Here is a 144179-nt window from a genome sequence, read left to right on the forward strand (position 1 = left end):
AAAGAATACTTACCAGGACTGTCTTATAACTCACAAAACAAAATTAACTTAGATAAAAATACATAAGCTTTGCATATTAAAGGGACATGTTCACCTCCCTTCAGAATAACTCATTTTTCTTAGCATATATAATAAAAATTAAGGACAGATTATTTTAGTTATTCCGAACCTTATTATGATTTCCTTGTTTAGCCATTAAGTTTACTGCCCTTAAACAAACTGACACTTGTTGATCAAAGTCCCCCTTAAAAGTAAGATTCTGCTCAGATTTTGCGAATCCATCCTATCAAATCGTGTACTGACAACTAGTACATCTCCTGAACTTCTGTGAGAAACATCTTTCGCTATCTGAGAATGCGATACAAGAGGTGGCTGTGATTGCGAAACACTAAAACAAGAGGCACCACTAAAAATACACTCTAAGCTTTCTGTTGACTTAAATTGCACTAAGCTATCTTGCTGGTCGAGGTAAAGTTCGCTCGTCACAGGGCCTCTAACAGTTTTCTTTGAGCTTCCTGGCATCATTTTTGAATATCGAATAGAGTGGTCTTTTACATAATATTTGGCCTAATCTTCACCTCGGTACTGTCTTCAGTTCCTCACTATGATGCTTTTGAATGTGGGTAGCTCGATAATCAGAGTAAAATTTGTTATACCTTTCATCTTTCTTTCTTTTGAAACAAACTTCACTCACAAGCTTTATTCTAGTTCTGAATCTTTTCCTTTATTCTGCAAACATTTTCATGTACTGATGATGTAAACAAATAAAATTGGGCTCCAAGCGTCCATTTAAATGCAGTATCGCACTAATTCAAATTGCAATTCTTAGATCACTGAGAACGTTAATCCCCTGTCAACTTTCCTCACTCTTGACAAACCGGTTCGGTGTGAATTTGTTTCGAAATGTGTATTCACCACACCGTTCGAGAAATATGTAGGGGTATCTTCAACAAAATAAAAAGATAGTATGTACATCCAGTTTTCAAGTAATAAGTGCCTGTATTGTGTCGAGAACAGCTGAGGGTATTAAGCTTAAACTTTGAGGGCATGTTGAGTGAATATGGAAAAAGGCCGGAGTAAACCTAGACCGCATTCAATGCCCGTTTTAGCTGTAATCTCCTCAAAGCCATCTGATAAAATTTTTCTATATAGATTCACAAAGCTCAAAAATATTCAACACAGGTTTTTATTGCTCAACGTTGAATTAAGGTCGGATTCGTCTGAAAAAAAGATAAATAAATCTGCTTTAATGGTTTGTGACATCTGATTTTTTTTTTTTTTTTTTTGCAACAGTAAAACAGAGCCATCTTATGAATGATCTTGACATTCATAATATCATGGGGCATTTATGCCCCATGATATTACTTAAGATTGATCGAATACAGAAAAACTAAGTCCTGGGGTTCAATTACAAGAGGGTTCAATTGCACGGGGGTTCAGTTGTATGGGAGTTCAGTTACACGGGGGTTCAGTTGCAGAGGGGTTCAGTTATTAGGGGGTTTATCTAAACGGGGGTTCAGCCGCGCAGGGATTCAGCTGCTTTGGATTCAGTTAAACGCACACCTGAAAATACACCTTGTATCTGTACTGAAGAATATTAATTTCAGGTGGAAGTACTTTTCTTCGGCTGTGTAATGAGCTTAATTTAAAGCGGCAGTCATCCTTATAATCAGGGTTGTCAACTGGACATATTTTATGTCCAAAGGACATATTTCTATGTGCCTGGACATAATGACATAATAGGGCAAAAAATGGACACATTTAGACATTTGGGACATAAAGTGGACACATTTTCAAAATTTAATACGTAAAACAAATTACTTTCATAAAACAATGTCACTCATCACCAAATGAGTGCTAAGACTTAAATCTACTTATTTTTTAAGCTCGGTATTTATTTTACGGGGTTGCTTTCAAATTCAAATTCATTTAATTCAAAAACAAGATATAGATCTCGTGGGCAAAGCCCAAATATGATGTCTATTAGTCATAATTAGCAAAATAAAATTGTATGATAAAACTTCGTCAGGATAAAAATAAACTAAAGAATAAAAACCCTTGAGATTGAGAATAAAATTATCTGATAAAACTTCATCAGGATAAAAATAAACCAAACAATAAAAACACTAGAGATCATTGCAATACTTGACAAAGCTTGGCCCAAAGCTTTTACTGTAGCGCATGGTGTTATAGTGGACTGGGTTTAGTTTTGGAACCTTCTGAGCCACGTCCCGGGGGGGACGAGATCATAGAGGGACAAAAGGGGGGGGAAGGACTCATTGGCAGATGGGATGTTGAAGGAGGGAGGAGCCAAATCTTTGGCATAATTTTTCTCGGCGGGAAGAAAGGGACTTAAATTCCTTGAGGTAAAAGGAGTAAGGTAGAGGGGAACAAATGATTTGCAGTGATCTCTTCTGAACTCGTTCTATTTTATCAATTTCATTCTGGTTAAGGCAGTGATCCTGCTTGCTCTTCCCTGAAGCAAACTTTCTGAAAATGCCTTCAAAATTCTTTCACCTATAAATGGAATTGTTAGCCCTGATTTTTACTCGCCACGGTCAAAATAAAGGACAAGCTGTCGCCTTTTTTCATATAAACTTACTTCCGGCTTCCAAACGTCACAAAAAAAGCTCAATAAAAAGTTAACAAAATGAAACCTTTCGATTGTTGATGGTCTGAAATCAAAACTAAAGCCAAGTTGTCAAACACCCGGAGTAAATTCCTTCAGTTTGAAAATTATCATCACGGGAAAGGAGCTGAGAGAAATTTAAGTAAGTAAAAATTTAATTTTAGGTGATATAGCTCAATTATATATATGTATATATATATATATATATATATATATATATATATATATATATATATATATATATATATATATATATATATATATATATATATATATATATATATATATATATATATATATATATATATATATATATTTATATATATATGAATATATATAAATATATTTGAGTAGGGGACAGCCCTTTTAACATACGGAATAATTTCTGTTCGTTTTAAGTTTTAATAACGGTCTTACTTTCAGTTAAAAAAGCTTGTTTGTTTATTTAATTTCTGAACGTTTTTGAATTAATGCAGCTTAGATGTTGGCTCACCGTACATGAATAATTATAAAGAAATTTGCATAGTAATTCTTTTTTTTGGTTAATTGGCTTTCGCGTACTTTTGATCTAACGTAACTTACGAATTAATTTACGTAACCCGTAGTCAATACCTCGCTTTTTACGCCGAAGTTCAAATATTCTTCCAGTTTTATAAGAATGGCCCCTTAATCACAAATGCCGTTAATTAGAATAAATAGTTCTGATGAAACTAAAAAAAAATTAAGCGCAAAGAGCGAGGTAATGACTAGGGGGCGAACCCAATCATGTACGTATTAATTTCTGTTTGTTTTAAGTTTTGGTGTTGCTCCTTACTTTCAGTTGAAAAAATTGTTTTTTTATTTAATTTCTTATTGTTTTTTAAATAATGCTGGGAAATCCGACGTCCCTTCAAAGCAATGTCTCTTCCTCCACGGAAAGCTCCTCTCACGTAAAACCCAACCCTCCCCTCCCAACTACCAGAAAAAATTTGCCCTGAAAACTTCTGTATACTTCTTAATAACCAATATTATATGTTAACATTGGACATAGTTCATAAATTGAAGACCGTCCCCCGGAGACTGTGGGGGTCATCCTCAAAGACATAGTTATTTTATTTTTCGAACTAGCTGAACAAAATGGTTGTCTAAAAATTATGATCCGGTGGCTTTGGGAAAAAAGTGAGCGTGGGAGGGGGCTTAGTTGCCCTCCATTCCTTTTGGTCACTGAAAAGGGGCACTAGATATTTTCAATTTCCGTTCTGAATAAGCAAATCCATCAGTTTTCTGGTCTGCCCTAAGAAAATGTAAGGATGCCAAGGATAAAGAAAAATACAAGGATCTTTGTGATATAATGCTTACATTATGTGGCCTGCCACACTCTTCAGCAGCTGCTGAAAGACAATTTACGCTACTTGGTAACATCAAAACCAAATTACGGAATGGTCTTCTAGTGCAAACGACTAGTTGTTTAATACATGTCAAGCAACTAATTAAGTGTTCTGGAACGTTGCTAGAATCCTGGATTATACATTTTGAATTGCGCAAGAAATACTCCGGTTGGCAAATAGCTAGCAAAGAAAGAAATAAGGCTGACTCTTATGCCGAACATAATTTTCAAGATAAATTATCGCTAGAAGACTAATCTTAAGCTTCCACAAATTATTTTTAATTTTTTTTTTATGAGTTTTGTGCTTGTATTAAATGTTTTTTTTTTCGTTTTCAATATATTTGATGTTGACTGGCCGCTTTGAAAGATATTTCCAAAGCGTCTTTTGGTGAATATCCCAGTTGATAAGAAAAATAACCTCTATGTTCTGAGATTTCAAGATGGGCATATTTTGGACATATTTAAGACGAAATATGGACATATTTTTGCTAAAAATGACATAATTTTGGATACTTCAATATATTTGATGTTGACTGGCCGCTTTAAAAGATGTTTCCAAAGTGTATTTTGGTGAATATCCCAATTGATAAGAAAAAAAACCTCTAGTTTCTGAGATTTCAAGATGGCATTATTTTGGACATATTTAAGACGAAATATGGACATATTTTTGCTAAGAATGACATAATTTTGGATATTGAGGGGACATATTTACGGACCGAGAACTTGGCAACAGTGCTTATAATTCGGAAAATTTGAAAATCGTGACATGGGCAACTTGTTAAGGTTGTTGGCTCCAGAAGATGGGTGTTTCTCGCCTCCTAAAAATGACCTCTTCTTAGATTTTGAAAGTGAGTTTTTTCTTTAAATGATTTTAATCAAATTGGCCTTGAAAGAATCCCAGGGCAACAATTCTGTAAGTCAAAGGAGCCCCACCCTTATTTTGACTAGCCTAGGCCTAGATAGGCTAAACCTACTTGAAATTTAAATTGCTTATAGCTCACTTAATCCTTGTGAAAACCTATATGGAGGGTTCTTCAGTTCTCAATAAGTGCCAGAGGGTCTGTGTTTCTCACCCCCTAGAAATTATATTTTAGATTTTGAAATTGAGTAGGCTAGGCCTAGTTGCTAAATTTTTTGTTGTTCATATTATTGACTTATGAATAAATTAAACATGCCACTTGATGCCTTTTTTTATGTTTTTTTTTTCCAAATGTAATAATCATTTTTGTTGGAAACCCCCCTAATGTGCAATACCCTGAATTGCTATATATAGGGGAGGGGGGGAAGGGGTAAAATTCATTTCCAACAAAAATGCTTATTATATTTGGAAAGAGCATAAGAAAAGGCATCAAGTGGTATGTTTACTTTATTTGTAAGGCAGTAATATGAATAACAAAAAATTACCCTCTTTCCAAATAGGCTATAATAATCATTTTTAGTGGAAATAAATTTTACCCCCACCCTATACATACCAATTCAGTGTGTATATTTGCCCATTAGAAGGAGGGGTAAATTTAATTTCTTATGTAAATAAGAGGTAAGTTTGAACTACCCCCCCCCTAATGTGCAAATATATACCCTGAATTGGTATATGCAGAGGTGGGGGTAAAATTCATTTCTGACAAAAATGATTATTATATTTGGAAAGAGCATAAAAAAAAGGCATCAAGGGGTATGTTTACTTTATTCATAAGTCAATAATATGAACAATGCAAAATTTACTGCCTAGTCTGTTCTGTTCAGTTATAGGCCTACTAGACCAAAGTTGCCCCAGTTCCAAGACATCAGTTTTGAAAAGTACTTGAGCCCAAAACCTACCTTGCCTGGGCTAGTAATTCTTGTGGGGAGTTAGCACCACTGGTGGAACATAGAAATATTTTGGTGAGTCAAGGGCAGGATGTGTACCCTTTGGCTGACTATACTTCAATGGCTTAATTTTGAAAAAAAAAAAATCCACATGAATGATATAACACTCAAATGCATTTAAAGAGCAAAAAAGACACATGATAGTGTTGCAATGGTGTTATACATTGTATAAAAAAGGGCTGTATTAAGACAATATTTTTTATTAGTAGGCTATGAAATATGCCTAGAGAATGATCCCAAAAAATATACCAAGTTAAAAGCCTTTTAAGCTTTCTTTATGTGACATATCCTTCATATTCTTCACAAAGAAACAATTAGATATAATATTTTATTCTAGGTGGTCTTAATGCTCAAAATAAAGTATAGAATAGCTTCTGGCAAATGATTCAAGTCTTTTTCTATTTGCTCCCTTTAATTTACAGACCTGACTTGATACTTTTAATAATAATTTTTTCACTATATTGATCTCCTGATTGATCCCACATGTCTTTACACAATGATTCATGTTACAAAGGTCCCTGAACTGCAAACATATTTTATAGCCACTCTTATTTATATTTAATATGGCTCTTTACTTTTTGCTGTAAAACTTATTTTTCATAATTTTTTTTTTAATCCTTGTTAAAGGCTACTTTCTTTTGAATTTGTTTCTTGATTTGAAGTGCCTTTCCTGAATGCTGCCTACTTTGATCAGGATCAATTATGATGGTGTTTTCAAACAGGATGAAGTGATCTAAGTTATCATAAAGGGGCTGGACAAAATTGATATAAAATTTCTAGGCCTTTTTTATAATCCCTTGGCTCTAATGATGGAAGATTTTTCTTTGAATAGCCTCTCCCCTATCTGTTGCTGGGTCCTTCCAATATATAAACAACCATAAAGGCCAAAGATTTTATACCCATCAGCAAGGCCATACCCAGAATTTTTTTCAGGGGGGGGTTTACTCAAAGATTTTTTTTTTTGGGGGGGGGTTCAAACCCCTCCCCCCCTCTGGGTATGGTCTTGCCCATAACCTAGATTGAGGCTGGTGTCATCCTTATTGTAGTTGAAGAAATTCTCTGTTTTTTTCTGAAAGTGATACAGGCTTTAGTTGTTTTACTCATGCCTGGTCATTTATGGAATAGCTTTAAGTGCATTTTAGGAGAATAAAAATGAGCTTTATTCATGTACATTATTTCTGCTAATAAGGTATAGGACATGAACAAAATTTCCCACTTTCATCAACTTATTTTTTTTTTATTTTAATAGATGCTGAGCCAACAACAGAGGAAGAAGCAGTGTACAATAATGTTAAAGCAGTTCTAGTCAGGTCAACTATTGTGTTGGAAGAATTACAATCATACAAGGGGGCTAGTAAGGAAATAAGAGATGTATGATTTCTTTTTATCTAGTTGTAAATACATTTCATTGTCTCATTGTTTTACCTTTTGTTGTTTGTACCATGGAAAGGTAGTGTGGTCTTTCTTGTCATCTAGCTTATGCAGAGCATTTGACCACATATCTGATGATATAGAGCCAAAGTATTTATTTAGAAAAATTTTCATTGTTGTAGAATAATTCCTCATTTTTTTGCCTATTATTGTTTGTATTTCTGATTAATGCACCATCCAACCGTGATCTATAGACAATAGGAACTGTTGCTTCCTTGACCCTCTGTTATTTATGGTGAAGTCTGATTATTGCTTTCCTGGTATCAGTTTAGAGTGAAAATAAAAGACAGTTGGTAATTATAAGGATTGCATTTAATAATTGCCTTTCAAATATGTTTGAAATGATATATAATGGTTAAAACAAATACAAGTGTTTAATTTAATTTAGAAAATGATTCATCTCTTATTTGGTAAAATAGAAACAAGCTTGATGATGATCTACCTATATTTTAGCATGATTGGGTTTCTGAACAACTACTATGCAATCAGGATAAAAACATGTTTAGAATTATTTTATTAATGTGACTTACACTTGAAAATCATCACAAAGGAGTTTGAAATTTAAATCAAAAGTTGGCAAGTCAAATTAGGCAGTTTTACAGCAGAAACACACTTGGTGTTTAGCAATTGTAATTTATAAACTTGTTTTTTCAAATACTTTTGTTATTGTTTTTTTTTTATTTGCATAGCATTATATACAAAAGACTATCCTACTTGATAAAACTACAATAAATTGTCTCCTGTTCCCCAGTATGCCAAACAGGCTGAAGCTGTTAAGCACATTGTTTAAACATTTGTGCATTGCTTTGAGCCAATGGTTATTTTTTTGTCTCTATGAATAGTTTTCTCACATCCTTTCACAAAAAATTAGTAACCATTTTCCCCAAACAATTGGTTGTTCATTAATTAGAAAGAAATTTCACCAACAGGAATAGGAACTGAATTCATATTTTCAAAAGGCAATATTTAAAAAAGAGCCATGTAAAGCAGTAAAATATTTTTGTTCTGAATTTATGGTTGATTTCATAGCTTCTACTGGTATTAGAGCAAAGATAATGTATCCTGTTTGTAAGTTAGTGAGCCGGGTTATTTTCAAACTTCTAATATAATCTTTATGATTGATAAACCAGAGGAAAGATTTAAGGCATAAATTTTCGATATTAGAAAAGATGGGAGAATGGAGCAACAGTTTTTCTATTGTTATTGTCAGTCTGGCCGAAGATGCAAAGATTTAGCATAAGTATAGAATACTTTGGAACAAACTAGAGATTATATAGGTTTTTCAGACCAATTTCTGACTATTTGAATTTTCTGCTTCTTTAACACAAGTATGACATCAAAGTTAAGGAAGAACTTCCTAAATTGAAGAAAAAAAATCATTCATAATTTTTTGGTTTTTCTTTAGCAACAGGTCTTTGGCACTAGAATTTCCTGTTTGACTAGCTAAATGTTTAGTCAGACTGGGTTTAATGTCACGTCATCTGTTATTGCTTACTACAGTAAAGTGGCAATGAGACTTAACTTTGAGAACAAAGAATCTGGGTTCAAAGTACTCTGTGGTACACTCCTTTGTTTCACACTGAACTATTTTTGTTTACATGTTGACAAAATTTAAGTTGTTGCATAATTTAGGTTTTACAGGAGAATGAGGAAACATTAGTTATGGGTTTTAGTTGGTATTATCAAATAGGTTTTTGAACATGGAATTGAAAATGAAATAGTTACATAGTTGTACTAGTAGTTGCAACCTAGTAAAGAGCAACATCATCCTCTACTAGCTGAAAAACACAGAATGGGTTCACAATTAGATTCAGCTGAACAGTAGGCTAATATCAGTTTGATTGAACTGAATAGTAATTTTCAATTTGATTCAACTGAATAGTAATTTTTAATTATAACAAGACATGTTGAGCATCTCAAAAAGGAGTCTGAAATCCCACAAAAGGTAAATCAAGGTTAACTAAAATACTTTGTTGAAATGATGAATGTCGAATTCTTTTAACCAGAGGCTGAACACCCCCCCCCACCCCTTTTACAACATTGAAAATCACATTTTTGCACTAGTAGCACTGATTTGTCTCTTTTTTTATTTTGTTTTCTCCCAAGGTGATTGTACTGGATCAGTTGTTGAAGAAATCAGGAGAGGGTTCACTTGAACAAAAAAGAAAATATCTGAATACCCTTTCAAGTAACAAAATAGATAGCACTGTCATAAAGGACTGTTTTATGCTATTTTGTGCTGCATAACGTTAGTTTTGGCCCAAACAGGACTAAAACGCTAGATAATGATAATTTTGAGATAGCCCATCAATATATCATAGTCTAAAACCCTCTACTGGAGTTTTATAGTTTCCCATCTTGACAACCAAGGAAAATTGTATTTTAGCATGGGTAGCACAAGTATGGTTTCTCCAGTGGATTTTGATGAGTTGTATTTGTTATGGAAATATCATCCAGAATTACCCAATATTGAGGGGATTTACAACAGTTGGTACCAAATCAAACACTCTGGAAAAAGAACCAATAGCAAAGAAAGTAAAGATTGATAACACAATAGAAGCTGCCAAAGACAATTTAAAGGAAGGTATTTGACAAAGTAAAACAAAGAAAATGGGGTCTTAAGAAATTGTGGAGTGACAAATATCTCTCATGTAAAACCATTTTGAGAATAGAAATTTTCATTCAGGTTTCTAGATTCAAGAACAGTTCTTAGGGAATTTTGAAAATGAGTCAGAGATCCCTAAGAAACTCATTAGAACAAAAACGAAAATATTGATCTTTTCAAGTAACGAAATGAGTCGTACTGCGGCAAAATGCTGTTTTTTCCCATTTTGTGTTGCAAATACTCACCCAATATCTGTAGAAGACTACCAGTAAAGGCAGCTTTGCTGGATGTTCTTCATTTAAAAATCCGGCTTAGCAGCCTTTTTGTCTTCTCATTCAGCCCAATTTACTTAGTATGGTATGCAGCTTGTAGAATTGCATGCACTTATAGGAATAATTATGAATTTCCAAGTAAGAAATGTTCATGCCTTTTTTCTGAAATTTGCTTATTAGGAATTGGATTATTGTGAGTTTTTGAATGCCAGATTAGTGTGATTTTTTCATTTTGTATATGATTGAGATTATTTTTATGCTTTCTTTTATGTAGGCAATAACAAATCCAATGCCTGATACTAGTCAAAAAGTCAAAGGAGCTCTTTTTCCCCTGGTTCAGAAGTTAAGAAGGTTTTATGATTTTTCGCTTGAAATAGGTGAGCTTATTTACATTTTCATTGTTTCCCAAAAACCTGTATATTTTTATGAAATTAAAGGCCTTAAGTTTTTTCTTATTGTAGGCATGATGAAAAACGTGGTTTTGACGGGCCCACGGCATCCTCTTATCTTGGAGGTCATGAGTATTTCTAAATCTTAAGTTGTAAAAATGTCGTATGCCTGGATTCTGTATGGAAAACTTCCAAACAAAATCTCAATTCCTCTGCATAAGCTAAGTATTTCCTCAATCATTTAGGTATATTTAGCCTGTTAATGTTGTCAAGTATTTTTGTATAATCTATATTTCCTTAATTACACTCTGATATATTAATTTAAGTGAACCGTCAGACTCTTTAAAGGCAAGTTAGTTCTGTCTGTAGTTATATCTGTAGTCAGTCTGTAGTAATGACTCCAGACTGCTGCAATTTTGAAGGTATTAACATTATAGTTATAACAAATCCAGTTTTTTTGTCATAAAATGGCCCATAAGTTAACATGGCACTCATTGTATTCATATGATGGTAATACAACAAATCTTATTGATCATTTTCCTGTAAAACAAAGCCTGGCAAGATCAATACCAGAGACTAGGGTATATAGGAGTGCAGTTACTAATGTTAAAAGTAAAGATCACCATCTAGTAGCATCAAGGGTTAATTTAAAGCTGAAATTTCAGAAAAATAACTACCTTCTGGAAAGTTATGACGTTGGTAGACTCCAGAATGAGAATTTGGGAGAAACTTTCCAGGAACAGTTGAATACTAAATTGGAGAGTTTAAAAGTTGACAGTATAGAAGATAGATGCAATAATTTAATGAAAATAATTTGTGAAGTTGCTGATTAGGGAAGAAAGTCAGGAATGCAGATAGGAATATCAGTGAAAAGGCTTTATGTTTAATAGAGAAGAGAAGGAGCTTGTACAAGAATTACCTGGGCAATAGATCATATGAAAATGAGAGGAATGTAAAGAAAACGGACAAAGTATTAAAATATGGACTAAGGAGGTGTGAAGTTCTGACCATGAATTAAATTGCCGAGGATCTAGAAGATGCAGATAATCAGTATTTTGGTAAAATATTGTACTACCATGTTAATAAATTGAGAGAGAGTAGTCCATCTGGACCTGTCCCAGTTAAAGATAAAAACAAGGCCACAATTAGTGATAAGGAAAGAGTTAAAGAAAGATGGGCAGAACATTTCGAGAATATGCTAAACCAGGATAGAGTTAAAGAAAAAGATATAGAAGAAAATGAAAAAGTTTGTGACACCTTGGATGTTAAGGAAGATTTACTTTGTGAGTAACGATTAGCAACAGTACTAAGGGGATTCAAAAGTAATGAGGCCCCAGGTGCTGATAGTGTAGGAAATGAATTTCTTAAATATGGGGGCTATGAGATCAAAAATAAGTTACTGGATATTATGAATATGATTTTTGAAAAGGGGAAGTACCTAGTGATTTTAGGGAAATCCTATTTAAACCCCTGTATAAGAATGGTGATAAGAGTGAGTGTCGTAATCATAGAGGCATTAGCCTGGTCTCTTGAGGAAGAAAATTACTTAGCATGAAGATGCTTTTCAGACTGAGAGATGCTGTAGACAAAGTTTTAAGAGAAGAACAGTGCGGTTTTAGGTAGGGTAGAGGACGTGTCGACCAAATTATCACAGTTAGGCTAATAATTGAGAGGTCCCTAATTTATCGAACATCTCTAGTCCTCAGTTTTATAGATTATGAGCAAGTGTTCGATTCAGCTGATAGAAGAGCTTTAGCGAAGGTCTTATCCTTTTATGGTATACCAGACAAAATTAAAGTGATTAGTGCTATGCACGAGAATAAGAGTGCTGCGGTTAAGGTAGGAAATGAGGTTAGTAGCTGGTTTTGTATTAAACCAGGAGTTAAGCAGGGTTGTGTTTTATCCCTGTTTATATGGATCATTTTTATGGACTTCGTCTTAAGGAGCACAAGAAAGGCAAGGGTTGAGCATGGAATCGAATGGGGAAGAAAAACTTCCCTGGACGCCGATTATGCTGACGATTTAAGCATCCTAGATGAGAGTCTGAGTAAAATGAAGGAACTTTTAGAGGCTATGTAAGTTCAAGGTGCAAGAATAGGTTTGAAAACTAATGCTAAGAAGACTATGCTGCTAAGGCTAGGAATAAGTGAAAATGAAAAGGTGACGTTGGATAACGAAAAGATCGATCAAGTGGACAGCCTCACCTACCTTGGTAGTATTATTAGCAAAGACAGCGGGAGCAGTGAAGATGTTAAAAGTAGAATAGCCAAGGCTCAGGGTGTTTTTCCACAGTTGAAAAAAATTTGGAAGAATAGGAAGAAAGTCTGCAAACCAAGATTAGAATATTGGAAGCTGCAGTGTTGACAGTGGTCAAATATTGTTCTGAGTTATTGGCGCTCGAAAAACTGAGGAAGATTTCCTGGATATTTTCCAGAGAAATTGCCTGCGGATTGTCTTGGATATCCGGCTGACTGACCGTATTTCAAACAGCAGGCTGTGCGAAAAATCTGGTTCAATCCCGCTTTATAGGGCTATAATGAGATAAAGGTTGAGTTTGTTAGGGCACGTTTTGCGGATGAAGGATGACAGATTGCCAAAGATTATCCTTTTCGGACAACTGTTTAGGGCTAAACTGAAGTTCAACTTATTATTAGGGCTAATCATCCAAGGTTAGAGTGGGAAGATGTCGTAAAGAAAGATTTATGGGAAATAAGAACTTCCTGGGAGGGTGTGAAGAGGCTTTGAATACATTAGGATAGAGGAGGAGCATACGTAGCTGTGTTTGCCTGAGGTGGCTTGGAGCTATGGTGAGTTGTTACTAATAGTAGTAGTGGAATTGCCATTAAGCTCTGAGAAGCCTTTGCTGCTAAAATGAAAAAGTAAATGGATAATAAAATCAAATAAACAAAACAATCAATAGCATAAGTGGCAAGGATGAAAGCCAAACTGATTCTCAGGAAAAATATGTAGCATATAAACTGACATTTTACCAGAAAAATCGAAGCAATCTTGCTAAATTAGTAAAATATGAGCTACACAGTTCAAAATTTCATGAAAATTTGATTTTTCAATTTTCTAAAGGTCCGCATTTTTATATATGTAGTAATTTCTGAAACTTTTGATGAAGTTTATTACTCACAGAGTTATTTTCTTAATGGAACTGCTTCCCTATTGAACGCGTTTTAGAAGAACTCCAAGATGTTTTAATCCTGTATTTTAAGTATGCGCCTCCTTGCGCAAGTGGTTCAATCTCCAGTATTTCCTGTCTCCTGTTGCTCACTTCTGGAACAAGAATTTCTTTTCCAACAGAAATTGAGAACTAATAAAGAAAACCTGTGGGTCTTACTGTCCTGGTAACCCTATTTGGCTAAGGTCTACAAAGAAAAATTGGGAAAAAGGAATTACAAATATATTTTGTTGCTCCTTATTTTTTTTTTGTTGAAACCCCTTCCTCCTTCTTTATTTAGGGTAACTTGCTGCTTCTCGGTTACTTTTTTTAATACAGGTGTTTTCTTTTGAGTAATAGGGCTGCTGTGTCTCCCTAAAGTGATGGGGACTACGGGCTTGTATGTCTGTCGCAGCTTCAGTAAAGGTTTTTTAAATACAGATCCTTGTTCATGCAATTTTGTCTGGGAGGTTGGAGTTACGGTAGATAAAACAAAAGTTATATTGAAAGTAAAAAAAATATGGGGATTTTGCAGGCCTTCTTGATTACTTGGTTGACTTGATATATCACAATATAATTAATGAATATAGAATTTATCGGTTCTACTTCTTTTTTTCTCGTTTAAGATCGGATAGTTCCATTGATCCTCGAGGAGTTAATATCAGGGAGCAAATCACCAAAATCACACCTAGAAACTCAACAAGCGCTTGTAAAACAGTTTGCAGAAATTTTGGAGTTTGTAATGAAGTTTGACGAAATTAAGGTAAGGGAAAATACTGCTTATCGTTTTCTAAAAATCTTTTTATGGTCTTATCCCTTATGATTCTTTTCTCTTTAATTTTTTTTATTTGCATTTTTTACTAAATAGCGTGTAGTAAATTATTAAAATTGAATTTTATTCTGTAATTACATCTAGTGTTTTTTAAGTTGAAGTTATAATGTTTTATGAATATAGTTAAAGCACATTTGTACCAAAGCTCTTTACTGTGACAGAAGTGTTTGTGATTTTCAGAAGTTTCTCAAAAAAAGAATGCTACGTACTATTTCTAATAACAATTTGACAGACGGGCTCATAAGAACAAGAAGGAAAGAAGCCGACTAAAAAGGAAAATGTACCGGGTGACGATGAGGACAAACAGTGGCGCCTGTTTACAGGAAAGGTGAAAAGCTCTGATGATTATTTACATCACCAGAAGGGCTCAAACAATCAGTAATGAATTGATTTTGGGTACTAAAATAATGGTCAGACCAGACTCAAAATATATATTCTGCACACTTAAATACTGATACTATTAACCTCTTGACTATCTGTTAAGCATGTTTGATACCATAAATGCTATTTTGCGAATCTAAGTGTCGGCCAACAGTCTCAAAGACAAAGGGCCCATTAGTAGATTTTCCCTGCACTACAGAGAACTTCCAAAGCAATTCAGGTAAAAATTGTTAGGGGTTCTTAAATGTGTCAAAAGTTCAAAAAGCTAATGAGAGGCTAGTTTAAAAAAAACAAAAAAACTATAATCTCTTACTAATTACTTAGCAAAACGCTCTCAATTCAATGTACATAAAGCACAAGTAATACACATCCTGTGTCGGCAAAATTTCAACAAAGTGGTTAGCACAACAGGAAATTCCAAAACTGTCAGATTGTTCAATGATATTTGTTTTGATCCAAAATTCGGAGAAGTTAAATGTTTATTCTAAGGTTTTTGGGATAGTAGATCTCGGCTTTTAGTTTTTGGTCGTTTACTCGGATCTTGTGAAAGCTATGCAAGTTTTGGCAAGAGCGCTTAATCTATTCTGAACAGTTTGACCAAACAAACTGAAAAAAGTTTGTAATGGTATTGAACGGTCTTAGAATTACCAAAAAGTGAAAAGACTCAATACAAGAGGGACAATAAATACATCATACGCAAATAAACATTCTCTGGATGCAAGAAGATACCGTGATTATGGTCAGCTCTGCAGTGTGTTCGCTTGATAAATGTCTTATAACCCTTTTCACCAGAATCTACAATTGCAACTTCATATGTTGACTTAGGATAATGCTCAATTGGTAGGTAAAAGTATGTCAAAGATCTAAATGACAAAATCACTTAATATGAATGGGAAACTAAAGCACAGGATCCGCACAAGGATAAAACTTTTAAAGCCATCAAGTTACGCTTAAAAGTATGTACATATTGGTGGACCTACAGATATAGGCCAATGTGTGGTGAGACGTCTCTATCTCGGCAGATAAGGAAACGTGTCCATATATGTAATATTATTTGTGGCTGAAACAAGTCGCATACAAGAACCCATTTCTGTTGCTCAGAACTTTTTTTCTGGTACTACTCATTCTGCCAATCACGAAGTTTTGGTTGTTAACATTTTTATCGTTTGTGTTTATATTTTCTGTTCAAATGTATGTCTTTGTAGGCCTCCCTGCCTAGACATGAATATCTGGCCAGGTACATGCCGATGCCTGGAAGTCAAACTTGACATACATGCAAAAGCCACTGAAGAAAAAGACGTAATTTACTTTGTTTGTATTTTGAGATTTTTCTTTATAGATGATGCTGCCTGCAATACAGAATGACTTTAGTTACTATAGAAGGATGTTATCACGAGATAGTACAAGTAGATTGGAAATGGATGGAGTGCTCGAAGACAAGGATCCTGATCTACCTCGTGAAGTGGCCGGAAAAATGTCCTTGTTTTATGCCAATCCCACACCAATGCTCAAAACCCTGAGTGATGCCACAACGAAGTTTGTGAATGAGGTAAGTCTTAATTAAAAGAATAATTGAAAAAGGACAATATACGTTATTTTTACTAAAATAATGCAATTGATTGCTATCAACTTAGCCCCTATAGGCAACCACTTTTGATCCCAGTGTCTTCCGTATTTCCTGAACTCGCCAAGTAGCTCCAGGTCTGACTCGATGGTGAAAAGTCAGGTTTCCTTATGACCGTTGGCTCTATTCCTCCACGACGGCAACTGGAGACATTTTGGGCATTGTTTTGATAGCCCGTCGCCAGGGTGCTATAGTAAATGGCCGAACCTTTGGAGATGTTTATGTTTGACGATATTTGAAATGGGTGGGTGTTTTCCAGTTTTACTGCAGATAGTATTGTTGTTGACTCTTGCAGATCCCCTGACCCTCGAGATATACCGAAGGCATCTATGAGAAAAGATATCCAGATTCTGGCTTTCTGAACTTTTAAGTTCAGGGTCACGTAGCCGTACTGTAGTACTGACATCACAATTGCGTCAAATATCCACAGTTTTATGGTCAATGTGACTTGGTGCTTGTTTCATAGGGGTTTCCGCAGATTGAGAAAAACGGCCCAGACTGAAGAAATACGAGCTTAGATTTCTTATGCTGTGCTGCTATTGTGCCCATCATAGAACTTAAGTGTTGGAAATAGTTAACATATTCGTTGGGATTTCCATCGAGCATGAGGATTGCTTTTCCAGTGTTGCTTGTCCTCGTCGTCTTTGTTTTCTCTTGATTTATATGAAGGCCAATGGATTCGCCCTTACTAGATAGTTCGTTGAGCCCAGATTACGGTTTTTGGATGAACTCGGAAAGGCCAACATCGTCGTCATAATCTAGGCCTGTTACTGACAGGGAAGGGCTTACCTTAACTGATTGACATTGCTCAGTTGCTTTTAGGATCTAGTATTTTACGAAGTTAAACAAGGTTGGGGATAGGATTCTTCCTTGCCTTACAAACTGCTCAATATCAAAAAGCGAGGATACGCTTCCATTTGCTCTAACTTTAGCTTTTTTACCTGCTTGATATGCCTGAATTAGGTGGCATACTAACCATGCTAAAATGGAAAAAAAAATCACTTGAGAAGAATGAAGTAAATCCATTGAATTATACATTTTTTCTTCTATTTAGCTTTACAAAATAACTCTGAATGATTCCATTCAATTAAAAAAATTAGGGCGATTGATCAACTTCAATTTGGAGTTCGTAGGCTCTAGCGTAATTAATCTACTACTACTAACGAAACCGCAGCACCAAGCCACCCAAGGCAAACACTGCTACGCACGCTCCTCCTCCATCCCAATCTATTCAATGCCTACCTCTTTACACCCTCCCATAGCGTTCCCATTTCCTTTAAATCTTTCTTTATGATATCCTCGAACCCCAGCCGTGGACGACCTGCTTTCTGTTTAGCCCTAGACGGTTGGCCGAAAAACATAATCTCTGGCAATCTGTCATCCTTCATCCGCAGAACGTGTCCTAGTCGTCTTAACCTTTCTCTCATTATAGCCCTAGAAAGTAGGATTTAACTACACTTTTCGTATAACCTTCTATTTGAAATACGGAAAGTCAGCCGGATATCCAGAACAGTCCGTAGGCAATTTTCCTGTAGAATATCTAGCAAATCTTCATCCGCTTTTCGGAGCGCCCATGCTTCAGTGACATATTTGATCCCTGTCTCACTGTAATTTCGAATATTCTAATCTTGGTTTGCAGACTTGTTTTCCTGTTCTTCCGAGCTTTATTTAATGTGAAAAAACACCCTGAGCCTTGGCTATTCTACTTTTAACATCTTTACTAATAATATTACCAAGTAAGTGAATCTATCCACTTGATCATTCTTTTCCTTATCCAACGTCACCTTTTCATCTTCGCTTATTCCTAACCTTAGTGACTTAGTCTTCTTAATATTAATTTTTAAACCTATTCAAGCACCCTGAACTCGCAAAATCTCCAAAAGTTCATTCGTTTTGCTCACACTTTCATCTAGAATGCTTAGATCATCAGCATAATCTAAGTCCAGGATAGGTTTTCCTCCCCATTTGATTTCGTGGTCTCCCATTGCCTTTCCTGTGCTCCTTAAGACAGATTCCATCAAAATGATCCCTATAAAGGGGAATAGAACACAACCCTGCCTAACTCCTGATTTTATTGGAAACCAGTTGCTAACCTCATTTCTTACCTTGACTGCAGCTGTCTTATTCTCGTACATAGCACTAATCACTTTAAGGTATTTGTCTGGTATACCATACAAGGATAAGACCCTCGCTAAAGCTCTTCTATCAATTGAATTGAACGCTCATAATTTATAAAATTGAGGACCAAAAGTGTTTTATAACTCAGGCACTTATCAACTATTAACCTAAGAGTGAAAATTTGATCGACACATCCTCTACCTTTTCTAAATCCGCACTGTTCTTCTCTTAAAACTTTGTCTACTGCATCTCTCAGTCTAAAAAATATTATATTACTAAGCAAATTTCTACCTACAGATACCAGACTAATGCCTCAATAATAACCACACTCACTCATATCACCTTTCTTATATAGTGGTTTAATTACGGTTTTTCTACAATCGCTAGGTACTTTTCCTTCTTCGAAAATTATAGTCATAATCTTCAGTAACTTATTTGTAACTCAGAGCCACCATATTTAAGAATTCATTTACCTCATTATCAGGAGCCTTGTTGTTTTTAATCCTTTAGCACTGGTGCTAATTCTTCCTCACAAAACAAATCTTCCTTCATATCCTAGGTATCGCAAACTTTTTCATTTTCCTCTATATATAATTTCCAGCAACTCTATCTTGGTTTAGTATATTCTCAAAAATGATCTGCCATCACTCTTTAACTGTTTCCTTATCACTGGTTGTGGTCCCATTCCTTTCTTTAACTGGGACAAGTCCGGATTGACTAATGCCTCTCAATTCATAAACATGCCAGTACAATATTTTACTATTATGCCATCCAGCTGCATCTTCCAGATCCTCGGCAATTTTATCCATGGCCACCATTACACACCTCCTTAGTTAATATTTAATGCTTTTTCCACTTTCTTTTCATTCCTTTTATTTTCATATGGTCTATCCTTCAGATAATTCTTGTACAAGTCCCGTCTCCTCTCGTATAAACATAAAGCCATTTCACTAATATTCTTAGTTGCGGTCATAATTTTCTTCCCTAAGACACCATCAAAAACTCCAGGAATTGTTTTCTATTATAAACTCTCCAGTTTATTATTCAGTTGTTTCTGGAAAGTTTCTCTAAAATTCTTATCCTTGAGTCTACCAAATAACTCCCCGGGAGGTAGTTATCCTATCCGAAATTTCAGCTTCAAATTAACCCTAGACACTACTAGATGGCAATATTTAAATTTTAAAATCAATAGCATTCCTCTATACCCTAGTATCTTTTATCGATCCTGCCACACTTCGGTTTGCAGTAATATAATCCTTAAGGTTTGCTTTTTTACCATCACGTAAGTACCATGTTAACTTATGGACCATTTTATGACCAAACACCAGATTGGTTATAACTAGAATATTATACCTACAAAATTGCAACAGTCTATAGCCATTACTGTTTTCTTTTCCTAAACCAAGTTAACCTTGGCTAGGATACCATCTATCCCTATTTTTACTGACCTGGGCGCTAAAACTTCCTACTAGAAACACCATGTTTCTACCTGGGACACTGTCTATTTGCTCCTGTAACTGTAAGTAAAATTCATCTGAGTCACTGGTATACCCGTCAGTTGGTTCTACAGGGACATTTACTAGTAGGCCTATAACTGATACGCTATTTTTTTCTAGTCATAAAATGAGCGATCGGTAATCTATTATTAATAACTTCCCAGTCTAAACAAGACTTGGTAGCTTTCTTATTCATCATGAGCCTTACTCCATGTCTATGTACCCCATCCTTCCTGCCTGAGTAAACACATACTAAATCACCTAATTTCATGCTTCTTACCCCTGGGATATGATTTTCTGGAACTCCTAGTAAGTCCAGTCCGAAGCGTAAATAATCAGAGCACATATTTTGTTTCCTTTAAAATAACAGACGTCTAGTATTGTTGAAGACGCTACCAGTCGATAAAGTGGGGTTGATAAGTAATTGCCATCGTATTTGGCCCAAATTAGTAAATTGCAGCATAAATAAGTTTTATTTAGGAATGATGTGTAATTCAAAGACTAAATTATTTATAAAACACATTGGACATAGTGAGGAGATGGGTAGGGTGTGTTAAAATTTGATTTCAAGGAGTCAGGTATGGAACATAAGACATATTAGGATAAAGGAGATTTTTAGGAATTTTTAGGTAGTATCTGTGTTGCATTATTCATCGAAAGACTGAGTATTCCAGAAAAGTGATAAATTAGAAAGGATACAGCTAAGATAATATAAGTGATGGTTATGTGTAAATAGAAATATTATTAGTCTTTTAGTTATAGGAGATATAGGAAATTGTTCGCATAGAAGTTATAGGCTAGCGAATATGATTTGGCTCGTGGAATATATTGTAAAAATGCCACGAGCGCAGCTTAAATCGGCTCATTTAGCAGCTCTTGGAATGATTCTCCAAGTTCATGACCGTACGAAACAAGGAATATTTTACAAGATTGGGGAGTGGGGATGTACAGAATAATGTATTAGGTATTGATCATGATGTGGAAAAGATGATAGGAAATATTTTACGAGATCAAGAGACGGGCTTGGGAGTGTGAAAGACGCCTTTCTGAGTCCCTGCGCCTTTACGTCGTGGCAAAAGAATCGTGGTGTAAAGGGGTATATTTTAAGGTAAATTCAAGAAAGGAACAGTTAAAGTATGTTATTGAATTAAGAAAAAATTGTTTTGGGCAAGAAGAACATATTTAGGGAGGAAGTTAAGGTAGTGGGTCATATGGTATGTGAGTATGAAGATATGAGTCAGCTGACAAAGCGATCAGTGCTGCGTACGAGGATACAGTAAACGGTATATTAAACTTAAGATCAGAAGAAATAGAAGCCTACCATAACTCAAAACGACCAGAAATTACTGTAATTTTAAATAGGGGATATAAAAGCTTAAAAAATGCACGCCGTATCCTGGATGATTCTATGAGAAATGCAGAAGCCAAGTCGATTTTCTACATTTAAAATTTTGTCTTTTAAATTATGGTGTCAGATCGGAAGATCTACTTTAACTTTTGAAGAAATATGAGACATTTCCCTAGCAATAGTGTTCAGAATCCTTTTATTATACATAAATAGGTTTACCATTAACCACTCGTTTCTGTCTCCACTCCACTTTTATGGACATAGACCTATGATTTGCCCTCATCTCGTCTAGTCTCACTCTTAAAGACACATTAAGCTCACGTATTGACTCTGATTTTATAGGGTGTTGTTATGTATTATTGGTTGTACTGTTTAAGATAATTTATATAAACATAAAAAACCTACAGTTAAAAAAAAAAACAAAAAAAAAAAAACACGACAAGTATATAAGTAAGCCGAATGATAGGACGTAGTCACAGTTATAAAGTGACATAGATGGCCATATTTCATTAGTCATGTTTAAAACTGAGTTTTGTCACTGCTGTAAACTGACATAAATTTTAACATTTCTCTGATATTTTAAAACTGGTCATCTTTAATCTATTAACAATTTTTAATTTAGAATAAATATGTATAAGAAAAAAAAACCTTATTTGAAATCTGCGCGAGTTAACGTAAGCCTACTCAAGAGCGATTTTGCTCCCATATATTATAGTTTTTTTTTCCCCAATGGTTATTTACATAGAACGCAAGGCCGTATAAACTTGGTAGAGGGGTCATTCTACCCCAAATTGTAAGTTCTGGTGCCCTTTTAAGGTTTAAAACTGATCAAAGAAATTGATTGTTCCTTCAATGTTCCACGTGTCTTAGAACGACCCTTTCTCCAGCCTCACTTGGCATTAGATCAAAATTTTAATGTGGCTATTCTAATTAGAATGTTCGAAAGGAAAAAAAATAGGTATTTTAAGGCGACGAAATAAGTGTAAACTCACTGATAACGTCTCTAAGCTAAGGAAATAGCTCTTGTGAAATAGAAAATTCATAGATGCAGGCTTCAGTAGTCATAAATGAAAATCTTAAAAAGATTAAACATTTGACGGAAACTGCGGATTAAAATTTGATTGAATTCAAACTGCCCTAAGTAAGTATTCATGCTATTGAATTGTATTGAAAGTGGAATTACAAAATATGATTACAAAATTTAGATTTTACTTTACTTGGTGAAATGGACTCTAATTTGGAACTTTTAGACTATTTCTTGTATTTCCCTGGATTGGATTTTTCACAGTTTAATTTGAAAAAGGTGTTGAAGATACCTTTATTTTCCAATCGGCAGCTGAATTCTTTAATCCCATAGATATTATGAAAGTTTAATTGTTGATTTACTAACTTACTTAATTACTTACTTGTGGCGGGAATCGGGTGTTTCCCCATTGCCTGGCATCAAGGATCTTCAAGACCTGCTTGGACCATGTAGTGCGGTCTGCTGCCAGCTGATTTGCAAGTGGGAGCTATTGGGTTGTGCATCTGTCACCGAACTTTATGAACCCCCCAATAGGTTCAACATCTGATTTAACCAAGTTCCAGAAGATTTTCTGCTATGCTCCTTCGCGTCTCTTCCATGAGCTAGGGGGCTCAGCTAGAAGGATTCGGCAAGGCAAGTACTCTTTGGTCTCTGTGAGACATGGCCCAACCATTCCAGTCGAAGCTCCTTGATCGTGGTGGCAACGCATCTCTTGATACCACACATCCGTCATATATCCACGTCTGATATGAGATCACTCAGGTTTACCCTCAGGATGCTACGCAGACAAGCATGCTTAAACATCTTCAGTGCGTTTTCATGTAGTCGCTCCATTGACCAAGTTTCGCATCCATAAAGAAAGATTGTTCGGAACAAAGCCAGGTAGATTCGAACTTTAGTTCGCACAATAATTTCAGGTCGGTTCCAGATTTTCTGAAGGAAGCAAAGACCGTCTGTGCTTTCTGCGACCGCTGTTGAATATCGGCGTCTTAAGATTCATCAGTACAAATATGGGAGCCAAGGTAGGTGAAGCCTACCGACCGGATCCAACTGTAATTGATTTACAGTTAGGGAAAGTTGATCAGTCTGGTTTATTGCCATAAATTTTGTTTTCCCTCTACTGACTTTCAAGCCAATACGATCTGCCCAAGTAACCACACCATCGAGCATATTTCGAGCGTTCTCTGGGTCCAAGAGGATTACATCATCATCAGCGCATTCAAGGTTTCCAAATGAAAGGTTCTGTCCAATCTGATCTCCTGGATGAGAAGACAGTGCATTTAGCATTTAGAGTTTTCCAAAGTTTTTGCCGAGTGATCGAGTTGAATGCGGAAATAAGTCCAGAAATACCAGAATTGGGGGCATATTATACCTTTCGAACTGCTGGATAATGAGGCAAAAATATTGTCAGTGCATCCTCTACCAGTATGGAAACCGGCTTGGTTTTCACGGTTTCTTTTCTCACTTTCCCCCTTGAAGCGGTTTAGGAGACTGAGATTCATTTATGTTTCTTGGGAATAGAGTTGACCGCCTAGCCCTCAGTCTTGCAGGAGAAAAATTGTTGCTTTGGGAGAAACTAGCCATCCTTAACCAACGCATTAAGCATGTCGGTGTGAATGCCACTCAGAATAACAATAAAGCCATGCCGGAACAGTTTAAGGGACATAATTTTAGGCCTAATATCCCTGTTTTTGTCGTTGGCTTCCCCACTAAACTGCTTTGCCTACCATCCGTTAGTTATTCCCGGCTAACTAAATGATTAGGCTACCTGTGGTTTTCATTTTCCTGCTCTACGGTTGCAGACCTGGCAACTTTTATGATAAAAAAAGCGGCACCTTACTTAGATAATCCGTCAAAACGAAAAATGGCGATCGCTAAAATTGCTGTGCATGTCATCTATTGCGATTTAAAATATGATATCTTTCAGTGATGTCTCGTTGATAGCTGCTCTTAGGCTAGGTTTAAAGACTGATGACGAATTTCCTCGGGTATCTGAATATCAAAGTATCCCCGTTGCTGTATAAAGGGCCAAGGTCTTGACCATCTTGTAGCCAAAGGTGTGAGTACTGTCTTCAAATTTGAAAGTGCTCTGGTCCGCACCAACTGACTACAGACTCGCCTTGTAATAATTCCGAAAAGTGTATAAATTGTGAAGGTGACTATGTAGCTTTAGTTTGTACCGTCAAATTGGTAGTCTCTGTTGCGCTCACAGCAGGTAGATCGGCTAAATTTATTTTTGTAAAATCCCTGTTTCTTCGTTCAATATAAATGGAACCCATGATAAACTCCTTAGCTTAGAGAGCTTCTTGAAGAATTTTGATATTGTATATGTGCAATAACATTTGCTGTCTGGTTGTAGCAATTAATTTCCTGCGGTGTATTGCAGATCGTGTTGTGTTTAGTACAAATGGAAAACGCACGCGGGAAGGCCCTATGGTGGTGTGGCATGTTTGGTCAGGCGGAATCTTTCTTTTGTATTACCTATTTGTTGCCGTTCGTCCCACCGTTTTTTTTTTGTTTTTTTTTAGCCATCCTTCTTGGTGACCCAGTTCTAATCAATTTGTACTTGCCCCTCGATATAAAGACAGGTGAATCTTTCTGAAGCTTTGCCAATTCATGTGACAAACGAAGTACCTGATTTCTGGAACCGAATCTCTTGATTACACGTGGAGTCCAGGGGTGAATGGAATTGTGTAATTTCCATGTGAAATAGCCGACCAGATACCCTTAAAAATTCTTTCTTCCTGCTTACAAGATACTCTACAAATGTATTAACTACTCCTATATGCATAAAAACGGGGCCGTTGTGGATTTAGATGATGCGATTTGCTCACCAGCCATTGAAACTTTTGAAGTTTGGGCGAAAATAAATGAACGTAACTATGATCACTTGCTTCTACTTTTACAGTTTGAATCAGGTCAAGCTTAATTATTGCCCTCCATCAGTTAAGCCTAAAAAGTGAATTATTAAAAGAGCTTGGGATAGTGCAAAATTTAGTCAAATGTTCCTTGGCCTTTTCATTTTCAAGGCACCATTTATGTTGCGAGTAATGCGCGTGAACTGTTAAACACTTAATACAAAAATAAAGTCCAGTGCCATAAACTAGCAGAAGCTAATGCTCTACTTATGATCCGTTTGTGGAACAACCTTACCTTAGATCCACCTGTGGCTTCAGATGTGCTTAGGGCATCCAAGAAGAGTTGCCAGTCATCTCTCATCGCAGCGGCTGCCCGGACATCTTCTTGTTCGGGTTGGATTGAGGTATTGGGATTTGTGACAACCTCAGCTTGAGTCGAAGAGGGTTTTTGGTGGCGCCAAATTTGAGACAGTTTCCTGAAAGATGCATTAGCCTAGCCGATTCTTAGCTTGACTTCTTGCTCACACGATCCTGAATTTTGATGGTACTTGAACTCCATGACTTGCTCTATCGTCTGGTTATGGCATCGTAGGTCGAGTGGAGATCCAGCGTTCGCCATACTTTTGGTTTTATTGGTATTTATCTTAAGACCAAAGATTCGGACTCGAGGAGGCTGATATCGTCAGCGAGATCAACATCTCCGGGTCTCTTATTATCCAACTATATTCCATGTCCGTAGCAGATCCGGAGAATATAATCAATGATGAGAATAAATAGCAGTGGTGATTAGCACATAACGGTGTTCCACCCTTGTCATGATGCGAAAGTAACGGATACTCCCGTCACTTGTCCTCACGCAGCATTCTGTGTCTTTGTAGAAGACACAGGGCTTCAATGATTCGGATGAATTTATCAGGAATACCGTAGTATTGGAAATCCTTCCAAAGCGTTTGGTGATCTACCGAGTTAAAAGCTTTCTCGAGGTCTATGAAGACCAAGTACAGCTTATTGCGCCATTCCTTCGCTTCTTCTAGAAGCATTCTAAAAGTGAATACAAGATCAGCGTACGATCGGTTTGGCCGGAATCCATGCTGCTCTTCCCGAAGATGTTCGTTAAACGCTAGTTGGATTTTGTTTTGGAGTTTAGTCGCCAATTGTTTTCAAAGTATTGATTTAAGGGTTATATCTCTCCAGTTTTCAAATTTTGCAGCGTCACATTTTTTGAATATTTTGACGAGAGTGCTTTTTGTCCATTCCTTAAGAATTTCTTCTGTTCTCCAAATTATAGAGGAAAAGGTGGTCCACAAAGTTATGCATGCTACTACTGAGAATTTAATCATTTCAGCCGCAATTCGGTCATCCCCAGGGGACTTTCTAGATTTCACCTTATTAGTCAGCTTTAGTATCTCTCCACCAGAGGGAGCTTCTTTATCGACGGCTACATTTAGAAATGGTGTGTCTGATATATCTGGAGTATCAGCAGATGGTGGTCTATTTAGTAACTTTTTGAAATGTGTCGCCCAGGCTTCGTCCACTTTATCAGGGTTAGTAAGAATTCATCTAGACTCATCTTTGATGGGTCCATCTGTCTTCGGATGTTTTCCAACTATCTCATTGGTACTGTGGTACACTGATCGAGAATCTCCCTGTCCAGCATTTTCTTCAGCCTTCTGAGCTTTCTGTCCAAGGCTACGACGTTTATCAGCGCGGACGCTCTTCTTTATAGCTGTATCAAGCATAGCATACTCTAGTTCAAGAGGGTGGCTCGCATCTGGAGAAAGAATGTTGAGAAGTGACTTCTTCTTGTCAGCCTTCTTCTCGATCAGATCCCACGATTCGATAGAGATCTGTTCATCCTTTGGCGACTTTTTCATACCAAATGTTTCGTTGGCTGTATCATTATAGGTTCGTCTGATAGCAGTCCAAGCTGCCTCTGGAGTTTCATGTCGCAGTAGATCAAGGATTTCAAACCTGTTGATTAGTTTTAGCACAAACTGAGACCAAATCTTTAGGTAATTCAGTTTTCGCAGTCACAGGGCCGTTGCCTAGTTGTCCTCACCTTTCTCGGGGCCGACAACTTTACTCTGATTTTTGCATCCATGGCTATGGTCAGAGAAGATTTCAGCGCCTCTAAATGCGCGCACATCACATAGCGATGTCTGCCACTTCTTACCAATAAGAAAGTGGTTGATCTGGTTTTTTGTGTGTCCATCAGGTGAAGTCCAGGACTCTTTGTGTATATCTTTAAGGGCAAAGAGAGTACAGCCAACAACCAAGCCGAAGGACTGAGCCATTTCAGTAAGCAACTTGCAATTTTTGTTGCGTTCTTCAAGACCGTGGTTGCCCAGGACTTCGACACAACAATATCTGTCTTTGCCAACCTTCGCATTGAAATCCCCCCTGACACATAGAATATTATGTCTAGATACATCTTTAAGGACAAATGTAAGTTCGTTGCAGAACGTCTCTTTTTGATCGTCTCTGGCTTCGTTAGTGGGTGCATAGCAAGCAACCAGGGTCATTTTGGCATATTTCCTATGGAATCGAGTAGTCATAATGCGGTTGCTCATGGGTATCCAGCTTATCAGTGATTTTGCCACAGACTTTGAAATGACTACGGTCACTCAAGTTTTTCGTCGTGTTTCATGGCCGCTGAAGATTAAGGTGTCTCCATCGCTGAGCAGTTGCTTTACATTTCCCGGCCATCGCACTTCCAAAAGGGTCATGATGCCTAACCGATAGCGGGTCATCTCCTTCTTTAGCTGTTCTACCTTCGACAGCTGTACTAGCGTTCGTACGTTTCAAAATCCAATTTTTAGTGGTATTTTCGCATTCAAAAATCTTGTCCGTTGGGTGGGTGCAGGGTTCGTCATTGAAAAGGGAATTCCGGTTATGTTTTTCTTGGCTCTTTCTTTTAGCATATATATTTTTTTTCGAGGGGTAGGTTGCTAGACCACCGCTAGACCCTCCCCCTTTATTCAGGCTTTGGACTGGCTGTAAAAACAACGCAACTAGCGTAAGGAACAGCACTCGGAAGTTTTTTTTGGAAATGTGATTGAGCTTAAAAAAGGGGAAAAAAAACAAACCCAAGTTCTAGTTAAGGATATGGTTTGTCTGTGGAAGGCCTCGCAGTTGCCCAATTTATTGTATAAAACAGAAAACCAAACGTGATTTTGAAAACCGCTTTCGTGCTGTTCGGTCTTTTGGGGATGAATTTCCTAAAGATACACAGCAGTCGAGTAGTATTTTGAATTTGTCTAAGCTTGAACTATTGCCAACTGGTGATATAATTTCCCGTGGCATGTCGAAATTTTATCACATGACTTAGAGGCTCCAGGGGTGCCTGGCTGGAAAATGGAACGGGAGTGGACCGGTTGTCCTCCAATCAGTTTTCGACTATCGAAATTCTATGGCCTGAAGGAAGGGATACATTAGGTACATATCGATGTTTGTTAGTCAATCCTACTGCTTTGAATCTTATAAATACAGTAATAGCAGTTGTTAGGTTGCACAGATAGCTTACCTTCGGGTTCTTACTGCGACTGCCGAGTTCTTTCAAGCAACTTCAGAAAGTTTACTTAATTTCAGAGCTATTGATCAAGCTGAAGTCTAGTTTATCTGTAACATTTGCTTCAGCCAGTGTTGAAGATGAATAGGAAAGTTTTCAAGCAACCCTTTCCCTATGTTGAACGTGGTCTTCCTTACGCTTGCTAAGCTTTGGAGGTAAAGAACCTCCCTTTTAGAGCTTACTAGGATATCAGCTAATGACCTACCAGCCCTTTTATCTGTCGCAGAGGATTTGAGAGGGAAACTTGAATTAAGACCTGGAACGAAACTAAGTGTAGTCATAAATCTGAAAGAAAAATTTGAAATAGAAGCCTGGGCCGAAGAAGTGAGTTTTAGGTAGCTCAGTAATTTTGTGTGATGTCGTTGACATTGGGCATTGTACACAGTGTTTTAAATCAGTCAGAAGAAAATCTTCAAGAATTTAGTCATATGATTTCATATAATACATCCTTTTGATAACTTCGATGCACATAGTGTCTCTTGATTCCATTCAACGTCCCCCTTAAAATCCCCCGAAGTTTTACTTTAATACTCTTTGCCTTTTTCGGCCACACCCAGGTTCAAACATTTCCTCCTCTCCCAATCATAAATCTTAAATGTAAACAATTATCAAATCGTATAATTTACAACCCTTGTCCCGAGGAATGTATGTAGCAATATATGTAATAGTGGGTTCACCCAAATGGAAACAATGGGCTTCACCTTAATATTTTTTACCTTTTTGGACACACCAATGATCAAACTTTCCGCCCTTCCTAGTAATAAATTGTATATGTTACCAATGGACAAATTGCATAATTTATAACCCTTGCCCTGGGGGCTCTGGGGGGCCATGCCATCCCTTGAGGAATAGTTGTTTGACCTTTTGACAACCCTGAAAAGAATGGCTATCTAAAAAAATGACTGTCTCAACATTTTGTTCAGTGTAAAGGAGGAGGCATGTAAAAAGGGAGAGGGAGGGACTAGTTGCCCTCTGATCATTTTTCAACATCTCCCCTTACATGCTTGAAAGTTACAACTTAATATCTTCAGTCGTTCATGAGATACTGCTGGTACGCCCCTTTGACAGTGTGCGTGCACTTAGTCTGTTTTGATTCTGTTCAAAATCCCCTTTAATATCTCCTGAAAGTGTCACATAGAATGAAGAGTGGTCCTTACAGTTGCCCGATGTGTGTAGAGTGGGAGAAATTTTTTTGCATTTTCGGGGGAAGTGTGCAGGATTAAGGGTCTTGAGAAAGGAAATTTTTGGAGTGGATGAAGGGGATGGACCTTGGGTGGCTGGAAAATGGGTGTTTTATTAGTATTAAGAATTTGGCGCGCTTTATTCGTTTCGAATAGTTTTCTGTGCTTTAATCGTTTTGAACAAAAGTTTAAACTAAATCCTTTAATTGTATTTATATGGTGTTAATTGTATTTGTTTTTTGCCATGGCCTTGCGGGGTTTTTCGTGTCAAATATACTCTACTACTATACTATAATATACTATACCCTAAGCCTCTTCGGAGACCCAGGATCAAACGCCTCCCTTTCCCGATTAAAACTCCATATTTAAACAACAGGCAGCTTGAATAACTTACATCCCTTCTTTCCGGGGCTCTGGGGGTCTTGTCATCCCCGAAGGCATAATTATCTGACCTTGGGCTATTTTGAACAATATTGCTATCTCAAAATTTTGATCGTATGTCTTTGAGGGAAGGGTAGCTAAAAATGGCATGGAAGGGAGACTAGTTGTCTTCTGAACACTTTCGACTTAAAAAGAGCACCAGAACTCTCAATTTTCAATCGAACAGGTTTCCCCTGAAGTATCTAGAACCACTTTTCTACACGAAGTGGCTCTGAGGAAAAAAATAATAAGTAATCGATTAAAAATCCACTGAAGCTCTTTACTAGAGCATTTTTAACCTTATCTCATCCTATGTGGATTATATATGTTTTATACTGTTAATTTACATGTATTCATGTCTATTCCAATTTAAACATAGTTGATGTCTATGTTGTATTGTTTTCGTTCATGTAGTATTTACCATCGTACCAAATGGCATAACAGCCGCATTTTCATAGTCACAACCTTATGTTGTTTAGGCATGCCAGATATTGAACAGGAAAGGGTGATGGCCTTTGTTTAACCTTTGATCCAGAATCTGAGCCAATTAGATTCTTCAGGGCATGGGCCTTTTGGAAATCAACACTTTTGCCTCCATTCTTTGTTTGCGGCCCTGACTTTAAAATGTAGACACATTCCTCTTAAAACGAGATTAACCCTTCAGCGATATCATGCATTAAATCACTTTACTAAAAAACAAGACATGCAAATCTCATCAAGAAACCGCGTCACTTACCAAAGAAAACAAAAACTATCCATCCCCGTGTTTTTTACCTTTCAAATATCAACTTAGCGTGCAAGCTCATCGCGTAGACTGATTACCAACTAGGTATCTCGGGATTGAGCAAAAAAGGTAAATGTATCCCTCGTCTGGTGTACCCTTATTCAGTGTTGAAGAGAAAATTGCATGTCGAGAAGACGTAAATGAGGCTTCCCTTGTTTCAAATAGTATTTTCGAGGTAAAGTAAGAATGGGAAAAAAGAAGCAAAAACAATACATTTTCTTTAAAAAAAATTTCCAGACCCGTCTGAAAAAAAGACCCGTTAGGTATATTTATACCTGAAAACCGCTTATTCTAAGGTTTTTCTTTTGGTTGTTTCAAAATTATGACGTCCTTATGGCAGTATCACATTTTCGTCGGTGTGACCACGTTGAACTGTGAAAATAAATAAGTAGAACAAATGAATTAAATTTGACGACGAGTTTTGTCCATAAAAATTTAGACGTTAACAAACTGTTGATTCCCAAGACAACTATACTTTCAAAGGGAAGCTCCACTTCTTATGTTCTTTGGTAGCATATGTTTTTTTTTTTTTTTTTTTTTTTTTTTTTTTTTTTTTTTTAGACTAACCTTGTGGAAAATACCTCTGAAACTCTTGGAACAATGGCCATAGTATGTCAAAGGATGATTGATAATCCGTAAGTATCTCCCTGATATTTCACTTGTAATGATCTGCCCTTATAGTATCGTGTATTAACTTTAGGGATTTGATACCCAAAATTTGTATTATTTGATATTAACTTTTGCAGCTGAAAATCATTAGATTTGAGGAGAAAAAAAAAAAAAAAAACAGCCCACGCAGGGGAAGGAAAAAGAGGATGTGACCCCGGAAAATCGGTGTATTATGTACTCAAACCTTAGGTTGATCGTGTATTTTAGTGTTTCTTTTCCCTCTGAAATTTATGTAGAATAAGAGTCGTTCTGATTATATTTTTGACCCCTCCCTTATCCAACCTCCCATATTCTAGTATATTGTGTGCCGTATTTTGATTTAAAAAATTGAAAATGAAAAACATCATCTGATGAATAATAAATTTCATATGTAAAGACCGTAGTGTTTGTATGCTGTAATTAAATTATTTATAAATTAAGCGGTTAAATTGATATTGTAGTTAAATTAAAAGTGTTATCTATAATTGCACTGTTAAAATGTTTCATAATACTCATTCTAAAGCATAAACTTCTGGTTTGGCCTTCTTATTTGTGAGGAAAGTTCCGCATTTTGTTTAGTTTTTCTCTTTTATTAACACATTTTGACTTCGTCCATATACAACTTCTTTTCAAATCTATTATTTCATATTCCATCATTGAGTCGTATGCATCTTAGTTACATTAAGGAAAAGAAAAAAAAAGACAAAAAGAAGGCAAATAATCTAATATTAGGTATTTAAAAAACATATCAGAAGAACCTTATTTTCATGAGCCAGCTTTGTAAACTTTATTAAATTTATTTGCTTTCCTGCTTTGGCAATGTGTCATGTGTTCAACTAAATATTTAAATTACCCTCTTTATTTTAGAATTTTTAGAGCTTAAATCACCTCCGATTCAGTGGGAAGTCTCTCAGTATGCAATATTAAGTAAGGGACAACTTGAAAGATTCGCTTTTAAAAAGTCTTTGTCAATTTGGATTGGTCCATCACCCCATTGTTGCTAGGAAAGTGTGTTGAATTGTTCACAAATTTAGGGTATAGATTTTATTGACTTAGAGTTTTGCATTATTCAGGATGTGAAAGTGATATTAGGTTCTAAGGATATAAAGAATCGTAGCAGCGTCACCGTTGGTTCAAGGGGACTTTAAATCAAAAAAAATATTTGTTCAATCTTTGCGTTTTAGATACGCTCCAAACTGAGTGGGTTCAAATGTAGGATTGATATGGCATGATGAATTTGGATTCATTTGAGCTAATGAAATGTGGACCTAAAAATCTTGGAAAAAAAGACATGATCAAAATTTTGAGATGGTCGTTTTGTTCTTCCCCTCTGGGGATGAGGTAGCCCTTTCAGCCCCCGAGGCAATGGCTGTAAGTTATGAATGTTTTTCATTATTTACATATTAGGTTAATGGGTTTAGGGGGTATATTTGATTCTGGGTGTCAAAAAAGTCTTCGGGTATTAAGGTAAAAATCTCAGTGTCGAATGTCGAACAAATTATCATGTCGAACAACATGAACATACCATGAGCATGATGGCTGTCTTAAGGAATTTCTAAGGATATGGCTAAGGGTATTAAGTTGAAACTCTTAGGGCATGTTGACGGGATGCTGAAGGGTGATCGGAGGGAATGGCTGTAAGTTATGCAATTTTTTCATTATTTACATATTAGGTTTGTTAATGGGTTTAGGGGGTATATTTCATTCTGGGTGTCAAAAAAGTCTTCGGGTATTAAAGTAAATCTCTCATTGTCGAATGTCGAACAAATTGTCTTGTCGAACAAAATGAAAACATACCATGAGCATGATGGCTGTCAAAAGGAATTTCTAAGGATATGGCTGAGGGTATTAAGTTGAAACTTCTAGGGCGTGTTGAGGGGATGCTGAAGGGTGATCGGAGGGCAACAAGCCTCCCGCCCTAAACTTATTTTGATGCCCCTCCCCTCAACATTAAAATTTTCAAAAGTTTTTTTTTAATGGTCAAAAGGTCGAACAATTCTGCCTCTGGCAGTTCCTTGCCCACTGGAGCCCACAGGGCAAGGGTGCAGGATTTGTCATTATAAGACACTATGTTCATCCAGGTTTTCAAAAAAGGGTTCTCCGGCATCTCAGGAACAGATAAGGCTATTAACTTGACACTTAACTTGACTATTCGCAACTATGATTACTCGTGACTTCGACTTCTTGCGCTTGTGACTAAGATTACTTGCAACGGTGACTACTTGTAACTGTGACTACTTGTGACTTTGACTTCTTGCGACAACGACTACTCGCGACTGTGAGTGCAAACAAATGTTGAAAGGATATTGAACGAAATCAAAACACGCCATGTTTATGCTGGTTGTCAAAAGGACTTATCAGCCATATCTCAGGGATGGTTAACGACATTAAGGTGACAATTTGAGGGCATATTAACGAAGGACAACCAGTGGTCAAGGGCAACCGACCCCTCCTTTACGTGTCGAATGTAGATCTACCCTCACCAACACTGATCAAAGTCTTCAAAAATTAATTTTGTTCAGAATAATCAAAAGGTCTAATAACTTTTCACTAAAATGAAAATAGCGACGTAATAACTTCACCCGGTAATGCCAAACACCCACAGCCCCTGGGGCAGTGGCTGTAAAATATTTTGTTTGTCAATGCTTTAAGGGGAAACTTCAGGGGAATGTTGAATAGGATGTTGAACTAGATCAAAAGACACTGTGTGCATCCAGGTCATCAAAAGGGTGTACCTGCAATATCGTAGGAATGGCTAAGGATATTCACTTGAAACTTTCAGGGACACTACTCTCACTACCACTACATGACTTCAAGTAGTTTGAATTGCCATTGTGACTATTTGCGATTGCGACAACTTGCAACTGTGACTGTCACCACTTGTAACTGCAACTGCCACTACTTATGACTGCAATTGTTTCTACTTGCGGCAACTTTTGAGAAATATTAAGGAGGATCCTGAACGAAATCAAAACACACTATGTGCACGTTGGATATCAAAAGAGCGCATCAGTAGTATAGCTATAATGATTAAGAGCGGGGTGTCTCCCCATATAGCTATAACTATTACAAGCGGGGTGTCTTCCATATAGCTATAATATATACAAGCAGAGTGTCTCCCGCCAATACAAGCAGACAGTGTAATGACCGGATTCAACTACCGTGAAAATTCGTGCTGATCTCTGTTCAAAGTGCGTGATGTTTTCATGGTAGTGATTCGTTTCCTTTGTTTGAAATTGTGAAATTCTTTCTGTAAATTAATTAATTAATTTGTTTAATTAATTTACATAAATTAATTTATTATTAATTAATTTACATAATTACATGAATTAATTTAATTATTTTTTTTTTTTTACTTTTTTTTTAACTTTTTATTTTTCAAAGTTCATTTTGTATTTTTACATTCTCTTGATTTTTCAAAGTTCATTGTGAATTTCTTTCATTGAAATGCAAGAGTTGGAATATTTCAGTAGTGTTTTGTTATGGTTTACCTTGTCACGGTTACATTCTCTTGATTTTTCAAAGTTCATTTTGAATTTCTTTCGTGAAATGCAAGAGTTGGAATATTTCAGTAGTGTTTTGTCGTGGTTTACCTTGTCACAGTTACATTCTATTGATTTTTCAAAGATGATTTTGAATTTCTGTCGTCAAATACAAGAGTTTGAATATTTCAGTACTGCTTTATCGTGTTTTGCCTTGTCCCCTTTACATTCTATTGATTTTTTAAAGTTTATTTTGGTTTTATTTCATTGACATTCAAGAGTTCAAATGTTTCAGTTGTGTTTTGTCGTAGTTTACCTTGTCACAGTTACATTCTCTTGATTTTTCAAAGTTCATTTTTGGTTTCTTTCCTTGAAATGCTAGAGTTGGAATATTTCAGTAGTGTTTTGTCGTGGTTTACCTTGTCACAGTTACATTCTCTTGATTTTTCAAAGTTAATTTTTTGAATTTCTTTCGTTGAAATGCAAGAGTTTGAATATTTCAGTAGTGTTTTGTTATGGTTAAACTTGTCACGGTTACATTCTATTGATTTTTCAAAGTTCATTTTGAATTTCGTTCGTGAAATGCAAGAGTTGGAATATTTCAGTAGTGTTTTGTCTTGGTTTACCTTCTCACAGTTACATTCTCTTGATTTTTCAAAGTTCATTTTGTATTTCTTTAGTTGAAATGCAAGAGTTCGAATATTTCAGTAGTGTTTAGTCATGGTTTACCATGTCACAGTTAAATTCCCATGATTTTTAAAAGTTCATTTTGAATTTTTTCATGGAAATGCAAGAGTAGGATTATTTCAGTAGTGTTTTGTTGTGGTTTACCTTGTCACACTTACATTCTCTTGATTTGTCAAAGTTCATTTTGGATTTCTTTCGTTGAAATCCAAGAGCTGGAATATTTCAGTAGTGTTTTGTTGTGCTTCACCTTGTCACAATTACATTCTCTTGATTTTTCAAAGTTCATTTTGAATTTCTTTCCTGAAATGCAAGAGTTGGAATATTTCAGTAGTGTTTTGTTATGGTTTACCTTGTCACAGTTACATTCTCTTGATTTTTTCAAAGTTCATTTTTAATTTCTTTCGTTGAAATGCAAGACTTGGAATATTTCACTAGTGTTTTGTCGTGGTTTACCTTACCTTAGTTACATTCTCTTGATTTTTCAAAGTTCATTTTGAATTTCTTTCATTGAAATGCAAGAGTTGGAATATTTCAGTAGTGTTTTGTCGTGGCTCACCATCTCACAGTTACATTCTCTTGATTTTTCAAAGTTCATTTTGGATTTCTTTCGTTGAAATGCAAGAGTTGGAATATTTCAGTAGTGTTTTGTCATGGTTTACCAAGTCACAGTTACATTCTCATGATTTTTCAAAGTTCATTTTGAATTTTTCGTTGAAATGCAAGAGTTGGAATATTTCAGTAGTGTTTTGTTGTGGAAACCTTATCACAGTTACATTCTAATGATTTTTCAAAGTTCATTTTGAATTTCTTTCATTGTAATGCAAGAGATGGATTATTTCAGTAGTGTTTTGTAGTGGTTTACATTGTCACACCTACATTCTCTTGATTTTTCAAAGTTTATTTTGGATTTCTTTCGTTGAAATGCAAGAGTTGGAATATTTCAGTAGTTTTTTGTTATGGTTTACCTTGTAACAGTTACATTCTCTTAATTTTTCAAAGTTTATTTTGAATTTCTTTCGTTTAAATGCAAGAGTTGGAATATTTGAGTAGTGTGTTGTTGTGCTTTAACTTGTCACATTTACATTCTCTTGATTTTTTCAAAGTTCTTTTTGAATTTATTTCGTTGAAATGCAAGAGTTGGAATATTTCAGTAGTGTCTTGTCGTGGTTTACCTTGTCACAGTTACATTCTCTTAATTTTTCAAAGTTCATTTTGAATTTCTTTAGTTGAAATGCAAGAGTTGGAATATTTCAGTAGTGTTTTGTTGTGCTTTACCTTGTAACAGTTACATTCTCTAGATTTTTCTAAGTTTATTTTTGATTTATTTCATTGAAATGCAAGAGTTTGAATATTTTAGTAATGTCTTATCGTGATTTACATTGTCACAATTACATTCTCTAGATTTTTCAAAGTTTATTTTGGATTTCTTTCGTTGAAATACAAGAGATGGAATATTTCAGTAGTGTTTTTGACATGGTTTACCTTGTCACAGTTACATTCTCTTGATTTTTCAAAGTTCATTTTGGATTTCTTTCGTTGAAATGCAAGAGTTGGAATATTTCAGTAGTGTTTTGTTATGGTTTACCTTGTCAGAGTTACATTCTCTTAATTTTTCAAAGTTCATTTTGAATTTCTTTCCATTAAATGCAAGAGTTGGATTATTTTAATAGTGTCTTGTCACGATATTCCTTGTCAAAGTTAAGTTCTCTTGATTTTTCAAAGTTCATTTGAATTTCTTTTAAATAAATGCAAGAGGTGAACTATTTAAGAAGCGTTTCTTCTTGGCTTAAATTGTCACAGTTACATTCTCATGATTTTTCAAAGTTCATTTTGAATATATTTCATTGTAATGCAAGAGATGGATTATCTCAGTAGTGTTTTGTAGTGCTTTACATTATCACACTTACATTCTCTTGATTTTTCTAAGTTCATTTTGGATTTCTTTCGTTGAAATGCAAGAGTTGGAATATTTCAGTAGTGTCTTGTCGTGGTTTACCTTGTCACAGTTACATTCTCTTGATTTTTCAAAGTTAATTCTGGATTTCTTTCGTTGAAATGAAAGAGTTGTAATATTTTAGAAGTGTTTTGTTGTTGTTTACCTTGTCACACTTACATTATCTTGTTTTTTCAAAGCTCATTTCGAATTTCTTTCACTGAAATGAAAGATTTTGAGTAGTTTAGTAGTGTCTTGTCGTGATTTTCCTTGTCACACTTACATTCTTTTGATTTTTGAAGGTTCATTTTGGATTTCTGTCGTTGAAATACAAGAGATGGAGTACTTCAGTAGTTTTTTTGTCATGGTTTACCTTGTCACGGTTACATTCTCTTGATTTTTCAAAGTTCATTTTGGATTTCTTTCGTTGAAATGCAAGAGTTGGAATATTTCAGTAGTGTTTTGATATGGTTTACCTTCTCATAGTTACATTCTCTTGATTTTTCAAAGTTCATTTTGGATTTCTTTCCTTGAAATGCAAGAGTTGGAATATTTCAGTAGTGTTTTGTCATGGTTTACCTTGTCACAGTTACATTCTCTGGATTTTTCAAAGTTCATTTTGAATTTTTTTTATTGAAATGCAAGAGTTGGAATATTTCTGTAGTGTTTTGTCATGGCTTATCTTATCAAAGTTACATTCTCATGATTTTTCAAAGTTCATTTTGAATTTCTTTCATTGAAATGCAAGAGATTGATTATCTCAGTAGTGTTTTGTAGTGGTTTACATTGTCACACATACATTCTCTTGATTTTTCAAAGTTCATTTTGGATTTCTTTCGTTGAAATGCAAGAGTTTGAATATTTCAGTAGTGTTTTGTCGTGGTTTACCAGGTCATAGTTACATTCTCATGATTCTTCAAAGTTCATTTGGAATTTATTTCGTTGAAATGCAAGAGTTGGGTTATTTCAGTAGTGTTTTGTCATGGTTTACCTTGTCACAGTTACATTCTCTTAATTTTCCAAAGTTCATTTTGAATTTTTCGTTGAAATGCAAGAGTTGGAATATTTCAGTAGTGTTTTGTCGTGGTTTACCTTATCACAGTTACATTCTCATGATTTTTCAAAGTTCATTTTGAATTTCTTTCATTGAAATGCAAGAGATGGATTATTTCAGTAGTGTTTTGTCATGGTTTACCTTGTCACAGTTACATTCTCTTGATTTTTCAAAGTTCATTTTTTGGATTTCTTTCGTTGAAATGCAAGAGTTGGAATATTTCAGTAGTGTTTTATTATGGTTTACCATGTCACGGTTACATTATCTTGATTTTTCAAAGTTAATTTTGGATTTCTTTCGTGAAATGCAAGAGTTGGAATATTTAAGTAGTGTTTCGTCGTGGTTTACCATGTCACAGATACATTCTCTTAATTTTTCAAAGTTCATTTTGAATTTTTTTCTTTGAAATGCAAGAGTTGGATTATTTCAGTAGTGTCTTGTTTTGATTTACCTTGTCACAGTTACATTCTCTGGATTTTTCAAAGTTCATTTTGGATTTCTTTCATTGAAATGCAAGAGTTGGAATATTTCAGTAGTGTTTTGTTATGGTTTACCTTGTCACAGTTACATTCTCTTGATTTTTCAAAGTTCATTTTGGATTTCTTTCCTTGAAATGCAAGAGTTGGAATATTTCAGTAGTGTTTTGTCGTGGATTACCTTGTCACAGTAACATTATCTTGATTTTTCAAAGTTTATTTTGGATTTTTAAATTCTCTTTGATTTTTCAAAGTTCATTTTGAATTTCTTTCGTTGAAATGCAAGAGTTGGAACATTTCAGTAGTGTCTTGTTGTGCTTTACCTTGTCACAGTTACATTCTCTTGATTTTTCGAAGTTCATTTTGGATTTCTTTCGTTGAAATGCAAGATTTCGAATATTTCAGTTGTGTCTTTTAGTGGTTTACATTGTCACTGTTACATTCTCTTGATTTTCCAAAGTTGATTTTGAATTTCTTTCGTGAAATGCAAGAGTTGGAATATTTCAGTGGTGTTTTGGCATGGTTTATCATATCACTGTCACATGCTCTTGATTTTTCAAAGTTCATTTGGAATTTCGTTCGTGAAATGCATGAGTTGGAATATTTCAGTAGTGTTTTATCATGGTTTACCTTTTCACAATTACATTCCCTTGATCTTTCAAGGTTCTTTTTAAATTTCTTTCATTAAAATGCAAGAGTTAGAATATTTCAGTAGTGTTTTGTCGTGGTTTACATTGTCACAGTTACATTCTCTTGATTTTTCAATTTTCATTGTTGATTTATTTCCTTTAAATTCAAGAGTTTGAATATTTAAGTAGTTTTTTGTTGTGGTTTACATTGTCAAAGTTAAATTCTCTTGATTTTTCAAAGTTAATTTTTGGATTTCTATCGTTGAAATGCAAGAGTTGGAATATTTCAGTAATGTTTTGATATGGTTTACCTTGTCACAGTTACATTCTCTTGATTTTTCAAAGTTCATTTTTTTAATTTATTTCTTTAAAAAGCAAGAGTTGGAATATTTCAGTAGTTTTTTGTAATGGTTTACCTTGTCACAGTTACATTCTCTTGATTTTTCAAAGTTCATTTTTTAATTTATTTCGTTTAAATGAACTAGTCGGAACATTTCATTAGTATTTTTTCATGGTTTACATTGACACTGTTACATTCTATTGATTTTTTAAAGTTCATTTTGAATTTATTTCATTGAAATGCAAGAGTTGGAATATTTCAGTAGTGTTTTGTCTTTGTTTACAATCTCACAGTTAAATTCTCTTGATTTGTCAAAGTTCATTTCGGATTTATTTTGTTGAAATCCAAGAGCTGGAATATTTCAGTAGTGTTTTAGTCATGGTTTACCATGTCACAGTTACATTCTCTTGATTTTTCAAAGTTCATTTTGAATTTCTTTCATTGAAATGCAAGAGTTGGATTATTTCAGTAGTGTTTTGTTGTGGTTTACCTTGTCACAGTTACATTCTCTTGATTTGTCAAAGTTCATTTCGGATTTCTTTTGTTGAAATCCAAGAGCTGGAATATTTCAGTAGTGTTTTGTTGTGCTTCACCTTGTCACAATTACATTCTCTTGATTTTTCAAAGTTCATTTTGAATTTCTTTCCTGAAATGCAAGAGTTGGAATATTTGAGTAGTGTTTTGTTGTGGTTTACCTTGTCACAGTTACATTCTCTTAATTTTTTCAAAGTTCATTTTCAATTTCTTTCGTTGAAATGCAAGACTTGGAATATTTCACTAGTGTTTTGTCATGGTTTACCTTACCATAGTTACATTCTCTTGATTTTTCAAAGTTCATTTTGAATTTCTTTCATTGAAATGCAAGAGTTGGAATATTTCAGTAGTGTTTTGTCGTGGTTCACCATCTCACAGTTACATTCTCTTGATTTTTCAAAGTTCATTTTGGATTTCTTTCGTTGAAATGCAAGAGTTGGAATATTTCAGTAGTGTTTTGTCATGGTTTACCAAGTCACAGTTACATTCTCATGATTTTTCAAAGTTCATTTTGAATTTTTCGTTGAAATGCAAGAGTTGGAATATTTCAGTAGTGTTTTGTCGTGGTTTACCTTATCACAGTTACATTCTAATGATTTTTCAAAGTTCATTTTGAATTTCTTTCATTGTAATGCAAGAGATGGATTATTTCAGTAGTGTTTTGTAGTGGTTTACATTGTCACACCTACATTCTCTTGATTTTTCAAAGTTTATTTTGGATTTCTTTCATTTAAATGCAAGAGTTGGAATATTTCAGTAGTTTTTTGTCATGGTTTACCTTGTCACAGTTACATTCTCTTAATTTTTCAAAGTTCATTTTGAATTTATTTAGTTAAAATGCAAGAGTTGGAATATTTAAGTATTGTGTTGTTGTGCTTTAACTTGTCACATTTACATTCTCTTGATTTTTTCAAAGTTCTTTTTGAATTTCTTTCTTCGAAATGCAAGAGTTGGAATATTTTAGTAGTGTCTTGTCGTGGTTTACCTTGTCACAGTTACATTCTCTTAATTTTTTAAAGTTCATTCTGAATTTCTTTCGTTGAAATGCAAGAGCTGGAATATTTCAGTAGTGTTTTGTTGTGGTTTACCTTGTCACAGTTACATTCTCTAGATTTTTCAAAGTTTATTTTGAATTTATTTCATTGAAATGCAAGAGTTGGAATATTTTAGTAATGTCTTGTCGGGATTTACATTGTCACAATTACATTCTCTAAATTTTGCAAAGTTCATTTTGGATTTCTTTCGTTGAAATACAAGAGATGGAATATTTCAGTATTGTTTTTGACATGGTTTACCTTGTCACAGTTACATTCTCTTTATTTTTCAAAGTTCATTTTGGATTTCTTTCTTTGAAATGCAAGAGTTGGAATATTTCAGTAGTGTTTTGATATGGTTTACCTTCTCATAGTTACATTCTCTTGATTTTTCAAAGTTCATTTTGGATTTCTTTCCTTGAAATGCAAGAGTTGGAATATTTCAGTAGTGTTTTGTCATGGTTTACCTTGTCACAGTTACATTCTCTTAATTTTTCAAAGTTCATTTTGAATTTCTTTCGTTGAAATGCAAGAGTGGAATATTTCAGTAGTGTTTTGTCGTGGTTTACCTTATCACAGTTACATTCTCATGATTTTTCAAAGTTCATTTTGAATTTCTTTCATTGAAATGCAATAGATGAATTATTTCAGTAGTGTTTTTTAGTGGTATACATTGTCACAGTTACAATATCTTAATTTTTCAAAATTGATTTTGTATTTCATTCGTTAAACTTCAGGAGTTGGAATATTTCAGTAGTGTTTAGTCATGGTTTACCTTGTCACAGTTACATTCTCTTGATTTTTCAAAGTTCATTTTGGATTTCTTTCGTTAGAAATGCAAGTGTTGGATTATTTCAGTAGTGTTTTGTCAGTGGTTTACCAATGTCACAGTTACATTCTCATGATTTTGCAAAGTTCATTTTGAATTTCTTTCATTGAAATGCAAGAGTTGGAATATTTCAGTAGTGTTTTGTAGTGGTTTACCTTGTCACATTTACATTCTCTTGATTTTTCAAAGTTCATTTTGAATTTCTTTCGTTGAAATGCAAGAGTTGGAATATTTCAGAAGTGTTTTGTCATGGTTTACCTTGTCATAGTTACATTCTCAAGATTTTTCAAAGTTCCTTTTGAATTCTTTCGTTGAAATGCAAGAGTTGGAATATTTCAGTAGTGTTTTGTCGTGGTTTACCTTATCACAGTTACATTCTCATGATTTTGCAAAGTTCATTTTGAATTTCTTTCATTGAAATGCAAGAGATGGATTATTTCAGTAGTGTTTTGTCAGTGGTTTACCATTATCACAGTTACATTCTGTTAATTTTTCAAAGTTCATTTTGAATTTCTTTCATTGAAATGCAAGAGTTGGAATATTTCAGTAGTGTTTTGTCGTGGTTTACCTTGTCATAATTACATTCTCTTGATGTTTCAAAATAACAGTTACATTCTCATGATTTTTCAAATTTCATTTTGAATTTCTTTCATTGAAATGCAAGAGATGGATTATTTCAGTAGTGTTTTGTTGTGGTTTACATTCTCACACCCACATTCTCTTGATTTTTCAAAGTTCATTTTGGATTTATTTCGTTGAAATGTAAGAGTTGGAATACTTCAATAGTGTTTTGTCATGGTTTACCTAGTCACATTTACATTCTCATGATTTTTCAAAGTTCATTTTGAATTTCTTGCATTGAAATGAAAGAGTTGGATTATTTTAGTATTGTTTCGTCGTGGTTTACCACGTTACAGTTACATTCTCTTAATTTTTCAAAGTTCATTTTGAATTTCTTTCGTTGAAATGCAAGAGTTGGAATATTTCAGTAGTGTTTTGTCGTGGTTTACCTTATCACAGTTACATTCTCATGATTTTTCAAAGTTCATTTTGAATTTCTTTCATTGAAATGCAAGAGATGGATTATTTCAGTAGTGTTTTGTCATGGTTTACCTTGTCACAGTTACATTCTCTTGATTTTTCAAAGTTCATTTTGGATTTCTTTTGTTGAAATGCAAGAGTTGGAATATTTCAGTAGTGTTTTGTTATGGTTTACCTTCTCACAGTTACATTCTCTTGATTTTTCAAAGTTCATTTTGGAATTCTTTCCTTGAAATGCAAGAGTTGGAATATTTCAGTAGTGTTTTGTAGTGGTTTACATTGTCACACCTACATTCTCTTGATTTTTCAAAGTTCATTTTGTATTTCTTTCGTTGAAATGCAAGAGTTGTATTATTTCAGTAGTGTTTTGTGTTGGTTTACCTTGTCACATTTAAAGTCACATAATTTTTCATAGTTCATTTTGGATTTCTATCGTTGAAATTCAAGAGTTGGAATATTTCAGTAGTGTTTTGTCGTGGTTTACCAAGTCACAGTTACATTCTCATGATTTTTCAAAGTTCATTTTGAATTTCTTTCATTGAAATGCAAGAGTTGGATTATTTCAGTAGTGTTTTGTCATGGTTTACCTTGTCACAGTTACATTCTCTTAATTTTTCAAAGTTCATTTTGAATTTCTTTCTTTGAAAAGCAAGAGTTGGAATATTTCAGTAGTGTTTTGTCGTGGTTTACCTTATCACAGTTACATTCTCTTGATTTTGCAAAGTTCATTTTGAATTTCTTTCATTGAAATGCAAGAGATGGATTATTTCAGTAGTGTTTTGTAGTGGTTTACATTGTCACAGTTACATTCTCTTGATTTTTCAAAGTTCATTTTGAATTTCTTTCGTTGAAATGCAAGAGTTTGAATATTTCAGTAGTGTTTTGTCGTGGTTTACCTTATCACAGTTACATTCTCATGATTTTTCAAAGTTCATTTTGAATTTCTTTCATTGAAATGCAAGAGATTGAATATCTCAGTAGTGTTTTGTAGTGCTTTACAATGTCACACTCACATTCTCTTGATTTTTCAAAGTTCATTTTGGATTTCCTTCGTCGAAATGCAAGAGTTGGAATATTTCAGTAGTGTTTTGTCATGGTTTACCAAGTCACAGTTACATTCTCATGATTTTTCAAAGTTCATTTTGAATTTCTTTCATTGAAATGAAAGAGTTGGATTATTTTCGTAGTGTTTTGTCATGGTTTACCTTGTCACAGTTACATTCTCTTAATTTTTCAAAGTTCATTTTGAATTTTTCGTTGAAATGCAAGAGTTGGAATATTTCAGTAGTGTTTTGTCGTGGTTTACCTTATCACAGTTACATTCTCATGATTTTTCAAAGTTCATTTTGAATTTCTTTCATTGAAATGTAAGAGATGGATTATTTCAGTAGTGTTTTGTCATGGTTTACCTTGTCACAGTTACATTCTCTTGATTTTTCAAAGTTCAATTTGGATTTATTTCGTTGAAAAGCAAGAGTTAGAATATTTCAGTAGTGTTTTGTCGTGGTTTACCTTATCACAGTTACATTCTCAAGATTTTTCAAAGTTCATATTGGATTTCTTTCATTGAAATGTAAGAGTTTGAATATTTCAGTAGTGTTTTGTAGTGGTTTACATTGTCACACCTACATTCTCTTGATTTTTCAAAGTTCATTTTGGATTTCTTTCGTTGAAATGCAAGAGTTGGAATATTTCAGTAGTTTTTTGTCATGGTTTACCTTGTCACAGTTACATTCTCTTAATTTTTCAAAGTTCATTTTGAATTTCTTTCGTTGAAATGCAAGAGTTGGAATATTTAAGTAGTGTTTTGTTGTGCTTTACCTTGTCACATTTACATTCTCTTTATTTTTCTAAGTTCATTTTGAATTTCTTTCATTGAAATGCAAGAGTTGGAATATTTTAGTAGTGTCTTGTCGTGATTTACATTGTCACAATTACATTATCTTAATTTTTCAAAGTTAATTTTGAATTTCTTTCGTTGAAATGCAAGAGTTGAAATATTTCAGTAGTGGTTTTGACATGGTTTACCTTGTCACAGTTACATTCTCTTGATTTTTCAAAGTTCATTTTGGATTTCTTTCGTTGAAATGCAAGAGTTGGAATATTTCAGTAGTGTCTTGTCGTGGTTTACCTTGTCACAGTTACATTCTCTTGATTTTTTTAAAGTTCGTTTTGGATTTCTTTCGTTGAAATGCAAGAGTTGGAATATTTTAGTAGTGTCTTGTCGTGTTTTACCTTGTCACAGTTACATTCTCTTAATTTTTTAAAGTTCATTTTGAATTTCTTTCGTTGAAATGCAAGAGTTGGAATATTTCAGTAGTGTTTTGTTGTGCTTTACCTTGTCACACTTACATTCTCTTGATTTTTCAAAGTTCATTTCGAGTTTCTTTAACTCAAATGCAAGATTTTGAATATTTTAGTAGTGTCTTGTCGTGATTTACCTTGTCACACTTACATTCTCTTGATTTTTCAAAGATCATTTTGAATTTATTTCGTTGAAATACAAGAGATGAAATATTTCAGTAGTGTTTCTGTCATGGTTTACCTTGTTACACTTACATTCTCTTGATTTTTCAAAGTTCATTTTGGATTTCTTTCGTTGAAATGCAAGAGTTGGAATATTTCAGTAGTGTTTTGTTATGGTACTTTCTCACAGTTAAATTCTCTTTATTTTTCAAATTTCATTTTGTATTTCTTTCCTTGAAATGCAAGAGTTGGAATATTTCAGTTGTGTTTTGTCGTGGTTTAACTTGTCACAGTTACATTCTCTTAATTTTTCAAAGTTTATTTTGAATTTCTTTCGTTGAAATGCCAGAGTTGGAATATTTAATTAGTGTGTTGTTGTGCTTTACCTTGTCACAGTTACATTCTCTTGATTTTTTCAAAGTTCTTTTTGAATTCCTTTCGTTGAAATGCAAGAGTTGGAATATTTTAGTAGTGTCTTGTCGTGGTTTACCTTGTCACAGTTACATTCTCTTAATTTTTCAAAGTTCATTCTGAATTTCTTTAGTTGAAATGCAAGAGTTGGAATATTTCAGTAGTGTTTTGTTGTGCTTTACCTTGTCACAGTTACATTCTCTAGATTTTTCAAAGCTCATTTTGAATTTCTTTCATTGAAATGCAAGAGTTGGAATATTTTAGTAGTGTCTTGTCGTGATTTATCTTGTCACAATTACATTCTCTTGAATTTTCAAAGTTCATTTTGGATTTATTTCGTTGAAATACAAGAGATGGAATATTTCAGTAGTGTTTTTGACATGGTTTACCTTGTCACAGTTACATTCTCTTGATTTTTCAAAGTTCATTTTGGATTTCTTTCCTTGTAATGCAAGAGTTGGAATATTTAAGTAGTGTTTTGTCTTGGTTTACCTTTTCACAGTTACATTCTCATGATTTTTCAAAGTTCATTTTTGGATTTCTATCGTTGAAATGCAAGAGTTGGAATATTTCAGTAGTGTTTTGTTATGGTTTACCTTGTCACAGTTAAATTCTGTTGATTTTTCAAAGTTCATTTTTTAATTTCTTTCGTTGAAATGCAAGAGTTGGAATATTTCAGTAGTGTTTTGTCATGGTTTACCTTGTCACAGTTATATTCTCATGATTTTTCAAAGTTAATTTTTTGATTTCTATCGTTGAAATGCAAGAGTTTGAATATTTCAGTAGTGTTTTGTTATATTTTACCTTGTCTCAGTTACATTCTCTTGATTTTTCAAAGTTCATTTTTTAATTTCTTTCGTTGAAATGCAAGAGTTGGAATATTTCAGTAGTGTTTAGTCATGGTTTACCATGTCACAATTAAATTCCCTTGATTTTTAAAAGTTCATTTTGAATTTCTTTCATGGAAATGCAAGAGTAGGATTATTTCAGTAGTGTTTTGTCATGGTTTACCTTGCCACAGTTACATTCTCTTAATTTGTCAAAGTTCATTTTGAATTTCTTTCGTTGAAATGCAAGAGTTGGAATATTTCAGTAGTGTTTTGTCGTGGTTTACCTTGTCACAGTTACATTCTCATGATTTTTTCCAAGTTCATTTTGAATTTCTTTCATTGAAATGCAAGAGTTGGATTATTTCAGTAGTGTTTTAGTTGTGGTTTACCTTGCCACACATACATTTTTTTGATTTTTCAAAGTTCATTTTGGATTTCTTTTGTTGAAATCCAAGAGTTGGAATATTTTAGTAGTGTTTTGGTGTGCTTTACCTTGTCACAATTACATTCTCTTTATTTTTCAAAGTTCATTTTGAATTTCTTTCCTGAAATGCAAGAGTTGGAATATTTCAGTAGTGTTTTGTTATGGTTTACCTTGTCACAGTTACATTCTCTTGATTTTTTCAAAGTTTTTCAAAGTTCATATTGAATTTCTTTCCTGAAATGCAAGAGTTGGAATATTTCAGTAGTGTTTTGTTATGGTTTACCTTGTCACAGTTACATTCTCTTAATTTTTTCAAAGTTCATTTTTAATTTCTTTCGTTGAAATGCAAGACTTGGAATATTTCACTAGTGTTTTGTCATGGTTTACCTTACCATAGTTACATTCTCTTGATTTTTCAAAGTTCATTTTGAATTTCTTTCATTTAAATGCAAGAGTTGGAATATTTCAGTTGTGTTTTGACGTGGTTCACCATCTCACAATTACATTCTCTTAATTTTTCAAAGTTCATTTTGGATTTATTTCGTTGAAATGCAAGAGTTGGAATATTTCAGTAGTGTTTTGTCGTGGTTTACCATGTCACAGTTACATTCTTATGATTTTTCAAAGTTCATTTTTAATTTACTGCATTGAAATGCAAGAGTTGGATTATTTTTGTAATGTTTTGTCGTGGTTTAGTTTGTCACAATTACATTCTCCTGATTTTTCAAAGTTCATTTTAGATTTCTTTCATTGAAATGCAAGAGATGGAATATCTCAGTAGTGTTTTTTAGTGCTATACCTTGTCACACCTACATTCTCATGATTTTTCAAAGCTGATTTTGATTTAACTTCGATGAGATGTAAGAGTTGGATAATTTCAATACTGTTCTATATTGGATTTCATTGTCACAGCTACATTCTCTTCATTTTTCAAAGTTTATTTTTAGTTTACTTCGAATAAATTCAAGAATTGGATTATTTAAGTACTGTTTTGTCATGGTTTACTATGTCATAGTTACATTCTAATGATTTTTCAAAGTTCATTTTGTATTTCTTGCTTTGAAATAAAAGAGTTGAAATATTTTAGTATTGTTTCCTCATGGTTTACTTCGTTACAGTCACATTATCATAATTTTTCAAATTTAATTTTGAATTTTATAGTTGAAATGCAAGAGTTGGAATATTTCAGTAGTGTTTTGTCGTGGTTTACCTTATCACAGTTACATTCTCATGATTTTGCAAAGTTCATTTTGAATTTCTTTCATTGAAATGCAAGAGATGGATTATTTCAGTAGTGTTTTGTAGTGGTTTACATTGTCACAGTTACATTCTCTTAATTTTTCAAAGTTCATTTTGAATTTCTTTCGTTGAAATGCAAGAGTTGGAATATTTCAGTAGTGTTTTGTCTTGGCTTACCTTATCACAGTTACATTCTCATGATTATTCAAAGTTCATTTTGAATTTCTTTCATTGAAATGCAAGAGATGGATTATCTCAGTAGTGTTTTGTAGTGGTTTACATTGTCACACCTACATTCTCTTGATTTTTCAAAGTTTATTTTGAATTTACTTTGTCGAAATGCAAGAGTTTGAATAATTCAATAGTGTTTTGTTATGGTTTAACATGTAATAGTTACAATCTACTGATTTTTCATAGTTAATTTTGAATTTCTTGCATCTAAATAATAGAGATGAAATATTTTAGTATTGTTTCGTCGTAGTTTACCTTGTCACAGTTACATTCTCTAAATTTTTCAAAGTTCATTTTGAATTTTTCGTTGAAATGCAAGAGTTGGAATATTTCAGTAGTGTTTTGTCGTGGTTTACCTTATCACAGTTACATTCTCATGATTTTTCAAATTTCATTTTGAATTTCTTTCATTGAAATGCAAGAGATGGATTATTTCAGTAGTGTTTTGTCATGGTTTACCTTGTCACAGTTGCATTCTCTTAATTTTTCAAAGTTCATTTTGAATTTCTTTCGTTGAAATGCAAGGGTTTGAATATTTCAGTAGTGTTTTGTCGTGGTTTACCTTATCACAGTTACATTCTCATGATTTTTAAAAGTTCATTTTGAATTTCTTTCATTGAAATGCAAGAGATGGATTATCTCAGTAGTGTTTTGTAGTGGTTTACATTGTCACACCTACATTTTCTTGATTTTTCGAAGTTCATTTTGGATTTCATTCGTTGAAATACAAGAGTTGGAATATTTCAGTAGTGTTTTGTCATGGTTTACCTTGACACAGTTACATTCTCTTAATTTTTCAAAGTTCATTTTGGATTTCTTTCGTTGAAATGCAAGAGTTGGAATATTTCAGGAGTGTTTCGTCATGGTTTACCAAGTCACAGTTACATTCTCTTAATTTTTCAAAGTTCATTTTGAATTTTTCGTTGAAATGCAAGAGTTGGAATATTTCAGTATGTGTTTTGTCGTGGTTTACCTTATCACAGTTACATTCTCATGATTTTTCAAAGTTCATTTTGAATTTCTTTCATTGAAATGCAAGAGATGGATTATTTCAGTAGTGTTTTGTAGTGGTTTACATTGTCACACCTACATTCTCTTGATTTTTCAAAGTTCATTTTGAATTTCTTTCCTGAAATGCAAGAGTTGGAATATTTCAGTAGTGTTTTGTTATGGTTTACCTTGTCACAGTTACATTCTCTAGATTTTTCAAAGTTCCTTTTGAATTTCTTTCATTGAAATGCAAGAGTTGGAATATTTTAGTAGTGTCTTGTCGTGATATACCTTGTCACAATTACATTCTCTTGATTTTTCAAAGTTCATTTTGGATTTCTTTTGTTGAAATACAAGAGATGAAATATTTCAGTAGTGTTTTTGACATGGTTTACCTTGTCACAATTACATTCTCTTGATTTTTCAAAGTTCATTTTGGATTTCTTTCCTTGAAATGCAAGAGTTGGAATATTTCAGTAGTGTTTTGTCATGGTTTACCTTGTCACAGTTACATTCTCTTGATTTTTCAAAGTTCATTCTGGATTTCTTTCCTTGAAATGCAAGAGTTGGAATATTTCAGTAGTGTTTTGTCATGGTTTACCTTGTCACAGTTACATTCTCTTAATTTTTCAAAGTTCTTTTTGAATTTCTTTCGTTGAAATGCAAGAGTTGGAATATGTCAGTAGTGTCTTGTCATGGTTTACCTTGTCACATTTACATTCTCTTGATTTTTTCAAAGTTCTTTTTGAATTTCTTTCGTTGAAATGCAAGAGTTGGAATATTTCAGTAGTGTCTTGTCGTGGTTTACCTTGTCACAGTTACATTCTCTTTATTTTTCAAAGTTCATTTTGAATTTCTTTCGTTGAAACGCAAGATTTGGAATGTTTCAGTAGTGTTTTGACATGGTTTACCATGTCAAAATTACATTCTCTTGATTTTTCAAAGTTCATTTTGAATTTCTTTCATTGAAATGCAAGAGTTTGGTTATTTCAGTAGTGTTTTGTCATGGTTTACTTTGTCACAGTTACATTCTCTTAATTTTTCAAAGTTCATTTTGAATTTCTTTCGTTGAAATGCAAGAGTTTGAATATTTAAGTAGTGTTTTGTCGTGGTTTACCTTATAAAAGTTACATTATCATGATTTTTCAAAGTTCATTTTGAATTTCTTTCATTGAAATGCAAGAGATGGATTATTTCAGTAGTGTTTTGTCATGGTTTACCTTGTCACAGTTACATTCTCTTGATTTTTCAAAGTTCATTTTGAATTTATTTCGTTGAAATGCAAGGGTTTGAATATTTCAGTAGTGTTTTGTCGTGGTTTACCTTATCACAGTTACATTCTCATCATTTTTCAAAGTTAATTTTGAATTTCTTTCATTGAAATGCAAGAGATGGATTATCTCAGTAGTGTTTTGTAGTGGTTTACATTGTCACACCTACATTCTCATTATTTTTCAAAGTTCATTTTGGATTTCTTTCGTTGAAATACAGGAGTTGGAATATTTCAGTAGTGTTTTGTCATGGTTTACCTTGACACAGTTACATTCTCTTAATTTTTCAAAGTTCATTTTGGATTTCTTTCGTTGAAATGCAAGAGTTGGAATTTTCCAGTAGTGTTTTGTCATGGTTTACCATGTCACAGTTACATTCTCTTGATTTTTCAAAGTTCATTTTGAATTTTTCGTTGAAATGCAAGAGTTGGAATATTTCAGTAGTGTTTTGTCGTGGTTTACCTTATCACAGTTACATTCTAATGATTTTTCAAAGTTCATTTTGAATTTCTTTCTTTGTAATGCAAGAGATGGATTATTTCAGGAGTGTTTTGTAGTGCTTTACATTGTCACACCTACATTCTCTTGACTTTTCAAAGTTTATTTGTGATTTCTTTCGTTGAAATGCAAGAGTTGGAATATTTTAGTAGTGTTTTGTCATGGTTTACCTTGTCACAGTTACATTCTCTTAATTTTTCAATGTTCATTTTGAATTTCTTTCGTTGAAATTCAAGAGTTGGAATATTTCAGTAGTGTTTTGTTGTGCTTTACCTTGTCACAGTTACATTCTCTTTATTTTTCAAAGTTCATTTCGAATTTTTTTCATTGAAATGCAAGAGTTGGAATATTTTAGTAGTGTCTTGTCGTGATTTACATTGTCACAATTACATTCTCTTGATTTTTCAAAGTTCATTTTGGATTTCTGTCGTTGAAATACAAGAGATGAAATATTTCAGTAGTGTTTTTGTCATGGTTTACCTTGTCACGGTTACATTCTCTTGATTTTTCAAAGTTCATTTTGGATTTCTTTCCTTGAAATGCAAGAGTTGGAACATTTCAGTAGTGTTTTGTCATGGTTTACCTTGTCACAGTTACATTCTCTTAATTTTTCAAAGTTCATTTAGAATTTCTTTCGCTCAAATGCAAGAGTTGGAATATTTCAGTAGTGTCTTGTCATGGTTTACCTTGTCACAGTTACATTCTCTTGATTTTTTCAAAGTTCTTTTTGAATTTCTTTCGTCGAAATGCAAGAGTTGGAATATTTTAGTAGTGTCTTGTCGTGGTTTACCTTGTCACAGTTACATTCTCTTAATTTTTTAAAGTTCATTCTGAATTTCTTTGCTTGAAATGCAAGAGTTGGAATATTTAAGTAGTGTTTTGTTGTGCTTTACCTTGTCACAGTTACATTCTCTAGATTTTTCAAAGCTCATTTTGGATTTCTTTCTTTGAAATGCAAGAGTTGGAATATTTTAGTAGTGTCTTGTCGTGATTTACCTTGTCACAATTACATTCTCTTGATTTTTCAAAGTTCATTTTGGATTTCTTTCGTTGAAATGCAAGAGTTGGAATATTTCAGTAGTGTTTTGTTATGGTTTACCTTCTCACAGTTACACTCTCTTGATTTTTAAAAGTTCATTCTGGATTTCTTTCCTTGAAATGCAAGAGTTGGAATATTTCAGTAGTGTTTTGTCATGGTTTACCTTGTCACAGTTACATTCTCTTTATTTTTCAAAGTTATTTTTGTATTTTTTTCGTTGAAATGCAAGAGTTGGAATATTTCAGTAGTGTATTGTCATGGTTTACCTTGTCACAGTTACATTCTCTTGATTTTTTCAAAGTTCTTTTTGATTTTCTTTCGTTGAGATGCAAGAGTTGGAATATTTAAGTAGTGTCTTGTCGTGTTTTACCTTTTCACAGTTACATTCTCTTAATTTTTTAAAGTTAATTCTGAATTTATTTCCTTGAAATTAAAGAGTTGGAATATTTCAGTAGTGTTTTGTTGTGGTTTACCTTGTCACAGTTACATTCTCTAGATTTTTCAAAGTTTATTTTGAATTTCTTTCATTGAAATGCAAGAGTTGGAATATTTTAGTAGTGTCTTGTCGTGATTTGCCTTGTCACAATTACATTCTCTTGAATTTTCAAAGTTTATTTTGGATTTATTTCGTGGAAATACAAGAGATGAAATATTTCGGTAGTGTTTTCGTCATGGTTTAAAATGTAAAACTTACATTCGCTTGATTTTTTAAAATTCATTTTGAATTTCTTTCGTTGAAATGCAAGAGTTGGAATATTTCAGTAGTGTTTTGATATGGTAATTTATCACAGTTACATTCTCTTGATTTTTCAAAGTTCATTTTGTATTTCTTTCCTTGAAATGCAAGATTTGTAATATTTCAGTAGTTTTTTGTCATTGTTTACCTTGTCACAGTTACATTCTCTTTATTTTTCAAAGTTCATTTTGAATTTCTTTCGTTGAAATGCAAGAGTTGGAATATTTAAGTAGTGTGTTGTTGTTCTTTACCTTGTCACAGTTTCATTCTCTTGATTTTTTCAAAGTTCTTTTTGAATTCCTTTCGTTGAAATGCAATAGTTGGAATATTTTAGTAGTGTCTTGTCGTGTTTTACCTTGTCACAGTTACATTCTCTTAATTTTTCAAAGTTCATTATGAATTTCTTTCGTTGAAATGCAAGAGTTGGAATATTTTAGTAGTGTTTTGTTGTGCTTTACCTTGTCACAGTTACATTCTCTAGATTTTTCAAAGCTCATTTTGAATTTTTTTCATTGAAATGCAAGAGTTGGAATATTTTAGTAGTGTCTTGTCGTGATTTTCCTTGTCACAATTACATTCTCTTGAATTTTCAAAGTTCATTTTGGATTTATTTTGTTGAAATACAAGAGATGGAATATTTCAGTAGTGTTTTGTCATGGTTTACCAAGTCACAGTTACATTCTCCTGATTTTTCAAAGTTCATTTTGAATTTCTTTCATTGAAATACAAGAGTTGGATTATTTCAGTAGTGTTTTGTCATGTTTTACCTTGTCACAGTTACATTCTCTTAATTTTTCAAAGTTCATTTTGAATTTCCTTCGTTGAAATGCAAGAATAGGAATATTTCAGTAGTGTTTTGTCGTGGTTTACCTTATCACAGTTATATTCTCATGATTTTTCAAAGTTCATTTGAATTTCTTTCATTGAAATGCAAGGGTTGGAATATTTCAGTAGTGTTTTGTCATGGTTTACCTTGTCACAGTTGCATTCTCTTAATTTTTCAAAGTTTATTTTGAATTTCTTTCGTTGAAATGCAAGAGTTGGAATATTTCAGTACTGTTTTGTCTTGGTTTACATTATCACAGTTACATTCTCATGATTTTTCAAAGTTCATTTTGAATTTCTTTCATTGAAATGCAAGAGATGGATTATTTCAGTAGTGTTTTGTAGTGGTTTACATTGTCACACCTACATTCTCTTGATTTTTCAAAGTTCATTTTGGATTTCTTTCGTTGAAATGCAAGAGTTGGAATATTTCAGTAGTGTTTTGTCATGGTTTACCTTGTCATAGTTACATTCTCTTGATTTTTCAAAGTTCATTTTGAATTTCTATCCATGAAATGTAAGAGTTGGAATATTTCAGTAGTGTTTTGTCATGGTTTACCAAGTCACAGTTACATTCTCATGATTTTCCAAATTTCATCTTGAATTTTTCGTTGAAATGCAAGAGTTGGAATATTTCAGTAGTGTTTTGTCGTGGTTTACCTTATCAAAGTTACATTCTAATGATTTTTCAAACTTCATTTTGAATTTCTTTCTTTGTAATGTAAGAGATGGAATATTTCAGTAGTGTTTTGTCGTGGTATACATTGTCACACCTACATTCTCTTGATTTTTCAAAGTTCATTTTGTATTTCTTTCGTTGAAATGCAAGAGTTGGATTATTTCAGTAGTGTTTTGTCGTGGTTTACCTTGTCACAGTTACATTCTCTTAATTTTTCAAAGTTTATTTTGAATTTCTTTCGTTGAAATGAAAGAGTTGGAATATTTCAGTAGTGTTTTGTAGTGATTTACCTTGTCACAGTTACATTCTCTTGATTTTTTAAAGTTCATTTTGAATTTCTTTCACTGAAATGCAAGAGTTGGAATATTTTAGTAGTGTCTTGTCGTGATTTACATTGTCACACTTACATTCTCTTGATTTTTCAAAGTTCATTTTGGATTTCTTTCGTTGAAATACAAGAGATGAAATATTTCAGTAGTGGTTTTGACATGGTTTACCTTGTCACAGTTACATTCTCTTGATTTTTCAAAGTTCATTTTGGATTTCTTTCGTTGAAATGCAAGAGTTGGAATATTTCAGTAGTGTCTTGTCATGGTTTTCCTTGTCACAGTAACATTCTCTGAATTTTTCAAAGTTCATTTTGAATTTCTTTGGCTGAAATGCAAGAGTTGGAATATGTCAGTAGTGTCTTGTCATGGTTTACCTTGTCACAGTTACATTCTCTTGATTTTTTCAAAGTTCTTTTTGAATTTCTTTCGTCGAAATGCAAGAGTTGGAATATTTTAGTAGTGTCTTGTCGTGGTTTACCTTGTCACAGTTACATTCTCTTAATTTTTCAAAGTTCATTCTGAATTTCTTTCGTTGAAATTCATGAGTTGGAATATTTCAGTAGTGTTTTGTTGTGGTTTACCTTGTCACAGTTACATTCTCTTGATTTTTCTAAGTTCATTTTGAATTTCTTTCATTGAAATGCAAGAGTTGGAATATTTTAGTAGTGTCTTGTCGTGATTTACCTTGTCACAATTACATTCTCTTTATTTTTCAAAGTTCATTTTGTATTTCTTTCGTTGAAATGCAAGAGTTGGAATATTTCAGTAGTGTTTTGTTATGGTTTACCTTCTCACAGTTACATTCTCTTGATTTTTTAATGTTCATTGTGGACTTCTTTCCTTGAAATGCAAGAGTTGGAATACTTCAGTAGTGTTTTGTCATGGTTTTCCATGTCACGATAACATTCTCTTGATTTTTCAAATTTATTTTTGGATTTATTTAGTTGAAATGCAGGAGTTGGATTATTTCAGTAGTGTTGTGTCGTGGTTTTCCTTGTCACATATACATTATATTAATTTTTTAAAATTTATTTTTGAATTTATTTCTTCGAATTGCAAGAGTTGGAATATTTTAGTAGTGTCTTGTCTTGGTTTACATTGTCACAGTTACTTTCCCTTGATTTTTTAAAGTTCATTCTGGATTTCTTTCGTTGAAACGCAAGAGTTGGACTATTTAAGGTGTTTTTTGTTGTGCTTTACCTTGTCACAGTTACATTCTCTTGATTTTTCGAAGCTCATTTTTAATTTATTTCATTGAAATGAAAGAGTTGGAATATTTTAGTAGTGTCTTGTCGTGATTTGACTTGTCACACTTACATTCTCTTGAATTTTCAAAGTTCATTTTGGATTTCTTTCGTGGAAATACAAGAGATTAAATATTTCGGTAGTGTTTTCGTCATGGTTTAACTTGTCACACTTACATTTGCTTGATTTTTCAAAATTCATTTTTAATTTATTTCGTTGAAATGCAAGAGTTGGAATATTTCAGTAGTGTTTTGATATGGTACTTTCTCACAGTTACATTCTCTTGATTTTTCAAAGTTCATTTTGTATTTCTTTCGTTGAAATGTAAGAGTTGGAATATTTCAGTAGTGTTTTGTCATGGTTTACCTTGTCACAGTTACATTTTCTTGATTTTTCAAAGTTCAATTTGAATTTCTTACGTTGAAATGCAAGAGTTGGAATATTTCAGTAGTTTTTTGTTGTGCTTTACCTTGTCACAGTTACATTCTCTTGATTTTTTCAAAGTTCTTTTTGAATTCCTTTCGTTGAAATGCAAGAGTTGGAATATTTTAGTAGTGTCTTGTCATGGTTTACCTTGTCACAGTTACATTCTCTTAATTTTTCAAAGTTCATTCTGAATTTCTTTGGTTGAAATGCAAGAGTTGGAATATTTCAGTAGTGTTTTGTTGTGCTTTACCTTGTCACAGTTACATTCTCTAGATTTTTCAAAGCTCATTTTGAATTTCTTTCATTGAAATGCAAGAGTTGGAATATTTTAGTAGTGTCTTGTCGTGGTTTACCTTGTCACAATTACATTCTCTTGATTTTTCAAAGTTCATTTTGGATTTATTTTGTTGAAATACAAGAGATGGAATATTTCAGTAGTGTTTTTGACATGGTTTACCTTGTCACAGTTACATTCTCTTGATTTTTCAAAGTTCATTGTGGATTTCTTTTCTTTTAATCCAAGAGTTGGAATATTTCAGTAGTGTTTCGTCATGGTTTACCTTGTCACAGTTACATTCTCATGATTTTTCAAAGTTCATTTTTGTATTTATTTCGTTTAAATGCAAGAGTTGGAATATTTCAGTAGTGTTTTGTTATGGTTTACCTTGTCACAGTTACATTCTCTTGATTTTTCAAAGTTAATTTTTTAATTTCTTTCGTTGAAATGCAAGAGTTGGAATATTTCAGTAGTGTTTTGTCGTGGTTTACCTTGTCACAGTTATATTATCATGATTTTTCAAAGATCACTTTTTGATTTTTATCGTTGAAATGCAAGAGTTGGAATATTTTAGTAGTGTTTTGTTATATTTTACCTTGTCACAGTTACATTCTCTTGATTTTTCAAAGTTCATTTTTTAATTTCTTTCGTTGAAATGCAAGAGTTGGAATATTTCAGTAGTGTTTAGTCATGGTTTACCATGTCACAGTTACATTCTCTTGATTTTTCAAAGTTCATTTTGAATTTCTTTCATTGAAATGCAAGAGTAGGAATATTTCAGTAGTGTTTTGTCGTGGTTTACCTTGTCACAGTTACATTCTCTTAATTTTTCAAAGTTCATTTTGAATTTCTTTCGTTGAAATGCAAGAGTTGGAATATTTCAGTAGTGTTTTGTCTTGGTTTACCTTGTCACAGTTACATTCTCATGATTTTTTCAAAGTTCATTTTGAATTTCTTTCATTGAAATGCAAGAGTTGGATTATTTCAGTAGTGTTTTGTTGTGGTTTACCTTGTCACACATACATTCTTTTGATTTTTCAAAGTTCATTTTGGATTTCTTTTGTTGAAATCCAAGAGTTGGAATATTTTAGTAGTGTTTTGTTGTGCTTTACCTTGTCACAATTACATTCTCTTTATTTTTCAAAGTTCATTTTGAATTTCTTTCCTGAAATTCAAGAGTTGGAATATTTCAGTAGTGTTTTGTTATGGTTTACCTTGTCACAGTTACATTCTCTTGATTTTTTCAAAGTTTTTCAAATTTCATATTGATTTTCTTTCGTGAAATGCAAGAGTTGGAATATTTCAGTAGTGTTTTGTTATGGTTTAACTTGTCACATTTACATTCTCTTGATTTTTTCAAATTTCATTTTTAATTTATTTAGTTTAAATGCAAGACTTGGAATATTGCAGTAGTGTTTAGTCGTGGTTTACCTTAACTTAGTTACATTCTCTTGATTTTTAAAAGTTCATTTTGAATTTCTTTCATTGAAATGAAAGAGTTGGAATATTTCAGTTGTGGTTTGTCGTGGTTCACCATCTCACAGTTACATTCTCTTGATTTTTCAAAGTTCATTTTGGATTTCTTTCGTTGAAATGCAAGAGTTGGAATATTTCAGTAGTGTTTTGTCCTGGTTTACCAAGTCACAGTTACATTCTCATGATTATTCAAATTTCATTTTGAATTTCTTTCATTGAAATGCAAGAGTTGGAATATTTCAGTAGTGTTTCGTCGTGGTTTACCTTATCACAGTTACATTCTCATGATTTTTCAAAGTTCATTTTGAATTTCTTTCATTGAAATGCAAGAGATGGATTATTTCAGTAGTGTTTTGTAGTGGTTTACATTGTCACACTTACATTCTCTTGATTTTTCAAAGTTCATTTTGGATTTCTTTCGTTGAAATGCAAGAGTTGGAATATTTCAGTAGTGTTTTGTCATGGTTTACCTTGACACAGTTACATTTTCTTAATTTTTCAAAGTTCATTTTGAATTTTTTTCGTTGAAATGCAAGAGTTGGAATATTTAAGTAGTGTTTTGTTGTGCTTTACCATGTCACAGTTACATTCTATCGATTTTTTCAAAGTTCTTTTTGAATTTCTTTTGTTGAAATGCAAGAGTTAGAATATTTCAGTAGTGTCTTGTCGTGGTTTACCTTGTCACAGTTACATTCTCTTAATTTTTCAAAGTTCATTTTGAATTTCTTTCGTTGAAATGAAAGAGTTGGAATATTTCTGTAGTGTTTTGTTGTGGTTTACCTTGTCACACTTACATTCTCTTGATTTTTCAAAGTTCATTTTGGATTTCTTTTCTTGAAATCCAAGAGTTGGAATATTTCAGTAATGTTTTGTTGTGCTTTACCTTGTCACAATTACATTCTCTTGATTTTTCAAAGTTCATTTTGAATTTCTTTCCTGAAATGCAAGAGTTGGAATATTTCAGTAGTGTTTTGTTATGGTTTACCTTGTCACAGTTACATTCTCTTGATTTTTTCAAAGTTTTTCAAAGTTCATATTGAATTTCTTTCGTGAAATGCAAGAGTTGGAATATTTCAGTAGTGTTTTGTTATGGTTTACCTTGTCACAGTTACATTCTCTTGATTTTTTCAAAGTTCATTTTTAATTTCTTTCGTTGAAATGCAAGACTTGGAATATTTCAGTAGTGTTTTGTCGTGGTTTACCTTACCTCAGTTACATTCTCTTGATTTTTCAAAGTTCATATTGAATTTCTTTCGTGAAATGCAAGAGTTGGAATATTTCAGTAGTGGTTTGTCGTGGCTCACCATCTCACAGTTACATTCTCTTGATTTTTCAAAGTTCATTTTGGATTTCTTTCGTTGAAATGCAAGATTGGAATATTTCAGTAGTGTTTTGTTATGGTTTACCTAGTCACAGTTACATTCTCATGATTTTTCAAAGTTCATTTTGAATTTCTTTCATTGAAATGCAAGAGTTGGATTATTTCAGTAGTGTTTTGTCGTGGTTTACCTTGTCACAGTTACATTCTCTTAATTTTTCAAAGTTTATTTTGAATTTCTTTCGTTGAAATGCAAGAGTTGGAATATTTAAGTAGTGTTTTGTTGTGCTTTACCTTGTCACAGTTACATTCTCTAGATTTTTGAAAGTTCATTTTGAATTTCTTTAATTGAAATGCAAGAGTTAAAATATCTTAGTAGTGTCTTGTCGTGATTTACCTTGTCACAATTACATTCTCTTGATTTTTCAAAGTTCATTTTGGATTTCTTTCATTGAAATACAAGAGATGGAATATTTCAGTAGTTTTTTTGTCATGGTTTACCTTGTCACAGTTACATTCTATTAATTTTTCAAAGTTTATATTGAATTTTTTTCGTGAAATGCAAGAGTTGGAATATTTCAGTAGTGTCTTGTTGTGCTTTACCTTGTCACAGTTACATTCTCTTATTTTTCAAAGTTCATTTTGGACTTCTTTCATTGAAATGCATGAATTGGAATATTTCAGTAGTGTTTTGTCATGGTTTACCTTGCCACAGTTACATTCTCTTGATTTTTCAAAGTTCATTTTGAATTTCTTTCATTGAAATGCAAGAGTTGGAATATTTCAGTAGTGTTTTGTCGTGGTTCACCATCTCACACTTACATTCTCTTGATTTTTCAAAGTTTATTGTGGATTTCCGACGTTTAAATGCATTATATGGGATATGTCAATAGTGTTTTTGTTATTGTTTACCCTTTCACATTTACAATCTCTTGATACTTCAAATTTCAATTTGGAGTTCTTTAAATGTAATTAACGATATGAAATATTGCAATATTATGTTGTCTTGGTTTAAATGATTACAGTAACATTCTCATAATATTTCAAAGTCCATTTTGAATTTCTTTCGTTGAAATGCAAGAATTGGAATATTTTAGTAGTGTTTTGTCATGGTCTACCTTGTCACAGTTACATTCTCATGATTTTTCAAAGTTAATTTTGAATTTCTTTCATTGAAATGGAAGAGATGGATTATTTCAGTAGTGTTTTGTTGTGGTTTACCTTGTCACACTTACATTCTCTTGATTTTCAAAACGTACGCATGCGTACGTAGGCTAGCCTAACCTAACCTAACCTATGGTTTTGGTATTTCTGTGCAATAATATGGAATTTGAACTTTGAAAAATCATGAAAATGCAACTGTGACAAGGTAAACCACGACAAAATACTACTGAAATATTCCAACTCTTGCATTTCAAGGAAAGAAATCCAAAATGAATTTTGAAAAATCAAGATAATGTAAGTATGACAAGGTAAACCGCGACAAAACACTACTTAAATATTCCAACTCTTGCATTTCAAAGAAAAAAATTGAAAATGAACTTCGAAAAATCTTGAGAATGTAACTGTGACATGGTAAACCAAGACTAAACACTACTGAAATATTCCAACTCTTGCATTTCAACGAAGGAAATTAACAATGAAGTATGAAAGATCAATAGTATGTAACTGTGACATGGTAAACAACAAAAAAACACTCCTGAAATATTCCAACTCTTGCATTTCAATGAAAGAAATTCAAAATGAACTTTGAAAAATCAAGAGAATTTAACTGTGGCAAGGTAAACCATGACAAAACACTACTGAAATATTCCAAGTCTTGCATTTCAACGAAAGAAATTAAAAATAAACTTTGAAAAAATCAATAGAATGTAACTGTGACAAGGTAAAGCACAACAAAACACTACTTAAATATTCCAACTCTTGCATTTCAACGAAAGAAATTCAAAATGAACTTTGAAAAATTAAGAGAATGTAACTGTGACAAGGTAAACCATGACAAAACACTACTGAAATATTACAACTCTTGCATTTCAACGAAAGAAATCCAAAATGAACTTTGAAAAATCAAGAGAATGTAAGTGTGACAAGGTAAACCATAACAAAACACTACTGAAATAATCCATCTTTTGCATTTTAATGAACGAAAGTCAAAATGAACTTTGAAAAATCATGAGAATCTAACTGTGACAAGGTAAACCATGACAAAACACTATTGAAATATTCCAATTCTTGCATTTAAACGAAAGAAATCCTAAATGAACTTTGAAAATTAAGAGAATTCAAGTGTAACAAGGTAAACCACGACAAAACACTACTGAAAGAATCCAACTCTTGCATTTCAATGAAAAAAATTCAAAATGAACTTTGAAAAATCATGAGAATGTAACTATGACAAGGTAAACCATGACAAAACACTACTGAAATATTCCAACTCTTGCATTTCAACGAAAGAAATCCAAAATGAACTTCGAAAGATCAATAGAATGTAACTGTAAGAAGGTGAACCATGACAAAACGCTACTGAAATAATCCAACTCTTGCACTTCAACGAAAGATATTCGAAATAAACTTTGAAAAATAAAGAGAATTTAACTTTGTCAAGGTACACCATGACAAAACACTACTGAAATATTCCAATTCATGCATTTCAATGAAAGAAATCCAAAATGAACTTTGAAAAATCAAGAGAATGTAACAGTGACAAGGTAAAGCACAACAAGACTCTACTGAAATATTCCAACTCTTGCATTTCACGAAAGAAATTCAAAATGAACTTTGAAAAATCAAGAGAATGTAACTGTGACAAGGTAAACCATTTCAGAAACTCTACTGAAATATTCCATCTCTTGTATTTCAACGAAAGCAATCCAATATGAACTTTGAAAAATCAAGAGAATGTAATTGTGACAAGGTAAATCACGACAAGACACTACTGAAATATTCCAACTCTTGCATTTCAACGATAGAAATCCAAAAATGAACTTTGAAAAATCATGAGAATGTAACTGTGACAAGGTAAACCATGACAAAACACTACTGAAATATTCCAACTCTTGCATTTCAACGAAAGAAATTAAAAAATGAACTTTGAAAAATCAAGAGAATGTAACTGTGACAAGGTAAACCATAACAAAATACTACTGAAATATTCCAACTCTTGCATTTTAACGATAGAAATCCAAAAATGAATTTTAAAAAATCATGAGAATGTAACTGTGACAAGGTAAACCACGACAAAACACTACTGAAATATTCCAACTCTTGCATTTCAAGGAAAGAAATCCAAAATGATCTTTGAAATATCAAGAGAATGTAATTGTGAAAAGGTAAACCACGATAAAACACTACTGAAATATTCCAACTCTTGTATTTCACGAACGAAATTCAAAATGAACTTTGAAAAATCAAGAGCATGTAATAGTTATATGGTAAACCATGCCAAAACACCACTGAAATATTCCAACTCTTGCATTTCACGAAAGAAATTCAAAATCAACTTTGAAAAATTAAGGGAATGTAACTGTGAAAAGGTAAAGTACAACAAAACACTACTGAAATATTCAAAATCTTGCATTTCAACGAAAGAAATCCAAAATGAACTTTCAAAAATCAACAGAATGTAACAGTGACAAGTTAAAGCACAACAAAACGTTACTGAAATATTCCAACTCTTGCATTTCACGAAAGAAACTCAAAATGAACTTTGAAAAATCAAGAGATTGTAAAATTCCAAAATGAACTTTGCAAAATAAAGAGAATGTTACTGTGACAAGGTAAATCATTACAAAACACTACTGAAATATTCCAACTCTTGCATTTCAAGGAAAGAACTCCAAAATGAACTTTGAAAAATCAAGAGAATGTAACTGTGAGAAGGTAAACCATAACAAAACACTACTGAAATATTCCAACTCTTGTATTTCAACGAAAGAAATCAAAAAATTAATTTTTTCCAAAATGAACTTTGAAAAATCAAGAGAATGTAACTGTGACAAGTTAAACCACAACAAAACACTACTGAAATATTTCAACTCTTGCATTTCGAGGAAAGAAATTCAAAATGAACTTTGAAAAATTAAGAGAATGTTACCGTGACAAGGTTAACCATAACAAAACACTACTGAAATATTCAAACTCTTGCATTTAAACGAAATAAATCAAAAAAATCAACTTTTAAAAATCAAGAGAATGTAACTGTGACAAGGTAAACCATGACAAAACACTACTGAAATATTCTAACTCTTGCATTTCAAGGAAAGAAATCCACAATGAACTTTGAAAAATAAAGAGAATGTAACTGTGACAAGGTAAACCGCGACAAAACACTACTGAAACATTCCAACTCTTGCATTTCAAGGAAAGAAATCCACACTGAACTTTGAAAAATCAATAGAATGTAACTGGGACAAGGTAAACCACGACAAAACACTACTGAAATAATCCAACTCTTGCATTTCAACGAACGAAATTCAAAATGAACATTAAAAAATTAATAGAATGTAACTATGACATGTTTAACCATAACAAAACACTACTGAAATATTCAAACTCTTGCATTTCAACGAAAGAAATCCAAAAACTGAACTTTGAAAAATCAATAGAATGTAACTGTGACAAGGTAAACCACGACAAAACACTACTGAAATATTCTAACTCTTGCATTTCAAGGAAAGAAATCCACAATGAACTTTGAAAAATCAAGAGAATGTAACAGTGACAAGGTAAACCACGACAAAACACTACTGAAATATTCCAACTCTTGCATTTCAATGAAAGATATCCAAAATAAACTTTAAAAAATCAATAGAATGTAACTGGGACAAGGCAAACCACGATAAAACACTACTGAAATATTCAAACTCTTGTAATTCACGAAAGAAATTCAAAATGAACTTTGAAAAATCAAGAGAATGTAACTGTGACATGGTAAACCACGACAAAACACTGCTGAAATATTCCAACTCTTGCATTTCACGAAAGAAATTCAAAATGAACTTTGAAAAATCAAGAGAATGTAACCGTGACAAGGTAAACCATGACAAAACACTACTGAAATATTCTAACTCTTGCATTTCAAGGAAAGAAATCCACAATGAACTTTGAAAAATCATGAGAATGTAACTGTTACAAGGTAAACCACGACAAAACAATACTGAAATATTCCAACTTTTTCATTTTCAATGAAATAAATCGACAATTAACTTTGAAAAATCAAGATAATGTAACTGTTACAAGGTAAAGCACTACAAAACACTACTAAGACATTCTAAGTCTCGCATTTCACGAAATATATTCAAAATGAACATTAAAAAATCAAGAGAATGTAAATGTGACATAGTAAACCCCGACAAAACACTATTGAAATATTCCAACTCTTGCATTTCACGAAAGAAATTCAAAATTAACTTTGAAAAATCAAGAGAATGTAACTGTGACAAGGTAAAGCACAACAAAACACTACTGAAATATTCCAACTCTTGCATTTCAACGAAAGAAATTCAAAATGAACTTTGAAAAATTAAGAGAATGTAACTGTGACAAGGTAAACCATGACAAAACACTACTGAAATAATCCAACTCTTGCGTTTCAACGAAAGAAATTCAAAATGAACTTTGAAAAATCAAGAGAATGTAAAAATCCAAAATAAACTTTGAAAAATAAAAAAAATTAAAAAAAAAATTAAATTAATTAATGTAATTATGTAAATTAATTAATAATAAATTAATTTATGTAAATTAATTAAAAAAATTAATTAATTAATTTACAGAAAGAATTTCACAATTTCAAATAAAGGAAACGAATCACTACCATGAAAACATCACGCACTTTGAACAGAGATCAGCACGAATTTTCACGGTAGTTGAATCGGTCATTACACTGTCTGCTTGTATTGGCGGGAGACACTCTGCTTGTATATATTATAGCTATATGGAAGACACCCCGCTTGTAATCGTTATAGCTATATGGGGAGACACCCCGCTCTTAATTATTATAGCTATACTACTCGCATCAGCAATATCTCTGGAACGCCTGAGGGTATTAAGTTGGAACTTTCTGGGGGGAGTGGAGGGGGAAGTAGTGAAATTCTTGTTTATAGTAACTCTTGTTCGTTTTAAGTTGGATATGAACATTCAATTAAGTTTTTACTCCTTGTAAGATTTATTGATTCATCTATATCAAAATATGTTGTGTTTATATCTGATATGATTGTTTATTTTAATTTTGTTCGTTTTGGGTTTCATTTATTCTTTGATAGTAATTCCTGGTCGTTTTGAGTTTAAATTATTATAGGAGTTCATTTCTGCTCGTGTTAAGTTTAATATCGCTCTTTAATTTTATTGAAAAACTTCTTTTTTTGGGCAGTTTTTTTTTACTGTAACGAATCTGTTTCCAAATCTCCTTTTTGTGGACTTTTGGTTACTATTTGCATGACTACTTTTTACTTACAGTTCGTTACCACGAACTAATTTGATGTTAAATAAAAAGTTGTTTTTATTTTTTTGTCTGTTTTTGATAAGTCATAGAGTCTGAATTCGGTGGCTGCTGCTACCTTCCTCATTTCTCCGATCTTCACGCTAAATTTTAATTTTTGAATAAACTTTTCTTTTGTTTGGGGGGGGAGAGAAGGGATCTGAAAGGATAAAAAATAGTTTTATAATTTGCAATGTCTGAACTTTTATAGGGGGTTCCTTTGAAGTATATTAGTAATGATGTTGAGGGATGTCCCCCCCTTCCATTTTGGGTTGAATAGCTTATGAATAAGATGTTTTATTTCACAATAAGAATATTTTTGCAACATAAGGAGAGCCCTCACTCTAACATTGCATGTTTATTTCAAATGTGTTTATTCGAATAAAGTGATTTAAGAAGGGAGGGGTGGGGGTTAAACTCCCTCCATTTTAATTTAAAGTACTGTAAATTGGGGCACAGTAAATGTGGTTTTGGAGACTTCGGATCATTTCAATTCCCACAGAAAAGGTCCTCTGACCAGTGTCCCCGTTGTTGATGTGCAGCTGTATAATTCTCTATAGTCATTAGTATATGTCAAGTCCTTTTTTTTTCATTAAAGGGACCTGATCTCTCGATTCCAAAGGGAAGAGACGTATTTGTTTGTACTGCGAGTGATCGTTGGACTAGTGGTTTTGTATGACCACGTGCACCCACAAGGAGCCTTCGTTAAAACATCACATATAGACGTAAGTATAATTTTTCCTGGGTAGATATACGCTACGCAACAGTGTCTTGTTTACATCTGTGGCCCGGCAAAGATAAGAAAAATTACTAAGAAGAATCAGATAAAAACAAGACGAATCGATAATTACAGCTAAGATAGAAGCACAACTAATACAGATATTGCTGCATTAATTTGATTCATTTTGATAAGTTTTGTCCCCTTTAAAATATTTTTGGTGACAACTTATGTCGAATTTGGTGGATTGTATTGAAGATGTGAGAGGGCAATGCGAAAATCGTAAAAATATTGAAATAAGAGAAGGAATAAGGGTCAGAAGGCTCCACGTTTTGCATGTGCCCACCCTTGCTCTTGATTCTTATTTTCATTTTCTTTTGTACCTTTACCGCACGCTGACCAATGGTCTGCTGTTGCGCAGGTACTGATCTCCTTATTTTCTGCCTTTGGCGGGAGTGCAATGTGTGGTTGTGGGTAAATCGATCGACACTTCCTGTGCCCCCACCCCCAGACTTCTCCAGGTAACCATTTAAAGCTTGCTCGACTCTGGTTGAGCTTACAAACCAAATAGCAAGCCACACCTGTTGCAGGATTTCAAGCCTAGCCTCCTGACCTCTCGGATAGGAGTGGCTAGTATATTCTTTTGTAAGACGGAATAAATAAAAAAAATTCCAATCCAACGCAACTAGTGACGAAATGGAAGAATACTTCCAAGAAGCGCTTTAACTCTTGAAAAGAAATTGCTTATCATTATGAAAATGATTAAAGAATTTAATAAAGAAATCAGTTGCAGGGAAGGGGTATATTTCTTTAAGGTAGCGACATAAATAAACAATGATTCTTCGACATAAATAAAATTTCATTTATTTTGGAGCTGTTTTTTTTCCTTAACTAATTAAAAAAGTACTTTCCGAAAAAAAGTTTTTTAAAGAATGAAATAAACAATCAAAGCAAACAAGCATACAACAGATACTAATACAGATGAATGAATAAATTTTAAAACGATTAAAAATTAAATTGAATATCCAAATCCAACTTAAAACGAACAAAAATTTATTAAAAACTGGAGTTTGGACACTGCCCCTTCCCCCTTTTGGAAAATTTTTGGAAATTGAATATCCAAATCTAACTTAAAACGAACAAAAATTTACTAAAAACCGGAGTTTGGAAACTGCCCCTTCCCCCTCACCTCACTGTAAAAGTCTAGAGCCTACTGCGTTATTTATGTTTTATTAAAAACTATGTGTATTGAACAGTCCTTTGAAAGAACTACTAAAATTAAGCTAAATATTTGATATATAATGATATTAATTGCTGAAAGCAATTAATATCAATATATATTAATATATATATATAATATCAATATATATATATATATATATATATATATATATATATATATATATATATATATATATATATATATATATATATATATATATATATATATATATATATATATATATATATATATATATATATATTTGTTATCTTATTTAGTTTTTGAATGTTATGATTTGAGATCATATGTTCTTTGCCTGCGTATGTGAAAAGTGTCATTAGCCTACTCATTATCTCAACTATATTACCTCTGAAGAAGTTTTATTTGTTGTTTTAACCTGAGCTATTTTGAAATATTTGTTTTTGTGTCATCTGTACTTTATAGAGCAGTGGCCTGATTTTAAAACCTTATGGCCTTCGGGGAAAGAAGCTCATATATGTTTAAATTTTTCAAAACAAGTGAACATTAACGTAACGCTTGTCTTCGCTAACACTTGGACTTCGGAAAGGAGCACAGAAGTAGCCTATAAACGATGGTAAGTCTTATATATGTATATATTTTTAATTTTGAAAACTTATACATTGTGTCGTAAATACGCAGTTTTAAACATAATTTAGCTAGGATGAAAGTGAATAAATTACTTGACGTCTTTTTAATGCTCCTTAATAATTCAATAATTGCTTACGGGGGAAGTTACATTTTAACCCCTAATAGACTAAAATGGCTCAAAACAGCCCATAGCAACGAAAGGTTTTAAAATGGGGTGTCTAAAAAAACTAACTAATGAGAAAGAATTGCGATTTGTAACTGATTCAGGAATAATTATGATTTTCGTTTATCTTAATAGTAAAACGTTATTATGAAAGCAAATGTAAAGTCACAAACCCCTCAATGTTGCCGTTAGTTTTACTCTGACGTGATTTTGAGGGGTTTCAGGCTCATTTTAAGATTACTGTAATTTTTTTCTGAATAACTTTTTACTATTAAGACTTAAAAAAATTATAGTTATTATTCCAGAATCAGTTACAAATAGCATTTTTTCTCGCGAGACAGTATTTTTTTTTATAGAAATATATTTTTGTACTTTTGGTTACTATGAACTGTTTTACCTCCCCCCTCCCTTCCTCCCTGGAATTTCTTTTGGACTCTTAAATACATAACAAAGTCTATTTAATTTTTTTTATAACACCCCCCCCCCCCAAAAAAAGAAATCATGAATACGGCATTGGTTTATAGTGCCGCATTTTTATGATATTAAATTTTAAAAAATTGTATGGTTCCAGTCTAGTGGTTGGCCCTCCAGAATGAAACAGCATACAATTCTGAAAACTAAAAAATGCAAAAAAGCTTACTTAGACTATATCATTCGTAAAACAGTTCAATCTACTTCTACTCCCCACCCCCACTTCTCCCTAACGATTACGTATATATGTGGGCAAAATTTTATACTCTTCATGAATTTTCTGAAACACGCTATACAAATAAAGGTAACATCACTAGAATCCTTAATTTAAGCTATTTCTAAATTTTATAATTGCTGTTCTTTCGGTGTAGCCCTCACCTAATGATATGTTTCCTCTTTGGTTGATTTTGTGATACCGCATCAATTCTTTGATGAAATAGGTTTTCGCGATCTAAACTGCAGACAGTATAATTTTGCCAGAGTATGAACAGAGCAATTGCATTGTAGATAAAGATACTATTTTAGATGATACTAAAAAATGGATAACAACGTAACAACAATCGCTTTCCATATTCTCTTCATTATTTTCAAGAAAACAGTTGAGTGCAGGTGTAGAAAACTAAGTAATCCGCTCAGATTTTATTTCTCGAAATCTTAGTTCAATTCAGATGCTCATTTGCTTTATTTAAAATATTAAAGGAATTTTTTCGGGAAGGGGTCATGGGCGTAGGCAGCATATTGTCTAGGGGGGGCAGATATTGTCTAGGGGGGCAGTCGATAGTGTGATTGAGTTTTATCAACTGCCTTTTCCAAACCATCTGCTTTTTCAGCCATATCTAAAGTACATTTGAAGGTTTAGGGGGGGCAGCTGCCCCCCCCCCTCCCTACGCCCATGGAAGGGGTTTTTAATGCTAAAAAAAAGAGAAGTCGGTAAAATTTTAGACTAGGATTTTTTTCCGATTTTGGAAAGAAGTTAAGTTAGTTGAATAAAACTCCCAGCAATAGAGCCAGAGCTGTAATATACGTCCGAGAGATACAGTTTGAAATACCGACTTCCATTTCTTCCCCCTCCAGAGAGAACTAACCTTTGATGAAATTTTATAATATTTGTGTTATAAAAGTGAAACCTTGAGAAATAGATGTGCTGCTCAAATGAGGCACAAGAAAAGTGTTCGGGCCTCATGCCTTTGCTCAATTTGGATTTAAAAGGCTTTCAAGATTTTGAAATTTAGATCTCAAATTTTGGAGAAAACTAGGAACTAAACTTCTAAATTCTAGTCCAATGAAAAAGAGATTAAGAACTGAAAATAAATTTAAAACATTCTATATACATATTTCTGATTAAATACACATTTTACGAGACTTCAATGATATTGACAATAAAAAAGAATGGATCTGATCGGCTTCAGACTCAAGGGACACCTACTGTTGACCAAGGAGACCGGAAATCGAAAGAATACTTGAAAGATATAATTGCTGGAGATAGGCTGTCGATACCCCACTAACTTGGAATTTTCAGATGTTGAAATTTTGAAATTTTATTCGAGTAGGATTGGTAACACTAGATTATAGGAAATAGCTCTAGAAATTAATTTTGAGATAAAATGACCCCCCCCCCGATCCGGGGGATACGCCTTTAAGTTATAAAATTTACCCATTGTTTACAGTAGTAAGTATCTATTGAATTTGCCCACTTTGTGTTCCCTGGCAGCTTTCCAAGACAGATTAGCAGACTGATTATTGCTATTGTTGTCAATTGAATATGGAATTATACAAAACCTACCAGACAAGTTTCCGGGCCAACCAGACATGTTTCTGGGCCAAGCAGACAAGTTTCTGGTTACGTAGACTAGATTTCTATTTCATGATATACAGGGTTTTTTTTTTTAGGGTAAATCCGTGTCAGAAAAACCGGTGCGTCTTTTTTGCTGCCAATATATTCAATTATTTTTTTGTATATATTCAGGTTTCAGATTGGAATTTTCTACAGTTTGAATAGTTCATTCAATCTACTAGTATCAATATTTTTGCAATCATTTACATTGATATGCAAAATGATATTGTGGATATGCATTTGGACCACGACGTAGAAGCTTCATACAATAGTCTAATGATGGAGAATCAGTTTTCATTATATCGACAAGCATTCCCCGAGAAAATATCTTCCTTTGAATAGACAACTCTAGATTATTTTTTTTTATATATTCAAGTTTCAAATTTCTACATTATTCTATAGAAGCTCTTCACCTTTTCAAAGAGAGTGACTATCCCCATGCATATAGGTAATACTTCTACAGGGCATTACACCTTTTCAAAGAGAGTGAGAGGACGAATCGGAATAGTATCCTCTCACATAATGGAATTTGAGGGTCGATAAAGTGAAATTATGTCACTATTCTAGTTTTTCTAAACCAGTATTGCCTATAACTTAATATATTCAAATATTTTTTGATAACTTGATACGTGATTTGAATAAAGCCCAGTATCGCATACACTATTAGAGATATCAAAATGATATCTCATTTGCATTAAGCTAACTCAAGTTCGTTAGCGTTAGCAGTTTAGTTTCTAATGGTTTCACAGATTCAAAAGGATGCGACTAAAAACATGTTTTTATTTATTGGATAACTGAAAACGAACCATAGCTTTGATCAATAGTTCGATGTTTGACTAAATGTTCACATTTTCAATGTTTAGTATTAGGGGGGATTTTCATCAAACAGCTTAGAAACAAACTAGGCCGAATTTTTTAGGCTGAATTTCGAACGGCTCAGTGAGCCGTAATTCTTCTTTTCTCAGATTCAAAAGGATGCGATATCTTTCGGGGGGGGGGGGGGGTATTTTTCCATGTCTTTTCTCAGGGATATTTGCCGTGGGGATTATTTTCCTCGGGCCTGTTTTTTCTGGGGGTGGGGTAAATACCAGCTACCGAAAAAGGATATGGAAAGATAAAAAATACCGCGAATACTTTAAATGCATCAAACAAGGCATGCTCAATGCAGATTAAAACCAGAAAAGAACAGAAATGCCTAAAAATAAGAAATTCTTCAAACAGCTTAGAAACAAACTAGGCCGACTTTTTATAGGCTGAATTTTGAACGGCTCAGTGAGCCATAATTTGACATGCCTGAAATCATGAATTAGAATATTTAATTGACTGTTTGGGGATTTTATGACCTAGGTTTTTTAGGTTTTCGTGTGTGTTTGACTCCTGGGGTTTATTATTTGAGAAGTTAACTCTAGTATTTTGTGGTTTTACGCGCCTGAAATCATGAATTAGAATGTTTAATTAGCTGTTTAGGGGTTTTCAGACCTAGGTTTTTTAGATTTTCGTGGATGTTTGACTCCTGGGGTTTATTATTTGAGAAGGTAACTTTAGTATTTTATGGTTTTACGTGCCTAAAATCATGAATTAGAATAGTTAATTAGCTGTTTGGGTTTTCAGACCTAGTTTTTTTAGATTTTCGTGGGCGTTAGGTTCCTGGGATATATTATTTGAGAAGTTAACTTTAGTATTTCGTATTTGACGTGCCTGAAATCATGAATTAGAATATTTAAGTGGCTGCTTGGGGATTTTCAGACCTAGGTTTTTGAGATTTTCATGTGTGTTTGACTCCTGGAGTTTATTATTTGAGAAGTTAACGTCAGCATTTAGTTTATTTACGTGCCTGAAATCGTGAATAAGACTGGTTAATTAGCTGTTTGTGGTTTTTAGACCTAGGTTTTTTAAATTTTCGTGGATGTTTTAATCATTGGGTTTATTATTTGATAAGTTAACTTTCGTATTTTGTGGTTTTACTTGCCTCAAATCATGAATTAGAATAGTTAATTGCCTGTTTAGGGTTTTCAGACCTAGGTTTTTAGATTTTCGTTGGTGTTTGTTTCCTGGAGTTTATTATTTGAGAAGTTAATTTTAGTATTTCATGGTTTTACTTGCCTGAAATCATGAATTAGAATATTTAATTAGCTGTTTAGGGTTTTCAGACCTAGGTTTTTTAGATTTTCGTGGATGATTGACTCCTGGGGTTTACTATTTGAGAAGTTAACTTTAGTATTTTATGGTTTTACGTGCCTGAAATCATGAATTAGAATAGTTAATTACCTGTTTAGAGTTTTCAGACCTAGGTTTTTAGATTTTCGTTGGTGTTTGTTTCCTGGAGTTTATTATTTGAGAAGTTAACTTTAGTATTTCATGGTTTGACGTACCTGAAATCATGAATTACAATAGTTAGTTAGCTGTTTGGGTTTTCAGACCTAGTTTTTTAGATTTTCGTGTGTGTTAAGTTCCTGGGGTTTATTATTTGAGAAGTTAACTTTAGTATTTCGTGATTCGACGTGCCTGAAATCATGAATTAGAATAGTTAATTAGCTGTTCGGGTTTTCAAACATAGTTTTTTTAGATTTTCATGGGTGTTAGGTTCCTGGGATTTATTATTTGAGATTCTTATATTTTTTCCGTTCAATTATTTTCAGTGTAAGCCAATATAATGCTAGGGGGAGTATAAACGGTAGTTATTTAGTACCCGGTAAACAGGTGACCTGATATGCTTCATTAGAAGTAGGTTATTGCTAATGATACCTCCTCGACAGATATTTTTATGGCTCTAACAATTCATGTGTGTTTGACTCCTGGGGTTTATTATTTGAGAAGTTAACTTTAGTATTTTGTGGTTTTACGTGCCTGAAATCATGAATTAGAATAGTTAATTAGCTGTTTGGGTTTTCAGACCTAGTTTATTTTTAGATTTTCGTGGGCGCTAGGTTCCTGGGATTTATTATTTGAGAAGTTAACTTTAGTATTTCGTATTTGACGTCCCTGAAATCATGAATTAGAATATTTAATTGGCTGTTTGGGGATTTTCAGACCTAGGTTTTTTAGGTTTTCGTGTGTGTTTGACTCCTGGGGTTTATTATTTGAGAAGTTAACTTCAGTATTTTGTGGTTTTACGTGCCTGAAATCATGAATTAGAATATTTAATTAGCTGTTTAGGGTTTTCAGACCTAGGTTTTTTAGATTTTCGTGGATGTTTGAATCCTGGGGTTTATTATTTGAGAAGTTAACTTTAGTATTTTGTGGTTTTACGTGTCTGAAATCATGAATTAGAATAGTTAATTACCTGTTTAGGGTTTTCAGACCTAGGCTTTTTAGATTTTCGTGGATCTTTGTTTCCTGGAGTTTATTATTTGAGAAGTTAACTTTAGTGTGTGACGGTTTTACGTGCCTGAAATCATGAGTTAGAATATTTAATTAGCTGTTTAGGTTTTTCTTACCTAGGTTTTTTATATTTTCGTGGATGTTTTGACTCCTGGTGTTTATTATTTGAGAGGTTAACTTTTGTATTTTGTGGTTTTACGTGCCTGAAATCATGAATTAAAATATTTAATTACCAGTTTAGGGTTTTCAGACATAGTTTTTTAGATTTTCGTTGGTGTTTGTTTCCTGGAGTTTATTATTTGAGAAGTTAACTTTAGTATTTCATGGTTTGACTTGCCTGAAATCATGAATTAGAATAGTTAATTAGCTGTTTGGGTTTTCAGACCTAGTTTTTTAGATTTTCGTGTGTGTTAAGTTACTGGTGTTTATTATTTGAGAAGTTAACTTTAGTATTTCGTGATTTGACGTGCCTGAAATCATGAATTAGAATAGTTAATTAGCTGTTTGGGTTTTCAGACATAGTTTTTTAGATTTTCATGGGTGTTAGGTTCCTGGGATTTATTATTTGAGATTTTTATATTTTTTCCGTTCAATTATTTTCAGTGTAAGCCAATATAATGCTAGGGGGAGTAAAAACGGTAGTTATTTAGTACCCGGTAAACAGGTGACTCGATATGCCTCATTAGAAGTAGGTTATTGCTAATGATACCTCCTCGACAGATATTTTTTGGCTCTAACAATTGTACTTTATGCTTACCCAGAGACACAATGTGGCTTTCCCGTTATTGCTCTATAGCCAGTTATCGACACTACCTAGTTTATTGCATGTATTAAATCAGTATTTTTTACACAGTGGAACGTTAAAGACATAACTAATATCTCTAAAAAAGTGAAGATGAAGCATTTTAAGGAAGTGTGTTCACATGATAGTGTTATTGTAGCATTGAATGCTGGCAAGGAGAAGTATTTAAACTATGAAATAAGTGCAAGTGGTAGCACTATCGGAAACGTATGCGTGCATTGTCATGACAGTAAGGAATTGAATTTCTTTGGAGCACCCAAAAAATTCAACTCTTATGATGGTGGATATGCGAGATTGAGATCTCCGGAGATGATTGCACTCATAGAAAATGTTAACATAAAAATGGCAGACGATAAAAAAGAGTAGCTACTTGCTATTGCTTTTGGTAACATGTTGCACAGTGTTAAGCCATAACGCCAGATGTTGGGAATTAGCTTTCGATTGAAAACAAAGTCGAAAAGAAAGGCTAAGTCTTCTACATAAATTATAAACCATATCATGTCTACATGCCGGAACTGTTACCTGTGTAAAAATAGTGTGATAATAGACTGTGAAATTGCTAGAAAAATAAAAAGGGCATTGGCGGAAAATATCACTAAGAAATATAAAGATGAATCGATGAAAAATAAAGTACCAGCAAACGTTACTGCCATTGATCAAACAGTCAATGAATCAAATAATACCAAAGACGAAAAGCATATTGACCCTGTCGATGACATACCTATAAAAATTGTGTATGAGTCAAAATGGAATAATGATTATTCTACTGATTACGAACTAAGAGAAGACAATAGCTATAGTATCAAGAGAGAACTTGGTGAACCATTTTATGGAACAGATTCAAAATGTCCAAAGTTGTTCATTGATATTAATAATGTATAATAATATCTATTTTTTGTATTAATATTCTACATGACATTATTTCATTAAAAATATATTATGCCTTACATTGTTATGTATTCATTATTTTTAGAGTAAGCTAGCATATCGAACATTTAGAATGTCTATTACAACATCGGAGATGTAAGAAAAGGAATTTACATACATCATATATCGGATAGATAGGTTAACATAGAGAAAATCTAAGTATAAGAATAAATAAATTCTCTATCAACATCTATTGACAGATACTTGGGATAGCATTGACAAAATCAAAGTATCGTAAGTAGCAAACTCTTTCTTGAATTCAACTCATGGGATTTCTCGAATTAAATATCAAAAAAACAAAGAGTTTATTACTTACTTGCGATTTTATCATGATTTCTCGAATTAAATATATGTTTTGTGTCCAAGAAGCGAATTCAAGAAAGCGATTGTTACTGACAATTTCTTCACAATTTAATGAAAAGAATAGAACTCTTCTAAAGAATAAAGACGGGTTAAGCTTAAAGATATTTATTGCTTAAACTTATTAACAGATTTTTTTTGAAAAAAAAAAAAACACAACAGCAAATGTTTACATAAAAATAGTACTTAGAGTTCACTCTTAAACATCCACAAACGATGGTCTCATGATATAGAATAGTTTTTACCATGTCTTATGGATTTATCACGATCAGGTATGTTCTTAGGTATCCACTGTGCGAAGAACCTAACCTTGTCTTCAGGACGGTGATAGCCCCCTTCAAATTTAGGACACTTAAACTCTTCTAGATTGAAAAGTGGAATCCTAGGATCACACTTTTGAATTAAAACTTTATCTGTAGGTACATTTCCTTTGACGCATAGCGCTTCAACCCCGAAAAAGCTTCAAATTTCATCGAATACCTCTTGAACATTTCTCAGTCACTGACCAGTATTATTAAGTAGTTTAATCACTGTATCGTAAAATTCCAGTCTGATTATGTGATGTAATGTATTATTCAACAATCTTTTATCATTCTCAAACATGTTATTGTTCACTATCCAATGATAACAGTCAATTTCTTCAAGTTCCATAGACAATAATAAAAATGCACATTCAAATATAACACCACAAGATGATTTTTTGAAACTGATAAATTCTGTGTCATACAATCCTATCATCTTGGAAGTTATTAATGTAGTTGTTAAGTAGAAAAATACTTCATCAAACTTTTATACCTTCGCTCAAGGTTGAATGGAGTTATAGCTAGGGGGATGAGTCCTAAAACCATCTGAATTCAGTTTGGGGAGGAGTCATAAAACCTTTGGAAGTTATCGTGGGGAGGAGTAATTGAACTCTTGGTATCTATTGCATGTAAATGAAGTCTTGAAATTTCAATAACAGAACAACTGTTTTTTTTCTCTTTATCACAAACAATTTTCACTTAGCTACACGATGTAGAATTTTAATTCAAGAAACTAGAAAAAAATTTTGAGTAAGCAACAATTTTTTTCTTGAAGTTAACTCTTGGATACACAATACGGAAATTTCATTCAAGAAACTATGAAAATATTTGTAAGTAAGTAACAAGCTCTTTATTGATTTCACCTCTTGAATATACAGTACAGATACTTCATTCAAGAAACGTGATTAAACACGTTTTGAAACTACATGCTATTTGCTTGCCTTTCCTTGGCACCTTTCCAAACGAGCGGGGATTCCCCACTGGTTCCTACACATTGCAAAAAGTGAGCAGTACGAAAACTCCATGTTTTCAACCAGACTGGTTTTTTAGACAACACCCATTTTTTAGGGACCAATCAGAGACAGCGGGGGTTGCTCAATATACAATAACTTGATTGATGATCGGTTACACACCGCGACGGCGCATACATAGTGGGAGAGACATGCTGATTGGTTACACACCGCGACGGCGCATACATAGTGAGAGAGACATGCAAAGTCGACATAGCTTTATTTCATTTTTTTAAGGTTAATTTAGACGAGGTTACGTGCGCGCACGTAATATTTCTGCTGAAATATCAGCAGAAATTTATTTAGCGCCTGCCAACTGTGATCCTTTTCGCTTACCCTATTTGCTTTATGCAAAATAGATAGAAGGTATACAGCAAGTATTGTAAAAGCATTTCCGTAATTGTTACTTATTCTTGTAAACTTTGTGGTTTTTAAGAAAACTTTACATTGTATAAATAGTATCTAAGTTGAAATCAGTGAAAGGATGTCTGAATTCTTAAAGAGGAGAGTTTTATTTGAGAGCTTTCAGAATTAAGTGAAGGGCGGGCTTGAAATATATTTATTGAGCCAGGGCAATGAATGTTTCTTGTTTTAGAAAGGAAAATTCATTCCTTTTGTTCGTCCAAGTTCTCATTGTAGACAACAGATTACACTGAAAATAATTGAATGGAAAAAATATAAGAATCTCAAATAATAAATCCCAGGAACCTAACACCCATGAAAATCTAAAAAACTATGTCTGAAAACCCAAACCGCTAATTAACTATTCTAATTCATGATTTCAAGCACGTCAAATCACGAAATACTAAAGTTAACTTCTCAAATAATAAACCCCAGGAACTTAACACCCACGAAAATCTAAAAAACTAGGTCTGAAAATCCAAACAGCTAATTAACTATTCTAATTCATGATTTCAGGCACGTCAAACCATGAAATATTAAAGTTAACTTCTCAAATAATAAACTCCAGGAAACAAACACCAACGAAAATCTAAAAAGCTAGGTCGGAAAACCCTAAACAGGTAATTAAATATTATAATTCATGATTTCAGACACGTAAAACCACAAAATACTAAAGTTAACTTCTCAAATAATAAACCCCAGGCGTCAAACATCCACGAAAATCTAAAAAACCTAGGTCTGAAAACCCTAAACAGCTAATTAAATATTCTAATTCATGATTTCAGGCAAGTAAAACCACAAAATACTAAAGTTAACTTCTCAAATAATAAACCCCAGGAGTCAAACACACACGAAAACCTAAAAAACCTAGGTCTGAAAATCCCCAAACAGCGAATTAAATATTCTAATTCATGATTTCAGGCACGTCAAATACGAAATACTAAAGTTAACTTCTCAAATAATAAATCCCAGGAACCTAACGCCCACGAAAATCTAAAAAAACTAGGTCTGAAAACCCAAACAGCTAATTAACTATTCTAATTCATGATTTCAGGCACGTAAAACCAAAAAATACTAAAGTTAACTTCTCAAATAATAAACCCCAGGAGTCAAACACACACGAATTGTTAGAGCCATAAAAATATCTGTCAAGGAGGTATCATTAGCAATAACCTACTTCTAATGAAGCATATCAAGTCACCTGTTTACCGGGTACTAAATAACTACCGTTTTTACTCCCCCTAGCATTATATTGGCTTACACTGAAAATAATTGAACGGAAAAAATATAAGAATCTCAAATAATGAATCTCATGAAACTAACACCCATGAAAATCTAAAAAAACTATGTCTGAAAACCAAAACAGCTAATTAAATATTCTAATTCATGATTTCAGGCATGTCAAATCATGAAATACTAAAGTTAACTTCTCAAATAATAAACCCCAGGAACTTAACACCCACGAAAATCTAAAAAACTAGGTCTGAAAACCCAAACAGCTAATTAACTATTCTAATTCATGATTTCAGGTACGTCAAACCATGAAATACTAAAGTTAACTTCTCAAATAATAAACTCCAGGAAACAAACACCAACGAAAATCTAAAAACCTAGGTCTGAAAACCCTAAACAGGTAATTAACTATTCTAATTCATGATTTCAGGCACGTAAAACCATAAAGTACTAAAGTTAACTTCTCAAATAGTAAACCCCAGGAGTCAATCATCCACGAAAATCTAAAAAACCTAGGTCTGAAAACCCTAAACAGCTAATTAAATATTCTAATTCATGATTTCAGGCACGTAAAACCATGAAATACTAAAGTTAACTTCTCAAATAATAAACTCCAGGAAACAAACACCAACAAAAATCTAAAAACCTAGGTCTGAAAACCCTAAACAGGTAATTAGCTATTCTAATTCATGATTTCAGGCACGTAAAACCACAAAATACTAAATTTAACTTGTCAAATAATAAAGCCCAGGAGTCAAACATCCATGAAAATCTGAAAAACCTAGGTCTGAAAACCCTAAATAGCTAATTAAATATTCTAATTCATGACTTCAGGCGCGTAAAACCACAAAATACTAAAGTTAACTTCTCAAATAATAAACCCCAGGAGTCAAACACACACGAAAACCTAAAAAACGTAGGTCTGAAAATACCCAAGAACCAAATTAAATATTCTAATTCATGATTTCGGGCACGTCAAATAAGAAAGACTAAAAGTTAAATTCTCAAATAATAAATCTCAGGAACCTAACGCCAACGAAAATCTAGAACAACTAGGTCTGAAAACCAAAACAGCTAATTAACTATTCTTATTCATGATTTCAGGCAAAAATACTGAAGTTAACTTCTCAAATAATAAACCCCTGGAGTCAAACACACACGAAAACCTAAGAAACCAATATCTGAAAATTCCCAAACAACAAATTAAATATTCTATTACATGATTTCAGGCACGTCAAATACGAAAGACTAAAAGTTAAATTTTCAAATAATAAATCTCAGGAACCTAACGCTCACGATAATCTAAAAAAACTAGGTCTGAAAACCAAAACAGTTAATTAACTATTCTAATTCATGATTTTAGGCACGTAAAACCACAAAATACTAAAGTTAACTTCTCAAATAATAAACCCAGGAGTCAAACATCTGTACCAGGAGTAAAAGGCAATATATTTAAAATACAAGATTCTTTCCTTCTAAAGATGATTCGGGCAGAAATTAAACGTCCCCTAATTGAGTTCAAATACCGCTTCCAAGAGTCTAAATTCTTAATCAGCAAAAAGAGAGATTGCATTTCTAGCTTCAGTAAAACAGCGACGCTAGTCGTTCGAATTTCACTAAGATAATTAGTAGCAAAAAAATATGCTACGTACAATACTTCTAAGAAAGTTTAAATGGCAAAAACCGTGTGAACGCCTGAATCCTCAGGAATATTTAAAAGAAATTATTGGACGAAAGACTTACATCCTTGGTCCACTTGAGCCAATGGCAAGCTAGTCCTTACAGCGCAGGACGAAAGAACTGCGTTTGGTAATGGGGTAGATGTGTTTTTTAATTTTTAATAATAAGTCAGATCTGAAACGATTAGTACGAAATTATTATATATTGGTCACCATTATTGTCATTGAAGTGACACGTTGCTGTACAACTAAGCATGTAAGTTCAATAAATCTATTGTCTTTCTTATCTGTGTTTATTTCATTTGTATGTCTGCGTCTAGTCTAATAGTGGGTAATTAGTTCGTAAGTCTCCAAGGTAAATGTTCCCAAAGGAATCTGATCTCCAGATTGCCTGAGAAGAAGAGGCCAGCTTTTTCCATCCCTGCAAATACCAAAAGTTGTCATCGCCACGGCTTAGAAGAATGTTTCTAACCCCTGCTAGCCTATAAGAATTCGTATCTCTTAAATCAGATCTGATTGTGCCATGGAAACAAAGCTTTGAGACGTCAAAACTTATAGTTCAATAAATCCGTAATTACTCACAAAACATTACATAACAAATGGCGCGAGTCGGAAATTGGAGAAAAACCTGCGAACTAGTTAGGCTGTGAAACTCTGTAATTTGAGTTTAATTGTTGGGAAAGATACAGACATATAAGAAAAGTGATTAGGCCTATTGCCGCTAAGCTACGATAGGAAACCCCTTATATCTCATAGGAGATAGTAGTATCCCCAAAATAGGTTAAGTAAAATTTTAAGTTGATATAAACGCAAAAAAATGGAAGAACTCAAGGAGTTATTAATGGGGCAGAAGTTAGTCACATAAAAAAGTAGAAAGAGAACAAAATCTATACCAGAGTACATTGGTCAGTCCGATCTAGACGAATTCGATACCGACGTGACCCAGTTTGCACAGTAAACCAAAATAGATGTTGGAGCGTTAAAAGATATGCTCCTACTACGATTAAGAGGCCAGGCATTAACCTTTCTAAAACACGTCGAACATACCATAGGCAATAACGCCAACTTGCCAATAAATACGGTTGATGACTTTTTAAAAGCATTCAAAGAGAGATTTATAGAAACCTGTTCAATAAATAAATTAAAACACGGAGTAGTAAACTTTGACTTTTCACAGAATATACGAGAATACCCGGATAATATACGCATTTCTGTAGAAGCAAAATACGGAAGTGGTTCTGGGCAACTGTATGAAAAAGTCATACTAAATACTTTTTTGCAAGGGGTACCCCCAAAACTATATAGAGTAGTAATATCCAAGAATATTCAGACGTTGGATCTTGCAGTCCAAGAGGTAGAGCGACTAATCGAAGTTGATAAAATGGTTGCTAATCATAGTAATGCAAAAATAAATAGCCTAGGTGACTCAAACGCGAACCTAATCTTCAAGGGCGATCAAGCATCCCCCAATTTCTTTTCAAGGGATAACTCCCCAGTAGCACAAAGAAACAAAACGCCAGAACCCGCTAGGCAGAAAACAGTACGTTTTCAGCCCATTAACCCTACAATAATAAGGTGCTATAACTGCAATCGTGTTGGCCACATAGCAAGAGAGTGCCACTATGTCCCCAATCCCATACCAAGAAATGCTGTCGGTAATACGCAAAATTACGATAACCATTTGTTCAGAAGAACAAATTTTAGCACCGGTCGTGCAATAGGATATAGCCAGGGGGGATTGCGCCAATCAGCACCATATAATGTGTACCAACCAAATTTGTAAAACCCTCTCCCCAGAAGGCAACTTAATTACCGGTTTGAAAACCCAAATACTCAACAAGGTCAATATAATTTGAGAATGCAATACAAAAATACTGAAAATTTGCCGATGAGAAATGAAAACTTTACAAGCCAACGGCACTGGCAGTCAGCGCCAGCAAACGGCACTGACACCAGACATCCACGTTACCATAATAATACAAGGCGAAGACAGGCAGACGTAAATCATTTAAATATGCCTACGGAACCTAATACGTCTGAATATCTCTTACAGGCATCGACAAATGAAATAAATCCTACGGGAAACGCTTCAGGCCCCTCAGAAACATGAATTGGACCCAGAGGGTGCCAGGAATATTTAATAGGTCCAAGACAATATTAGTGCCTTCTTGTAATTATATTATTAAGAAGTTAACTATATTTAATGATTTTTGTGTAGAAAATGTTTATTTTAAAGTTTTGATTGACTCAAGTGCAACAATTAGTATCATAAACTCTTGCGTATTCAATATGTTGTCTCTTCCCATTAAACGACAGAGGAACCCTAATAATTCCAATTTAACAAGCGTGACAGGTCATAAATTAAATGCAATAGGGTCAATTTGCCTAAACTTAAAAAGAGACAATAGAACGTTCATGACAAATTTTATTATGTGTGATAATTTCCCATATGAAGCTATTATAGGGGCAAATTTTCTAAGATCTAATAGAATACTATTAGACGTAGCCAACGAGAAACTTGTCTACCCAGCTAAGGTAGGGGAAGAAATTCCCACCTTAAGAAATCGTAACAGAGGCTACGAAGATAACATAACAGTAAACAAAATTTCTAGTGGTATAATGTCGAAGTATGATGAACCTCATGTCTCGCAAAGACAGGGCATAATTGGAAATTTGTTCAATTACCCTGAGAGATATTGCAGAAATGAAGTAAATTTAAACAATAAAAGTAGTGAACCTGCGAAAATAAAAATAGGAGATATGCGACAGTACAGGTCAAACGAAATTAAGAAAATAGTGGAATTGTGGAAAAACATAGTAAAACCCAACGTGACGCCGCAAGATGCCGCAATGGCACAGCATAGCGCCAGTATGAATCTAATAAACAATGAAAATGAAGAGAAATAGTACGGATGTGCGATAAGGAAAACAAAAGTCCCTCCCAAAACGATGCAAAAAATTCAAATGTCACAGATGATCGAACCAGTTATTAGCAAATCAGAAATATGGTTTGCGACACCGTCTGAAATACCCGAAAATCTGTTATGTGAGGAACAGATTATATCTTTTGACAAAGGGGAAGGTTTTATTTGGGTAACCAATAATATAGAAAACGATACAATTACAATTAAAAAGGGGACGTGTTTAGTCCAAATCCAGGTTTTAACGGAAAATGATTTAAATACATGGGAAAATTCTAAAAGAAACCTAGTTAACGGTATCAAAACTTCAAATAACGAATATCCTTTAACTAAATCACAATTTTTAAACAAATTTAATATGGATCATATTACGGACTTGGACCTTAAGAAAAAATTATGCGAATTATTATGTATTTTTAAGGATGTATTCTCTGCATCTGAAGATGACATTGGGTTAATTCCATTTTACTAACATTAAATTTTGACGACTGGTAATCCCGTAGCAAAACAGCAATATCGTGTGCCATATAATCACAAAAAGTGGTTCAAAAATGAAATTAAAGAATTAGAAAAAAACGAAATTATACCCCCATGTATCAGTCCATACAGTGCACCAGTGATTTTATTAACAAAAAAGAATGGAAATCTTAGACTCGTAGTAGATTATAGAGCCCTCAACAAACAAGTAGTTAGCGATAAATTTCCTCCACCAAGAATAGATGAAATTCTTGACTCAATTTCAAGCAAAAACAAAATGTTTACCTCTTTGGACCTTACCCAAGGCTCCCGCCAAGTGAAAGTAGCAGAAAAGATTGTCCATAAAACTTAATTTTCAGCTTCCAAATATGGTTCTTATGAATACTTGAGAGTACCATTAGGGCATAAAACCAGTTCACGCGCGCTATGCAGATCCCTTTTGTACCTGTTAAGAGGATTAAAGAATATAATTCATTTTGTAGATGATATTATATGTGTGGGTGAAAACACTGAACAACACTTAGCAACATTAGCTAAGGTGTTCGAGAAGTTCAGGCAAGGCAATTTAAAACGCCGGCCTGAGAAAGTAAATTTATTTCAACCTAAGATTAAATTTTTAGGAGTAGTAGTAACCCAGGGAGAAATATCCCCAGACCCTGATAAAATAAAATGTGTTGAAAACCTCAAGCCCCCAGGAACTATGAAAGAATTAAGGGGAATTTTAGGACTTACTGGCTACTTTAGAAAATTCGTACGCAATTATTCCCAAGTTGCGAAACCCCTCACGGAATTAACCAAAGAGCATTCCCATATTGTTACCTGGTTCCAGGGAGCTAAAATTTCCCTAGACCGTCTCAAAAAGGTGGTCACTTCTGAACAAATTTTATCACTCCCTGATTTTAAAAACGAGAAATTCATCATTACCACTGATGCTAGGTTAAAAAGCATTGGCGCCTTCCTGTCGCAAAATATCCAGGTAAAAAACCCTAGCCCTCCAGAGGGAATGCCTGAACAAATAGAAAAAGTTATTTTCTATTCAAGTAAAACTTTATCAAAGGGCGAAAGCAGCTATTCCGCCACAAACTTAGAATTGTTATCTATTATCTACCACTCGGACAAATTTAGACATTATTTAATTGGTAGAAAATTTATATTACGATCAGACCATAAAAGCTTGCAGTACCTGCGCACATTTAAAAACCCCACGGGCATTCTAGCTAGATGGATTATGAAAATTCAAGACCTAGATTATGAATTTGAACATTTAAAGGAAAAACAAAACGCAGCTTGCGACTTTTAAGTAGATACCCAGAAAATATTCCATCGGAAGCTGAAGAAAATGAAGTTGACGCCATAATTGCTAAGAGCAATCATGGATGTAAGAAAAACAAAGTCAAAGACGCAGTAAAAGAAAATAAGATTAACTATTGTCCCTTATCTTTGGAAAATATAAAAAGAAAGCAAAAAAAGGACGAAATGTGTGTAGCACTAATTGATTATTTATTGAATGAAGAGGCTTTATTGGATAAATTCAAAACTCTTAGAAAAGAGATAGACAATTTTTACTACGACTTTGATGAAAAAATACTGTTTAGAATTGTGACTGCGGAGACAAATAGAAACCAAACCTCAATAATACCTGTGTTACCACAAAACTTGGTAGGGCCAGCGTTTGAATATTTTCATTCGGACAAAGGTGGACATTTAGGAGTTATGCAAACGTTCCATAAGTTAAAACAATACTTTTACGCACAATCTGCACTGACAAAACTAAAAGAATTTGTAAGTACATGCGAAGCATGCAACTTGAGAAAAATCCCCCCAACTTATCCAAATCCTCCAATGGGAAGGGTCCCGGTAGTAAAGTACCCCTTCGATATTATCTCATTTGACCTATACGGTACAAGTGGAGGCTTACCTGTTTCTAGCAGAGGCCATACTTGTATTCTTTCGGTTGTAGATCATTTTTCCGGATTTACTTTTGCAAAAGCATTAAAAAATCAAGGTGCTTATGCCACAAGTAAGGCATTAGAAAAGTTGTTTTTACAATTTGGCATTCCTAATAAAATTTTGAGTGACAACGGGAGCAATTTTGTTGCAAAAGTAACAAAAGATTTAATGAGTTTCCTTAACATAGAGAAAATGGTTACAGCGCCGTACCATCCACAAGCTAATGGAAAAATTTAAAACAGGCATAAAATATTTTCGAACTTTCTATGTTTTTATACGAAAGACAATAGGAGCGACTGGGATAAATTCTTACCTTATTTAACTAACGTAATCAAAACTTCTTATTCCAAAACAACCAGATAAAATCCATTTTTTTTACTTTTTGTTCGATATTTTAGAATTACGTTTTATTTTTTTTTCGAGTACCGAATGTTTTATCAAAACTAATAAGATTACAAAAGATAATTTATAAATAGAACGAGGAAAACATATAAGATAGGGAGTATAGAACTGTACACACGTAAAATAAGCACGGAACATAGAACAAAAAAAAAAATTAAGTAGACCATAAATTTAAAAATAGGAGATTTCGTTTACCCAAAGAAAAAATCGACAACGGAAGGAAAAAAAACTCTAAGGAGTCGGTACTAGGCCTATCAGAGTTATCAAGAAGCGATATACCGAATAGTCCTTTAATTTGTAAAACCTAGATCGCGGAAGAATATCTGATGTACCGTACATTTAAATAAAAAGATACAACTACTCAAAGAGATAGATACCCAAGCCCTCGTCTACTAATCCGCAGGGCTCGGAAAACGAATCTCCTAGGTCCAGATTAGCAGAGCTAAAACTATTTAATTTCCAGCATGAACATTTTGAGAATGAAAGCGATCCGTAAAATTTAGAAGAATTTTTAACAATAGAAGATATAGTTATTCCAGAGAAAAAATACCTAGCACCAGTAAGAATAAGAACGCCAAAAAATCCAAAAAGTTATTCATCGGCGAGCGCAGGAGATTTAGATTATACAATATCTCCAAAAACACAATTTTTCCCCGATAGAATTTCGACCCCATGTCCCCCAAAAAGATTTCCAGACGATGTGGTTTCCCCTGCAACACCGATAGAAAGGCCACTGTCTTGATAGGAAGAATTAAACAGAGCTGTAGAAACCGCCCATATTACTGTAAAGAAAACTCCTCTCAAAGATTTAATTAAAAAAACACTTCGAAAAGCTATGGATTTAATTAATTTCCCCATAAAAAAGAGTCAAAGTACATTGCCCGAGATTAAAACTCCCAAGGATGACCAGCAAGGTCAACATCATGATATAACTGTGTCCAAGGTCAAACCTAAAAAGTGGACTTCATGGAGGGAAATCTTTGTGCAAAGAATGCCCCATCTCCGTGAAGACATGATCTTCCAACAATGGATGAACTCCACAAAAACTACTAATTCCTCCCAAAGCTCTCAAGAATCTTTCAAATCCCCCGAGTTGAGGACTCAAAACGAGGGCTTAGGGACTAAACCTTCTACTTCCAGAGGAGTAGAAATTTACGAAGGAAGGGTAGGTGATACGTCAAAAAGTGCCACCTCTAAAGTTCTAATCCGGATTCGTCGAAACCAGTTCCGAAGAGTCTGAAGGCGAATCAGACCATATATTAGTTAAAGAAATAGGGAAATCAAGGCCGATCTCAGCATGCACACACGGGAAACAAACGATATTAAAAGGGCAAGAATTTTTGAAAAAAAAGCAGAAAAAGTTTGAACTTATGTCGCTAGACAGACCTAAAAAGAAAAAACGAAAAGAAACATAGGATAAAATCACAACACAGTCAAGCTGAACGGTTAAAAAACCTGACAGATGGAAATATCCCTAATTAATGTAAAGAAAAATTTCAAATCCCTTATGAAAATCAACTTGTGATCCACCATAATAAATGTAACAATGTGCAATAAAGTTAACCAAGTAAATATCAACGAAAAAAAAAAATATAAAATACGAGTGATGTCAAAACATTGGTGATAAGAGAGAAAGGCCCAAAGTAGGAAGCTCGTGGTCGACTGAGAACGACAAGTGGTGTTGGACCACGTTTTGTGGGAAGCCTGGGGAGGAACTCAAGGCCCATGATTGTTTTTTTGTAATTTTTTGTGTAAACAATCTTAGAAAGGAATATTTCTCAGTCCTTCAAGTGTAAGAAATTAGTAATTTTTAACAAACAGGGCCAGTCAAAGAAATACTTAAAGGTTGAATAGAAACTTCACTGAGCTAAGTTTTCGTTTTTGGATCTGAATGCTTTGAAAGAGAAACAGAGAGTTTACTTTCTTATAGCTCCGAGGCGAAAAAAAAAGAAAAAAAAAGAGAAAAGCGTTTTAATTTCATTAGTTTATATCTATGACGTATACAATAACAGAGAGATCACTGTTCTATAGTTCGGTGACAAAAATGTTCTTTAATTTCATTGGTTTATCTATGACATATATTGTGCTCTAATTTTTGTGACATATTTTCGCAAGTTAGTCAAGTTATATCTTACCTATACTGACTCAGGTCTTCCTCGGATTTTCCATGAAAAATCGACCGATGCCCTAACCAAGATGGATATTATCCAAAACAAGAAATTATCAGTACGAAAGCGTCTAATTATATGAAATATTTTGTCTTAGTGCAGATTATAATTATTTTATTTTATATGACATAAATATATCATATTTATCTATTTAGTTCTGAAGGATTTGCTCAAACAATAGCCTTCTAAAAAGATATTGATGTCATTTCTTCATTACGCTTATATTCTTTGCCAAGCATCAACTGGAATCTACGCGGGCAAGCTTGGAATCCTGCATCTAATGACCTTATTCGAAAGGCGAATAAGAGGCACAAATGTTGACTTGTAATTACGGAAAAATCCTGAGACTATAAGGCGAAAACCAAGAGAAGAACACGGGGAAACAGCAGCAGAACCTCTGCATTTCAGCCGTTAAGCCCGGAACCCCATGAGAACGTCTAAGCCAAGAAATAGGGAAGACATCAGAAAACGAGTGGGTATTGAGGTCACCATTCGTCCTTGTTATGTCTTGTTCCCTCATTGTAGTATCGTTTACGTAAAACCGTGTGGTTATGACGCTGCAACATGCGTTTCTTAAACAGCACGGATGTGCGTGAACAATGCAGGCATGGAATAAGTTGTAAAATTAGACCTCAAAAATTAAGCATGTAGCATAAACTCTGTTTAAATGATTATTTTAAACCTAATTAACTAAGTGTTGAAAGAAGTTAAAATAAAGTGTATGTAGTAGTATATATTAGAAAGTATAATATGAGACCATACTTAAAGTTGTAGAATTAATATTTTATAAGAAACTTCTATGTATTGAACTTCCCAATGGGAACAATTATAACCCAATTAATGCGTGAATTATTGTATGCGTATTTACTTTAAAGAACGTGTGATTCTTCCTCGCTGTTTTTATTACAGGAAAGTAAATGGACACATTGGTCATTGAGTATTACAATGAGCTGCCCAGTACAGATACAACCCAGTAGCATCTATTTTCATCATATCTCAACCAACGAAGAGTACTCACAATAGACTCCAGGCAATTTTCATCCCAGCTTCGTCTACGAAAACAACAGTTACCTTCGATCGTCGTTTCTTCGACTATGAACCATATTACGTATCAGGTAACACTATATTTGAACCTCAGTATCAAGTGCTTTAACGAACTATATAATCACATAAACGCTGAGAAACCCATCGGTCAGTACAAGATACAAATACGTAGATATCGCCTTTGATACTCACTAAGGACCCCAGAACAATTTGACAGTATAGTGATGATATTTGAAGCTAAATGATATTTAACGACATTTGAAGTTAAATAATATTTAAATTTGAAGATATTTGAATCTGAAATAAAGACAATTTGAAATTTAATTCTGAGAACCCCATCGATCAGAACAAGATAAACGATATTTAACGATATTTGAAGTTAAATGATACTTAAAGACATTTGAAGATATTTGAAACTGAAGTTAGAGACAATTTGAAGTTTAATTCTGAGAACCCCATCGAGCAGTACAAGATAAACGATATTTGAAGTCAAATGATATTTGAAGATGTTTGAAGTTGAATATAAAGACAATATATTAAGAGAGTCACCATAGTATGACGACAACCCGTTTAAAAAGGCACAAATGAACAATTTTACGCGAGAATACATCCTCTATGTGCCTCAAAAATCCTAAAAATGATATGCTGAGAAGAAAAACACCAACACCTGTAGTGGGAAGAATTATTTCCCAGTTGACTATTAGAACGATATTCAACGGTCATTTCCCAGTTGACTATTAGGGAGAACTTACCGTGTAAAGACAACTAGACTCGAACTGTTCAATGAAGAAACCATAACGTAAATGCTTCAAAATTTTTGCCAAGACAAAAAGAGTGAAGGACAATAATTTACAACAGAAGGGTGTAGTACACTAAGGACACGAAAGGTGATGAATAGATATGAAGCTACGTGTGTTACTTCCTAATAACTTTGACAATTCAAAAAATCCCAATAGTGAAAGTGTTTTAATGTTATCAGTGAATATGATGAACCCAATATTGTATGTTATAAATACTTCATGTATGTACCACAAGTAGAATTAGGTGTAATATTATCATGTTATTCACTTAACGTAGCGTAGATAGTATGTAGTACGTCATATAGACAGGAAAAAAAAAAAAACTAATGCAAAAGTAGAATAGCCCCAACTTTGTTGGAAATGTAAAAGTAATCAGTGCTAGATATAGAAAAAAAAATCCTTAGCATAGTAGCTAACCTAGAACCATAAATAATCTTAGTCCGGTAGATGTATTTTAGATAGGGATGTAGAATAAAATAAGAAAAATAATTGAAAAATTTTAAGCACTCCTAATAAGCAGTCACTAATGACGGGACGTCATTAATTGATGGGAAGGGTGATGTGTACCAGGAGTAAAAGGCGATATATTTAAAATACAAGATTCTTTCCTTCTAAAGATGATTCGGGCAGAAATTAAACGTCCCCTAATTGAGTTCAAATACCGCTTCCAAGAGTCTAAATTCTTAATCAGCAAAAAGAGAGACTGCATTTCTAGCTTCAGTCAAACAGCGACGATAGTTGTTCGAATTTCGCTAAGATAATTAGTAGCAAAAAAATATGCTACGTACAATACTTCTAAGAAAGTTTAAATGGCAAAAACCGTGTGAACGCCTGAATCATCAGGAATATTTAAAAGAAATTATTGGACGAAAGACTTACATCCTTGGTCCACTTGAGCCAATGGCAAGCTAGTCCTTACAGCGCAGGACGAAAGAACTGCGTTTGGAAGTGGGGTAGATGTGTTTTTTAATTTTTAATCATAAGTCAGATCTGAAACGATTAGTACGAAATTATTATATATTGGTCACCATTATTGTCATTGAAGTGACCCGTTGCTGTACGACTAAGCATGTAAGTTCAATAAATCTATTGTCTTTCTTATCTGTGTTTATTTCATTTGTATGTCTGCGTCTAGTCCAATAGTGGATAATTAGTTCGTAAGTCTCCAAGGTAAATGCTCCCAAAGGAATCTGATCTCCAGATAGCCCGAGAAGAAGAGGCCACCTTTTTTCATCCCTGCAAACACCAAAAGTTGTCATCGCCACGGCTTAGAAGAATGTTTCTAACCCCTGCTAGCCTATAAGAATTCGTATCTCTTAAATCAGATCTGATTGTGCCATGGAAACAAAGCTTTGAGACGTCAAAACTTATAGTTCAATAAACCTTAATTACTAATAAAACATTACATAACACATCCACGAAAATCTAAAAAACCTAGGTCTGAAAACCCCTAAACAGCTAATTAAATATTCTAATTCATGATTTCAGGCGCGTAAAACCACAAAATACTAGAGTTAACTTCTCAAATAATAAACCCAAGGAGTCAAACAAACACGAAAACCTAAAAAACCTAGGTCAGAAAATCCCCAAACAGTCAATTAAATATTCTAATTCATGATTTCAGGCATGTCAAATTATGGCTCACTGAGCCGTTCAAAATTCAGCCTATAAAAAGTCGGCCTAGTTTGTTTCTAAGCTGTTTGAAGAATTTCTTATTCTTAGTCGTTTCTGTTCTTTTCTGGTTTTAATCTGCATTGAGCGAGCCTTGTTTGATGCATTTAAAGTATTAGCGGTATTTTGTATCTTTCCATATCCTTTTTCGGTAGCTGGTATTTACCCCACCCCCAGAAAAAAACAGGCCCGAGGCAAATAATCCCCATGGAAAATATCCCTGAGAAAAGACATGGAAAAATACCCCCTCCCCCCCCCCGAACGATATCGCATCCTTTTGAATCTGAGAAAAGAAGAATTAGGGCTCACTGAGCCGTTCAAAATTCAGCCTATAAAAGTCGGCCTAGTTTGTTTCTAAGCTGTTTGAAGAAAATCCCCCCTAATACTAAACGTTGAAAATGTGAATATTTAGCCAAACATCGAAGCATTGATCTAAGCTATGGTTTTTTTTCAGTTATCCAATAAATAAAAACATGTTTTTAGTCGCACCCTTTTGAATCTGTGAAACCATTGGAAACTAAACTGCTAACGCTAACGAACTTGAGTTAGCTTAATGCAAATGAGATATCATTTTGATATCTCTAATAGTGTATGCGATACTGGGCTTTATTCAAATCACGTATCCAGTTATCAAAAAATATTTAAATATATTAAGTTATAGGCAATACTGGTTTAGAAAAACTAGAATAGTGACATAATTTCACTTTATCGACCCTCAAATTCCATTATGTGAGAGGATACTATTCCGATTCCTCCTCTCACTCTCTTTGAAAAGGTGTAATGCCCTGTAGAAGTATTACCTATATGCATGGGGATAGTCACTCTCTTTGAAAAGGTGAAGAGCTTCTATAGAATAATGTAGAAATTTGAAACTTGAATATATAAAAAAAAAAATAATCTAGAGTTGTCTATTCAAAGGAAGATATTTTCTCGGGGAATGCTTGTCGATATAATGAAAACTGATTCTCCATCATTAGACTATTGTATGAAGCTTCTACGTCGTGGTCCAAATGCATATCCACAATATCATTTTGCATATCAATGTAAATGATTGCAAAAATATTGATACTAGTAGATTGAATGAACTATTCAAACTGTAGAAAATTCCAATCTGAAACCTGAATATATACAAAAAAATAATTGAATATATTGGCAGCTAAAAAAGACGCACCGGTTTTTCTGACACGGATTTACCCTAAAAAAAACATGTATATCATGAAATAGAAATCTAGTCTACGTAACCAGAAACTTGTCTGCTTGGCCCAGAAACATGTCTGGTTGGCCCGGCAACTTGTCTGGTAGGTTTTGTATAATTCCATATTCAATTGACAACAATAGCAATAATCAGTCTGCTAATCTGTCTTGGAAAGCTGCCAGGGAACGTAAAGTGGGCAAATTCAATAGATACTTACTACTGTTTACGTATAGTATTTATTATTTGGGAAGCATCATACATTTTTTGGAAGGGGGGATCTTCGGATTGAGGTAGGTTTCCATGGGGATAATTTCCCTTTTGGAAAAAATTTCGCTTTTTTTGTCCCAATTTTGTAAGAACGACTCCTGAAACACAAGGGTCGTTTAATTAATATAGGAAGTTTTTTAGAAGTGCTAGAAACCTTACCGTGAAGAGGAAGGTATTGAGGAGGGGGGGGGGGAAAACCCTTCATATACGGAATTATTTATGTTCGTTTTGAGTTTTAATGTGTCCCTTACTTTCATTTGAAAAAGCTTTTTTTTAATTTAATCGGAACTGGCCTTTCGGACCAGTAGATCAAAGGTGTCCACTGGAGACTGAATTTGTATCATAATAATTGAACCCTGTCTCTCCTTGGTCTCTTGAAAAGAAAATAGGAAAAAAAAAGAAGAAAGAATGTCTTCCATCTTATTTGTGCCTTAGTTTTATTGCATCTTCTTTTCAGGTTCATTTTTCAGATGAAAGGAAAACCAGCCTTTTCTGACGTACATAATCTTTTTACAAAGGCGTCGGCTGTTAGCCTGAGAGACCTAGGAAAGTGAATATATCCCATTTTACTGAAATATACTTCATGTTTTTGCTAGTGAATAATTATTTATTTAGCATGCATTGTTTATTTGAAAGATTAAAAAGGGAAATCGAATCTCTATCACCAGAAGTAAGATTATAAATATAGTAAATTATACAACACTAGTATAGGAAACTCGATGAAAGTAACTGAAAATCAAACAGCAGGCCTTGAAAATTGAACAACGGTAGTAAGGAAAATCTAATGAAAGAACTGGGAATCTAACACACAAGATTTTGTCAACCCTGGAGGCATAGTTATTTGACTTTGTTGCCCTCCGATCACTTTTGACTCTTAAAAAGGAAACTAGAACTACCGGTTTCAAATCGAATGAACATCCTCCCAATTTTATGCCATCACCTCTTCCATAAAACCCTTGTATGTCAAAAATGGGCAGCTTGTAACTGTTGCTCCCTTACAGTGGGTTTTTTCACCCCCAGAGGCATAGATAATTCACTGTTGGAACGTTTTGAACAAAATGTGCAAATAATACACAAGTACCGGAATTTTTCATGGAGAGAGAGAGCCGGATTTCCCGGTAATATTTAAAAAAGATCATAAATTAAATTTAAAAAAGCAAGTTTTTTCAACTGAAAGTGAGGAGCAACATCAAACTTTAAAACGAACTGAAATTATTACATATATGAAAGGGGTTGTCTCCTCCTCAAGACCTCGCTCTTTACGTTAAAGTTCTTTTTTATTGAATTTTAAAACAAAGCTTATTGTTCGAATTAAACAGCCATTGTGTTTCAGGAAACGTTCTTAAAGAAATTGGATAAAAAGTCAAAACTCTAGCGTAAAGAGCAAGGTCTTGTGGAAGGGGCAACTCCTTTCATATACGTTATAATTTCTTTGTTTCAGTTGAAAAAACTTGCTTTTTTTTAATTTAATTTCTGATCGTTTTTAAGTAATACCGGGAAATCCAGCTCTCCATGAAAAATTCCGATACTTATGTGTTATACGCCACTCACTCAAGTTTACGCTGTGTAAATCTCGAGAAGATACCGGTTTATTCGTTACTTTAGAGACAAATTTGGGCTATATATTTACACAATAGGGGGGGGGGGATGAAGTAGGTTCAGTTATTCTGCATATTATGAAGTGAGAATTGTTTTCTGACTTCAAACTGTCCAAATACTTTACCCCCCCCTCCTTTGTGTGCAAATATATAGCCCAAGTTATATATTTCCCATCTATTATGTCACTTGTCTTTGTCTTGTCTCGTGCTAACCTGAAAGAAACTAACCGAAGAAACCGGTTTGTTCTGGAGTTTTACATAGAGTAAACTTGAGTGAGTGGCGTATAATACACAAGAACCAAAACTCCTTCCCCCTACGGAAAATGGAAAAATAAAACTTAAATTAAATTCACAAATTCGGAAAGCCTTATTTTTCATGGGAGGGTATTTTCCGGCGGGAGGGGGGGGGTATTTTCTGAGGGGGGATATTTTTCGGCCGGGGGGGGGGGATAAACGCCGGCCACCACATCCTCTGGACAATATTTGTAGGCATAGTGGGTTCCGATTTAGTTCAATACAGTTTCAAAGTTCTCGAAAAATTTTGCCCTAATAGCCTTAACAGTAGTAGTAATGATACCAGCAGTAATAGAAGTAGCAGTAGTAGTAGTAGCAGTTAAATTAATAGTAGTAGCCTTAGCTTTTGTAGCAGTAGAAGTAGTAATAGTAGTAGTAGTATTGAGTAGAAGCATTAGCAATATTGTCTTTTGGTTAGTTCAATATCCCCCACAACGAGTCCTGTAAGTTTCAACTTATCACACCAAACTGGTCCTAACATATTGCTTATACACCCTTTTGACAACCTGCATACAGACGACGTGTTGTGATTCATCTCACCATCCCCCTTGAAATATCTTGAAAAATTCACCTTCATACCCTTAGGCATAGTTGTAATAGTAGTCACAGTAGTAGTATTAGTATTACCACTAGTAGTATTAATAGTAATTTCACTAGTATTAACATATTGCCTTTTGGTCAGTTGAATATCCCTCTCATTTTCAACTTAATATAAATAGCCGTTGCTTTGACATTGCTGATGTGTCCTTTCGATAACCTTTGCATTCATATACTTCTGGAGATTTCCACGTTAATGCTCTTAGCCTTGCAAGTAGTTTTTTTTATAGAAGTAGTAGTAGTAGTAGTATTCTCAAGTAGTATCAAATGTAGCAGGGGTAGTGGTAAAGGTATTAGTAGTAGCGTGCACACGTTGCCTTTTGGTCGATTGATCTTCCACTTTAAGCATTCTCGGAAAGTTCCAACTTTATTCCGAGATCCATTCTTGAGATACATTCTTTTGACAGTGCGCATGCACATGGTGTCTTTGATTTATATTGAATTTCCCCTGAATGTTGTAAATGTAATAGTGTGGTAGTAGTAGTAGTGGCGGTAGCTGTAGTAGTAGTAGCGTACTAATATTGCCTTTTTGGTCAATTGATCATCTCCCATATCATTTCCTGAAAGTGCTAAATTAATATACTCTGCCATTCTTGTGTTACGCTCTTCCAACGACCCGTATACGCATAACGTATTTTGACTTAGTTCAACACTCCCCTCAACATTCTCTGAATCGATCACCTGAATGCCATTCGTCATTTTGAAAAGTAAAGGTCAAACATGCATACCTTTCTCAATAACATATAGTATATGTAAACAATGAACGAATTGCCTAAATTACAGCCCTTGCCCTGAGGGCTATGGGGGGTTGACATCCCCAAAAGCATAATTACTGGTCCTTTCAACAGTGCTTAAGAGAATGGATGTCTAAAAATTTTGATTGGAAGTTTGTTTTTGGAAATGTTGGGCGTGGGGGGGATGGGAGTGGTTGCTGTCAAATCAGTTGACGTTTAAAAAGAAACTATAACTTCCAATTTCCAGTCAAATAAGTCCCGTCTGAAGTATATACGACCATCCATTCCATAAAAAAATTATGTGCCCCCGGGGTATAACTTACAACATCTGCCCCAGGGCTCTGGTGGGCTGTGTCAACCCTGGAGGCTTTGTTATTTATTCTTTGGACTATTTTGAACAAATTGGTTGTATCACATTTTCGATCAAGAGCGTTTGGGGAAAAGAGGTCTTTGGAGGGGGGGTCTAGTTGCCTTCTATCGCTTTTGACTCTTAAAAGGGATCTAAAACTTTTGATTTCCGATTAAATGAGCATCCTCCAAAGATTATACGACCACTCTTCCATAAAAACCTTATATGCCCCTGGGGCATAACTTTTACCCTTACCCCCAGGTTCTGAGTTTTTTTCAACTCCGAAGGTCTTGTTATTTGAACTTTAGACTATTGGACAAAATGGCTATCTAAAAATTTCTATCTGATGCATTTGGAGGAAAGAGGATTTGGGGGATTTTTTTTTAATCTTAAAAATAGCATTAGAACTTCTGAATTCCAGTCGAATGAACCCCCTCCGAAGTTTATACGACCTTAAATCTTAAAAATGACATTAGAACTTCTGAATTCCAGTCGAATGAACCCCCTCCGAAGTTTATACGACCACACTTTCATGGTAATAATTGGCAACTATTATAACTTATAGCCCTTGCCGTGAAGGCTGTGGGGAGGTATGTCATCCTCAAAGACACAATGATTGGACCTTTCAACTACGCTAAACAAAATCACTATCCTAAAATTTTGATTGGATATGTTCGGGGATATGATGGGCGGGGGGGGTGGTTGCCCTCCAATCACTTTTGACTCTTAAAAAGGACACTGAAACTTTCAATTTCCAGTCGAATGAGCCCCTTTTGAAGTTTCTGTGACAACTCTTTCTTTACGAAATGCCCTGGTCGGAAAAAATAATATACTGTGCCGACATCGCTCTTTACTTAGGCAGCGCTATTGCGCTGCCTATTATTCTTTTCAGTAGGATTCTATCTCTTTTTAAAAGTGGGATTTCACCTCTCTTGTGATCAAAACTCATTTTAACATAGTTTTATTGTTCATAATTTTTTTTTTTCAAATACTTGGATAATTTTCTGCCAAACATCACCTTAAAACTTCATTAATCGTTACAAGTCTAGCAAAATTTCTAGCACTTGCTAAATAGATTTAAATTTTACTCGAAACTCGAGAAATTTTATTTTCTTATTGTTTTTCAGATTAAAGGCTGTGTGAAGGTTTTAAAAGAGCAGCCTCCGGCCTTGTCGGAAAACCTACTGAATGCGCTCAGGTATGTGCTTCTTTATTTTCGAGTTTATCGTGTAAATTAAGCCTCTTTTTCCTTAAAAAAAAACAAAAAACAACAGGTAAATATTTCTGTTAGGACTCATCTTCATATACCAACGGCTCAGGAATATATCATTTTTTCTAGGTTTTTACAACTGGCCTTGACAAACGTGTTAAAGATTCCTCTTATCTCTCAGGTTGGTTCAACCGGCTTTTTTATATATAAATATGTATTTGCTGTTGAGCAACCGTAATTTGGTAACGAAAGAAAAAAAAATCGAAAGGCTATTCTGATATGAGAATCGTGAGACGGAGAAGAAAATTAAGAAAAAAATTATTGTAATTTGTAGTACAAAAATACAAATCTGTTTTTCCTAGTCCACTAAATAATGTAAAAACAGAAACAAAACAAAACTGCTTTGCTCCAAAAGCAAACATTTTGGGGATCATATTATATTGGACTTCGAAGAGTTTAAGCAGGAAAATTTGTCAAAGTATGTCAAGTAGTTATCTTTTTGAGAGCCATAAAGTGCAACTTGAAATTTCTTTTAGATTTCTAGAATAATGGAAAAGTGTGAAAATGGAAATCTTGAAATCCAAAATTCTGGGTTTTACACGGGGTCTCATGGGTGGGAGAGGGAAAGTGGGTCTCCCTGAATCTTTTCATCAGTGCATCTACCGGACGTTATTATTAGATCTGAGCCAAACCCGATGAAAAGTAAGAGCTAGTGCCCCAGTTGGGATCTTTTATGTGTCCTGACATACTTTGACATCTTGGGGAGGTGGTTGGGGGACAGTTCGAAAATTCTTATTAACAGGCCCTGTTCCAGAAGAGGTTATCGGATCTCTGCCAATCCTGGTGGGAAGTAAGAGCTACTGTTCTAACTGTGCCTTCATATGGTCAGGGTCCAATCGTTTATGTGCTCGGGAGAGAAGGGTCCATAAATTTTCTCATCACGGTAATGAGGAGAAGAAATTGTCAGATCTCTGGCGAACCTGCTAGAAAGTCAGAGTAGCAGTCCTAGTTGCAACTTTTGGGGTTCATTCCCAATCTAACTTTTGTAGAGGAGAATGGTCCCTAATTACTTGTCAACGTGAGATCTACCAGAACGAGCAGTTTGGTGTCAGTTGAACTTCGTGGGTTAGTGACATTCATGAAGTTTGACAGGAATCTAGTTTTATGTTTGAGATTTATGAATGGTAGGATGAGATGACGGGGGATGGGAGTGTCATGAAGATATTTGTAGTGATTTTTTTTTTCAAAATGGTGTTTTTCGATGAACTTCATTTCCGTCTCAGAGGCTATGTCAATGAACAAAACGGTCATATTTGAGGATCAGAGAATCCACACATTATTATTGAATAGTATGTGCGTCAATGAGTAGTTGTTCGGCGTGTTTGAATTTTACAATGCTATCCTGAACAAATACTTGCTTACAGAGATTAATATTGCCAAAATAACAGTGAATCTTTTGCGGATTGTTTTTGGATATCAGATAATCAACCGAAATGCTCATGTGAATTGGCCGTCTGGAGCTGTATTTTGACTCCTTTTGGATTCTTTTATGGGGAGCTCTTGTGGTAGGTTAACTAACCAGAGACGGTTGACGCTCTGAAACACTGAATTAAGGATAGATTGGAGCCACTAACAATCGAAAATGGAGTTGATTGAATTGGGTACTGTCAAGCCAGCCGTCGCAGTTATTTGGATGATGTTGTGTTTCATTCTTAAATGAAAGTCCCTAATCTTTCTTAATGAAAGTCTATAGTCTCTAATCTGAAAGTATTTGTAATTTCCTGGAAAAATGTTCTTTAGTCTTTTTTATAGCCGATTCTAATTCCAAAATTAGACGTCAACCATGTTTAATAGGAAATGTACTATAGCGACTAAGCTGTAATTTTTGGGAGTTGGGATACAATTCGGACTATGTCGAGGGCGAGTTCAAAAATCCTGTCAGCAGGACATCTGATGAAAGGAAAGCAAGGAAAAGGGAAACTAACAACTAGTCACAGCGCAAAGCCACCTGAAATCAAACTCTGTGGGAAATAAGAGTAAATGTTCTAGTTCTGCCATCCTATATCCATTACATTGACTTATCCTATTTTGGTTATATATGCTAGGGGTAAGAAGCTGGAGTTGAAGCTGCGGCTTTAGGTTTTTCAACTCATGCCCAAAGCTGAACACTAATCATCTATTTTATTCGCGCTCAATTTTCGTAATAGATCCTACGAATCTTAGCAACACCACTGCTTGGATCGCTACGATAGCAAACCTGGTTTATGAGAGTTTTGACAAAGAAATGTATTCCTCTGCTTACACTTTGACACCTAGATTGACTCTTTCTCAATCCAGTTGAACTTGGGATAAAAAACAATAGATATTGATTTAGTAAAAGCAAGTTAGATTCTAGGAAGACAAATTAGATAGATAGTCTATAATATATAGAAGAAAATATAACCACTAGACTGGGCCGAACATAGTATTTTCTTTCGATTGAGGTACAACATTCGTTTTAGACACATTGAATGAAAATGGAAGAACTCATACGAAAAATTATAAGATCTTTAGATTTTGAGAGTGTAAGGTAGCTATGAATCCCCTTCCCTCCACTCCTTGTGTGCCTCAGCATCTACATTAATCAAATTAAATACGAATACATTTCATATTTTGTAAATAGATGAATCAAACAGTTGTTGGTGAAGAACTGTAGCAAGAAGTGATGCGGCTCAATAGTAACCGATTTTCCAAAGAAACGGAATTTTCATATCAGTAGATGCATCAAAAATATCGGCTTATTATTATTATGATTCCAAATATATAAGATTCAGTAAGTTTGTGATAGATATCTATGATATAAGTTTGAAACAGACATCTATCTTTGAAACAATTTGTGACAGACATCTAAGACTTGCTGTGATGGTTGTAGATTATAAAATCAACACATTGTTCAAAGTGCTTGCCTTTGGAACAGATTTCATGCCTTATATAAAAAAATATTGAAAATAATTTTTTTTTTACACCTTTAAAAACAAAAATATAACAATAATGTAACGAATATTTTTTTTTAATGCTGGCAGAACCAACATAAAAATTTATCTACTTCCATTTCCCATCTATTGTGCTTTTGTTAAACAAACTAAATTAACTTGATTTATTTTTTTCCACAATATGAAAACAAAATAAGGAAAATGTGAAACCAGCATATTTTTCCTTTTTTAACTCGGGAGTCATCGAAAAAAAAAAAAAAACAGCTCAAAATCGCTTAAATTGCAGCAGTCATTTGTGATTTTCTGGTAAAGAGATAATAACATTGGGCGCAAATAAAGATGATTAGCCTTTAGTGTAAACAATCGCTTTCGTATAAATCTTATTTAATATTTTAAACATATAAAAGCCAGGTATAGTTTTCGTAATCGGCTCAGATATAAAACTCAGTAAGTTTCTGAAACTTATTTTGACCTACCTAAACTAAGCTTGTTCAAAAAATAATTGTTTATCTTGTGTAAAACTCATGTTAGGATCGAGTACCATACGAGCTGGAAGCGAGTGTCACATATGTCATTGCACTTGCTTGATTTTTTGTGAAGATGCATCTTCATATTTGTAAACTGATCTATCACCCTTTGCGTCTTAAGAATGGCAGTGGAACTTCAAGTTTTCTTCTGAATGAGCTCTCTTCTAATACTAGTACTAATACTTCTAATACTATGTCACTGCTGATTCGATACGATCGCTATTGATGAAAAAAGCACAAAAATCATAGAAACAAATCAACACCCATATGTGATTAGGAAAATGGGAAGTCCCGTATTTTTTGTAGTTAGAGGGCTGATACTTACGTTGTAGGGGGTCTCAAACCTGCTGAATTAGATGATTTAACTCTCCTGATTGAGTTCGTCTCCTCTCAGTACTTAAATTTTGTATTTACTCTAATGTTAATAAATTCGAATAGACAACTATTAATTTAGTAAAATTCATAAATTTGAAATCAATTTACAAACTCAACTCTTTTTATGTCTATTTTGTTTTCTGATTTTTTGTTTATTTAAATTTTCGGCCTCTATTAACATTTTATTACCGTTGATAAAAATAGGTTCAAAGTGATTGAATATAGTTTATTATGATCATTTCCATATCTTTCATTTCCATGTCTGTTTAGACTTAAAAAGGAAGAGGAAAGTCAAATCCGATATACCTCTTAAGCCTCAGAGGCTGTATTTTATCCTCTTCGTTTCAATCTGGATTTTATTGCTGTTTCTACTGCGGAACAACTTTTCTTGCCAAAACTTTATAATGTAATTGAATTTGTCTTTCGAATTTAATGGGATATGCCTAAAATTGGTTCCTTTAGGAAGTAAGAGGGACAATTGGGTAGGTTTGCTTGGTGTTACTGATTGTAATTGTAATCAGTTCGAAGTAAATTCTGTATTCCGGCAACTGCCAGCTGAAGTGTCGCCAATGTCTTAAGTACGAGTAAGCAATTATTTTGACAAAGTAACGCACAACTGTTGCACATGCTAGTTTCCAAACGCTTTAATAATTAAGCTTTATGAACTTGCCGATGCCAGGACATTTTTTGGAGATTTTACTATTAGACTTCCAGTCTTGTGTTGTATTGTAGTTACAGTCGGTCTGTTAATTTGATAAAATGAGCCATCACACTTCTTTTTCCCTTGAAAACAGTAGCTCAGATGAAAATAGAACAAAAGAAAGAAGAAAGAGCTGATACACTTGAATCATAATTGTAATATTTCTTATGATAAGTCGACTTGTTAGTAACACTGTTTAGCAGCAAAATTTACATTTTCTAAGTTTATACCGAGTTACATCCTCTGCTAAACTAGCCACAATTAACTCTGAATTTTTCTTTTCTAAAACGGCTAGTTGTTTTATTTTCTTCTTTAGTTATGTTAACTTTTTTTTTTAGGGAAATGATTATCTGTGTGAGTAGAGGAGGGGGTCCGACTCCCGTACGAACACCAAATATGGGCATAGAATACTGACGGGGCACCAAATAAGGGCATAGCCTCCCTAGGGAGAAAGATTGCGTAATCGGGTCAATGACCTCTTTTTCCAAGGTCGATTTATTTGATGTTTCTATGTGTAATAACTCCGGAGCAAAGGTTGCACATGCGGATTGAATTCTAACGGGAGCAATGTTATTGATCTAGGACTCGAGGGGGAAGTGAATTTCCGAGAACTTGATTGCGTAATCGTTCGTGAATGTCATGGTGTCCAGAAATAGTATTTGTTGTTGTTGCTCTAGGCAATGTTATGAGTTTCCCGGAATTTGGAACACCTGTGCTGTCGACCTCAATTCACCTATTGTGAATCAATAATTCCCCTTAGAAACAACAAATTAATTTCCCCTTTCTTGACAGATCAATCAATCAATGACATCATCTGTCAGACTTTAAAAATTTTCGCTCTAGAAACATTTCTCCAGGAATAGATCCAAATCATTAATGTCTTTGCCTCGGGAACAACTCTTTTGGTCGAACTCCAAAGGATATTAATAACCAAAGGCCATGGAAACAATTAGGCAAGAAACATCTTAGCGATGAATTGTTTTAGCGCGCGAAAAGGTTTCTTATTAATTTGAAATGCGTTAGCGCAGAGATGCCAATAACAAAGGAACACGTTGAATTTACGTTTAGGGATTATTTGGGCGAAACCGTTTTAGACAGGTTATGGAACTATTTCGACGAAACAGATAGAGACATTTTAAAAGAAGATTTTTGAAGAGATTTTGGAAGAGGTTTTGAGTGTGGTCGTTATAATACACAAGTTTCATTTGAACAGTGTTGTGAGGTCCTCTAACCCAACCCCAAAGGGTTCCAATCCTCCTACCCCAACCCCGAAGGAAGCCCCCGGTCCTCAAAAGCCCCCAAGCTCCCAAAGGCCCTCCACCGGTCCCCAAATGTCCCCCAGGTCCCCAACTGTCCCCCCGGACCCTCAAAGGCCCCCCAAGCTCCCAAAGGGCCACCGGCGCCCCCAAAGGCCCACCCAGACCCCCAAAGGCCATCCCCGGGCCCCCCAAAGGCCCATCGAGCACACAAAGGACCAACGGGGTCCCAAAGGCCCTCCAACGGGCCCCCACTGCCCCCCCGGGAATCTACTGGTCGGCAACGGTCCCCCGAACGCCCCAAGGACCCACGGGGTCCCAAAGGCCCTCCACCGGTCCCCAAATGCCCCCCAGGCACCCAAAGGCCCTCCCGGTGCCCCAACGGCCCACCCAGACCCCCACTGGCCATCCCCGGGCCCCCCACCGGCCCATCGAGCTCCCCCCGGACCCACGGGGTCCCTAAGGCACTCCCCCGGTCCCAAACCGTCCCCCCGGCTCCACCCAGCCCGCCCGGGGCCCAAAGGCCCTCCCTGTGCCCCACAGGCCCTCCCCCGGCCCCAAAAGGTCCCCCGGACCAGAGAAGCGCCACCCGGATAACACACACACACACACACACACACCCACACACACACACACACACACACACACACACACACACACACACACACTATATAAGTGTGTGTATACATATATGTGTATACATATATGTGTGTATACATATATGTGTGTATACATATATGGATATAAGTTTTTTGTGTGTTTGTGTAAGTTTGTGTGTGTGTGTGTGTGTGTGTGTAAGTTTTTGTGTGTGTCAGTGTTTTTTGGGTGTTTGTGTTTGGTTTTGTGTGTGTGTGTGTGTGTGTGTAAGTTTTTGTGTGTGTAAGTTTTGTTGTGTGTGTTTAAGTTTTCGTGTGTGTGTGTGGAAGTTTTGTGTGTGTGTGTAAGTTTTTGTGAGTGTGTGTGTGAGTTTTTTTGTGTTCATGTGTAAGTTTTTGTGTGTGTGTGTGTGTGTGTGTGTGTGTTTAGTTTTTTTGTGTTAGTTTGTGTTTTTTTTTGTGTGTGTGTTTGTTTGTGTGTGTTAGTTTTTTTGTGTGTGTAAGTTTTGGGGTGTGTGTGTGTTTCGTGTGTGTGTGTGTGTGTGTAAGTTTTGTGTTTGTGTGTGTTTTTAATTATGTTTGTGCATTTTATTTTTTTTGTTCTTTTTATTTTTGGTGTGCTTGTGTTATTTGTTGTGTGTGTATGTGTCTGTTTGTTAGTTTGTGTGTGTGTGTGTGTGTAAGTTTGTGTGTGTGTGTGTGTAAGTTTTGACGTGTGTGTGTTAGTTTTCGTGTGTGTGTGTGTAAGTTTTAGTGTGCATGTTTATTTTTTTTTGTGTTTGTTAGTTTTGGCGTGTTTGTGTAGGTTTTCGTGTGTGTATTTTTTTGTTTTGTGTATGTGTGTGTTTGTATGTTTTTGTGCGTGTGTGTGTGTGAGTTTTCTTGTGTTCTTGTGTTAGTTTTTGTGTGTGTGTGTGTGTGTGTGTGTGTGTGTGTGTGTGTATTTTTTTTTATGTGTTGAATTTTTTGCGTGTTTGTTTTTGTTTTTTCTTGTGTGTTTGTTTTTTATTTTTGTGTGTGTGTGTGTGTGTAAGTTTTTGTGTGCATGTAAGTTTTTGTGTGTATGTAAGTTTTAGTGTGCATGTGTAAGTTGTTTTTTTTGTTTGTGTGTGTGTGTGTTAGTTTTTGTGTGTGTAAGTTTATGAGTGTTTCTGTGAGTTTTAGTTTGTGTGTGTGTTATTTTTGTGTGTGTGTGTGTGTGTGTGTTTATTTTTTTGTGAGTGTGTGTTTGATTTTTTTTTGTGTTCATGTTTAAGTTTTTGTGTGCGTGTGTGTGTGTGTGTAAGTTTGTGTTTGTGTGTAATTTTTTGTTTGTGTGTTTGTGAGTTTTAATGTGTTTGTTTGTATTTAAGTTTTGCGTGTGTGTGTGTGTGTTAGTTTTTGTGTGCATGTATGTTTTTGTGTTCATGTAAGTTTTCGTATGCATGTGTATGTTTGTGTGTGTTTGTGTGTGTGTGTTTGTTTTTGTGTGTGTGTGTGTTTCTGTTTCATAGTGTGTGTGTCATTTTTTGTGTCTGTGTGTGTAATTTTTAATGTATGTGTGTGTGTAAGTTTTTGTGTGTGTGTAAGTTTTTGTGCGTGTTTGTAAGTTTTTGTGTGTGTGTAAGTTTTTGTGTCGTCTAATGTGAATTTCAACCATTCAGGCTGGTGGACTAAGACCCCAATTCTGAGCTAGTGAATTTCCACCATTCGGGCTGGTGGACTAAGACCCTAATTCTGAGCTAGTGAATTTCCACCATTCAGGCTGGTGGACTGAGACCCCAATATTGAGCTAGTGGATTTCCACCATTCAGGCTGGTGGACTAAGACCCCAATTCTGAGCTAGTGAATTTCCACCGTTCAGGCTGGTGGACTGGGACCCTAATACTGAGCTGGTGGACTAAGACCCTAATTTTCCAACTCTTGCATTTCATGACAGAAATTCAAAATGAACAAGCCTGAAATAGCAAACTAGTCATCCCAAACTATTGGTTTCAGACAACAAACACCAATGATGGACTAAGAATCCTAGCTCTGAAAAGTTCAAATAGCAAACTACACATCCCAAATCGTAATTTTCTGACAACACACACCTATGAAAGGCTATGAAACCTAGCTAATAAAAGCCGGAAATAGCAAATTAACCATCTCAAATCACAAGTTTCAGACAGCACTCACCTATGAACGGCTAAGAAATCCAGCTCGGAAAAGTCAAAAAATAGCAACCCACACATCCCAAATCATAGGTTTCAGACAACACATACCTATGAAAGACTAAGAAATCTAGCTTAGAAAAGCCCGAAATAGTAATTTACATATCCCAAATCCTAGGTTTCAGACAACACTCACCTAAGAACACGCTAAGAAACCTAGCTCAGAAAAGTCAAAAATAGCAAACTAGTCATCCCAAACTATAGTTTTCACAATACAAACACCTATGAAAGGCTAAGAAATTCATCTAAGAAAATTAAAAGTTATCAGTCTACACATAAAGAATCATATTTTTAAGACATCAAACACCAATGAAAGACTACTAAATACAACTCCGAAAAGCCCAAAAATGAAATATATAAATACAAAAACATAGGATTAAGACAACATACACCTAGGAAAGACTAAGAAAACTTAGCTCAGAAAAGCCTGAAATATCGAAACTACTCATCCCAAACTAGAAGTTTCAGACAACAAACGCCTATGACGGACTAAGAATCATAGCTCTGAAAAGTTCAAATAGCAAACTAGACATCCCAAATCATAAGTTTCAGACAACACACACCTATGAATGGCTAAGAAATCTAGCTCAGAAAAGACAAAAATAGCAAACCACTCATCCCAATCATAGGTTTCAGTCAACACACACCTAGGAAAGGCTAATAAATCCAGCTCAGAAAAGTCAAAAATAGCAAACTACGTATCCCAAATCATAGGTTTCAGTCAACACACACCAACGAAAGACTAAGAAACCTAGCTCAGAAAAGTCAAAAATAGCAAACTACTCATCCCAAACTATAGGTTTCAGACAACATTCACCTACGAAATACTAGAAAACCTTAGCTCAGAAAAGCCTGAAATAGCAAACTACACATCCCAAATCATAATTTTCTGACAACACATACTTATGAAAGGCTAAGAAACCTAGCTCAGAAAAGTCGAAAATAGCAAACTACACATCCCAAATCATAGGTTTCAGACATCACACACATAAGAAAGACTAAGACATCCAGCTCCGAACAGCCCGAACTAGTACTTTACATATCCCAACTCATACGTTTCAGACAGCATTCACCTACGAAATACTAAGAAACCTTAGCTCAGAAAAGTCTGAAATAGCCAACTACTCATCCCAAACTCGAAGTTTCAGACAACAAACACCTATGAGTGACTAAGACTCCTAGCTATGAAAAGTCCAAAAAGCAAACTATACCTCCCAAATCATAATTTTCTGAAAGGACACACCTATGAAAGGCTAAGAAATCTAGCTCAGAAAAGTCAAAAATAGCAAATTAACCATCCCAAATCATAGGTTTCAGTCAACACACACCTACGAATGGCTAAGAAATCCTGCTCAGAAAAGTCAAAAAATAGCAACCCACACATCCCAAATCATAGGTTTCAGACACCACACACCTACGAAAGACTATGAAATCCGGTTATGAAAAGTCAGAAAAGGAAATTACATAGCCCAAATCATAGGTTTCAGACATCACGTGCCTATGAAAGACTAAGAAATCTAACTCAGAAAAGCCCGAAATAGTAATTTACATATCCCAAATCATAAGTTTCAGACAGCATTCACCTACGAAATACTAAGAAACCTTAGCTCAGAAAAGTCTGAAATAGCCAACTACTCATCCCAAACTCGAAGTTTCAGACAACAAACACCTATGAGTGACTAAGAATCCTAGCTCTGAAAAGTCCAAAAAGCAAACTATACTTCCCAAATCATAATTTTCTGAAAGGACACACCTATGAAAGGCTAAGAAATCTAGCTCAGAAAAGTCAAAAATAGCAAATTAACCATCCCAAATCATAGGTTTCAGTCAACACACACCTACGAATGGCTAAGAAATCCTGCTCAGAAAAGTAAAAAAATAGCAACCCACACATCCCAAATCATAGGTTTCAGACACCATACACCTACGAAAGACTAAGAAATCCGGTTATGAAAAGTCAGAAATAGCAAATTACATATCCCAAATCATAGGTTTCAGACAACACTCACCTATGTGTGTGTGTGTGTGTGTGTGTGTGTGTGTGTGTGAGTTTGTGTGTGTGTTTTTGTGTGTGTGTTTGTGTGTGGTTTTTTTTTTCTGTTTTGGTTGGTGTTTTGTTTTGTGTGTTTTTGTGTGTCTTTTTGTCTGTGTTTTTGTGTGTGTTTATGTGTGTGTGTATATGTGTGTATGTGTGTGTGTGTGTGTGTGTGTGTGTATGTGTGTGTGTATGTGTGTGAGTGTTTTTTTGTATTTGGGTTTGTTTGTGTTTTGTTTTTTTTTTTTTTGTTTGTTTGTTTTTTTTTTTTTGTTTTGTTGTTTTTGTGTTTTTTTGTTTGTTTTTTAGTGTGTGTGTGTGTGTGTATGTGTGTGTGTGTGTGTGTGTGTGTATATGTGTATGTCTGTGTGTGTGTGTGTGTGTGTGTGTGTGTGTGTGTGTGTGTGTGTGTGTGTGTGTGTGTGTGTGTGTGTGTGTGTGTGTGTGTGTGTGTGTGTGTGTGTGTGTGTGTGTGTGTGTGTGTGTGTGTGTGTGTGTGTGTGTGTGTGTGTGTGTGTGTGTGTGTGTGTGTGTGTGTGTGTGTGTGTGTGTGTGTGTGTGTGTGTGTGTGTGTGTGTGTGTGTGTGTGTGTGTGTGTGTGTGTGTGTGTGTGTGTGTGTGTGTGTGTGTGTGTGTGTGTGTGTGTGTGTGTGTGTGTGTGTGTGTGTGTGTGTGTGTGTGTGTGTGTGTGTGTGTGTGTGTGTGTGTGTGTGTGTGTGTGTGTGTGTGTGTGTGTGTGTGTGTGTGTGTGTGTGTGTGTGTGTGTGTGTGTGTGTGTGTGTGTGTGTGTGTGTGTGTGTGTGTGTGTGTGTGTGTGTGTGTGTGTGTGTGTGTGTGTGTGTGTGTGTGTGTGTGTGTGTGTGTGTGTGTGTGTGTGTGTGTGTGTGTGTGTGTGTGTGTGTGTGTGTGTGTGTGTGTGTGTGTGTGTGTGTGTGTGTGTGTGTGTGTGTGTGTGTGTGTGTGTGTGTGTGTGTGTGTGTGTGTGTGTGTGTGTGTGTGTGTGTGTGTGTGTGTGTGTGTGTGTGTGTGTGTGTGTGTGTGTGTGTGTGTGTGTGTGTGTGTGTGTGTGTGTGTGTGTGTGTGTGTGTGTGTGTGTGTGTGTGTGTGTGTGTGTGTGTGTGTGTGTGTGTGTGTGTGTGTGTGTGTGTGTGTGTGTGTGTGTGTGTGTGTGTGTGTGTGTGTGTGTGTGTGTGTGTGTGTGTGTGTGTGTGTGTGTGTGTGTGTGTGTGTGTGTGTGTGTGTGTGTGTGTGTGTGTGTGTGTGTGTGTGTGTGTGTGTGTGTGTGTGTGTGTGTGTGTGTGTGTGTGTGTGTGTGTGTGTGTGTGTGTGTGTGTGTGTGTGTGTGTGTGTGTGTGTGTGTGTGTGTGTGTGTGTGTGTGTGTGTGTGTGTGTGTGTGTGTGTGTGTGTGTGTGTGTGTGTGTGTGTGTGTGTGTGTGTGTGTGTGTGTGTGTGTGTGTGTGTGTGTGTGTGTGTGTGTGTGTGTGTGTGTGTGTGTGTGTGTGTGTGTGTGTGTGTGTGTGTGTGTGTGTGTGTGTGTGTGTGTGTGTGTGTGTGTGTGTGTGTGTGTGTGTGTGTGTGTGTGTGTGTGTGTGTTATCCCGGCGGCGCTTCTCTGGTCCGAGGGACCTTTGGGGCCGGGGGAGGGCCTTTGGGGGCACAGGGAGGGCCTTTGGGCACAGGGAGGGCCTTTGGGGGCCTGGGGGACATTTGGGGACCGGTGGAGGGCCTTTGGGACCCCGTTGGTCCTTTGGGAGCTCGATGGGCCTTTGGGGGGCCCGGGGATGGCCATTGGGGGTCTGGGTGTGCCTTTGGGGCACAGGGAGGGCCTTTGGGTGCCTGGGGGACCTTTGGGGACCGGTGGTGGGCCTTTGGGACCCCGTTGGGCCTTGGGGAGCCCGGGGGTCCTTTGAGGACCAGGGGAGGGCCTTTGGGGCAGTTGGGGGCCGGTGGAGGGCCTTTGGGCCCCGGTTGGTCCTTTGGGCGCTCGTTGGGCGTTTGGGGGGCCGGGGGATGGCCTTTGGGGGTCTGGGTGGGCCTTTGGGGGCGCCGGTGGCCCTTTGGGAGCTTGGGGGGCCTTTGAGGGTCTGGGGGGACAGTTGGGGACCTGGGGGACATTTGGGGACCGGTGGAGGGCCTTTGGGAGCTTGGGGGGCTTTTGAGGACCGGGGCTTCCTTCGGGGTTGGGGTAGGAGGATTGGAACCCTTTGGGGTTGGGTTAGAGGACCTCACAACACTGTTCAAATGAAACTTGTGTATTATAACGACCACACTCAAAACCTCTTCCAAAATCTCTTCAAAAATCTTCTTTTAAAATGTCTCTATCTGTTTCGCCGAAATAGTTCCATAACCTGTCTAAAACGGTTTCGCCCAAATAATCCATAAACGTAAATTCAGCGTGTTCCTTTGTTATTGGCATCTCTGCGCTAACGCATTTCAAATTAATAAGAAACCTTTTCGCGCGCTAAAACAATTCATCGCTAAGATGTTTCTTGCCTAATTGTTTCCATGGCCTTTGGTTATTAATATCCTTTGGAGTTCGACCAAAAGAGTTGTTCCCGAGGCAAAGACATTAATGATTTGGATCTATTCCTGGAGAAATGTTTCTAGGGCGAAAATTTTTAAAGTCTGACAGATGATGTCATTGATTGATTGATCTGTCAAGAAAGGGGAAATTAATTTGTTGTTTCTAAGGGGAATTATTGATTCACGATAGGTGAATTGAGGTCGACAGCACAGGTGTTCCAAATTCCGGGAAACTCATAACATTGCCTAGAGCAACAACAACAAATACTATTTCTGGACACCATGACATTCACGAACGATTACGCAATCAAGTTCTCGGAAATTCACTTCCCCCTCGAGTCCTAGATCAATAACATTGCTCCCGTTAGAATTCAATCCGCATGTGCAACCTTCGCTCCGGAGTTATTACACATAGAAACATCAAATAAATCGACCTTGGAAAAAAGAGGTCATTGACCCCATTACGTAATCATTCTCCCTAGGGAGGCTATGCCCTTATTTGGAGCCCCGTCAGTATTCTATGCCCATATTTGGTGTTCGTACGGGAGTCGGACCCCCTCCTCTACTTGTGTGATAGCTAAATGTAACACAAGTGTGGTTGTAAATATGTTATAAGCCCCTTTAAAAGTAAGCCTCCAAAAATAATTTTTCTATTTATTTTGGTGATCAAACCAAGAGGCAAAGATCCTTGGCTCGTATGGAAGGTGTGCAGGTCTCCTTTTTGCTGGCGAGTGGAGGAAAATTTTGAAGTTTTAAATGACAATACTGATAAAATGTTATTCAGTTTGAACCTGCTAGGTCGAATGAGAATTTTTTATCAAAAATTCTTCTCGTAAAATACTCCTAAGATACCTCCATTGAGCCTCCAATTAAAATTACATTGAAATGCAGTGAATCTGCATGTCAAGATGGAAAGTGCAGGGTTTCAAATAGCTCGTGGTAACGAATTGCAAGTAAGGTGTGACTCGGGCTAAAAGTAACCGAAACTAAAGTTTGGCTTTTGTTTCAATACTTCAAGAACGGCATCACATACAAAGGTAGTTGATACGAAATTCATATACTTAATAGTTTTTGCTCGTTTTAAGTTCTAATTTGAGCAAACTTATTTTATATTATTTAATACAAGGTAAAAACTGGTTGAAAATATTAATTGAATTAAAAAAAACTTCGAAGCAGTGTTTTTTGTAGTCAAAGATTTTACCCAAACCTTTTATAGGCTATCTAGGTTGTGCATCCTCTTCAGAAGACAACGAGGAGGAAGTGCCTATTCACGAATCTCACCTGACATTTTTTTTTATTTTTAGTATTTTGAATCTATGAGGGAAACAAACAGTTCGCCTTGAAAGTTCTTTGGTCAGTGACAGATATATATATATATATATATATATATATATATATATATATATATATATATGTATATATATGTATATATATATATATATATATATATATATATATATATATATATATATATATATATATATATATATATATATATATATATATTACGCAGTGAATGTTGGAGGTAAAAACATTTAGGTCTTGGGATAAAATTCAAGGAGTTTTCTGACCACTTTCCAGGAATTTATGGTTGGCGTCATTTGGAATTTTAACGTTAATCATCGATACCCCCCTCCCTAAAGGGTATGTGTCCCCATCCAATCATCTTTAACATTAAGAAAAAACGGTTTTCCTGGTCAACCTGAAATTAGTCAATTGACTTCGGTAGATCAGTGTTAAAAAGAGTCATATTTCAAAAGCTTAGTTCTTAATATAGTGATTCAGACTTTATGCAGTAATCCCATAATGAATGCCCAAAAGTACTATGCATTTTTTTATTTTGTTTTGTTGCTTATCAGTGTTCTACTTGAAAAAGACTAATGAGCCGTAAATCACGCTTCGTGTATTCGACGTCACTCATTTTTTTAGTGACACATCTTCATTTTGTTTTTCTTGAACGACAGAAGATTCTGTCACAGAATCTTCTGTAAAGAAAGTGAGTAGTCGACTGCACTTTTATACAATAAGAACATTTCATAAGGTTTTGGTTGTCGCACATAAGCTGCTTAACAACCATTCCTGACTTTTGCAGTCATGACCAACTGTTTGATATGTTAAGGTACGGTAGAAGGAAGGGAGGCACCTATGCTCTCAAACCACTATAATTTTTCCTGGTACTTGTTAATTATACGGAACAAATCTAAAAAGCAAGGCCGCACCCAGGATTTTTTCTTCGGAGGGGGTTTTACCAAAAAAAAAATCGGGGGGGGGGGGTATACAAAAAAACCTAAAAAAAAACGCATACACAATTTGCTCATATCCATTTTTGTTGCGTTATTACGAGTCAGAAAAACATTTTGGGGAGGGGGTCAAACAGGGTACCCCCCCCCTGGATACGACCCTGCAAAAAGGTGAAGTTAGGTTAATCCTAATGAAATATACCAAAGTCTGATGATAATATAAAACTTCAGAAAGAAAATTATGAAAGCTACGACAAAGAATTACGGAAAGCAGGCCGCGCAGAACGTATCATATTAAATACCTAACCCAATCTAACTTAACCCCTAACCACATCTATATATTAAATGTTTAATTAAATTAAACATACATCGTTGTTTTCTCACACAAAATAAGTAAATCGTAACCGATTGCAGAGAGGCAAACCGGTTCGGTCAGATCATACAGAGCGTAATTCTTGAGTTTGTTCCGTTTAATTAACAAGTACCTTTTTCTTATTGGAACTTAACTTGGTTTGCGATAGGGGAATATTGGAATGTCTGCGATTTTATTTTAATACTCAGAATGTAAAGCAAGGAATATTTTCATTGTTCTAAACATAAAATTATTAATTTCAACTTTAGAAAAGAGCTCAATACTTTTTCAAATGCATGTGGATGAATGGTAGCCTTTCTAATCTATCTTGTGTCAGGTTTTCCCTTTTCTAAAAAAGAAGAGCTCTTGCTTGGTTGGTGATCCCTTTAGTTTTGTTCAGTAATTATGAGAGAAAAGGGTGACCATGTAATGATGCGTTAAGTTATTCAGAAAAATTTCGAACGGGTTTAACCAGTTTTGTTTTAGTCTAACCAGGGTTGATTTTATGAATAGGGATTTGTAGGTCAAATTCAACGTAAGTTATTTGCCAGCAGCCGTTTTTAAATACGTGATTTGTAATAAGAAATTTGCTGTTTGGCCTTATATCGTCATAGGCTCTATTCTGACAGTTTTAGTATTATGATTCTTAAGAGTTAAGAATAATATTTAGAATTCTGTTTTGTTTTCTTATTCTAATTGTTTCAGGTACACCACTCGCCATTTCCGCGACGAATCAACTCCTAAGAATATTAAGTCGCTGTTGGCAGTAACTAACTAGATATGGATTTACCTAGATTCTACTTATTGAGAACAAACCACTCGTACAAAACTTCCTAGTACTTAAAATCGTTGCCATTCTTCTCTAGTTATGGTAAGAGGTGGGTATTTCTAGGGGAAACTGGGATAAAACACATTATTAAGTTGTTGACAGTGCACGTTGTTGCCATTAGATACGTATGAAGTCAACCGTCAAAGGTATGATTAAGTACACAGCTTCTTTTGTTGATACTGGACTTATTGGCACCGCTAAATTGAAAGGAATAAGCTAAATCAAACGGTATATGCGATGCGGTCCTTAAGGGCCGTATCGCATCGCATGGGTACCGTATCGCATATATCGTATCACATATGTGGGTAATTACCCATTTATTAATCAAAATAGAACACTAAAGCTGTTCTCCAAGACTTTTTACTTTCTTTTCTTGAAAAAAAATACAATTTTCAGTACTAATCATGATGATAATGGTGTAAAGATCCCCTCTTACAGCAATAGCGACGAAAAACTAGATTTTTCTAGTTTTGCCCCGCTTGCCATTATCCATTTAATGTGTTTTCAAAATGATTAATTTTCCTGTTTTCCCAAATCCCCCTTTGAATAGAGGACTGTAGGTTTTTAGCTGAAATTTATTGGGATAATGAGAAGTCTGTGTGCACATCTACCTTTGCACGGTTGTATAGTGTCATTTCATAATTCCCATGGTGAAATATGAGTGCAGTTTATTTTAGTGAATTATCTATTGTTTAGTGATATATATATGTATATATATATATATATATATATATATATATATATATATATATATATATATATATATATATATATATATATATATATATATATATATATATATAAATTGTCAAGCCAAAGAAAATCAATGTTACTGTAATACAAATAATGGTGTTTATGGTAACCAACCCATTCGCCAAACTTATAACCGGTTGTGTTTTTAGCGTTGTCTTGTTTTGCCAGCCGCCATGTGTTCAATTTTTTTGTTTTAAATATATGTCATATTTTATGATTCCGGGTACATACAAAATGCCCAGAATGCCGCTAGTCTTCTATCCAGTCTACTTACTAGGTTTTTTGCAGCTATCAAACCATCGCTTGAAGTACTTATTAAATCGTTTGAAGGAATAACCTCTTCAAGGACATGGTTTTAGATAGTTGTACAGTGCCTAACCAAGTGGTATTTCATATAGTTTATCCTTGGTGTTCGTCCTTCCAGTAATCTAAGCAAACTGTGGTATTTGACTTGTGACCTTAAAAAAACGGTGCAAATAGCAAAAGCTTCTTAGAAAGAATTGATTCGAGTGGATGTGGTGGTAGTCCACGGTCTAACTGTGCTAAGCCCTACCTTACTGGCCATATTTTTAATTCTCTAGAACTATTCCTTTAAGTCACTTTGGGAAGCCCGAGCATGAAGTTGGTTACTATATTCAGCAACAGGTCTTATGCAGGACTTATCTAGAGGGATGATTAAGCTGGATGAAAGAATGATGATAAACATCAACTGAGGAATAAATCTCCACAAAACAAAGCCCATCAAATCTTCTGATGCCTTCATTCTTAAAGATGAATGTGGGGTAACTGGTTGGGAGATATACAATTCATTAACGATAAATAAAAGTTCAAATAGGGATAAAATCCTTTTAATAGACAGTGTTTTTTATAACAGTGATAGAAATTCACAAAAATACCAGATATTTCGGTCACATATACAGTGACCGTCATCAGTGGTAAAACTACTGATGTTTTACCACTGATGACGGTCTCTGTATATGTGACCGAAATATCTGGTATTTTTGTGAATTTCTATCACTGTTATAAAAAACACTGTCTATTAAAAGGATTTTATCCCTATTTGAACTTTTATTTATCGTCATGGAAAAGCAGTGTGGTCTCCGAAATTATCTACAATTCATTAATTTTTCCTGCACTAACAATATCCATTCCATCTTGTTGGTTTTTATCTCGATGCCCTGGCAACCGGAAAAAAATTCTGCCAATGCCGAGTAGCTAACCAATATTTTGCAATAAGCTTCGAATTGTGTACATATAGTATTTGACTTTAGACGTACTTTGAGTCTGATTATCATACAAAAAAACGACAAAAAGAAAAAGAAACAATAATTTTACTTTCAAAAGCAATCTTTGTAAATCTTACAATACATTTTACTATACACTATAAAAAAAAAGAGATACAGATTCTGGAAGTTCATGGATATCTACACTTTATCTGCTAAATGTATTGTTGTAGATAATCCTGCATTTTTTTTTTTTTTTTTTTGAAACTGAGTAACATTCAGAGATAATCCCAAAAGGTATCTTCAGAGCTTTGACTCAATTAATTGTGAATGGTAATTTTCAAATCATCGTCAAATGAAAAAGCCATAGAAATCGGCCACGCGTAAAGACATTCTTCTTCATCGGGATATCGTCAGGATATTGAGATATCTTCAAAATATTGAGTTAATTACTTGTAAATGAGAATTTTCAAATCCTAGTCAAATTGAATTGTGACAGAAGACAATTTTTCCATTGGCTGATATTTAATATGGCTACCCAGCGGATTTGGTTCTTGTCAGAGTCTAGCCATAGTGTGCTGGTGACTTGATAAACAAAACAGGATTTAGGCTACCCTTCGCGACTGGTAAATCGTCGTAAACGACAGGCTACTAGGGATTAAAAACGTAACTAATGCTAAGAATAACCTAGTATTCACCTATATTCAAAGAAACTTATATCAATAAGTTGTGCCATAATGCAGAAGGTATTATCAATATTTTCAAATCTGGTGTAGGCTGCATAAGGGTTTTTAATTATATAAAATCGTAGGTTCGTTTATCATTCAATTAATATTGGTGTAAATAACTCGGGCTGGCTTTTGAAGTCAGTCTGGGTTTCAGTTGCCAGCCTTTTCGCGATACCAGTTTTTTTTTTTTTTTTTTTTATATATATAGCCTTTTCTTAATTTACGAGTCACAAGTAGCTAGTTTCAAGTTGATTATTTCGTGTTTTTGGAGTCATCGATAAACGGCCACAAGCAAACTTGTATTACACTGGTCACTAGTGAATATTTGGTTGGTGACTGTTAACCAGCCATTAAAAGTTTTCTCTACCGTTTATTTATTTACTAATAAGCTGTTTTTGACTTGCTGGTAACCGCTGTCCAACAAATGGTAAGAAAACTTGGGATTTAAGCATCAAGTGGTAAACGGTTACAGGCTACTGGCAAAAGACATTCAAAAAACAGGGCTATTATGCATAAAGTGAAAACCTTTTTAAATTTGAACTTTTTAAAGTCAATCTTATTAAGTCGAACCATTTAAGTCAAACAACTCAAAACATTTTAAAGAAGAGAAAACCATTTGGCAGATGACTTTAATTTTTGGAATTTTTTTTATTTGTTTTATGTCTGGTATGTAACTTACTTTTGTATTTCCGTATTACCACCTTGCATAATAGAGTTTTTTTTTCCGAATCTAAAAATAAATTTATCCGGGTCAGATCGCGATTAATAATTACAAATATGGAACAAAATAATGTAGTACCCTAAAACAGGAGAATACTCCTATAAGTAACGATTTAAGTAAACTTTAACAAACAAAATGACTGAATGGCCGTGTCTTATCATTCATGGCTCACCAGAGAGAAAACACCAGCCTCTTTGGGCTGTGGTACTTAACGTATTCATCACAGTAGACAGAATATACAGTATCGACAAAGCCTATACTCTCCATTAAAAATAAGCGACACAGATTTAAAACCACACAAGATTCATACTCTGCCTTCGCGCACGCGCGATACCGATGTACAAATCACGAGAAGCCTGTGGAAAACCTGTTTTTTTGTCCGGCCACTAGTAACTAAACTAAGGTTTTGACATATGTTTTGTCAAACCTCTTATAAATAGTAGAGTTAGTCAGAGTTAACTCGATTGAATAATGTTTATTGTTATAGGAGCTTTTTACTCTTTTCTCTTGAGTAAATTTTATGCCTATAGAAGTGTGGCCGAGATTTACTCAGAGCTAATTATCAAATTCAGCCTATTTTGTAGCTTATTGTCGTTTATACACTTCATACGCCGTTTCTACTTAATTTTCCAATTTACATTCTGTTGAGTAATAGTATATGGTTCAAAAGGCTAGGAGGAGACATGTTAAGTCTGATTTCGTTATTTTGCATGATTTAAAGCTAATCTAGTTACTAACCATTTCAAATAAAGATTCGAACTGCTCGAACGCTGAAAAATTATGAAAGAAAAGTGTACTTGTTACTTTAATATAATTCTTTAGTTTTCAAAGAGTCTTAGTTATTTTACCTTATTCAATTTGTTTGAGGCATAGTAGATTATTGCCGCTCCTTGTTTCTTGTTCGCTACAGGCCTTTAACTTAGCTGCACTTAGGCCGACTGCCTAAGCCAAAACCACGGCATCTCACCCTTGCAAGGAATTGAATAACGATATTCTTTATTGCTGGCAGTATCGTCTACTTCCTGTATGACTATTTATCTCTTTCGCTTCAGGGATAATTAGAGTTTCTTCTAAATGTTGCATTTTCTATCTCCAGTACTGTATTTTCTAATCCCTTGTCATATATAGCCGAGCTTGTGTAACTGCAAAAAAGTTGCTGAAAGTAAATGGTTCAACTTTTGAAGACAAGATTCTCTAAGACATCAAAGCAAAATTTTGTTCTTATTTATTTACTTAAAATTGTAGCTAATTTTATTTTAGTCAATGTTTCACAAAAAACAAAATAAGCCACTAATATGCGCTTCAGTAACCAAGAAAACTTCTTAAATGAGTGTTGATAGCTTGTACAGCCCCCTGTACTTTATACGCTAAATCGTCATAAGCGCCTTGAATTTGATGTTTTTAAAGCACCCTTTTTCAGAAATATTTTGTAAAAACTTGACATATTATTGAGGCTTGAAATGTCTCAGATGCAGTCATGAACATTATCAAAAACAAGACACTCGCCAGTAGCTTCTCGAGTTGAGAGGGAGGTGAAGAAGTTATAATTAAGTAGAGTCATCAAGGGAACTTAACCTTTCCTTACCTTGCTGTGACCTTAAGTGTATAATTAAACTGAGGCTGTTAGGCTTTTATAAATCGCAAAATCTATCGCATATTGTCTCTTAGTATTAACTGTATGTTTGTTGAACCAGGGTCTTCTTTTAAAGCCATATCCAGCTATGGAAGTATTCTGTCTTACTTGTTATTGATTATGTCAATATGGTTGACTCTCTTTATTTTTTATGATTATGTCGTAAAGAGCTTGCTTGCTTGCTATATTAGTAAGTAAAAATACTTACTAAATACAATTTTCATAAACATTAGATTCTTTTTCAGTTTTTATATCTTGATCGTTCTAAAAGTAAGTAAGTGGAAAACATGTATTCAGATGTGCATTTTATAAATTGTACAGCCGCGTTTGGCAGCCGTACAAGCCAACAACAAAATCAGCAAGTGCAACTTTGCCTACCTTAGCGTGTATAAAAGTGGATGCGCGGCTCATTTTCAATACAAAGGTTTATTAAAAGTGTTGAAAGGTTTTAAGAGTATAATAGTTGAAGGCAAACCCTTAATATCGCCTTACTATAGAACATTTGGACATGGTTCCTTATCCATGTACTGCTGTCCAGGGAGCTGAAATTACGCGTGTTTTGTAACTTAAATGATCCTGTGCTATGATCACGAATTGACTTTCCTGAATACAGAGACGAAAGAATACTAAACTATATCAAATAAATTTAAGGTCACGCAGCAGGAGCTTTTAAGTTCCAGAATATTATCCTTGATTCAGTTTAACAGGAGCAAGTGACTGAATTAGGGTCATTGTTCGAATATTCCGCTTTTTGTGTGGCCTCTTTATGAGTAATTGGACCATTACTAGTAATCCCTTTGTGTTTATTGCCTAGGCTGTGCTTAAACTTTTATTTTGTCCTAATGCATTTGTGTGTTGTATATTTCCTATGTTCTGTAATTTTGTTAATTAAAATGCTAATCATGTAATTTTTGCAGTTTTTTCAAGTATACACTTGCACACCTATAGCCGTAACTTCTTCAGTAAAATGAGAGAACCCCTTTTTTCATTTTAGTAGCTGTTTCCTATCCTGCAAAGAAAGGCTTTAGCTTTCCTATGAAAAACAATTAAAAGTTTTACATGTTGAAAACTTTGTGGAATCGAGTCACGGTAGAAAAGCGAAAGGATGAAACAAAGGAAAATTTCCATCTTAGGGGATCGTATCGTTTAGTCGGAGAATATTCTGAAATTCCTCATGGGGAAAGGATTTTTTACAAGAAATGAGCTGTATATTACTCGTACCAATCTCAACGACAAGACGTATTCCTTTTTGTTTCATTTCTTTCACATGGCAGTTGTTCTGATATGGTTCATGACCTAGATTTGCGCGTTGAATAGCTCGTACTTCAGTTGCCTACAGTACGTAGTCCCTTAGACATGAGTAAGCTGAAAAGAACGTATCTCGGGTTAACATAGAGAGCTGTCAAGCGAAAACCTCATATCTCGGAACCTCAGTTTTTGACAAAAAAAATGTAACAAGTTCAGTATTGACTTTTATCAAGTGACGTATCTTGGAACCTCTTAGGTACTACGCACAGTATAAAGATATAGCAGTAAGTTTATCGCAGGTAATTTCTGGCTCTTCATTCTCGGTGCAAACAAACAGATCCTCCCACTTATTCTTGCATTTGCGCGTACAAACAGCTCCTCTCATTTGATCTGCCATCAGCGGTCCAATTACCCTGGAACACGTATTTTCGCTGAAATTTTCTCAAAATGCCTTTGAAACCAACTTGAGACTTCGAAACCTACTTTTAATTTCTAAAAACATCTAATAATAACATTGCACTACTAATTACTGATTTTCATATATGTATTGGAATAAATTAATTTAAATTACTTTCTTCAAAATTTAGTGTTCCAAGGCTAAGCCAAGTTTCACGTTCAACAGAAATCTGACTTGTCTATCCGTGAAAAGATCTAATGTCGCTTATGTTTCTACGTTCTCTGGAGCACTCGCACCTCGGCCCGGGTTTTTATAATGGGGGAGATAGGGAAAGATCATACTGCCTATAATTTATATACTGTGGTACTACGTAAGTATTTTCAGAAGAAAATCCTTAAAAATTTAGTATTGGGTTTTTACCAAGCGACAGGAGACACCACATATCCTGGAGTCTCTTTGGTATTCCATTGGGTATTTTCAGAAGGAGAATCTTATGAATTTCGTATTGGGCTTGTAGCAACACCGCTTTTGAGATTATAGAACAAATATATTTTCCTTGAGTAGTAAGGACCTTAAAACATGAAAAGTTTAAGACCTTCAAGTAGTAAGTTTCAAACATGAAAAGAGACAGGTAGTTTTAGAAGTAGAGGGAACTACCACATGGCTTAATTCCTATTAGACCATACAAGACTTCTTACAAAATACATGGTTTATTAAAAAAAAAACAGCAACTTTAATAGTTACATAAAAGCTGCTCGATTTTTTTTTTTTTTTAGAGAGAGAAAGAGAAAAATATTAATTTTGGGTTATAGCACGGCACCTGAAGGTTAAGTCTAAGAAAGTAGCATGAAGAGACATTGAAATACAATGTTGTGTTGTTGCATTTTTAAAATACAAACTGCCAAAGCTTGGTCTCCCTCACTTATGTTTTGTTTGCATATTTTTTTTAGGTTGATTTTGGAAATACCAAACTATCGGTTCGAAAATAATTTTAAACTGTAAAATATCTTCAGGATAGACTGGAGTACTAGCTTTCCTGTTTAGTGTTCTCGGTTGTGGAGGTTGGAGCATAAACAAAATCTGAATTTGACTATAATGCCATTGGTTGGGCTTTTGAATTGGTTTAGCAGATCTATATGGCTTAAGCAGCCAAAATAAATTCGACCGATAGGTTTCTCAAGAAACTAATAAACTTTCCCCCCCTGGAAAATCTAGAAAAAGTGAAACATTCAAGCTTTTCAACACAATACTTCGAGAAGAAATTGGACTCGTTGTAGGTTCTTATACTTTCCAGAGTAAATTATTCAGTTCTAAAAAAGCAAGTTAAATTTAAACAAAAAAAGCAAGTGACGAGGGTGGCAACCCCATTCGTATTCAGAGCAATTTCTGTTTATTTATGTTTTAATGCCACTCTTTACTTTCATGTAAAAAATATCGTTTTATTTATGTCATTAATAAATTTAAACTTCAATGACGATAACCTATTCATTAAAAGTGATAAATTTTGATCAAAATCTAAAACAGAAACTAGAAACTTTACATTTCCGTATCGATTGGCATAAATATCAGTTGGATTTTGGACTACAACCGCAAGTTTTGACGTTAGAAAAAAACGTCCTAAAATACTTCCCTAAAATTTTGACTGTACAAATTTTGGCAATGGATTGTGTTTTTAAACTCTCGGGAATGTGAAATAAGGTCTAAACAAAGGAAATTACAAAAGGACGTAATGCAGTTTCATTGACGAATAAGGACATTTATTAAAAACAATTCAAAGTGAACTGAAATGCAAGCTAAAGGAAACCGGCAAAAATTTCACCCTATATATATATATAGGGTGATATATATAGTTGGGTGATATATAGTTCACCCTATATATATATATTTGTTTATATATATATATAAACAAAAGAAATTAAAAAGGCTACTGTATGGATACAGTAGCATGCATTTTATTTCTATTTCAGAGTCCTGTCACTATAGAGTCCCGACCCTTCTCCCTTGTTTTTTTTTTTTTTTTTTTTTTTTTTTTTTTTTTTTACAGAGAACCCATTGAAATATTTCTGCTTACTATAATCTTTCAAAAGGTACCATTTCGGAAGAAGTTGTATCTTCCAATCAGTCCTGACAGGTACAACTCTACTACTTCTAAATATGATCGAAAATCTTAAGCTAAGCGCAAAAATTCCGATTCTTGTCAACGTTTATTCTGACCTAATTGGATTATATTCAGAAGGAAAAGATTAACATGTCCAGCTATCATGGATAGAATGCTAAAAAGTTTGACCAATGGTAGCAAAATTAAGTTTAGCCCAGTGAGGCATGTGAGGGGAATAAATCTAGTCGTGTACAAGTTTATTATTGCTTTTTCTGTGTACCCAACACTTCAACTTACTAAATATTAGGGCGGCGAAAAGAAGGAAACGTGAATAAATATTAACAATGGCTGATTTTCTGACTGATTGGATCGGAAATGATATTCTGAAGTTTGTCTCCGAATTTGGATTTACTGATTAATATGAATTAACCACAATACAAGCCAGAATGTAGTTTCAGGTTTCTATCGTAGATTTTGCTATCTGTACTATTTTAGAGTTTCGAGTAAGGCTAGTCTTCCTTTCATTATGCTAAAATAATATTTTGTAGTTTTTAGTCAAAGTCAACAAAAAACGTGTGTATTAAAACATTTTTGCATCGTGGATAGTTAGCGGTTTATTTTTCTCTTGGATTTATATTTATAAATCATTTCTAATTTTCTTTTTAAACTTATACATCCAAACAATCTTGCACATTGCCCTTCACAAGAAAACGAAAAAATACTGGAAACGTTTACCGTAATTGTGTATTTTGTTATGTATCAGTGATCATCTTCTAATGTTTTTATTTGTAATATTTCGACTTTTTCCCTTCTATACCTTGTGCGAGAATCGTACCTTACTTTACGCTCTTGTAATATATTAATTAATCAAAAAAAAATTCCTCAAAAGAAGTTTTTCAAAGAAAATTAAAAGAGCTACATTAAACCAAAGATGAGCAGAAATAAAGTCAAATCATTTTTCAAGCGAAAATCTACCATAAATCACTATCAATTTTTGACTGAAACCCAAAACGAACAGAAATTACAATAAATAACCAAGTCAAACTCAAAACGAGCGGAAACTTCCACAAAAGGGAGTAGGGCTAAGGCCCCATGTTTTTTTTTAAGACCAGAACTTAACTTGTACTTTACTGAAAACAATCTTTATTTTAACGTATGTGTTTTTATTTCCCATAACATAAAAAAGAGTCACCATCATAACTAAGATTATCGAAGAGAACAAATGAATGTGGATTGACAGTTTAATATATACTGATATTCATCTCTGAAAACCTTAATAATTTTGGATTTAATAAAGCTATAAAACAGAAAACATCTAATTTTTTTTTCAACACCCCCGTCAAGAATATCTTAAGAGCTTCACGTTAATGCCCTTAGCCTAACTAATAGTACGGTAGTACACTTAGCAGTAGCAGTTTTAGTAGTACTAGCAGTATTATGTACATAGTGCCATTTTATTAGTTTAACATTCCCCCCCCCTCCAACATGCCCTGAAGGTTTCAACTTAATACTCCTAGTCTTTTGGCAAAGTGCATACACAAAGTGTGTTTTGATCTAGTTCAATATTCCGATAAACATTTCTAGAAAATTTCACCTTATTACCCTTAGTAAAAGTAGTTAACTAGCAGTAGAAGTAGTACTAATATCATGGATATAGTGCCTTTTGGTTAGTTTAAAATACCGTCAACATATCACGAAAGATTCTACTTAATATTCTAAGCCTTTCCTGAGATATACATAGTGTGTTTTAAATCAGTTCGAACTCCCCTAAACATTCCCTGAAAATTTTACCTTAATACCATTTGCCTCAGAAGTAGGATTATTCATAGAAGCAGTAGTATTAGTAGTATATACATAGTTCTCTTTGGTTAGTTCAACTTCTCTTAGCAGTAGTATCAGTAATGGTAATAGTAGTAGTAGTAGTAGTAATAGAAATGGTAGCAGTAGTGTAGTAGCGGTAATAGTAGTAGTAGTAGTAGTGTGCACATATTGCATTTTGGTCTGTTCAAATCCCCTAATCATGTATCTCGCCTCGTAGGTTGTATCTCGCTTCAAAGATTCTCCATTCCAACCGTTATTTCAGGCTGCAAGCCTAGAGATAACCCCTGAAAGTTTGAACTTAATACTCTAATATTGCTGATAACACTTTTTTGACAACCTTTATGCATATACTGTGTTTTGATTTAGTTAATCTTTTCCCTCAACGTTCCTTGAAATTTTCATTTTAATACCCTTATCCCTAGTAGTAGTAGCAGTAGTAGTAGAAGTAGCTTCATTTCAACCGTTATTTCAGGCTTCAAACCTAGAGGTAACCCCTGAAAGTTTCAACTTAATGCTCTAATATTGCTGATACACCCTTTTGACAACCTATACGCACATAGTGTGTTTTGATTTAGTTCATCTTCCTCCTTAAAATTCCTTGAAATTTACACTTTAATACCCTTGAACTTTTTAATAGTAGCAGCAGTAGTGGTAGTAGTAGCGTAAATATATTGCATTGTGGTCAATTAATCACCCCCCTCATCATTCACTGAAAGTTTCAACTTAATACCCTAAGCCAGAGCTTCCTAAACTTTTTTCAGTCAGGACCCCATTTATGATTGCAAGTTTCATGGCAATCCCATATCAATATAATTGAAAGACAAATATTTTTGATGATTGATTTATTAGCTAACAATATACATATACATATGAAAATATATAGTTTTAGAATTCGTTTAGAAACATACAAAAATCTAAAATAAAAATTGCCACAAAAGTTGAAAAGTTGTCTTTATTATACTTGAAGAAATTATATGCCCTATTTTTCATCAAAATTGCATTTTTTTTTTTTTTTTTTTTTCTTGCAATAACATAAATAAAAGAGAATTCTGACTGTCTTAGTTCAACCGAATATATTCGAACGCAGTCGTTGGGGTGGTAGATATTAAATTAAAATGGAAGGAAAAACTTTAATGAGATGGATGTGCCTGTTTTTAATTGCATAAGAAATGAAATCCTGGTAGAATGGTTGACACTGCTGGACGTAAGACCTCTTCAACATTTTTTAGCGATGAACGATATAGGGGTTTGATATGTCTTAAGTAGTTACCTTGTATAAGGTTTCAGGGGTACATGAAAGGATACAAGAAACGGGGCATGATAATAGTGTATACAATATGAAGGGTACATGAATTGCGCAAGAAAAACCCATGCCTTTGACACTGTATTTACACGTGAACATTCTATGATAAGAATTGCACATGGTTGTATCATTTGACGTTTTTTTTTTGTTTTTTTTGGCAAAAAAATTAAGTTTTGACGAGATTACGTTCCTTGGCACCTTTAAACATGTTTTCAATCAGATGAGTTTTTGAAAGCACAGTGTGTACATGTGTGTAGGCTTTGTTATTTAAAGAATTGGATGCTACAATCAGAATTGTTTAATTTTAAATTGCAGAAAAAAAAGGGTAAAGAATTTGTAAATTGGAGTGTAGGATTGACATCACCAGGCACATATAAATATAAATCGAAATTTATCGAAAATATATCGAAATTTTTTCTTTGAAGAGACAAGGTGAGATCGTTTAAATTCGCAAAGATATCCGACAAATAACACAGCTTGGATAGCCATAAGTCATTTTGAAGAAAAGCAGCAAGTTCCTATTGCTGATACACTTCGTTCAATTAAGAATATTTCAATTGCGTCTTCTAATAATAATAATATTCTTAAACTTTGACCTCTTGACAACCATCTTACTTCTGCATGTAATAATAAAGTTGTATAGACGGAATTTATATCCTTACAAAGATTTGAAAATAAGTGACTGTTGAGGACATGGCTCTTAATAAAATTAAACATAAAAAAACAAGTTTTTTTAACTGAAAGTAAGGAGTGACATTAAAATTTAAAACGAACAGAAATCATTCCGTGTATGAAGAAGGGGCTGTCCCCTCCTCAACGCATCGCTCTTTACGCTAAAGTTTTTTATTGTTTAAAAAAATAAAGTTATGAGACAGAGTCAAACTTTAGCGTAAAGAGCGAGGTGTTGAGGAAGGGACAGCCATTTTCCTATACGGAATAATTTCTGTTCGTTTTAAGTTTTAATGTCGCTCCTTACTTCCAATTAAAAAAAGAATTTTTTTTTATTTAATTTCTGAACGTTTTTGAATTAATGCAGCTTTGATTTTGGCTCACCGCACATCAAGGCCGTATCCAGGGGGGGGGTTTACCCGGTTTGAACCCCCCCCCCCCCAAATGTTTGACCGAGTCGAAAATAAGTCGAAAATTAGTAAAACCTAGGTAAAAATCAGTAAAAGTAGTCGAAAACTGAGTAAAAAAATAGTAACCCCCCCCCCCTCCGAAAAAAATCCTGGTTCCGCCCGTGCCGCACATGAATAATTAAAACGAAATTTGCATATTAATTTTCCTCTTTTTTGGTTAAATTGCTTTCTCGAAATTTTTATCTGGCGTAACTTACGAATTAACTCACGTAACGAACTTCTATGTTCGTATATTTTTATTACGTATATTAGGAGATTCGCCCTAATAGTTCTGATGAAGGTACAAAAAACACTATAGCTTAAGGAGCGAGGTAATGACTAGGGGGCGAACCCAATATACGTAATAATTTCTGTTCGTTTTAAGTTTTGACGTTACTCCTTACTTTCAGTTGAATAAATTGTTTTTTTTATTTAATTTCTTATCCTTCTTTTAAATAATGCTGGGAAATCCGGCGCCCCCTTCATGGCAGTGTCCATTCCCCCATGAAAACTTCCTCCATGGAAAGATCCTCCCACGTATCCCCCGACCCCCCCCCCCCAAAAAAAAAACTAACAAAAATCCCCCCTGAAAACTTCTGTATATTTGCCAATAACCAGTTTGTAAACATTGGGCAAAGTTCATAACTTACAGACCTTCCCACGGGGACTGTGGGGGATTAAGTCATCCTCAAAGACATAGTTATTGTATTTGTCGACCATGCTGACCTTTCTTCTGGCAAAAAAATACGAAATTCCATAATTTAAAAATTCATCTGCTTTACAATATATGTCATTTCCTGTAGTATGTTATAAATATTTGACTTTAATATTTAAATATTTGACTTTAAAATCTCTTCCGACCCCATGATTTTGCTACGTGACCCCATTTGGGGTCGCGACCCATAGTTTAGGAAGGCCTGCCCTAAGCTGTTCCTGAGATACGCCCTTTTGGCAACCTGCATGCATATGGTGTGTTTTGATTTCGTTCAACAGCCTCCTCAACACTCCCAGTATGTTTCCACTTAATATACTTAGCCTTTTTATATACTAAGGGTCAAACATGTCCACCTTTACTAATAACAATACAAGTGCTATATGTAAATAATGGGCGAATTACATAATTTACTGCCCTTGCCCCAAGGGCAGTAGGGGGGAGGCGAGGGTCGTCATCCCCAGATGCAGAGTTATTGGACCTTTCAAATACGCTGAATAAAAAGACAATTCATTTTTTTTTACCGGATATCTTTGGGAGAATAAGGGGCGCAGGGGGTCTGCATGCCCTCCAGTATCTTTTGATTCTTAAGAAGGGCTCTTAACTTTTAATTTGCAGTTGAATGAGCTCCATCCGAAGTGTGTACGACAAATATTTGCATACAATGTGCCTTGGTAAAAAAAACAACATATGGAGCTCACTTCGCTCTTTGCTTATTCCGTGCTATTGCACTGCCTAGGATTCTCGTAGTTTTGCCATCCCCAGTAATAGGTGATTTCGAAGCTTAAAGGGCCCATTTTTGAAGAAAAGAAACTGTTCTTAACCCTGAACATGTAGGTTGGGTTTTTTGGTAGGTCTTATTCCTTGCTAATTTGAGGTGTATGGGCCGCGTTTTGGGGTACAGGTGTCCTTTCCATCTCTATCGTACTACAGGAAAATACCTAACTACACCTCAAGATGGTGTAAGGATGAATCTTCCTATGGGCTGCTTATACCCAGTTCTAAGGTTTCTAACGCACTGGTGCGACTGAAGGTCTGATGAGCCATAGGTGAACAAAATTTCAAGAAACATCAGGAGAATGTTGGACTGAAAAAGATCAAGCTGGCTATGGTGTTCCCGGTAAGTGACACGCAAGGAAACCGGTGACCATTGAAAAATTAGCAAGGCGGTGCCGCATCAGTGAGAGTGAAGGTACTAAAGGAAAGCCGAAGTGTACCGACCTGGAACGCACGAAATGCCAGAACAAAAATTTGCACTTTACTTAAAAAAATATAAATGATTTTACTTTTATAACTTTAATGAGTCAAATAATTTTAAAATTTTAATTACTAAATATCAATATAAGTATATTAAACTGACAAACCCCGTTCATTTTGTATTTTTTCAGTTCAGTGAAAATTTTGTCCTTTCCTTTAGACTATATAGGGATTTTGCACCTAAATTGTGTTACTTTCTGTTCGTTTTGAGTTTGACTCGGTTATTTATTGTAATTTCTGTTCGTTTTGGGTTTAATTTATTTATCGATGCTGATTTGTGGTAGTTTCGACCTTGGTAGATTATTTGATTTTGTTTTTGCTCATTTTGTGTTTAATGGAGTTCTTTGCTTTTCTTTGGAAAACTTATTTTGTGGAAAAAGTTTTTTTTAAATTAATTTCTGTTCGTTTTATATTGACATAGTCTTTTCAGGGAAAAAGAAAATAACGCCTTAAATCTTTTCGTTTTTTAAGACTATATAGTTTGACCTTCTATATGTACGCTGGAAAAAAGTTTTCAGCAATTTTTAACAACATGCACCATTTTAAAAATATGGACACAAATAGTACTGTTTAACTTATTTTCATACCTACTCTAGTTGACCTGAAATGGGAAACTTGGTACCATTGGCAAAAAAATCAGTTTACTTTCTTTGATAGCTTGGATACACTTACACTATTTTGATTTGGTTAAATTTTAAGAGCAGAAGTAGCCTCGAAAGTTTGAACATAATACCCTCAGTCGTTCTTGGGATACTGCTGAGACGCCTTATTGGTAATTAGCATTATCACAGTGAATTTTTATTTAATCTTAAGGCAACATTTATTTTTTAAACATAATGGGCAAATGGGTGGGTGGGAGTGGAAGGGGACTTAGTTGTCCTCCAATGACTTTCGACTATTAAAAATTTCACTTTCGGCTATTTTCAATCGAATGAGCCCCTTTCAAAGTTCCCGCGACAACTCCTTCAATACGAAGTGCCCTGGTCTAAACAACAAAAATATTATTAATCACTTTCGACTATTAAAAAGGGCACTAGCCCCTTGAATTTCAAATCGAATGAGCCCCTTTCTGAAATTTCTACGACAACATCTTCTATAAGAAACCTTATATGCCTCCAGGGCATAACTTAAAACCTTTGCCCTTAGGGTTGTGGGGGAGTGTCCTCCTCAAAAAAATGTTTTATATCTGGAAATCAACTACGCTGAACAAAATGGCTATCTTAAAATTTTGATGGGATGTGTTTGTGGGAATGATGGACGTTGGGGGGGGGGGCTAGTGGCCCTCCAATCACTTTCGACTATTAAAAAGGGCACTAACCCTATGAATTTCCAATCGAATTAGCCTCTTTTGAAGTTTCTACGACAACGCCTTCTATAAAAACCTTATATGCGCCCAGGGCATAACTTAAAACCCTTGCCCTGAGAGTTGTAGGGGAGTGTCCTTCTCAAAAACATATTTTCTAACAAAATGGCTATCTCAAAATTTTGATTGGATGTGTTTAGGGGAATGATGGGCGTGGGGGGGGGGGTAGTTGCCCTCCAAAAACTTTTAAAAAGGGCACTAGCCCTTTGAATTTCCAATCAAATGAGCCTGTTTTGAAGTTTCTACGACAACGTCTTCTATAAAAACCTTATATGCCCCCAGGGCATAACTTAAAACCTTTGCCCTGAGGGTTGCGGGGGAATGTCCTCCTCAAAAACATGTTTTCTATCTGGAAATCAACTACGCTGAACAAAATGGCTATCTCACGATTTTGATTGGATGTGTTTGGGGGAATGATGGGCGTGTGGGGGGGGACTAGTTGCCCTCAAATCACTTCCGACTATTGAAAAGGGCACTAGCCCTTTGAATTTCCAACCGGATGGGCCTGTTTTGAAGTTTCTACGACAACACCTTCTATAAAAGCCTTATATGTCCCCAGGGCATAACTTAAAAACGTTGCCCTGAGGGTTGCGGGGGAGTGTCCTCCTCAAAAACATATTTTATATCCAGAAATCAACTACGTTGAACAAAAAGGCTATCTCACAATTTTGATTGCATTTGTTTGGGGGAAAGATGGGCGTGGGTGGGGGGGGGGTTAGTTGCCCTCCAATCCCTTTCGACTATAAAAAAGGGCACTAGCCCTTTGAATTTCTAATCGAATGAGCCTTTTTTGAAGTTTCTACGACAAAGTCTTCTATAAAAACCTTATAAGCCCCCACGGCTAACTTAAAACCCTTGCCCTGAGGGTTGTGGGGGAGTGTCCTCCTCAAAAATATATTTTCCATCTGGAAATCAACTACGCCGAGCAAAATGGCTATCTCACAATTTTGATTGAATGTTTTTGGAGGAATGGTTGACGTGGGGGGGGGGGCTAGTTGCCCTCCAATCACTTTCGACTATTAAAAAGGGCACTAGAACTCTCGATTTCCAATCGAATGAGCCTCTTTTGAAGTCTTTACGACGACCCCTTCTATATTAAATGCCCTGCTTTAAAGAAAAAAAAATAATAAACTGTACATTGTGTCAACATTGATCTTGTATGCCCTCAGGCATAACTTAAAACCCCTGCCCCGAGGGTTTTGGGACAGTGTTCTCCTCAAAAAGATATTTTCTGTCTGGAAATCAACTACGCTGAACAAAATGGCTATCTCAAAATGTTGATTGGATATGTTTGGGGGAATGACGGGCATGGGGGGGGGGCTAGTTGCCCTCCAATCACTTTTTACTATTAAAAAATGCACTAGCCACTCCAATTTCCATTCGAATGAGCCCTTTTCGAAGTTTCTACCACAACTCCTTCGATTCGAAGTGCCCGGGCATGGAGAAAAAAAAAACATTGTACCCACATCGTTCTTTACTTAGGCAGCGCTAGCGCGCTGCTTATGACTATAATGCGAAGATTGGTCTGGTTCGAGTCTTCTGAACATGTTAGACCACACGTAAGTGGGATTCAATGTTTTAATGGTACGGGCTTATTCAGATGACATTGCATAATAACCAATCCAGATTGAACACATTCTTCCACACGGAGATTCTCAAACTTTCACATTGAAATCGAGATTCGGCCACACTATCTACCAGTTGATTACATATTGGTCCGACAAAGATTGGGATAACGGCAGTCAACTGTCGGATGTTCAGAGCAGCCGACACTGGGTGAAGTAATAGTTTGTGCCGTTTTCTTCTTGTTGCTACATTCAAGATGAAGCTACTAAATCATGAGAAATCCACACTACCACCTAGATATGACACTAAAAAATTCAAAATCCCAGAATCTTCGTCTCTGTGCGTCTCTGTGCAATCGTCTGTGAAATCGTCTCTGTGCGTGTTTCGTCGCTATGTGTGTGTCGTCTCTGTGTCTCTGTGTGTGTGTGTTGTCTCTGTGTGCGTGTTGTCTATGTGCTTGTTGTCTTTGTGTGTGTGTGTCGTCTCTGTGTGTATGTCGTCTCTGTGCGTGTGTTTTCTCTGTGTTTGTTGTCTTTGTGTGTGTGTGTGTGTTTGTTGTCTCTATGTGAGTGTGTCGTGTCTGTCTTTGTCTCTTCTCTGTATTTTGTCGTATCTATGTGTGTGTGTCGTCTCTGTGTCTGTGTCGTCTCTGTGTCTGTGTTGTCTCTATGTGTGTGTGTGTGTGTGTGTCATTTCTGTGTGTTTGTCCTCTCTGCGTGTGAGTAATCTCTTTGTGTCTGTCGTCTCTGTGTGTTTGTCCTCTCTGTGCGTGAGTTGGGTCTGTGTATGTGTGTGTGTCGTCTCTGTGCATGTGTCGTCTCTTTGTGTTTGAAATTATTTTCTATAATAACGTAACTATCATGTGACTTATTACTTTGAAATTTTTTTTCTATAATAGCGTAACTATCATGTGACTTGGTACTTTGAAATTATTTTCTAAAATATCGTAAATATCATGTGACTTGGTACTTTGAAATTATTTTCTACAATAGCTTAAATATCATGTGACTTTGCGCTTTGAAATTATTTTTTACAATAGTGTAACTATAAGTTGGCCTGGTATTTCGACATTAATTTCAGTGTAAGCGTAACTATCATGTGAATTTATAATTAGAAATTACATTCTTTGAGACCGTAACTATCAATTAAATGTAAACTTCGAATTTCATGTATACAAAATATTAACTCCTTTTTGATTTGGTGCTTTGACATTATTTTATACTTTAGCGTAACTTTCAATCGAATGTTTCCTTTGATTTAATTTTATATAATATCGAAACTAACATGTGACTTGGTACTTTGAAATTTTTTTCTACAATAGCGTAACTATCATGTGACTTGGTACTTTGAAATTATTTTCTACAATAGCGTAACTATCATGTGACTTGGTACTTTGAAATTATTTTCGATAAAAGCGTAACTATCATGTGACTTGGTACTTTGAAATTATTTTCTATAAAAACGTAACTATTATGTGACTTAGTACTTTGAAATTATTTTCTATAATAGCGTAGCTATCATGTGACTTGATACTTTGAAATTATTTTCTATAATAGCGTAACTATCATGTGACTTGGTAATTTGAAATTATTTTTTACAATAGCGTAACTATCATGTGAATTGGTACTTTGAAATTATTTTATACAATAGCGTAACTATCATGTGACTTGGTACTTTGAAATTATTTTCTACAATAGCGTAACTATCATGTGACTTGGTATTTTGAAATTATTTTCTGCAATAGCGTAACTATCATGCTACTTTGAAATTATTTTCTATGATAGTGTAACTATCATGTGACTTGTTACTTTGAAATTATTTTCTATAAAAGAGTAACTATCATGTGACTTTGTACTTTTAAATTATTTTATAAACTAGTGTAACTATCATGTTATTTTGTACTTTGAAATTTTTTATAATATAGCTTAAATATCATGTGAAATGTCACTTTGAAGTTATGTTATACAATGGAGTAAATATTATGTGACTTGGCACTTTGAATTTATTTTCTTTAATAGAGTAACTATTATGTGAATTGGTACTTTGAATTTGTTTTCTACAATAGCGTAACTATCATGTGACTTGGTGCTTTGAAATTATTTTCTACAATAGCGTAACTATCGTGTGACTTGGTACTTCGAAATTATTTTCTATAATAGCGTAACTATCATGTGACTTGGTATTTTGAAATTATTTTCTGCAATAGCGTAACTATCATGTGACTTGGTACTTTGAAATTATTTTCTATAATAGCGTAACTATCATGTGACTTGGTAATTTGAAATTATTTTCTACAATAGCGTAACTATCATGTGACTTGGTACTTTGAAATTATTTTCTACAATAGCGTAACTATCATGTGACTCGGTACTTTGAAATTATTTTATACAATAGCGTAACTATCATGTGACTTGGTACTTTGAAATTATTTTCTACAATAGCGTAACTATCAAGAGATTTGGTACTTTGAAATTATTTTCTATAATAGCGTAACTATCATGTGACTTGGTACTTTGAAATTATTTTATACAATAGCGTAACTACCATGTGACTTGGTACTTTGAAATTACTTTCTATAATAGATTAACTAGGATGTGAATTTGAACTGTTCTAATTTATTCCGCCAGAGCTTAACTCTCATGAGAATTTTTACTTTCATTTTGTTTTCCAAAATGTGGTTAATATCACTTTACATTTCAATATGAAAATCATATACCAGAAACAGTGACTATAATATGACTGGGCGCTTCGATATAATTTTATATAATAGAGGAACTATCATATCACTTGTTACTTTGATATTATATTCTAAAAAAGCGTAACTATTATGTTACTTGGTATTTTGAAATTATTTTCTATAATAACGTAAATATCATGTGACTTTGTACTTTGATATTATTTTATATAATAGCGTAACTATCATGTGACTTGGTACTTTGAAATTATTTTCTACAATAGCGTAACTATCATGTGACTTGGTACTTTGAAATTATTTTATACAATAGCGTAGCTATCATTTTCACGATCCGTCTTATAAACTAATGTAGTTCATCCCCATTTTTGCCTTTTTAAGCCCCCCAGCAACAAAAATGTCCCTAGCACGTATTTGGGGGTGAAAAACTTACACTACAATTCACAAATCTAGTACCCCTTTTTTGCGAAGGCCAATCAAGACTTCTGTTTATAGCGTCCATTTTTTTTAAATGGAAGAGCCCCCGTCGTATAATCTTCCCGCTATTTCACTTTGTGTCGATCGGGGAGGCTCCCTCCGGTCCATTCGTGGTACACAAAACCTTGGGATTTTCACGATCCGTCTTATAAACTAATGTAGTTCATCCCCATATTTGCCTTTTTAAGCCTCCCCACCAATAAAAATTTCCCTTGCACGTGCCTGGTGATGTCAAACCTACACTCCAATTCACAAATCTATTACCCCTTTTTTGCCAATGTCAATAAAAGAATTCTGATTGTAGCATCCAATTTTTTTAAATAACAAAGCCCTCGTCTTAAAATATTCTAGCGATATCCATTCGTGTATGTCGAGGAGGCTACCTCCGGTCCATTCTTGGTACACAAAACCTTGGGATTTTCACGGTCCGTCTTATAAACTAATGTAGTTCATCCCCATTTTTGCCTTTTTAAGCCCCCCACCAACAAAAATTTCCCTCGCACGTGCCTGGTGATGTCAAACCTACACTCCAATTCACAAATCTATTACCCCTTTTTCGCCAATGTCAATCAAAGAATTCTGATTGTAGCATCCAATTTTTTAAAATAAAAAAGCCCCCGTCTTAAAATATTCTAGCGATATCCATTCGTGTATGTAGGGGAGGCTACCTCCGGTCCTTTCTTGGTACACAAAACCTTGGGATTTTCACGATCCGTCTTATAAACTAATGTAGTTCATCCCCATTTTTGCCTTTTTAAGCCTCCCCACCAATAAAAATTTCCCTTGCACGTGCCTGGTGATGTCAAACCTACACTCCAATTCACAAATCTATGACCCCTTTTTTGAAAATGTCAATAAAAGAATTCTGATTGTAGTATCCAATTTTTTCAAATAACTAAGTCCCCGTCTCAAAATATTCTACCGATATCCATTCGTGTATGTAGTAGAGGCTACCTCCGGTCCATTCTTGGTACACAAAACCTTGTGATTTTCCCGATCAGTCTTACAAAATACTGTAGTTCACCCCATGTTTGCCTTTTTAAACGCCCCACAAACAAAAATTTCCCCAGCACGTGCCTTGTGGTGTCAAACCTACACTCCAATTCACATATCTATTACACCTTTTTTGCTCATGACAATCAAAGAATTCTGATTGTAGCATCCAATTTTTTTAAATAACAAAGCCCCCGTTGTAAAATAATCTAACGATATCCACTCGTGTATGCAGGAGATGTTACCTCCGGTCAATTCTTGGTACACGAAATCTTGGAGTTTTCACGATCCGTCTTATAAACGGATGTAGTTCATCCCCATTTTTGCCTTTTTAAACCCCCCACCAACAAAAATTTCCCTCGCACGTGCCTGGTGATGTCAAACCTTCACTCCAATTCATAAATCTATTACCCCTTTTTTGCAAATGTCAATCAAAGAATTCTGATTGTAGCATCCAATTTTTTTAAATAACAAAGCCCCCCCCCCCGTTTTAAAATATTCTAGCGATATCCATTCGTTTACTTAGGGGAGGCTTCCTCTGGTCCAGTCTAGGTGCACAGAATCTTGGGATTCTCACGAACCGTCTTATAAACTAATGCAGTTCACCCCATTTTTGCCTTTTTAAGCCCCCCAGCAACAAAAATTTCTCTCGCCCGTGCCTGGTGATGTCAAACCTACACTCCCATTCACAAATCTATTACCCCTTTTTTTCAAATGTCAATCAAAGAATTTTGATTGTAGCATCCAATTTTTTTAAATAACAAAGTCCCCGTCTTAAAATATTCTAGCGATATCCATTCTTGTATGTAGGGGAGGCTACCTCCGGTCCATTCTTGGTACACAAGACCTTGGGATTTTCACGATCCATCTTATAAACTAATGTAGTTCATCCCCATTTTTACCTTTTTAAGCACCGCCACCAACAAAAAATTTCCCTCGCACGTGCCTGGTGATGTCAATCCTACACTCCAATTAACAAATTCATTGCCCTTTTTTTTTTTTTCAATTGCAAATCAAACAATTCTGATTGTAGCATCCAATTTTTTTAAATAACAAAGCCCCCGTCTTAAACTATTCTAGCGATATCCATTCGTGTATGTAGGGTAGGCTACCTCCGGTCCATTCTAGGTACACAAAACCTTGGAATTTTCACGATCTGTCTTATAAACTAATGTAGTTCACTCCATTTGTGTATTATGAAACCCCCCAGCAACAAAAATTTCCCTCGCACGTGACTGATGATGTCAAACCTTCACTTCGATTCACAAATCTACTACACCTTTTTTGCAAATGATAATCAAAGAATTTTTATTGTAGCGTCCAATTTTTTAAATAACAAAGCCCCCCGTCTTAAAAAATTCTAGCGATATCCATTCGTGTATGTAGGGGAGGCTACCTCCGGTCCATTCTTGGTACACACAACCTTGGGATTTTTACGATCCGTCTTATACACTAATGTAGTTCATCCCATTTTTGCCTTTTTAAGCCCCCCACCAACAAAAAGATCCCTCGCACGTGCCTGGTGATGTCAAACCTACACTCCAATTCACAACTCTATTACCCCTTTTTTGCAAATGCCAATCAAAGAATTCTAATTGTAGCATCCAACTTTTTTAAATAAAGAAGTCTCCGTCGTAAAATATTCTAACGATATCCATTCGTGTATGCAGGAGAGGCTACCTCCGGTCAATTCTTGGTACACAAAACCTTGGGATTTCCACGATCCGTCTTATAAACTAATGTAGTTCATCCCCATTTTTACCTTTTTAAGCACCGCCACCAACAAAAAATTTCCCTCGCACGTGCCTGGTGATGTCAATCCTACACTCCAATTTACAAATTCATTACCCTTTTTTTTTCTTTTTTTTTTGGAATTGCAAATCAAACAATTCTGATTGTAGCATCCAATTCTTTAAATAACAAAGCCTACACACATGTACACACTGTGCTTTCAAAAACTCATCTGATTGAAAACATGTTTAAAGGTGCCAAGGAACGTAATCTCGTCAAAACTTAATTTTTTTGCCAAAAAAAAAAAAAAAAAAAAAACGTCAAATTATACAACCATGTGTAATTCTTATCATATAATGTTCACGTGTAAATACAATGTCAAAGGCATGGGTTTTTCTTGCGCAATTCATGTACCCTTCATATTGTATACACTATTATCATGCCCCGTTTCTTGTATCCTTTCATGTACCCCTGAAACCTTATACAAGGTAACTACTGTCTTAAAGCTCAGAAAGTAACTTCACATAAATATGTGGTGTTGAATGGCAGAAGAACATACAATGCCATATCTGCGATTGTGGGAAATTCAGTTCTAGTTCTCATCCAGAATTCAGTCAAGGACTTTTCGAAATTGTAGTTTTAAGTTTGAATCACTCGAAAGCTCAGCAAATTCCTCGCGAGCTTTAAGTGGTATGTGATCAATCTCAGTTAAATCAATACAAAACGGACTTTGAATCCAAGCTACCTTTTTGAAATCAATATTTAATATAAAATATGTACGGAACTAGGTTTCCAGTGCTTTTAAATGATCTAAAATAATTTTTGCAATAAAAGTTTTACAATGATAGTAGTAACCGTATAATGCATTAAAACCCTACACGCAAACCTACGCCTGAAGGCATGGATATGTGTGTAAGTTTTCAATGCATTGTACGGTTACCAGGGTCATTTGCATAGAGGTAGCGTTTCTATAGAAGGTATAGTAATTTGAAATATCATATGGAATTTGCTTGAAGGTATATACTTTGCGTACGCGCCCCTACCAAACAGGTTGGTTATAATCTGTTCTGCTTCAAGTTTTTTCTGGCACAATTAACTGAATTTCTATTTCATGATAAACAAGTTTTTTTTAGGTTACATCCGTGTTGGAAAAACCGGTGGATCTTTTTATTTTTCTTTACATTACATATTAGTAAGAGAATTTAATTCAAAGAGAATAGTTTTTATTTGCAAGGATATTAGTAGAGGAAAAAAATGAGGTGTGCATTTACATTATTGGAGATTAATGATGGAGCTAACAACAGTGATGTAATTACTTCATTAGTTTACGAGATTTGCGAATTTTTTGCGAAGAGGTATTAGCGTAAAGGTATTGCAACGGTTAAGAATGTAAGGTATGAAATTTATCCATTGTTAGCATTATTTCATTGTACTTTCCAGGATTTGTCGAACTTTCTCTTTGGCGACTCAATTTGACACCTGGAGAACACCCCGCAGACGGGGCCGGGGGAACTCGGCCGCAGGGGGGGCCACGACGGGGTGGTATTGACGGTGGGAGTTGGGGTTTTTTCTGCAGAAGACTGTCTCCGCGGGGGAATTTTTCCGGGGAGAATATTTCGGTGGGGCGGGGGCCAGTTCCAGGAAAAAATGTCAGTGGCGGGCGGATTTCGCCAATGATTTGAAAAACAATCACGTACTAATATACAAAACAAACCTTTCTCAAGTGAAAGTAGGCTTAGGAGAATATCCCAGGCCTAATTGTGCGCCTGAAATTTTCCTGGGGAAATTTTAAGTGAAAATAGAATTTTTTAAGGGGAATTTCCGGGGGTGGGGACTTTCAAAGGGGGGGGGGACTTACCAGGGCTGTTTATTTCGTTGGAGTATATCTCAGAGACGAGGGGGGGATTTAATGACATTATATAAAATATAATAAAAATTTTTTTCAAGTGGTAGTAAAGAGCAAGATTAAAGCCTGATACGAACAGACATCATTCCGTATATGAGGGGCTATCCCCTTCTAAATACCTAGCTTTTTACGCTAAAGTGTGACACCCCAATTCATTAAGAACGACTCGCCTGAAACACAAGGCCCTGAAATTAGATTAACAAGCATTTTCGAACTACGAATGTTGCTCCTTAATTTTAGTTGAAAAAATTGCTATATATTTAATAGATTAACGGTTAACCAAAATATTCTAATTATGATGATAATTAAAAATTGTTTTCTTTTAAGTTTTAGACAAAAACTTTTGCATTTTTCTGTTAACCAAATGGAAAAGGAGGAAAAAATCCGTCGTCAAAATAATACCAAGAGAGCGTACATACATACATAGAGTTCGATGGGACTTTAGGTTTTAATTGACAAGAGCTGAATTAGTGTCGACTTAGTGTTTTACCCTCGGCAGCAGGGTTGAATAAAATTTTGCACACTCCTGTTACCGCATAGATTAATCCCACTTGTTTATGGAATAGCAACATGGGTTTTCACAAAGAGAGAACTTGCATTCTACTCTAATTAGACGAAAGATATTCTATTTTCAAATGTATTCCATGATTAAGAGAGTTTTACGATGCTAAAAAACAAACTATTTCATCGCATGGAAAGTAAGGGGGAGGGAGGGGCAATTCTTTGTGCAGACTAATTTTTTCTTCTGTAAAAAAGGGGGGTGTCCCGGGGTGCGGATTTCACGCGGAAATTTTACCAGTTTTTTTTTTCCGTAAGCGTGAGTTAACTTTTAAATTAAATTTTAGGTCTTTTGTCTTAGGGATTTGCTCCTCAAATTTTAAATTGAAAAATGTGTATGCTGTTCTATTATTAAAGACAATCTTTCATGCTGTTATCATCAAAAATGTGGAATTTTGTAGTTTTGACAGAGTAGAAGGATTTTGTACGGGAATTAATTTTGCATGAGGAGGAGGGTTTCCAATTTTGTTTTACGGAAACGTGAGCTAACTTTTAAATTAAATTTTAGGTCTTTTGTCTTAGGGATTTGCTCCTCAAATTTTTAAATTGAAATATGAGTGTGCTTTTCTATTAGTAATGAGAATCTTTCATGCTTTTATCATCAAAAATGTTGAATTTTGTAGTTTTGACAGAGTAGACGGATTTTGTACGGGAATTAATTTTACATGTGGGGGAGGGTTTCCATATTTTTTTTTTCTGAAACGTGAGCTAAATTTTAAATTAAATTTTAGGTCTTTTGTCTTAGGGATTTGATCCTAATATTTTTAAATTTAAAAATGAGTGTGATTTTCTATTAGTAAAGAGAATATTTCAAGCTTTTATCATCAAAAATGTGGAATTTTGAATTTTTGAGAGAGTATAAGGATTTTGTACGGGGATTAATTTTACATGAGGAGGTGGGTTTCCAGGGGTGAAATTTTCAGGGGAAACTTTACAGATTTTTTTTCCGGAAACGTGAGTTAACTTTTAAATTAAATTTTAGGTCTTTTGTCTTAGGGATTTGCTCCTAAAATTTTTAAATTTAAAAACGAATGTTATTTTATATTATTAAAGATAAAACTTCATGATTTTATCATCCAAATTATGGAATTTTGCAGTTTTTACTTCGTAGTCGGATTTGGTAATTGGATGAGTAGTACTGTCTAAGGGGGGTTGACAGGGGTGACATTTTCAGGGGGACACTGTACAGATTTTTTTTTTCATGAAAAGTGAGATAACTTTTAAATTAAATTTTAGGTCTTTCGTCTTAGGGATTTGCTCCTCAAATTTGAGTGTGCTGTTCTATTAGTAAAGAGAATCTTTCATGCTTTTATCATCAATAATG

The 144179-nt window shown here is 34.6% G+C and overlaps 1 protein-coding gene across 2 annotated transcripts; it reads left to right on the forward strand.

The window, feature by feature from the left end:
- The first annotated feature begins 4737 nt into the window (after positions 1–4737).
- Positions 4738–117238, forward strand: LOC148946910 (CYFIP-related Rac1 interactor B). 2 transcript variants are annotated; one of them, XM_089097190.1, is made up of 9 exons: positions 4738–4843; positions 7111–7232; positions 10444–10546; positions 14351–14487; positions 16277–16486; positions 31920–31993; positions 67829–67955; positions 99878–99948; positions 116434–117238. In XM_089097190.1, the coding sequence occupies exons 1-9, from the start codon at positions 4762–4764 to the stop codon at positions 116504–116506; spliced, it is 999 nt and encodes a 332-aa protein (XP_088953316.1). In that variant the 5' UTR covers positions 4738–4761; the 3' UTR covers positions 116507–117238. The 2 variants fall into 2 exon arrangements, with proteins under 2 accessions (XP_088953316.1, XP_088953315.1); XM_089097189.1 differs by lacking the exons at positions 99878–99948; positions 116434–117238 and adding an exon at positions 69620–69778.
- Positions 117239–144179: the final 26941 nt, after the last annotated feature.

The sequence above is a fragment of the Artemia sp. Qi Xiang Cuo genome, chromosome 11 (assembly GCF_049724085.1).
Source record: "Artemia sp. Qi Xiang Cuo chromosome 11, ASM4972408v1, whole genome shotgun sequence".
Lineage (NCBI taxonomy): Eukaryota > Metazoa > Arthropoda > Branchiopoda > Anostraca > Artemiidae > Artemia > Artemia sp. Qi Xiang Cuo.

Excerpts from the sequence above, each read along its gene's own strand:
- LOC148946910 (XM_089097189.1), top strand. The coding sequence starts at position 4,762 with ATGGGCAACTTGTTAAGGTTGTTGGCTCCAGAAGATGGGTGTTTCTCG. Across the intron at positions 16,487-31,919 it reads CAACGAAGTTTGTGAATGAG|ACTAACCTTGTGGAAAATAC; the intron begins GTAAGTCTTAAT and ends TTTTTTTTTTAG. Across the intron at positions 67,956-69,619 it reads TTAAAACATCACATATAGAC|TGGCCTGATTTTAAAACCTT; the intron begins GTAAGTATAATT and ends TTTATAGAGCAG.